At 24.9% G+C, this 127,916-nt stretch overlaps 3 protein-coding genes and 1 long non-coding RNA gene across 15 annotated transcripts; 3 read left to right on the forward strand and 1 right to left on the reverse strand.

Annotated features, from left to right (window-relative positions):
- Positions 1 to 600: 600 nt before the first annotated feature.
- LOC127285037 (chloride channel protein 2) lies at positions 601 to 77,374 on the forward strand. 10 transcript variants are annotated; one of them, XM_051310807.1, is made up of 13 exons: positions 601 to 871; positions 3,703 to 4,186; positions 57,796 to 58,081; positions 62,890 to 63,622; positions 65,895 to 66,129; positions 66,263 to 66,425; positions 68,571 to 68,801; positions 69,203 to 69,426; positions 69,548 to 69,739; positions 69,874 to 70,016; positions 70,112 to 70,283; positions 72,545 to 72,772; positions 75,408 to 77,374. In XM_051310807.1, exons 2-13 carry the CDS (start codon positions 4,130 to 4,132, stop codon positions 75,597 to 75,599), a joined length of 2,856 nt encoding a protein of 951 aa, XP_051166764.1. In that variant the 5' UTR covers positions 601 to 871; positions 3,703 to 4,129; the 3' UTR covers positions 75,600 to 77,374. The 10 variants fall into 10 exon arrangements, with proteins under 10 accessions (XP_051166764.1, XP_051166766.1, XP_051166765.1 ...); XM_051310809.1 differs by having other exon boundaries at positions 3,904 to 4,186; XM_051310808.1 differs by having other exon boundaries at positions 601 to 854.
- Positions 17,352 to 29,041, forward strand: LOC127285054 (uncharacterized oxidoreductase YjmC). The gene is made up of 3 exons (XM_051310852.1): positions 17,352 to 17,498; positions 23,359 to 23,761; positions 27,958 to 29,041. The coding sequence occupies exons 1-3, from the start codon at positions 17,467 to 17,469 to the stop codon at positions 28,813 to 28,815; spliced, it is 1,293 nt and encodes a 430-aa protein (XP_051166809.1). The 5' UTR covers positions 17,352 to 17,466; the 3' UTR covers positions 28,816 to 29,041.
- Positions 77,375 to 78,898: 1,524 nt separating the features above from the next.
- LOC127285047 (carotenoid isomerooxygenase) lies at positions 78,899 to 105,477 on the reverse strand. 3 transcript variants are annotated; one of them, XM_051310840.1, is made up of 10 exons: positions 105,352 to 105,477; positions 100,329 to 100,582; positions 100,052 to 100,198; positions 99,796 to 99,940; positions 99,324 to 99,474; positions 97,504 to 97,733; positions 97,222 to 97,404; positions 95,775 to 96,164; positions 85,195 to 85,293; positions 78,899 to 79,489 (listed from the first exon to the last, which is right to left on the reverse strand). In XM_051310840.1, the coding sequence occupies exons 1-10, from the start codon at positions 105,412 to 105,414 to the stop codon at positions 79,316 to 79,318; spliced, it is 1,836 nt and encodes a 611-aa protein (XP_051166797.1). In that variant the 5' UTR covers positions 105,415 to 105,477; the 3' UTR covers positions 78,899 to 79,315. The 3 variants fall into 3 exon arrangements, with proteins under 3 accessions (XP_051166797.1, XP_051166796.1, XP_051166798.1); XM_051310839.1 differs by lacking the exon at positions 105,352 to 105,477 and adding an exon at positions 103,073 to 103,588; XM_051310841.1 differs by lacking the exon at positions 105,352 to 105,477 and adding an exon at positions 101,583 to 101,621.
- An 8,849-nt stretch (positions 105,478 to 114,326) lies between these two features.
- On the forward strand, positions 114,327 to 114,780 carry LOC127285071 (uncharacterized). Its single transcript, XR_007843550.1, has 2 exons — positions 114,327 to 114,471; positions 114,660 to 114,780. It is a non-coding gene; the product is annotated as an uncharacterized LOC127285071 (long non-coding RNA).
- Positions 114,781 to 127,916: the final 13,136 nt, after the last annotated feature.

Raw genomic sequence — 127,916 nt, forward strand, 5'->3', positions numbered from 1 at the left:
ATTGAAATAATTAATTTAATTAGAATGTCAAAAGTCGTCATTAATTAAACAAAAAATTATTTTCTTCGATAAAATAATTCTAAATTAACTCCAGTTCCATTTGAAAAAAAATATAAAAATAAATTTTACAAATTTATGAATTAAATCGTTTTTTCTTTGGATTTTATTATGTCAATTGTGAATAATGAATCTCAATGATAAAAAATGTCATTCAATATTATTTAATATATAATTAATACTTTAATAAATACTTAATAGTAATAATAATAATAATAATAATAAATAATATTTTTTAAAATAAAAATTAACGATTAGTCCCAAAATTCGAGTAATGTAATTAAATTTTATAATTGCAAAAATCATCGTATAATTTTTTTGTGAAATTTAATTCTCAACGTCTTCAATTTCGTTCTTTGAAATTAACTCGGTATATTCTTCTATGCTTATTTTTTTTTGCATGTATTCTTTTTTTTTCTCAACTATAAAATTAAAAGCTATTGGATCCCTCTTGTCAAGGTTCTTTTACAAAATTTTGCAATACCAACTCCGTCAAGATTTTTGTATTTTCCTTGTGTAAACCACAGAAATCACGGAGCTTCATTGACTCTCAAACACCTATCAGTCGCTTTACAACCGTCCTACCGGACAGACGGTTGTAGACAAAGAGTCGCCTTCTCAATTCTCTTTGCCGGTAATTCCTTTATCGTCAAAAAAAAAAAGAAAAGAAAAAATATTCAAGAAAGTAGTCTTCCTTGAATGAAAAGTGGCATCCGATTATTAACCACGTGATATTCGATCTCTATAATATTAAGAAAAAAAAAAAAAAAAAAAAAAAAAATGATCCAACAAGCAAGGTTGTTCTATTTTCAAGGTTAAGATTGAGAGAGAAAACAAAAATTTCTTTTTTATTCAAATAATATCGATTTACTTATAAAATTAAAAAAATTAATTAGAATTAAATTTTTTTTATTTCAATCAAATATAAATTTTATTCTAATGAATAAATTTCTATTTCTAATTGACTCAAATTGATACATATTTTGTTTAATAAATATTTTTCTAATAGAAAAATTTTTATTTCATTCAAATAAATATTTAACTAATAGAAAAAAAAAATTATTTCATACAAATAACTATTTACTTGTGGCAAATTAATATTTATCTGATAAAAATAATTATTTGTTTGATACATAAATATTTATTTATAAATTTCAATAATTATTGATTTCACAGAAATAAATATCTATCTGATATAAAATCAATAAAATATTTATTTTATTGAAATAAATATTTATAATGTAAATAAACAATTATCGAGTATTAACTATTTTATAAAAATAATTAATTAATACAAATAAAAAATTTATTAAATAATCGTGATTATGAAATCTGAATTGAAATAAACTTTTCTTTTTTTTTTTTATACAAATTCTCTTTATATAAAAATATTCACGAGATAAAATTGGGAAGTAAAAAAAATTTCTTTCTAAACCTTTTTTCATTGATTGTTTTCCATTTTTTGGTGAAAAATTACATTGAGAGCTTTAACAAAATGTCAAATCATTTAAACCGGAAGTGATTGTTATCAGAATTTATCGAAGGTGTCATAAAACTTGTGTATACGTTTTATCAGTGATAAGAATTTGCGGAAATCAATATGTGTTGTGATACATTTTTCTTTCTCTATTATTGTAGTTGGTGATTTTTTGTTTTTTTGAAATTTCTTTCGTTTTTTTTTTCTATAATTCCACCATTTAACGATAACAGGAATTTCTATTTTTGTATTTTCATTATCATCGTCAATATATTGCATTGAAATTGTTTTTATTTTATTAAACTAATAATAAAAATTTTGTAAATTCCACTATATTATACAATAATATTTGTTTTTTATTATATTATTTAATATTATTTTATAAAGTGTAATAATAATAATAATAATAATAATAATAATATATAAAAAAAATATATAAAAATATAAAAAATATTTAAAAAACATAAAAATAAATATTTTAAAAAATATTTCAAATTTTTTATGGTGTTTCGACAGTGTTTTTTTTATTGCATTCTTCGGAAAAAAATAATATCTTTTTGCAAAAGTCTATTTAGAAAAAATTTTTAATTTACTGATTTTTTTTTACTTTTTTTTTTAATTATTATTTTTTCCGAGGTAAAGACTATTTTTTTTAATTAAAATTTTATTTTTTCGCTCTAATGTGGTTTTCTTTTATCTATATATAATTAAACGTTTTTCCGGATAAATTAATTTTTTTCAATCAATTTTTTTCTAACGCAAAAGAAATTATTTTCGAGATCAATGGACTAAAATGTTTCATTTAATTGATGCTTTTGCAAATAATTCATTATTATAATTTTGATTATATATAAAAAAATATTCAAAAAATTAACTATTATAATAATTAATTAATAATAATAAAATAATATTATAAAAATAATATAATAATAAAATAATAATATAATAATAATATAATATAAAAATAATAACAATGAGAAAAAAATAGTTATTACAAATATAGTTATTATAAATAATTATAATTTCTCAAACGAGTTTTTGATAATAAAATTTATAAGACAAATTATTGGTAACAAAAATAATCTTGAGAAATAATTTTTAATATTTCACAAAAATATTAAAAAAATTGTTTTTTCTTGAAATACTTTTTTTATTTATTAACTTTATTAACTGAAAGTTTATTAAAAAAAATATTATTATCGCATTATTAAAGAATAATTAATTTTTGTTTACATATAATGAGAAATTATTTTTAACAATTAGTCATGAATTTGTTTACGAAAATTTTTTTTCCCCCTTTAATATAGAATGTATATTTTTTAAAAATATTGTTTTTTGTAAAAAAAAAAAGTGTTTTCTTCAAATAATCACACAAATTCTCCAGCATAGCTGTAGACAATTTTTTTTTTTGCATCATTCATTTTTTTTTTTATTCATATTATACTGCTCACTATTAAATCACGTGATTATCAGCATTTATAAGAAATCGTAACCAATATATATATATGTATATGTAATATCATCACAATTTTAATAAACATATATTTCCTAAAAATCTATCCATTTTAAATATTCCTGTTAGTTATAGATAAAACGGCGAGCAAACAAAGTCTTTAAATTGAAATTGCTAAGCAGGTTTTTTTATTCTATAGAAATTCATGAGAGATCATTAATAAAATCAATTTAGTTTGATATATCAAATTCAATTAAATTTACTAAGAAAAAAAATTTTTTTTTTTAACTTTTTTTTTTATTTTTATCTACTTCAATAAATAAATTATTAAAATATTTTTGATTAATTTAACAAAATTTATTTGTTTTTTTTTTTAATTAACATTTTTTTACTTAAGTAAAAATATTAAATCTCAATAGATTTTTATAATTAAATCAAATTAACAAATTTCATTATTAAATTAAATAAATAATTAATTTTAAAAAATTATAAATTATATTTTCTAATTTTATTATTATCATCAATTGAATTGAAATAAAAAAATTTTAATTTTACTATCCAATTTTATTATCAAAATTAATTTTGAAATATATAAAAATTTGTCTTTGTAAATTTTTTTCATATTATTTACTTTCATATAATAATTATAATAAGAAAAAAAGTGTCGTTCAAGTGTATTAAAAAAAAAACGCTCTCTTTTTATTAATAATTCAAGAACGAAGATGGTTCTGTTATCTATTTGAAAAGACTGGGATGCAGATGAACTTGAGTTCCAACTGCTGATAAGAACAAAAATCTAAATAGTGAATTTAAAATCGGTTTTCTTTCATCAGTCGACAAAATTTCGTGCGTGAAACGTTAACATATATAATATATATATTTATTATATTTATTTCAAATGAATTCATCATATCAGTGAGCGAGTGGAAAAGAAAAAAAAATGGAAAAGCAAAAAAAAACTCGAGAAAAAAATGCAGGTGTTAAGGTGGTTTTTTTCAAAAATTACGTAAAAGTACAAATTTTTAAGTGAGAACGTATTTTTTTTGTCGCGAGACAGTATAAGCATAAAATTAACGAATATTAATATATAAAGTGGTTTTTTTTTTTTTTGTGAAACTGAATTTTGAGTAAAAGGCATAAAAATGCATTTATCCAACGAAGGAGACGAGAGTAATTCATGGGGTTACCAAAATACTTTGGTAAGTTAATTTTATTTAATCAATATATATATAATATACACGGTTATATAAAGTTCCAAAAACTTTTTTTTTTTAAATGGCAACAATATAATTTTAAAAAAATTTCTCAATTTAGAGATTACCATCAAACGGGTTAATTATATCAATAAAAATGCTATTTTTACTCAACACGTTATTAAAATTAAGAATTTAAAAAAAATAAATTTTTCCAGGAGTTATAGAAACTTAAAGTCGTTGGTATATTATCCCCTATGAAAGTTTGTTTATTTATAAAATATCCGAAAAAATTATTTTATTATTTATTTTATCTAGGGTCAGTCGGGGTAAATCCGAACGGGGGGTAAATCCGAACGCTAATTATTTCAGCTTAATTAAAATTTTTAAAAATAAGTTCGATATGAGAATTTTTACCTCAGATCCTCTTGAAGAGATTCTAAGTATTATCCCATTTTTTGTTTGTTAATTAGCAACAGCATAAACAAAGATAACAAGTATTGCAAAAAAGATTGAAAATCAAAGATGACACTCTTTCAGTATTTTGTCTCGTATTTGAAGAAAAAGAAGCTAAAAATTCATTTTATTATTTATAATTGTTTGTTATGAATACTAGAACAGAAACTATATTTGATTTTTGCCTTCTGTAAAATTTTATTAATAATATCAGACCGTTCGTATTTACCCAAGAAAATTGGAAAACTGGGGTAAATCCGAACGGTATTTTTAATAATTTTTTTTTACATCAAAGCCACACAAAATTGTTTTTATTTGATTACACTATTATTTTAACATTATAAAAGTACATAGAAAAAAGTTTTTCTTTCTATACGTATCCTCGTTAGTAATTAATAAGCAGAAACTTAATCTCTGTTCTCTCGAAGGAGTGTTTCAATTTTTTTGCCAAATGGTTTGTTGAAAAAAGTTTTTCAGGATCTTAATAAAATTTGGTATTCTACGGTTTTTGGGGTCGCTAATTACCAATTTGAAGTCAGTTTTTCAAAATTCAAAATGGCGGACGAGAATTAAAAAATTCATTGGATTCGCTCGAAAATTGTTACTCGGGGGGTTTCAGGGTTAGCAAATTTGATCATTTTTAAAAATAAGTTTTAGGAAAGTACGCCATTTTGAATTTAAAAAACTTAACTTTTATTTTTGTATTTACATTCAATCACTCCAAAATACTTTCTGTACCAAGTTTTGCAAAAATCCGTTATGATTTGATAAAGTTATTGAAGGTTTTAATTGTGTAATGCATTTTAATTTTTAACCTGTTTGATTTTTGTATTTATATATGATGCATTATTACATAATAGGTTTATTATCGTATTTTTTTTGAGTTTTTATATAAGTTTAACAATTGCAATACTTTAAATTTATTTTCCCTAAGATTTTTCTGAAATACAGTGGCGTTCGTATTTACCCCTATATTTTAGGAAAGTTGCAAAGTATCGAGGTAAATACGAACGCTAAGTTTCCTGCGATTGTAATTTATCAAAAATTTTTTCTACCCCATAAAATTGTTCTATGGAAGTAAAGTAACAACTTCATGCACCAGAATACCGGAAGTATTTTTTTTTTAAAGAAAAAACTTATGTTATTGTTGAAACTTACTAAAAGCGTTCGGATTTACCCCGGTTGACCCTATATAAAATCTTTTTTTAGAATGTAGCAAAAAAAATTTAATATTTTTATGCAAATTGTTCAACAAATTCTAAAACTAACATTGAATTTTGACTATAAAAAATCTATATATTTATTAAAAAAGGTAAATTTTTAAAAAATCGAAATTTTTAGGTTATGTAACGAAGCCGAAGTACGCAACGTTTAAGATAAAACGATTTTTAAAGAAATAATTTTTTAAAATTAAAAATTCTATAATTTTTTGCTTAAAAAATATTTCTTGTAGTTTTCAATAATCAAAAAAATTATTAAAAAAAATTTTTTTTTTGGACAAAAAATTATAGAATTTATTATTTTCAAAAATTATTTCTTTAAAAATCATTTATCATAAACGTTGCGTACTTCAGCTTCGTGGTTATGTAAACAATTTAATATATAATTTTTGGATAATAAGTTCTTTAAGTTATTTTAAGAGGAAATGTTGTAAAATTAACTTGAAAAATATATAAATATTAATGACAGTTATAATTTTGAGGTTATGTTGTAACGCTTATAATTTACTTATTTCTATTTTTTTGACACAAAAGTTTGTGAAAAATATGAAGAAAAGATGCACTATACACTTATTTACTTCCTGTAAATCAAATTTTCAAAAAATAATTAATTTTAAAAAAATTTTGATTTAAATTGCAAATTTTTGTATCTCACTTTACACGATTTAAGTAACTAATTTTTTTCTGCTTTATTCTGACAAAAAAATATTAAATAATTACATAAACAATATTTTTACACTAAGCGGTATTTTTAAATAATTAAAAATAAAAATTTTATTCATTAAAAACTGCCGATGGGTATAATAGCCCCTGGCCTTGTATATAATTACCCCGGTTGATGGTACATATAATTTTTTTTCGAAAAAACATAATTTAAAAAAAAAATTTGTAACTTTCAGATATTGCCCTGTATATTATATATATTTTTCTTTCTTTATCTTTTGCATGAAAGCATAACCTAAAAATAATAATAACTTGCGTTGTTATTATTATTAAATTAATTATTCTCGCAGTTTATGAATACTTTACAAATTTTTATAGTGCAAAATAATAATATTATAATTTAGTATTAATTATTTTAAAATAACAAAGAAAATTATTTTAAGACATTATTCCTATACATGGTCAAAAGGGAAAATTCTTTGATTATATAAAAAAATTATATTAAATTAAATTTTCTAAAAAAGTTTTATTTGAATTAAAAGACAAATGTTGGATAAAAAAAATTTCTTCAAATTAAATAAAAGTTTTCTTTGATATTTTTTTGAGTTAAAGAATAATTAATTTACTAATGTTCTGCTTATTAACTAATTTACTTTTTTTATTTTATACAATTATAAGTTTAACTAATTTTCTTAATTACTAATTAAGTAATATTTAGTAATTAATAATTGTTAATATTACTAATTACTAAATTTTACTTTATATTAGTAAAGAAAAATTTTTTTTTTTGCACTAATTACTAATAATTTATTCATTTATCATATTAATTAGAATTAATTAATAATTCTCGAATTATTTTCGACGTATAAATTTAAACCTATATACGATCAGGATTGGCGCAATGCAGAAATATTTATTTTTAACGATGGGTTTAATATTTAATTAGAACTCTTGGGATTTGAATTATTTCGGCATTATGTTATCTCTCTTGAGAGGCCAAGAACACGATTTTCATGCAATATATGCGTTAAGTCTATAGTGAACTGTATATATCCTATTTTCGTTATTATTTTTAGCCGGTAGGTGCTGGATTACAAATATAGAATTGTCATTGTGATTATTGCTTTGTTGAACACGTGCTTCATATCCTAACGCTGAACGTTTTTCACATATATAAGAAAACGATACATTTTTTGTCATTTTTTCCGTCAAAATTTAAAAAATACCTAAAGAATATTTTTTTAACGCCTCTTTAATATTTTCTAAATTTCCTTATCGCGAGGTCAAAGGGTAAATTTAAATGATATATGTATGTTTTGATGTTTACAAAAATTCTTTTAATTAAAATATATAAAAATGAAAGAAATTTTTTTGGCAGAAATCGTTAGAAATTATTGTGTTGAACTGGCGATAAAGTAAGGTTATGTTAGCCACTCACTCAAATGTCTCGATGTTGATTGAATAGCAATAATAAATATATACAGCAATACAATATGTGCAAATTATTTACATAATTCTGAAAGTATCAATATTATACTTTAAAACTCGATTTATAATTATACGAATGGATGAAAATACATTTATTACTTTGTGATTGAAAACAACATATTTGTTTTCTTTCAAGTCACGAAATATTTGTGAAATTTAATTAAAATTATAATTTAGTTACAATACTCATCCTATATACTTATATTTATAAAAATATATTTTTGCTTCCTTACAGAGAAGAAAACTTTTTTTTTTAATTAAAACGCGAAAAAGAATATAAAGCTAAAGCAGAATTGGGATCTGAAATACTGCGATACGCCATCTGGTGAGAGCCTTGTTGTGGTGGCCATATTTTCATTCCGTGTTTCTCTAACATATACAAAAGAAAGAGATAAAAAACCAAGATGGTTGTCACAAGAAGGCTCAGGGGTGGGTCAGTTTCGCGTGATTTCTGATCCCAATAGCTTCACGAAAGACGTTCGCGAACGTGAAACATGAGTTAGAAAAGGACAGAGATATATTCGTATCCTTTTCTATCTCATGCATCTCGTTCGCGAATCTATTGTGCGTTGGCTAATAGATTTGATTATAATCGGAATCGAAAATTTTTATCAATACAATAAGTCTGCTTCCACAATAGCTAAACCATATCGTCTCGAAAAAGATGCGCGCGCATCCATTGCCAACTGTTGACAAAAAACTTAAGTTAGTTCCACAATAGGCAAAAGGCCAACGCACAATAGATTTAGATTTAGATTTTTTTTTATTTAATATCTCTGTTCTTTTCTTACTCATGTTTCATATACAGGCCAGAGCAGAATAAAAACGTAACCGGAATCGTAATCGCAACCAGAAGAATGAGTAAAAGAAGGATAGACATATTGTTTAATCTTCTCTAACTCATTATTTCGGTTGCGTTTGCGGTTACGATTCTGGTTACGTTTCTATTCTGCTCAGGCCTTTGACGAACGTCTTTCGCGAAGCTATTCGGTTTAGGACTAAAATCATATCGTCTTGAAGACGATTTTGAAGATAAAAAAATTCGCGACAATAGAAAAGTATGCGCGCGCATCAATTGGTCTTGAAGACGATACGATTTTGTCTATTGGGAACCGCAGAGCTGCGACACGCCATCTGGTGTCGACCCACTTGCGGTAGCCATTTTTTCTTTGTCTCTGTCTAACACATGTATAAAGAAAGAGACAAAACAGCAAGATGGTTGCCGCAAGTGGGTTCAGGGTTGAGTAGTTACACAAGATTTCGGATCCCAATTGTGGAACTAATCGTATTTCACATGTGTACTAAAAATTAAAAAAAACATCTTACCTGGGAGGATATTAAATTATTTTCTTTTGGAATTGGCGGTCTATAGTGACTTTTACATACTTTATGTCAAACATTTTTGTTTTTATTTCTGTTTCCATCGTGTTAATTAAAGAATGATGAAAAAGGAAAATGGTTGTTAGAACTATAGTAAGTAAACACCATATGGCGTATTGCAGTTTAGCCAATTCCATTAACAAAACAAATTTTTGCTATAATTTTAATAATATTTACAAGCTGAATTTTTAGAAAATAGAGGAACACGTGAAATAATTTTTTTTGTCGACAGTTGACAATGGATGCGCGCGCATATTCTCCTCCTGAAAAATCGTTTTTAAGACCGTGCGATTTAGCTATATTGTAGAAGCAGCCTAAGGATGCGGTCACATGAAGCAGATTAATCGATTAGTGAATTAGACGAAGACCAATCAAAATGCACTCTCTTGCGGTAAATTAACATTTGCCACAAGAGACTTAATTTTGATTGGTTGAAGTGTTTCTGCTAATTCGCTAATAGGCCTAAGCAGAATGAAATCTCTAATCGTAAATCTTAAGCTTTTACATGAGAGAGAAAAGGACACAAGATATTTCTATTCTTTTCTTTTTCATGTAAAAGCTTAAGATTTACGATTAGAGATTTCATTCTGCTTAGGCCTATAATATGTCTCGTGTGTGTCAGTATCCTAAGAATACGATAATCTTCTATTATATTAAGTTAACAAATTTCCAAAAGCGACACCGTGACCTCGACACCGTCCTTGGAAAATCTATTTTCACTTATTTTCAAATAAATCAAAATACTTTGCCGCATGCTTTTAGAAAATCTTACATACTTTTTTTGTAACATGTTTTTTCAATTTTAACCCGAAAAAGGGTTATTTTGCATTTTCATCCCAAAAAAGGGTTATTTTGCAATTTTATGCAATTTTTTACGAATTTTTGGATATATACCTTTAAAATCTCTTTATAAAGGTTTACTCTGGATAATAAAAATAAAAACTGATATTTTAAAAGGTTTTTCGATTTATTATGAACATTTTTCTCAAAAATTTTCAAAATCTCCATATGTTTGTGGGGCAATTTACAGCAATATAATATAATATAAGATAAAAAAATATATTATAATATAATATAATTAATATTGTTGTTATAATTATAATATATTAAAACAATTAATATTTAACAATTGTCATTTCATCCTTCAATGATACTGATCAAAATTAAGATAAATTTTATATTTAATATTAATAATATATTAATTTAAAACATAAATTATATATATAATATACATAAATTACAATAAGTAAACATCAATAAGTACAATTATAACCGAACGAGCGTTAGCGAGCGAGGAATACATTGCTAGTACTATAATAATAATAAAATTAATTTTTTTAACTAACTAATTAATTAAAATTACATTTCCTGCACAAGAAATCACCGAATGATTTCTCAAAAAAAAAATTCTTAAAAATATTAAATACTGTATGAATTTTTAGATATGTAAACTTTAAGTTTTTTTTATCCTAAAATTGAATTTAACTAATAGCATTAATAGATAGTTATTTTTAATTATAAATAAATAAAATATAAAAATGAATAAATTACGGTATAGAGAGCTTGTAAAATTTGCGATTTATTATATATAACGCTATATATTATCATAACTGGGAAATACAGAAACAAAAGAAATTTTATGATGTCACACATTATGACGTGATCCACAAAATCTATACATTTGTAAAAAAATTCATTTTCATCATTTTAGATTTCTATTGACTTAATAATAATTTCAACAAAAGATTGTTATGAAATATTGTTCCAAAGTTTTATGTGTTTGTATTTCGAGGAGAAATGTTTGCAAATGACTAACTTGGAATATTGCCGTGTACGATATTTATATTTTCAAAAAAAAACATTTTCTTTCTGTACCAACATATATATATATATATACAGATAGCATATATATATATAAGACACGTGACCATTGTTAATTGTGTCCCATTTGTAATGCACCTTCAGATTTTATTACTTCTTTAAGTGTTACATGTATCAAGATATATACTGTCAACAGGTGTCATAATTCAAAAATGAAAAAAACAAATAATAATTTTTAAAGTTGCTTTCATTTTTACTATATTTTCAATTATATAGTAAAATTTTTTTAAAAATTGAATTTTAAAAATTATTAATTATACTAATATTAAATTTAATAAATTAAATTGAGAAAAAAATGTTTCTTTTTAACAAATTTTGATAAAAAAAAAATGAAATTTTGGTTTTTGAACGAGTTTTGAACTATAGTTTGTATAAACGAGTATTTTTGTTATCATGAGTATTGAACTCTGACCTTTATCGTCCCCAGACGTATATAATTTTATCGTGTCTTCAATGGGGAGATTTTTAATCAAAATAGAATTCACAATGACTATTAACTTTTGAAAAACATATAGTTTCTTCAAGTTCAAGAAAAATTTTATTATAAACAAATTTTTTTTTTCTTTCAATATTATGATAAAAAAATTTTTATATTATTACACTGAAAAAAAAAAATTATTTGATTCAAATATTCGATATACTTCCCACATATAGCACGACTTCTTGCTGCAAGGTTACTGTAAGGATATCTGTAGGGTTTGTAAGGTTACCGTGTAAGCCTACAGTAAACTTGAGGTCATCTTAAAACTTCCGCCATTACAGTAAGCTTACACAGTAAAGCTAATGGTAAGCTTACACAGTAAGGTCGTGGTAAGGTTACATGGTAAGGTTGTGATAAGCTTACACGGTAAGGTTGTTGTAAGCTTCCCGTAAGGTTGCTGTAAGGTTACTATAAACATAGAATGTTATTAATAAATAATTTTTAGTAATATTTATGCGCAGTAGTTTATTATGGCACATACGGCTGCGCAGTAAATTTTATTTAACAAACCCTGATGGGGTTCATGAAGTACTTTACCAAATATATAATTTAAAAAAAAATTTATAATATAATATATATTATAATATAATTATTTTTAATATATTTTCATATTACTCTATGTTTACAGTAACCTTACAGCAACCTTACAGTAAGCTTACGGGAAGCTTACAACAACCTTACTGTGTAAGCTTACCTTAGCTTTACTGTGTAAGCTTACTGTAATGGCGGAAGTTTTAAGATGACCTCAACTTTACTGTAGGCTTACACGGTAACCTTACAAACCCTACAGATATCCTAATAGTAACCTCACAGCAAGAAGTCGTACTATGTGGGTTGACTATTATCAAATAAATATTTATTTGTATCAAATAATTATTATTTGAGTCAATTATATGGTATTTTTGTTTCAAATACAGAAATTATTGGTTCAAATACAATTTATTTAATTCGAATAAAAATTATTTGGTTCAAGTAAATATTTATTTGACAATAGTCAAGTAATCGAGTGTATTTGAATCAAATATTTTTTTTCTAGTTGAACTATTTGAAATTTTTTTTGTAAAAAATGACATAAATATAATTTACTAGATTTTTTGCAATTTAAAGATTAAAAATTCGTTCTCAAAATTGTTTACATTCTTTGATGTTTTTTTTTTTAAATTTTCAAGGAAAAAAAAACGAAAATCATATAGTAAAAGTACCCACAAATTTGATTTTCATGATGAAAATTATATAAAAAAAAAATCCCAAAAATTCATGGTTTTTGCATTTCTGTTTAGTGTTTTTTACACTGATGAAATTCACAAAGTTAATTTGGAAAAAAAATTTTTTTTTTTAAAAACGGAGTTATTTTTTTAAAAAATTGAAAATTTTTTGTTTTTACAGCGGGACCAGGCTTAAAATTTTTTAAAAAAATTAAAGAATGCAAACACTTTTAAAAATAAAATTTTAATCTTTAAATTGCACAAAATCTGTACCTAAAAACATTGTATTAAAAAAAATAAATAAACATTAAATTGATGTATTTTTAAAAAAATTTATGAGCATTGAAAAAAAAATCTTTAAAAACCTGAAATTTTGAAAAATTCATATTTCGTAAAACGGCTATTCTAATAATTATATAGATGCAATTAAAATTGTATTGGAGAATATTTTTTGAAAAATCACCTCATTGTGTTTATAAACCGTAATTTTTGCATAAGAAGTATTTATCAATTTGGAACGCACCATTGAACTGTTTACAACATATTATATATATATATATATATATATACACAGGAACTCGTGATCGCATTTTTCTCATAAAAATTTTTCTGAGACAAATAATACTAACATTGCGAAAAGCATGTTAATTTTACATATATATATATCAACATATTATGTCATAATCTCAATATTATAGTTTAAAACATCTTATTTCAGAAAAATATTGTATTTCTAGAAATTTCAAACATGAAATTAAAAAAATGACTGAAGAATAAACAATAAAAAAATTAAAATAATTTTTTTAAATTATATACTATTATTATTATATAATATTATATTATTATTATTATTATTATTGCTTAAAAATATTTAAAAATTTTAACATATAATAAATTTTTCTAAAATTAAAAACTTTTTTTTACGTCATTTATATTTTTTTTTAAATTTTTGACACTTTCCGTCAAATTTAAATAATTAATTTATTAAGTATAAATAAATTTATAAAGCAATTGGTCTTCTTAACACTAGAACTACCGATGGTACATTTTGTCCCGCGGCGCACGGTTTTTCTTGTGTATCTTTCGTTAATGACTATAGCTAGAGGGCTAAAATTTTCTGACTTTTCTTTTTTGTTGAGTTTAATCAGTATACCAAATTTCAGATTTTTATGTTTATTAGAACCTGAGATCTAAACCGGCTAGAATTTTATGAGTAAGTTAATTTAAGGTGGTTTAAACAGAAATAATACATAGTCGCACATATTTTTTCAAAATAAAGTAATTTTGCCCTGCATTTTACCCATTTTTTTTATCTGTTTTTGTCTATTTTTTAAAAAAAGAGGTACAACTTTTTTTCTTTTGATCGCTATTAAAAAATGTCTAAATAAAAAAGTGTGTATTTTTACTCATGTTTTTCAAAAAAAAAAAAAAAATTGAAAAAAATTTTTTTTTGGAAAATAAAATTTTTTGGAAATTTGAAATTAAAAAAAATATTGTGTAACTTTGTTGTTTTCACTCCAATCAAAAAATGTTAAAAAGAAAAAGTGTTTCATTTTACTCACATTTTTCAAAAAAAAAAATTGAAAAAAATTTTTTTTTGAAAAATAAAATTTTTTGAAAATTAAAAGTTTGAATAATTTTGTTGTTTTTTGACGAAATTGTCTGTCCAATGAACTCAGGCGAAATTTTGGTGCACTTAAAGTGCAAATCAAATTTGAGGTCGATTACTTAAAATTTACTCAAGTTATCGTCGAGACAAATTTTTTGTCTACAGACATACAAACATAAATACAGACAAACATTTGTTTAAAACCTATTTTTTTTTTGGCATCAGGGAGTCTTGAAACATGGAGATTCACAAGAATTAGAGGTAAAAAACATAAATGAATAATGGGACAAAATGTACCAGTGGTAGTTCTATAGGTATGCAGGATCTTCGGTAGTTCTAGTGCTAAAGTATATTTATCATTATCGTAAATTGCTAGTAATAATGCAAAAAAAAAAATAATAAAAATATTGCAGAAAAAATGTAAATTGTTTTTTTCTAGTTTAAAATAATAATATTTAATATTTATTTAGTATTTTTATATTAATAATAATAATTATTATTATTATTAATATAAAAGTACTAAATAAATATTAAATATTATTATTTTAAACTAGAAAAAAACAATTTACATTTTTTCTACAATATTTTTATTATTTTTTATAATAATAATAATAATAATAATTATTATTATTATTATTATTATTATTATTATTATAAAAGTACCATAAATAATTATAAATAATTTATGAAAATATTAATAATAATAATAATAATAATAATAATATTGTAATCTTTTTTAGTTGAAGAAAAAGAAGAACTTGCGAATCTTTAGTGTTACTAATATTCCAATTAATTGGTGGTTTTTACCATTTTCAGCTATCAGTTTTCCCTAACATCGAATATCGATAATATAATATGCACTGTGGGTGTTTTTCAAGGTTTTTTTTGCCTCTATAACTTAAAGCGAATCACTGTTTGCTTCATTCAACTGTGAATCGTAGACTTTGACGTTTTTATTTTATCATATATTGTTCTTTTTTTTTTTTTTTTTTGATTTCAAATGCAGTCCTTTTTTTCAAAGAAAAACAATACACATGACAAATATATATACGTAATAACAAGTTATTATTTGAAAAGAAAAATATTGCATATTTTCAAAAAAAAAATTGAAATTTTTTTTTTTTTAATAATTAATAACCTTTTTTTATTAATTAATTATTTAACCAAGTTATATGCTAACAACAAATTTAGTATTTTTTTTTAAATATATAAATTCTTATCAGTTAATAATTAAAAAAAATTATATATTTGTCACGTGTAAAATAATTATAAATTTAAATTATCTAATAGGTTTTATTTTTTTTCGATAAAAAAATTTTATATAATATTCTTGAAAATTCGTATATAATTTCTATTTCTATTTATTTTATTTTCTCCAAAAGTTTCTTTTATGAATTTTCAATATTAGTCAATTATTATGTTTATTGTGTATATGCTCTTGTTTATATTACAAGAGAATAATTAAAATTTAATTTGAAAAATAAATATTAACTATAATAATTTCCGTATTCATTCATTCATTCCGTCTGTCCACACTTGAAGTTAGTCGTATTTTGTTCCTTTTGTTTTTCTAAAATTTTGACAATTCTTGATTTCGTAATATTTTATGGTTAACACGACGGATATTTTTATTTATCGCCATTAATTAAGTCATATACTAAGTGACAGTTTAAATTAAAAAAAAAATATTGTTCATTGTGTGCAGCACCAGTATATTTCCTACTTGGTATTTATAGAAAAAAAGTTTCAATTATAATATAATTTTTATTATTATTTATAAATTTATTATATTATATATACATTTTTTTAAATATAATGATTATTACAGATAATTAGAACATTTTAACTTATAATTATTATTTATCTTTCATTATTTTTTCATTATTCATTATTATTTATTATATATTATTATTCATAAATTTATTATTATTAATTATTAAATTGTTATATTTTTTTATCTATAAACAATATAAAAATAGTTTGCTTTTTTAAAAAATTTTCTATTTGATTTTAATTTTTAATTTAAGTTTAAAGTTTAAAACATTACAAATTTTTTTTAGGTTTTATTTTTTCAAAATTTTTAAATATTTTTTAATTGCTTAATACTTTTTAAAATATAATTAATAATTTTCAGTTAATTTAAACTTCTTTTTGATTACATAATTTTTTAATATTTATTAATTATCAGTTAATTAAATTTTTTGAAAAAAAACATAAATTTAAAATTTTCATTTGCAACGAAATATTTATAGAAAATACAAAAAAATATTTAGCATAATTAATTTTTTGTAATTTAAAAGATTATAAAAAATTCATCGAACATTGACTTTATCAAAAATATTTATTTCTAAAATTTTAATATTTATATTTTAAAATTTTTACTTAAATTTATTTATTTATATAACATCAAACTCATTTTTTTCTGTGTATAAATAAATGATAACGTGAAAATTAGAAATATACCTATTATTAATTTAATACTCCACTGATGCAGAATTATTATTATTATTATTAATATTATTATTTTAAAATAACCATTGCAATGAAAGTTGGACGCGCGCTTGCGCGCGTGTAATTTTGCTAGTGAAAATTTTTAATTTCAAAAATTTTAAATAATCGTTGAAAAAATTATACATAATTTCTTTTTTTTAGATTTTTGTAAAATTATTTATATTATTTATACAATTTTATTTTAAATATCGACATCGTTTTTGTATCTCAATTTTAAAGCAATTCAGACATAACTGTATGTATGAAGTATTATTATTATTATTATTATCATTGTTTACAATTACTTATATACGCGCCAGGAGAATATTATTTTGTTGAAAAATTCAGTTTTTTTCCTTTTTTTAAAGTAAAATTTTTAACTAATACTTATAAAATTAGAAAAAATTATATAAATGTTCATTTTTAATGCAGTAACAATATTTAGGTACGTATGAAAAATTCATGACTTTTGTCAATCTTGTAAATATATTGAAAATATTATTGACGTTTGAGAATTCTGTCATTTTTCAAAAGTAAGGTTATGTTTCCATATATGACCAAATTTTTAAATATTTTATAACTATTTATTTAAAAATTAAAATGTATTTTTAAAAATGACAAAAGAAAATATTTTATTATTTATTACATAATATTTTTTTCATCAAAGTGACGCGAAAATATGACAATTAAAAAAATATATATTCAGGTGCGTAAAAACAATAGAGATTGAAAATTAGGTCATTCGATGAATCGGAAAATATAATGTGTATTTAAATTTCATATTTGAAATCAAATTATTCTAATTTTGTATATTAATTGAATGGTGTGTGTGTGTGTAAATTAGATCAAGTGGAGATGATTGACAATAATAATCATTTTTAAAGACATTAAAATGGTTAAAATAATAAAAAAAATTTTAATAATAAGAATGAATTTATTAGAATATTTTTCTAAATTTTTATTTTTTGACAATATATTTTTTATAAATATTTTTCCAAATTTTTCCTTTTCTTTGAAATTCTAAATTTTTATTTTTTGAAAATATATTTTTGAAAAATATTTTTCTAAATTTTTTCTTTTTAAAAGTATTTATTACAAATAGGTTTTATAAATATTTTTTACAAATATCTTTTTAAATTTTTACGTTTTAAAAATATTTTTTTAAAAATATTTTTCTAGATTTTTATTTCTTGAAAATAGTTTTTATAAATATTTTTAAAAATTTTTATTTTTTGCAAATTATTTATTATAAAATATTTTTTTTAAAATTAATATAATATATTTAAATATCAATGAATATTTGTTTTAAAGAAAACTATCAAAATGTGTTAAAAATTATAAAAAAAAGTACAAAAAACAAAAAAAAAATTGTTAAAAATTAAAAAAAAATTTCAAGCTTAAAAATAATTTCTTTTCCTCATGGTAGATTTCATTATGCATTTCTAGGAGATCTAAGACAAATTCCATTGGTTAGTTATTTTTAATGCAAGGAAAAATCAGGTCACTATTCATATATATAAATTACCTCAAGTGCAACATTTTTAGTTCAATCTCTCAGAAAACATCGTTTTCATTTTCTATTATTCGAAAGTCAAGTAAAAATTTTTTTTCCACGTTATATTTAATTTTTAATTTAAAAAAGAAAAAACTAAAATTGTAATATTGTTAAATTGAAATTCCCGCTTAAAGTATCACCATCTCCTAGCGACGTCTGTTGGATATTTTCCATTTTATCGACAGCTAAATTTTTTTTGATAATAAAGGAGAAAACCTTTACCAAAGGTTATTTGAAAATTATGAATTTTTTCATTTTTATTGAAAAAATATTTGCAAAACATTTTTATTTTCAAAAAAAAAAAAATAAAATAAAACATAAATATACTAAATTTAAAAAAAAAAAAAAATAATTATTATAGAATATAATAATTTCTAATTACATATATTAATGAGGAAATAAAAAAAGCCTTATGTATAATTAAAAAGGGAAAAAAAATTTACTGTATAATTAATAAATAATAAAAACTATAAAATATAAAACTATAAAATTCGCATAAGTTATAACAAAATCAATAATGACCTTATAAATTAAAATTTTTAAAAATTATTTTCAAATTTAAAAGCTATTTTTACAGAAAAAAATATTTTTAAAATAAAAAACTATTTTAAAAAAACAAACTTTTTTTAAAATAAAAATCTGTTTTTCAATTTTAAAATCTGACCTTCTTATAAATAAATAAAAAAACAAGTAAAAATTATTCTTAAAAAATTTTTAATTTTAAACTCTGATATTTTGATTGAAATTAGTCATTCGAATTTTCCAAGACATGTCAAGTTTTATCTGTTGATGAAGTGGAAATACTTACAACATATATATATATATATATTGAAATTTATTATCTCTCTTTGAATTCAAATCAGTGCAACGATTAAATTTACTTGATTAATGAAATACATATCGTACAATGTGTGTTTGTGTGACGTGCTAACTATTAATGTGGATTAATTAGCAACTTTTCTGAATAATACAAGGTCAAAACGATTTACGACTGAGAGTTGCATTTTTATTGACACCTGAAGATGCATTGACCTTAAGTTTTCATTTTCACTTTACAATCACATGTGAGTTATGCAATTACATAAAGTCTAGTTGATATATATATATATAATATCAGTGATAACGTGAAAAGTGTGTAGTTAAAAAAGTTTTTTGGATTTTTTTTTAAAAAGTTTTTCAAAATATTTCACAAGATTTTTTTTATCAATATTTCATTGGTTATTATTTTTATTTTTTTTTCGGTTTTTTGTTTGTTTTACTTTTTATTTACAAATAATTTATTTGATAATTTTTTTTTTTTAAAGTTGTTTAATAATTTTTTTTTCATGTTACACACAGAGAAATATTTTATTTGAATCAAATATAATATATTTGAGTTAAATAAACGTATAATTGTCTCAGAGCCTATACTAGCCAATTTATTTTGTGTAAATACATTTTTTTATTTTAAATCAAATAAAAATTTATTTGAATCAACTAAATATTTCTTTAAATCAACTAAATATTTATTTAAATTAAATAAATATTTATTTGAATCAAATAAATAAATTATTTGGCTCTGAGACAAATATATTATTTCTCTTGGTGTACATTTTCATGTTTTCATTTTATAATTAATAAAAAATTTTCCCGTTATTTCTTAAGGAAAAATCAAATAAATAATGTAAAAAAAAATAGTCCAAATTTCGTATTTTTAAAATTTGTTTAACGACTTTAAAATAAAAGAAATTAATAAAAAATAAATAAATATTATGTTCATTGTATTTAAAATAATTTATAAAAATATAATATTTAATAATTAATATATTTAATTAATAAAATCAATGTTTCAATATAATACATAAAGGTCATTTTAAGTGAAATTTTCATTAAAAAAAAACAAAAATTATTTTAATGCAAAACAATTTTTTTTAAATCTTTATGACAAATAAAAAAATACGCATTTTTAAATTTTTTATTTAATAAAAATTGGAATTAAAACAAAATTTTTGAACTCGATTTGAGAGAAGTCACTTTTTAGACTTAATTTTAATTTTTCAGATGCTTCCGTTTAGGTTGTGTTATATATTTTTTAATAAATATTTAATATTTTTAAAAATAATCGAACAAACATATATATATTTTTCATCTGAAACTCGTGTTTTTTCTGACCACGTTAAATTAAAAAAAAATCGTAACTTAATATCATAATTTTTATCAGATAAAAAAATATGAATTTTCTTGTTTTTCATTAAGATTTCGAAAAAAATGTTTCAGTCAAAAAAAATTTTTTTAATAATAATCTCACGTGGAATTGTTTATAAAACTTAATCGGGTTAGAATTTCTCAAACGGATCAGCTGAAATTAAAAAATTATATTTTCAATATCAAATCTCTTTTTACTCCTACTATGATAAAAATAAGTTTTTGATAATATTAGACAAAAAAAAATTTATTTTTAAAGTTGTAAATAATTAAAAAAATTTTTTTAAATCATTTTTATAAAGTTTGTACTTTTGGATTTTTTTTTCTTTAATGTTGCACTTTCAGTACAAAAAATAATATGAAAATCTCTTTTTTTGGTTTTCGAGATATAAATTAATTAATTAACAAAAGTAAATAAAAAATAAAATATTTTACAACAAAATAAAGTTAGCATAATTCTTTTCTTATAAATGGAAATCTTTTGAAATTCCACATCCAAAAAGACCAAATTAAGTGTATTTTGGATTTTTAATAAAAAAAAAATTGCAATAACAATAAATTGTTTACTAAAAATCCAAATAGGGGAGACCGGGGCTGAAAGTGCCGATTTTGAGAAAACTAAAGAAAATACTAGTAAAATGACAACTTTTTATTTTACTTCATAGTCTATCTTTTGTGAAATTTAGTGTAGTTTTTGAATCCAGTATTATTTTTTGATAATATTGAATAGTTTTTTTGTAAAAATTGATTTTCTGCAGCGAGGCGAAGCGACACATCGAGCTACGCCCTGGGGAGAGTTGTGCCGACGCCTGGGTCGGTTGTGCCGCTCAGATTTTGTAGTTGCTTAACTTGAAGCAAATGATTTTACGTGTAAGAAATAAAATAATTATTTCCAATATATGATTTAATATTATTTATTAATATATTTTTATAAACATTTAAAGGTTTTTGTGAACAATCTTAGGATTTCTAGATTTTAGTACCACTTTTAGTAGGTAAAAATAAACAATTTCTGACTTATATTCTATAATTACATAGTTAGTCAGTCACTTAAAATATAGTTTTCGTAATAAGTATTTTTATTATAAACATTCAAAAGATTTTTCCAACAATCGTAACACTTATAGATTTTTATAAATAAATAAACATTTCTGACTTAAATTTTACAATTACATAATTAATCAGTCTTTTAAAATATTTTTTCAAATAATTATTTGTATCGTTAATTAAGTGTAAAAACTCTACTTTCTGATTAATAAATAGTTTTTGAGACGTAAATACTTATTCCGAATGCGATTTATTGAAATTACAATTGACACACATATAACTGACCCTTTTTTTTACACTTCACACATTTTCAATGTGCCCAGTTTTTGCAAACTATGCATTGAATCAACTTTTCTCTTGATTTCGGGTTGGAATAACTATTCGAACAAACGAGGCAATAGTATAGACTATGGTTATGTAGCGATTGACAGCGGCACAACCAGCCCCAAGCGAAAGGCACAATTAACCTCGTTGCGTCAACGCTCACTTTTTATCATATATTAAAAAAGTAGATAAATAAAATGTTAAGATCAATACACCATTGAATCCCTCGATAAATTTGGATCATTTTAAAAAAAAATACGTATCGATATCTTTAAAAATGCAAAAAATAGACCAAAAAGTGTAAACATGAAAACTTGTACGTAAGTGACGCCAAAGCACCAAATTACTAACAGCTAATTATTCCATAAAGCAAACAAAATCAAAATAGTTGCCAAAGATGCGCATAAGTAAAACAATACTTCTCTCACTTCCACTTTTCAAAAAAAAAATTTTCTTTTTGAGATATTCCTATCGGCACAACTTACCCCCGGCACTTTCAGCCCCGGTCTCCCCTAATACATTCAATTTGACCTTGTTGGATGTGGGAATTGAGAATTTTTTTTCAGTTTGATTGTTTCAGTAATTTTCCTCATTTTCCTCAAGAATTTCATCAGTTTTCAAGAAATAATGGGAGAAATAATTTTTCAATTTTTTATATTTTTTACATTCAGTAATTTTTTGTTTTAATTATTATTATTATAGTTATTTAATTAATTTTTATTCAAAATAAAAAATCTAAAAACCAAAAATATTCCAAAAACAAAAAATTATAGGTATTTATTATTTTTATTAAAAATTTGTTACAGAATAATTTTTCCTGATATTCAAAAAATAAAAGTGTACACCTGAAATTTTAATTGTGTCACTCTTATCAAAACAGACAAATATATACTATATACGTGTGCGTGAGTGTGTACCGTATATTATCATTTATTAATCAATGAAAAGTGGTCATGTATTCAAAATTAGAATGTTCCATTTGATGACGTAGCACAACATTCATTAAGACTTATAATATACTTGTGTGCTCAGTTATTACATTCTATTGGGAGTGTCAAGTTGTCTAAAAGATTATAACATACAAAGTCAAGTATACAGTGTATTGCCTATTATCATTATATAGGCTTTTTATATATACATCCCTCTTTATTTATGTTTCGTTTATAAAAATTGATTAACCCATTGATAAACTTAGATTGGCTATATCAGTTTTCATCATGGCACTCAGACACTTTTTGCGGAATGTACATAGCGTTTGTCCAGTTGCAAATAGCACACTGGAGAAGTCATCAATATTCTTGTGTAGAAAATTAAAAAATCAAGAAATTACATTTTGTCAAATGTCATCATCATCATCATCAAATAAAATAATGGATATGGTTGTGCCAAAAGAGGAAGTTCAACGTTTTGTCAGTGAATGTATGAAAAAAGCTGGTACAACATCCGAAGACGCTGATACAGTTGCTCATCATTTGATGATTGCTGATTATCGTGGACACTTTAGTCATGGATTAAATAGAATGACAATGTATGTTCATGAAATTAATGAGAGAATTACTGATCCTACAGCAAAACCGGAAGTTGTCAATGATTTTCAGGTTAGATATTATGCACTTTTTTTTCATTTTTCAATATTGATGAGAGAAAACATTATTTAGTTTGTTGATTAATATATATAGTGATTTTAAAATTTTACCAGATAGTTGTATTAACTTTTATAATAGAATTTTTCACCGTTAGTAGAGAGATGTGTTTGGAAAGTAGAATTGAAAATAGAAATTTTCCCAACACTGTGAGACAAACTAATTTGAATTAAAAAATTGTGGACAGAAATAGAAAGTAATGCATCTAATGTAGTATAACAGAAGAAATAGTTTTTTAAGTTCTAATAGAGAGTTTATTTATATTTAATTTAAGATTTGATAAATAAATTTATCATTATGTTGAAAAAAATAAATATTTTATTGTATTGTCATGAAGGTCCATGTAAAAAAAACATTTTTGTCCTTCTGTTTTTACAAAAAGACTTTTCTTGTTATTTTCAAACATATATGGGCGATTTTCCAAAAAGAGGTCATTTTGTGTTATATTATCTATAAACATTCTTTTCATTGAATTATTTGCTTTAGACAAATATTTCATTTAAAAATCCCTTAAATATGATACTTTATAAAAAACCAAAATTTTTTTTACATAAATTTAGTAAAAAAATAACATTTAATAGCTGAAAATTGTATTTCGGTATGTACTAATCTCTGAGTACCAAACTTTCAAGTATTATAATAACAGAAATATTTTTAATTAATCAAATAATATTCTTCTAGTTTAGCGATTACGCCATCATATAAACTGTTATTAAAAAACTATAAAATGCGTGCACTTTATTAAATCGGATGCTGTAGCACGTGATAATTTTAATATGTATTTCAATAGAAGCAACAGTCAAAAACCAATAAAAACTTAAAGACAAATTAAACTTACTGACAAATAATTTTTTAATTCCTTTTGTTTAAATTATGTAGGAATTTTTTTTTTTTAATTTTAGACTGATTCCTGATTAGTCCGAAAATTATAAGAAAATAATCCCAAAATTATCCGTATTAGTCCGAACGGAAAGACAAATCCAAAATCAGTCCAAAATAGTCCGCAATTGACATGAAATCAAAATCCGCAATTAATCTGGAGCAATCTGAATTTAGTTAGATCAAAAAACTTAATCAGAAATAAGTCCGAAATAATCTGAAATTTTTATGTAAAAAATCCGGTATTAGTCCGCGCATTAATCCGGATTTAATCCTCGAAGCACATACAAGGCTTGTGTGACATTGCTCACAAGTTTAATCTTGAATAACTTTTACAAATTTTGAAAACTTGAACCCCAAATAATAGTTTTAGGTTCTAATAATACGTTAAAAATTTTCCCATTTATAAAAATTCAATTTCTTGTCAACTAGATATCGTCAAAAATGATAACCTACTCCGGTCAATTTAGTCAGGTCAAAAATCTTAGTTTAAAATCTGTATATGTACAAATTTCAATACAATACAATCTGTATTAGTCCGCAAGAATGATGATTTTGTGCATATGAATTCAGCATTTTTCTGAACTAATTTCGAATTTGGATGTTAGACCATATGGTCTAACTAGATTAATACCGGATTATTGCTGACTAATACGTGATTTTTCAATTAAAAAATTCCGGATTATTCTGGGCTCATTTCAGATTAAGTTTCTTGATCGAACTAAAATCAGATTATAGCGGAACTGATTTTACATAAGTTTGGGACTACTTCGGACTTATCTCACATTTGTCTTTTTGTTCGTCCTAATTTCGAATTATTTTATATCATTGACCTTCTTCTTCTCCACTTTGGTTAAAATTTCGGAATTTGGAATTAATTTGAAACAGTCCGGTCTATAGTCAGGTTTCTGTCATCTGGAATTTGTCCAGTTAAGTCCAAAATTAGTATTATTTCTATTACTACACGGAGAGAACTCTCTTACGAATATTGCACGACGGGCTGTTACTATTTTTCCAACAGAATATGTTTTGGAAATATCGCTTGAGACTGGAGTTATTTTTTCACGAATTTATGAGTTTATAGCAAAACGGTGCTGTGTGAAATATTAGTATAAGTCCACATACTAATTCTACAACAAGTGTATGCAAGAAACGCTCCAGAAACATGACGAAAATGCACAACGCCTTTCTTTGCTGCATTTGTTCGAAATCCATGAAAAATCAGCATGGATTTCTTGCAAATCGAGCTGAAACGTAACGCGCAGGCGTCGTGAATTTCGTCAATGAAAGAAATCGAAACGTATAGGAATAGAAATTCGTCGCGCACGCGCGTTACGTTTTTCCTCGATTTGCAAGAAATCCATGCTGATTTTTCATGGATTTCGAGCAAATGCAGCACACAGAGGTGTGGAACGTTTGTAGCAACAGTTGAGTGGAGAATTTGTACGTGACTTTTACTATTCGCGCACTGAAACTAGTATTGCACTTAACCCATGAATCTGACCTAAATTAGCAAGGCGCTTCTGTTACGAAAAGCGAATGGCACCAACTTGTGCGTTATTAGTAACAGAGTTCTCTCCGTGTAGTAAATTCGGAAATAATCTGATTTGACTTGATATCAATCTGATCATAGACGACTAATGATTACGAAATTACTCCTGTTGAATCCAAAATTAATCCGGCTTGTTTAAATAGTGAATCTGGAATCTGCATTCAGTTACGTTTGATCAGGGGGTCAATTACGTAACTTTTTCCAGATCCCACATCCCGTATTCCACTTTTCAAATTCCATATTCTGGATTGCACTTTACACATACCAGATTCCACTTCCAAAATTCCGGATTCCACATCCCACATTCTGAAAGTGAAATCCGGAATATGGAAAGTGGAATACGGAATGTTGAATATAGGATACGGAATTTTGAATGTTGAATCCGGAATGCGGAATACGGAATGTGAGAAGTGGAATCCGGAAAAAGTTACGTAATTGACCCCCAGACTGACATCGGATTAATTCCGAATTCACTAGTTACACAAAACGAGTAAATTTTGGACATAATCGCACTAATTCCGGAAGACAAAAACCTGATTGTTTCAGACTAATTACGAATTAGTTCGTAACCAGTCTGGAATTTTAACCAGGACCTTAATGTTACCAGCCTGGATCACTAATTAAATTAGTTTCCCGTTTTATTTTAAAAGCTAAAGAACTAAAAGTACTTTATCAGTAAAAGTCTTCTGCCTTTAAAATAAAGTGATCACTTAACTATATTTTATGCAAATAAATAGAAATTGATAAAAGAAATCGAATTTCCAGTTACTTAAAAAAAATGTATCCCTTCGAAAATGACCAGTTTCTGGAGAATCGCACATATATGGCACAACTTTTGATATACTACCTAGTAAAGATTTTTGTTAGTTTAGAATTAATAGAATATAGAATTTAGAAATTATAAAAGATAATTAATTTAAATTTAGAAATTAGAAATTTAGTAATTAACCAATTTCTAGATGATGGTTTTACTGTATAATGAATTTTATGACAAATTTTAAAAGAATAGAAAGAAAAAAAGTTATTGTGGTTAAATTAGCTGGTTAATTAAGCTAATTAAAATGAGTTTTTAAGTATTCCTAAAATATTTTTACGGCCTAAAAACACAAATTTTTAATAAGAATTAATAACAGGGGTTTGAGACAAAAGTTCTGAACGTTCAAATGAACGAATTTTTTTTTGCAACTTCTTTAATATGAATTTTATTACAAAATATTGTTTTAAATATATAAAAAAAAGTTATTAATTTAATAATTGTTTAATTTACTGTTTTATTTTACATTGCCATCATAATTTTTAATAATTTATACATTGAAAAAAATATTTCGTTCATTTGAACGTTTAGAACTTTTGGCTCATACAGTGGTATCAATTCAAAGCAGATTTCAGACTTAAAAATCGATACCTAAGATTAGTACTGTGCTATTTTTTGCTAGTTAGAACAGTGCTATCTTGAAGTGAAAGATAGCACTATTATATAACTATTATCAGAAGATTCTCATGTGGGTCTTTTACCCAAAATTAGCTCTGAATTGATATCCCTCATGACAATAATTAGACCTTCATTTAGATAGCAAAAATTGTCTAACTATAAATGTTGGGGTCATTGTAAATGACATTTTCACCAAACAATTTGAAACCTGTATCAAATTTTCTTCAAAAATAATAATCTGTTATTTTGTTGTACATAAGAAAAATTTTCAATATTCTTTTTTTATAGGCCACAGCTCTTGTTTGTGGACACAATGCATTGGGTCAGGTGGTCGGTAAATATTGTATGGAATTGGCAATCAATAAAGCAGAGAAATTTGGAATAGGATTAGTAACAGCCAATGGTTCCAATCACTATGGCATTTGTGGTTACTATACTAAAATGGCCATGAAGAGGAATATGATTGGTTTCACGTGTACCAACACTAGTCCCTTAATGGCACCAACACGAAGTGCTCGCGCTGGTTTGGGTACAAATCCCCTATCATTAGGAATGGCAGGTTCAAATAATGAAGAATTTGTCCTTGACATGGCAACAACTGCAGTAGCATTGGGAAAAATTGAATTGGCAATGAGAAAAGGTGATAAGATTCCCGATGGTTGGGCATTGGGCGCTGATGGTAAACCTACAACTGATCCACATGTTGCTTTTGATAATGCACTTCTTATGCCATTGGGAGGAACGGAGGAACACTCGGGATATAAGGGTTATGGTCTTGCAACAATGGTGGAAATTTTATGTGGCATTTTAAGTGGAAGTCAATTTGGACCGAATATTAGAGCGTGGAGAAAGAGTGAAAGAGCTGCCGATTTGGGACATTGTTTTATTGTCATTAATCCAGAAGTATTTTGCCCTGGCTCTAAGGATCGTTTGACACAACTTGTTGAACAATTGCGTCATCTTCCACAAGCTGGCGAGAAAGGGATAATGGTTGCTGGTGATCCGGAGAGAAATTCAATGGCAAAAGTCGATGCAAACGGTGGCATTATGTATCATGAAAATCAAATTAAGCATGCTGAGGAATTTGCTAAGGAAATTGGAGTTAAACCAATGAAACTGATTTCAAAAATGGGTACAAAGTGTTGATATTTTTAGATACTGTGTACAAGTAAAAGTCTATACAAAAAATTAAAGAGATCTATTTTTATTATATCTGACATAAATTATTATTTTTAATAAAATTTTTAATGATCTTTGTTATTTCGTGTATTTTAATGTTCTCGTAACTTGTTAAAATGAATTTTATTGAAGATGTATATTTATTAATTGTATATGTGTATTAAAATTTTATAGAATATATATTTTTCAGCGATTTGGGTGTTTATTATTTCACGTCTTCTTTCTTAAATCTTTATTGTTGTAACTCTCCTTTCTTTTCTAATCCTTTTTCTTGAATCTGCCGAACTTTTGGGGATTTTCATGCGTCTTGTAAAGCAGACGCAGTAAAATTTCTGCTGAACAGAAGTATTAGGTACCAGATTTTCTATTAGATACAACTTTGATTGGATAGAATTTTCATCCAACAGAAATACAATTCAACACAAATCTTACCTGGCAGAATTTTCCTTTGACAGATTATGAGTATAGCAGAACTTTCATTGGACAGAACCAAGAAATTGTTAAGTTTCTAATTTGCTTTTTAACAAAATGATTTTGTTCTGTTCAATGAAAGTTTTGCTACACTCATAATTTTGTTAAATTCAGATTCATATGTCAGGTGAGAATTCTGTTAAGAAGCATTTTTGTTGGATGAAAATTCTGTCCAATCAAAGTTCCGACAAACAGAAAATCTGTTACCTAATTCTGTTTAACGGAAATTCTGTCAAATGACATTTCTATTACCTCAATTTCTATCGAATGAAACTGTCAGGGTAACTTTTGGAGATTTTACTGCGTGTCATTAAAAGCATAAATAAATGTTAAATGATTGATATCCAATTTTAGGAAGAGATATGGTTTAGCAGAGGAAATTTTTTCATTTAGAATGTAATACTGTATTTTTTTTTATCGATTTTAAACAAATTTCAAACGAGGTAATCCAGCTTTGTTAGACACTTGAAAGACGAGAAGAAGAGACGCGAATATACAATGGATGACGTTACTTGGCAATATATTTACAATCAATGATTGAATTCAAAAGTAATCTAATATATAATTTGTCATCGACATAAACGAGGAGGCCTCACGTACGAGATTGCGTCTCTCTGTGATGTAACAACGAAATCTACTATTCGATCGTTATATATTAGTGAAGATGATGACCTTGGTTTTGCGCACGACAAATCTCGATTACGTTATATTGCCTCTCTGCTCTGGGCAATGGTATTCCCTACGTGCCGCGACTGCCACTTAGACGGAAGTGTAACGTCAAAGTTCACACTTTCATTTGTATATATATATATATATTGAATATACGGAATAAAACGTTTTGACAACTTGCAAATTAATTTCCATTACAACATCTATAATTACGGTTTAATTTTTTTTACGACTTAATTTGTTTTTGTTTTGTTTTTGCTAAAAAAAAATTATAAAATCAATTTTAAACGGTGGTAGAAATTACTATTTTATAATTATAATAATAATTAATTATGCTTTTAATTATTAATTATTAATGAAGAATGATTTTTTTTTGGTTTTATTTTCTAAATAAAATGATATTGGGTTACTGACCTGTATTTCTCTTTATATGAATTTTATGTAATATAACTGCAAATGAAGAATTATTGCAATTGTCATTGAAATTGACTCATTCTTTTCTTTCTCATTCAAAATGCAAAAATGTGGAAATTACTATAGACTTGACGTCAATTATTAATTACCTGGCAAGTATTATTACTATGAAAATGAGTGTTTTGTTTTCATTCTTTATAGTACTATTTAATATCTAAAATCACTCGAATTGAAAATATAGCGTTATGTCATTTGATTTTTCATTGAACGATTTTAATTTCATTAATAATAAATCAATTTTTTTTCGTTATTAATAATAAATAATTTATTAAGTGGGGAATAAATTATTAATAAATAAACAATTGCTATATTAATTAAGATATTTATGTGGTAATAATTATTTATAAATATAGTAACGATAAAAATCACCCTACATGTAATAATAATATAGTAATTTAGAATGTAATTAAACAAATTATGAAAAAAATAGATATTCTAGGAATATTTCCATTACTATATAAATATTATCGTAAAGAGATTTAAAAAAAAAATTAAATTCCCAATTTTTTAATATCTACTGTAAATGTTTAAACCTTCTGTTTAACGTTTACTGATTATTTTGTGATACTTTGCATTTAGTGCTGCCATATAACGACAAGGTTAAACACACTTTGTGTTCTACTTTATGTAAATTTCTTAGTTTTAAATTGGAACACATAAATTTATATACATTTGAGAATATCGAACTCAGTAAAATAAAATAAGAAATTAAAAATTCTTTATAGTTTACTTTTTCTTTATAATACATTTTTTCAAAACAATTTGAAAATTTCTTGCTTCTTTTTCAACGATTTACGAAAACATTTTTTTTTTCTAAAAATTATTAATTTTTTATCTCAATGATATCATTTGCAATATGTTTATTAATTTAAAAAATTGTATAAAATAAATAAAAAATAAATATATTTGTTTGTATCTTTGAAGTAAAATAATATGTAAATCGCGAATATAATTTTACATTTTATTGTAAAAGTTCAAAAAGTTATCGCTGTTTATAGACTGTTCGTCTCGTTAATATTGACCATCTGGTCAGAACTCTATTATATGTTTTATAATTTTTTGATGAAAATAATTTTATTCTTATTTTAAATAAGCAATTTAATAATAATAATAACAATAATTTATAATTAATTAATAATTTATAATTACTATTATATTATATTATCACAAACAGAAAGTAGTTTTAATATTCAAGAAGAAGTGTTAGGAAAAAAATCTGTAAGTCAAAGTAGCTGTGTGGTCTGCGTATACGACTCGCGTTCCAAGGGTCCTGGGTTCGATCCCCCATGCGTTATAAATTTTTCAAAATTATTCTTAAGTGTTTTATATTAAACGATGCATTGTTGACCACTCTCCCCCCTTTAAATATGTAATTTAAATAAATAAGAAATACTAAAATAAAATGAAATAGAAAAATTATATAGCACAGGAAACATGAGATAGAAAGGTGTGATTATGAAATAAAAAAAAAGAGAACAATAAACATTTGTGAGGAGTGTGAATAATATGATTAGTGAATCTAGAGAGGAAGAAAGCTTAATTGAACAAACGATCTGTCCAAAATGCAATCACTCTCCTTATATATATATGCATTAGAGGCAGTGTGTAATGCATCGTTATACATTAACTAATTTACTAAAGCTGATTCCACGTGGGGTCATGGAACCCATGGGGACGTCTGTGAATCTACTTCTGAGATTCTCCCAATGAAATTCATCAATATGTATAATGTCAACTTGGATTTTACTTTAATAATTTTGTTTTTTAATTAGAAATTTATAAAAATTAAATTAAAAAAAATTTTTATACGAAAAACATTTTTTTTTTTTAATTTACATAAACCAAATTTGCCTTTTCCTTAAAAATCACGTCGATGAAGTTTACAACGTTTATGATCAACGATTTAGTAGAAAAAATATTTTTCTATTCAAATTATTCTTGAATTTTGTATTTGAAAAATTAGAAAAAATATTTTTTTGTAAGATAATAGAAGAAATAAAAAAAAAATTATTGGTTTTCAATTTATAATTTCTAGAAATATTTTAGAATAGTTTTATTCTCTAGTTAAGTATTTCCAGGAATTAAATTTAAGTACCTATATTACAATATTAATTATTATTTACAAAAATATAAAAATTTCTTTCTTGTAAACAAATTTTTAATTTTTTTGAAATTTTATTTTAATTATTATAGTAGGTATATACCTACGGCAGTATATATAAACTTTCGTTTAAATTATTAAAAAAAATAAATAAATATCAAAGTTTTTCCTCAAAACTATTTTTTAAAATTTATATTTAATTGATTAATAATAAGTCGCCAATCACGAGATTTGTTTGAGGAAATTTTTTAACGTTTATAATTATAATTATATAGATGGTTTTTTTACTTCATTTTATCGAAGTTCTAAATTTCTCTATTTTTTTCATAAACTATTAGAGAATAAGGAAAAATTTGTTTTTTCCTTCTGCTTTCAAAATAAGTTGTATAATAAATTTTCTACATATTAATAAATAAATTATAATTTTAATTATAATAATTATATATAATTAATTAATTAATAATAATAATAATAATAATAATAATAATAATAATAATAATAATAATAATAATAATAATAATAATAATAATAATAATAATAATAATAATAATAATAATAATAATAATAATAATAATAATAATAATAATAATAATAATAATAATAATAATAATAATAATAATAATAATAATAATAATAATAATAATAATAATAATAATAATAATAATAATAATAATAATAATAATAATAATAATAATAATAATAATAATAATAATAATAATAATAATAATAATAATAATAATAATAATAATAATAATAATAATAATAATAATAATAATAATAATAATAATAATAATAATAATAATAATAATAATAATAATAATAATAATAATAATAATAATAATAATAATAATAATAATAATAATAATAATAATAATAATAATAATAATAATAATAATAATAATAATAATAATAATAATAATAATAATAATAATAATAATAATAATAATAATAATAATAATAATAATAATAATAATAATAATAATAATAATAATAATAATAATAATAATAATAATAATAATAATAATAATAATAATAATAATAATAATAATAATAATAATAATAATAATAATAATAATAATAATAATAATAATAATAATAATAATAATAATAATAATAATAATAATAATAATAATAATAATAATAATAATAATAATAATAATAATAATAATAATAATAATAATAATAATAATAATAATAATAATAATAATAATAATAATAATAATAATAATAATAATAATAATAATAATAATAATAATAATAATAATAATAATAATAATAATAATAATAATAATAATAATAATAATAATAATAATAATAATAATAATAATAATAATAATAATAATAATAATAATAATAATAATACTAATAATAATAATAATATAATAATAATAATAATAATATAATAATAATAATATAATAATATAATAATAATATATAATTAATTATATATAATTAATTATATAATATAGTATAATATAATACATAATTATATGCCTCCTTAAAGGAAGAATTATAAAATGAATTGAAAAAAATTTGTTTAATACATTGAAGAACAAAATTTATTTATTTAAAATAATTTTTTAATAGATTTTATATTATCAATTAATTATTTATAATCAAGTTATTATTAATAGTTAATTAATTGCACTTACACATTCACTTTCATTTTTATTTACACAAAAATTATTTTTTTTCAACTTTTACTCTCACTCACATTTTACAATTACAAAATTTTTTTTTGTATATTTTTATGCTTTATTTTAATTACACTGAAATTTACTTTTATGAATCTCACTTTTATTCACTTTTAATTATACTTAAATTAATTTTTTTTTAACTATGAAAAACGTTTTTTTAATTTACTTTTTTTTTATAAACAATAAATAGTGAGGGTGAGAATAGCAGTTTATGAAAATGAATTTTAGTGTAAGTGAAAGTGTAAAAAAATGATTTAATAAAATTGAAATAAAATGAAATAAAATGAAATAAAATTGAAATATTATTCTAGTCAAAGTAAAAGTATAAGTTTAATTACAGGAACACTGTTTTCAAGAGGTGGAAAAGTGATCAGTTTCGACCCTTGATGAAAAATGAAACATTTGAAGAGATTTTTTTTTTTAAATTAATGCAGTTGCTTTAGCAAACAAAGTTTTTGCGTCATATTCTTTTGTAAATTTGTGCAGCGGTATACCCTTTTCGTCTTATCTTGCATAGAATTTTCATTCACAAAATGTTTAATCTGACAACATATTTGACAAAAAAGTAAACCACAATATTTATTGCTGTATGAAGTATTTTTTTTTTTTAACAGTCTACTAACAAAATATTTTTAGTCTCTTAGAAACATTCACGAGAAGAGTTTTAATTATTCAACTCTAGTTACAGTATACAATTGTTTCCAAAACAGTATGTATTTTTATTTTAAAAAAATAATTTCATTAATTCAATTTAAAAAAAATTTATATTTTCTTGTTCGATCAACAATTTTTCTCTCGAATAAAATATTTATTTAATAATATATAAAACTCTATTTATTTCATCAATTAAAAATTTTCTACTGTGCGAATATATTTATAATTTTATTATATATTTATTTTCAAAGTTTATTGTACATTATTGTTTGTAATTAAAAGAATTTCTTTTAAATTTTCGTAAGTTATTTTTAATTAAAATTTTTCAAAAACAAATTTTTTATTCTTCTGTTGTATTTTAAATTTTCGAAGGAAAAAATAAAATATTTTTTTTTTTGTACACGTTTACTCTTGTTTCCTGTGACTGTATAACGTTTATTGAGAGGAAAAAAGTGGATTGAGTTTACCAATGATTTTTCTTACGTGACAATAAAAGAAATATTCGATATCACGTGAAATATTTGAAGTTGGTCTAACGGGTCTCGGTAAGACGAGTTCAATTACGTGGTAATTTTGGTCAATGATAACTCGTGACTTTGAAGTTAGCTTCCTACGAGCCCTCATCGAGGGAAGTCGCCTATTACTGAACGCCATTGTACAGTCGTCGCAACAAATCTCTCCAAAAAGATTTTAATAACAATGTATATGTACATAATATACACATAACTTATTGTCATGTTTCACGCGCGATTTCAAATCGAAATATAACGATTAAATTTGAATAAAGCTGAAGTACGCAACGTTTATGATAAACGATTTTTAAAGAAATAATTTTTTAAAATGAAAAATTCTGTATTGCCTAAAAAATATTTTTTTTATAATTTGTTGATTAATAAAAACTACAAGAAATATTTTTTAGGCAAAAAATAATAGAATTTTTCATTTTAAAAAATTATTTCTTTAAAAATCGTTTATCATAAACGTTGCGTACTTCAGCTTCGTAAATTTGAAACATTATTATTATTATGATTAATAATAATAATATCAATATTTTCATTTAATTCGCACGTTTTTTTTCAGGATTAGAAAAAATTAGGAAAAAGTTTCACATGAGAAAAAATGACAAAAATTAAATTTAGAAATAAATTACTTACCTAATATCAGAGGAAAATTGAATTTTTGTAGCCAGCATTACTTTAAAAATTTAATAATTAATGACAGCCAATGAAATAGCCAGGAGCTCCGTGTGGGCGTCTGTATTCCTGCGCCAAGGTTGTTGCGCAAAGGCGTATATATATATTGAACTTAAACTTCCAATTATCTTTCTAAAAACAAAGACATTTTTATAAATTTTTTTTCATACTTCATAATGGCCTAAAAAATTTTGTTGGTTTTATTTATATAAAATTTTTTCAATCTAAAATGTAGTAAAAAAAAGGATTTTTTTAATTAAAATTAAAAATTAACATATTGAATACTAAAATTGAAACTAAAATGAATATTCATTAAAAAAATAATTTTTCTTTAAATTAACATTTTTAGGTTAGGTGAATAATTCAATATAGTTTCTAATAAGCTTTTTAAGTTATTTTAAGAGAAAAAGTTATATTTTTGAGGTTATGTTACACCACTTGTAAAGTTTATAATTTACTTAGAGAGCGTTCAAAAATTACGTAACATTTTTTGGGGGAGGGGGGGGGGTCAAGCACTTTGTTACGGACAGCAGAAAAAATGTCGCTAATGTATGCAATAACGTGTTACATGGGGAGGGGGAGGGTCAAAATTAAAAAAAAAAAAATGTTTACGTAATTTGTGAACGCTCCCTTATTTCTAGTTTTTTTTACCCAAAAGAATGTGAAAAATACATTGAAAAGATGCACTAATATACACTTATTTACTTATTGAAAAACAATTTATCGAAAAATAATTAATTTTAAAAAATATGGCTATAGTTACTCTGAAAATACGTTGGTGAAGTTTGCAACGTTTATGATCAACGATTGAAAAAAAAATAATATTTTTCACTCAAAAAATAATAACTAATTTTTTGCCTACAATTTTTTTTTTTCAAAAAATTATTGATCAAGAAACGTTGCAAAAAAAAATTTTTGGATAAATAAATAAATAATTTGCATAGAAAAATATTATTTTTTCTTCTCAATCGTTGATCATAAACGTTGTGAACTTCACCGACGTCTGATTATCCGAGTTTTTTAGTTTTTCACATTTTTCTCTTACAAAAATTTTTTACATAAAAAAAAGAAAAAAAAAATTAATTTTTGATAAAATTGAAATATATTAATTGCACGTGTTACAAAATTACCACAAAATTAATTAATTCCCTTTAACGATACATAACCACAAACATCCTTGAAGACATTATTAAATATCTTATATTGAAATAATATAATACGATTAAACTGAAAAATAAAATTAATGTAAAAACTATACCTAGCATAATAATAATAATAATAATAATAATAATAATAATAATAATAATAATAATAATAATAATAATGAAAAAAATAATAATGTTATCTCAAATCTAAATAATTATTTACTTTCTTCAAAATAGATTTTATTTGATTCAAATTTTTATCTGGTTCAAATAAAAATGTTATTTGAGATAAAATACATTTTTTTTTTTAATAAATAGTTTGAAGTCAAAATATACTTTTATTTAATTCAAATGAATTAAATTTAATTGAAATAAAAAATTTATGAATGCAATAATTCATTATTTACATTGTTGATAATAATATGTTAAAACAAATGTTCACGGAAAAAATTCTGTCGTTAAAATTGAAAATTCTTATTAAAAAAAAAAGTTAATTTCATAAGGAAGAAATGATTAACTTATATTAAAAACGATTGAATCGAGCCATTTCCGGTTTGTGAAAGAAACAAACTCTCGGCAGCTTCATTTAAAAGTCATCATTATAAATTTATTCATAGCATATTAAGATATCCGGTTAACGTAATTAATTAAATTTTGGCAAAGTTAGTTCTATCAAATTAATCAAGAAATTAATATGGAACACTGTGAAAACAATATTTTTAGTTTTAAACCCTATAGCGTATGTTTAATTCAAATATATGTACTTATCTTTGCTATACAGTCAAACATATTTAAGTTTAATTTAATAATATATTTTTCTTGATAAAAAACTTACATTTCATTTAAACATAAATTTAGAAAATAATACTTTGGACCTTTAGGCATTCGAACTTCTGTTTTGAAACTTTTGTACTCCAATCTTTTGTTAAATTCAAAATTAGTATATTCTTGATATGCAATTAAACATATTAAGATTAAATGAAAAATAATTCTTTAGTTTATCTAGTACATTAATTTATTTGTATTATATTGCGCACTTTGGATAAAAATATAATAAAATTTAATACAGAATAAACTTTAATTTAAAATCATCTTCAAACGATACACGAAAAACAATTTTTTAGGTTAAGATGGTTAAGATTTATGTCAAAATCTTACTGACAATAAATATAAAATAATCAGTGGAATATCTGAATTGTGACACTTTGCAGGGAATGGTAGCTTTTTACGATGCATGGCGGGGAACTAGAATAGAGAAAAAGCAGGGTGAAGCAGATGTCAAAAATATAAATATGTGGCATATTTAGAACGTTCTACTTAAATTTCAGTTGAAATTAACGTGGACCCATTGTAAAGTAACCCGTATTACAATTTTCATTCAAACAAATAATATTTTTAAACATTATAATTAAGTAAATTTAGTATTAAGAGGGGCGCTCTACTTTAAGGCTGCGTCTACAATAGATTAAAAAATTTGTAACGATCGTGTAGTGTAAAGTCGTGACCTAGAATATTGCAAATTAACTGCTGTTAATAAACAAAAACATAACCTCAAATTCAGATTTTTAATATTAATTTAATTATTAATTTTAATTTTCAATATTAAAAATCTGAATTTGAAGTTATGTTTTTGTTTATTAACAGCAGTTAATTTGCAATATTCTAAGTCACGACTTTACACTACACTACACTACACGATCGTTACACATTTTTTAATCTATTGTAGACGCAGCCTGTAGACGCAGCCTATAGAAAGTCAAAAAATGTGTAAATTTCAGGAATTTTTTTTCTCAAACGCATTGAAATAAATTGATACAAGTTTTTGTGAATGTTTTCTTATATATTTAAACCTTCGAAATATAATTGATAAAATATTGGTAAAAAAAAAGTTCATAAGTTTAAAAAATTTGTATCAAACTAAGGGTTCAAGTAAAAAAACATCATAATGCAATTTATATTTATAAATATTTATTTGGTGGTTGGTGGTGGTAATTAAAAAATGGTAATTTAAAAATCTTGTTTATTTAAAATACAATTGAGTAAATATATTATTAACAATTATAATATTGAATATAAAAAATATAATAAAATAAAATGCACAGGATATCGTGCGTCCAGTCCATTCGGTTTCCTGTGCCTCGTTAAAAACATGCGTCGATAAAAAAATAAATGTATCTGGAAAATAAAGAAAAATTATTGTTACATGCACAATTATATACATATAAAAAAAAATTAATTATAATTATAAAAGTGTTTTACTTACTTAAAAATTATTTAAAAATAAAATCCATCACGACTTCTTTTTTGTAAAATTAAAACCCTCCAGTTTAATATGTCTCTTGATTTGTTTAATTTTTTTCCAACTCTTCGGCTTTAAAATATTTTTTTTTACCCGCCTCACCTCCAACTCTCCAAGGTATCATATATCACTTTTAATCTTTTGATTGGCGGACCCATTTTCGCTACTTCTTCTTCGCAACATTTGTGGAGGGCCGCCAACCCGGTAGGTCCGGAGAGTTCACTATTTTTCCTTTTAAAAGGGTTTCTTCGTTTAAAGTCCCCTGTGGAAGGCACAGCATGCATTGTGACTTTCTCGGGGGGCTTGGAGTGAACCTCCTCTTGAGGCGGTTATGAGTATTCTAAAATGATGTCGACGTCATAAAACTTATTCTTCATCAATTCGTCGACATCCTTTAAAATTGCTAAAAAATAAAGAATAATTTTTGTTGAATTTAAAAAAAAATGAGATTAGGTTAGTCGACGTTGCGTTACAGACGCAGGTGACGGTAAAACTACGAAAGAGTTTTACTACCCCTTATGAAAATTCCTTTTGATAAAATAATGTTAAAGCTGAAATGTTTTCAGTATAATGTTTTTTGTATAATATTTTCGCGATTATAGATAATTTTTTATAAGAAATTCATTATCAAATTCTTTTTCTCAAATAATTATAAAAATATAATTATTAGTGACTCTGTAATGAAATCATTACAATTTTATAATTATGAAAATGTAATTATAGAAAATAAAATATTATAATATTTTAATTTTTGCACGTGAAAATTATATAAATAAAAACATGAGGGCAAAACCTCATATAATAAATTTGTTGATTTAAAAATGCATTTACTTTAAAGTTCTTTTTTTTAATGTTTTTAAATTTTCAATTAATTTTTTCTTTTACTCAATTGAAATTAGTTCGAAGCGGAATATCTTATTTTAGTAAATAATTTGGTTTGTCGATTTTCGTTAATTACAAAGACCTGGCCAATCCACGGCGCAAAATTAAAGAACTAAATTTGAACAGCTGCAGTGCCGACATTCTCCTTTTTTTTGCTCGATAAAAAATTTATTCTAATACCTTTAAAACTTACCTATTTGTATAATTTCATTTAACGCATTTTAATAAAGACTATGCGAGTTGTTTCTAATAAATTTTTCGAAACAAGTCAATTATATGAAGCTTCCCTTTTAAAATAACTACTTTTGTACATATTTTAACTCTGTGTGTAATTAATTTTACTCTTTTTAATAAAATTAATAAAAATAATTTCTTTCTTCTTGACATTTTACTTCAAAATTAATTAAATCAACTACAAAGTCTGAAACAACTACAAAATCTCATTCTACCAAATGGATTCTTGGGTCATTCAACTACTTTTCTTGCGTTTTGTTTTCTAAAATACTTGATAAAAAAATTAAATATATTGTACCCTTTTTAATTTAATTGAAAATTTCTTCAAAGTGAACATTCTTACTTTAAGAGAATAATATTAGAAGCAATCGGAGAAAAAAATGTATCTCTTTCTTTCAGAATCAGAGTAAAATCTACATCAAAAGGGGAATACTTTTATTTTAAGCGGATAATGTTAGAAGCAATCAAAAGATAAATTTTCCACTCAATATGAGATTTTTTTTTCTAGGTATAAAATTCTGATTTTCAATGAATTACAAAGTAGCGGTTATGGTAAATTTTACTCAATTGAATGAAAAATGTCTTTTTCTCAGGTGTATATATCTATTTTTTGACGTCCTTCCATTTTCAAACAATTGAAATCGCGATTTGGGGTGTTCGCTGATACTCGACCTGACAATTTAATTTAAGTCTCGTATAAGAGAAAATTACTATGTACTGTCTATTGTAATAGTGAGGCTAATGAGTTTATAAATTGACCCACAGGCTTCACTCACTGTGTTCTGCTAGTGTCTATTCAGTTTGTGACTCAGTGCCTCCAGTGACAATGGCGTGCGGTTAATTTTAATTTTTTTTTTTTTTGCCACAAATGTTACTTATATATTATTATAAAATTTTTGCAAATTTCACCTAACTCAATGAATTTTTGAAAAAAATTTTTTTTTTTTGTGAAACTATATTAAAATTTAACCATACTGTCTCATAAAAAACCAATTTTCTTTTTTTGAGAAAAATTCTAAAATATGTATTCTTATTACAAGAGGATCAAATTTGTCGACGTATAATATACACGTGCGTCTCTTTTAAGATGTTGGACCGTAAGCTTTCAAGTAGGAAATACCAGTCCAAATTCTTCAATTCTCTCTCTCTCTCTTCTTTGCTGTGTTCGAGAGTTGAGTTTTATGTAGTTTTCTGAGAAAATCGATTGACTTTAAAAAATTTATTTTGTGCTTTTTTAGTGCTTTCATCAGTGATATTGCATTATGATATAAAGGCAACAAAAAAAAAAAAAAAAAATGAAACAAAAGTTTTAATAAATTCTCAACGCAAATAGTTACAAGTCCTTCAGATAAATTTTTTATCTATTACGATTTTTTGGAAATTGAAATTTTCGAAAGAAAAAACAAGAAAATTTGATAATATTGAAGTTTTGAAATTTTGAAAATTGAATTTTGTAAAAAATTTCTTGTACTGTACAAAAAGAAACGAAAATGTCGAATCAAACATCGAAAAAAGAAAATCGTGAAGAGAGTCTTCTTCATCTTCATCCAGAAGGGACTGAGGAAGAAGTTGATAAAGAATGGGAAGAATTCTCGCGACTTTTGACCAAATTTAAAGAAAGAAGAAGCCAACCCAGGTAATTTTCAATTTCAATCAAGATATTTTTAACGAAAAGATGCAAATTTTTCTTTCCTTTTTTTTAAAATCATTTATAGAATCTAAACGAAAATACTTATTGTCCAAATAAATGATACTACATATAGAACAAATGCTGTAGTTTTATTAAATTAATTATTATAGTTATAAAAATTTAAATAAAACTTTTAAATAAATAAAAATAAATAAACATATTATAAAAATAGAATAATGTACTAAAAAATTTTTTTTTTAAATATTTAATTAGAAATTAAATATACTTTGTTGAATTATTTTTTATAATTCTCTGAATAAAGGGGTCTAAGAAGCAAATGAATTATATAGATTTTGTATGAGCCAAACGTTTTGAACGTTCAAATGAACGAAATTTTTTTTACAACTTCTTTAAGTACAAATTTTATTATATAAAATATTGTTTTAAATATCTAAAAAGAAGTTATTAATTTAATAATTAATTAATTTGACGTTTTATTTTACATAGCCATCATAATTTTTAATAATTTATAGATTGAAAAAAATATTTCGTTCATTTGAACGTTCAGAACTTTGGCTCATGATTTTGTTTTATTTACTATTTCACTGAAAAAAAATTTGAATACCTGGATCAAATAAGTCGACCGACGCTCGGACGAACGCTCTATTACCAGTCAAGTAGCAGTGACAGCCTGTGGGCGGCTCACTGCTACCCGACTACCATTAGAGCGTGCGTCCGAGCGTCGGTCGAGTTATTTGATCCGGGTATTCATTTATTTGATTCAAATAATCGGTTACTTGACTATTTATCGAATAAATATCTATATACTTGAATTAAATAATTTTTATTCTAATCAATTAAATAGTATTTTGATTCAAATGCAGAAATTATTGGTTCGAATACAGTTTGTTTAATTCAAATAAAAATTATTTGGTTCAAGTAATTATTTATTTGATATTATAGTCAAGTAACGAATATTTAAAACAAATAAATTTTTTTTCAGTGTATTTATGTTTTAGTTTTACCTTTATTAAAAGTTACTTTTTATTTATGGAAAATTAAAGTCAGAGTAATAAATGTAAATATATTAGTAATAATAATAATAATAATATATTTTCTTTATTTTTCCAGCATTTATATCAAAAAAGAAAATTCGGGTGCTTGATGATAAGTTGCTCAAAATTTTAGAAGTTCATTTTCATTCTTGAATTTTTTTTATTATAATTATAATTATAATTATAATTATAATTATAATTATAATTATATAATTATAATTATAATAATAATTATTATTATTGTTATTATTATTATTATTTGAAGTATTTTAATCAGTTGTTATGCCTGCGTGCGACGTTCCTTATTTTCCAGTCAGTGATACCAATATAATCCTGAAAAGTGAGGTTATATTTACCGTCTTTAGTTTACGCATTATGTTGGTATCCTTGATTGGAAAATAAGAAACATCGCGCGCAGCCATAACAGCTGATTAAAATAAATCAAAAAATAAAATACAATTTTCTAAAATTTTGAGCGTTAACATCAAGCACTCGCGAATTTTCTTTTTGGATATGAAAGCTTAAAAAATAAGAAAAATTTTCAACTTTAAGTCATTTTATTTCGTTTAATCATTCTAATAGTCAATTTTTTTAATGTTTATTATTGTATCTTTCAAATAAACAATTATTTTTATAACGAAGAAAGTTATTGCTTTAATATTTTCTATAGTTAAGGAAAGTTTAATAGCTCTAGCCAATTGTCCCTTATTATCAATATATGTATACCTGTTTAGAAAAAAATAACAATTTTTCATAAACAAATTAAATTTTTTTAAATTTAGACTCGATGTTTTTTTTTAATTTTTTTTATTTTTACATACATGAAAATAATAAGAAAATTTTGTAATAAGTTTTGGAAAAATTTTTTTTTTAAATTGCGTATAAATTTAAAAAAATTTAATTTGTTTATAAAAAATCGTTATTTTTCTTAAACAAATTCAAAAAAATTTTTTTCGTTAACATATTTTGAAAGTCGATGAAAAACTGAAACTTTTTTGTATCTTGATCATAATTCCTAAATTCAATATTTTTAGACTTAGATGACATTTGAAATTAATTGTATTTTTAAAAAACTCGAAAAAAATCAGATTTTTAAAAATACATAACTCGAAAATTTGAGTAGTTATAAAAAAAAAATACGTAAATCTTTTTTTCTTTAAAGATCGAAAAAAATATATTTACCGAATTTAAAATTTCATAGATAAATATTTCAAGTGCAATCGCCCATATTGTATATATAAAATTTTAGACCAAAAAATCAGTTTTTATGAAATATTTTGAAATGATGATTTACATCAATAGTTGGTATTGAAAGTTATGTTCATTCTCTTTGTGTGTATTTTCACTTCAACTTTTCAAAATATAACCTTTAATTTTTTGCTTCTTAGTTCCCTTTCTTCAGGGCGCATAACATATATGAGGCATTTTACGTGTAATATTTTACGTCAAAAAATTTTTTGACTTTTTTGAAATTTTTGGGGAGATAGAGGGGGGTCAATTTTATCAGTTTTCCCTGACACCGCCTACTATTTTAAATTTTTATGTCTATTAATGCAATAAAAAAAAAATTGGCAGGTATGTTTTTTTAAGGTTTTTTCATGCTCTTTCCAATGGTGAATTTCGTTTTTTAAAATTTTTGAAGTTTGACCTTGATTTTCTATAATTAAACATAAATTTGCTATTTTCACTAAAATCGGTACTTTTTTTAAAAATAAATAATTGCAAACGAAAGCTAAGGTTTTTCCCGATCTATATATATAAATTTTCAGAATGCCGATTTTTTTTGGTTTCGCCGACATAAAATCTTTGACATTTAATATCTCGAAAACAAAAAAAATCGGCACTCTGAAAATTTATATACAGAGCGTAAAAAACCTCAGCTTTCGTTTGCAATTATTTATTTAAAAAAAAACGCACCGATTTTAGTGAAAATAGCAAATTTATGTTTATTTTAATTATAGAAAATCAAGGTCAAACTTCAAAAATTTTAAAAAACGAAAAAACCTTCAAAAATTTTACTACTACTTACTATCAGGTAGGACAACAATTTCCCCAAGTTTCACTTTTTTTTGAGAAATCAATTTTTTAACTCAGGACATTACACGTAAAATGCCTTATATACAAATGTAATTGTTAATTTTGACTAATATCTATTGTTATATTATTTGCAAGACCTCAAGCGTTCTACCCTTGTCCTCCATCAAATCTCGACGATGATCAACAATATTTCGATCCTTTCGACTACTTTAACACTGTTGTAAGAATATAATATTATTTCACATCTTTAAATAGGTAATGCTTTTCATTTCGTGATTTTGATAACTTCAAAATCATTCCTGCCAAGTATTATAATTTTTAAAAATAATTTAGATAAAAACTAATATTATATAATTTAATTGGAATGAAAATAATAAATATTATTTAATATCCCTAAATTTGCTAGTGCACGATTTGCATACAATTTTCAGTCATCTAAACACTTGTCTAACATATGTTTTCAATGAGACACTTTATAAACTATAATTTTAAAGTATAGCTCAGATTATAATGTTGAGAGATTTAAATAAACTCTTGATAATTTTATAGTATGTATTTTTTAACTAATAAAATTAGTCATTTTGTTTTTTACTAATTATTAGTTATTTTAACTAATTCAAATTTAGAGAAATAAGAATATAAAATACATGGATAATATTCAAGAACTGAAGATGACATTTTTAAATTTAGAATATATCTTTTTTTTTAATTGCGTGTAGAGTTCACTGCCTCGAAATTCGTTCACGTGACATTTATACAGAGACTTACAATTAAATAGGCATTTAAAGTTCCTGAATCTTTGCCAAAAATCGAGTGTTGAATATCTGAATAAATTCTCATCTCACATCTTTCTATATACTCGACATTTTGTCCAATATTTAGCTTATAAAAAAAATTTTGAAAAAAACCATAAGAAAAAATTTTAATTCAAATGTATATTACAGAATATTTTTAAATTAAAATTTTTTTTCAAATTTAATCGAATGTTAACGTGTTTTATATAGATAACGAATTTAAATATGGTGCTCATAGTAGTGAAATAGAAAAATTGATAAGTTTACAATTCGATATCGTATATACATTTCCGAAAATTATTTACAAAATACAAAATCCGGTTTATTCTCGAATTATACGAGAATATACCGGATTCGAAGAAATAACCTCTCGTGACAAATATATTGAAAGCCACTTTTTAGAAATCTGATCACGCATCTTCATTAAATTTACATGTTCTCAAAATTTAATATAGCATATAATTTTTTAACTCTAATTTAGATTTTGCTAATTTTATACACAAAAATGCAAACGTAATGAAAATTTTTGTTTAAAAATAAAAATAAATTTTAAAGGGAGAAATAAATTAATTGAATATAATAATAAATTTCTTTTTTAAAAGAAAAAATATTAGTAATATTCATAATAGAAGGATATTAAAAATTTTTACAAAATCGAAGTAAAAAAAAACAAATTGTAAATTCAGATGTTCATTATACATGAACATTTTGCTTCCTCTTTACGATTAGCAAAAAAATTTGCTTCCTCGTGGAGAAAGCATTAACATTGAAATAAACATACAAAAGTAATATAATAATATAAACATTAGAGTACCTATACATTTGAGTAAAATTTAAAGAATTAATGGAAGTTAAAAAATTCATATTTTAACCGAAATTTCTGAATATTAATGAAAAATAATTTATAATTATTTACAATTATATCGATTCGTTTTAATGCAAGGAACACAATTATTTTATATTTAAACTTGAATTTAAATAAATATAAAATTTTTCAGCTAAAATGTGCGTATTTTCTATTTTTTAACTTTCATTAATTTATTAAATTTACCTCAAATGTAAATTTTATATATACCAATTGATTCGTTTTCATGTAAGGAATACAATTATTTCATCTATAAACTTAAATTTAAATAATCACAAAATTTTATAGCCAAAATGTGAATTTTTGATTTTTTAACTTTTATTAATTCTTTAAATTTAAATTAAAACTATACTTTATATATACTGATCGATTTGTCTTGACGTAAGGAATACGATTTTATTATATATAATCTTAAATTTTTCTATTTAAAAATTTTTTCGATTAAAAAAAAAATTTTTTGAAAAAAGACGATAACATTTTTTTTTTTGGTTATTTTTTAAAATCCTTTGGTCTGATTTGAGATATTAATATGATAAATGAGCCTACCAAATTTTATCTTGACTTTGACTTTGAAAACCATATTTATTTATCATTGAGAGTTGTACATTAAAGTTATACAAAAATTTCTTAATTCTAAGATATATGTATATTCAGCGTCTGTTATTTTAAGTAACTTATCTGAATGTTTCTTTATTTTATTAAAGTTTATATATTTAATAATATTTATATTTTCTTTGTTTGGGTAAAAACCAAATTTTATATAAATCCATTTAAACCTGTTAAAGTTATCTTCTAAACAAAAAAGGGATCCACACACACATACATCAGGACAATTGATCAGGATCTCATATAACATGTTTCTATATAGAGAAAAATTTGTTTTCGACACTTCGAAAATTTTTACAAACGACAGGACTACAAAGCTTCCTCCACGAGGAAGCAAAATTGTGGAAAATTTTTCGCAGAATTGACCCGACAGTCTCAAATTAAAACCTCAATGGAAAAAAATTATATCGATTTTATTTTTTATATATTTTTTATGTATGAGGTTTAATGAATAAATATTTATAAAAAAAATTTGTCAAATTTTTTGGTAAAAAAGTAAATTAAAAAAAAATAAATAAACTATACTGTAAAAGTTGATGTTGAAAAAAATAATTGGCATCATTTCTTTAAAAAAAAAAAAAAAATCACCGATTTGATGAAAAGACAATTATAAGAAAGTTGGATAGTAAATTTCACGTGTTTATTTAAATTAGCCTTGAATCGGAGAGCGTGAGTCGACCTCGTCGAATATTAAATACGCATAGAGACAGGTGGCATCCAGTCATATGACTGTTTCGAAAGGAATTGATTTGCAGTTAAACACCTCGTGATCGACTTTGGTCAATAAACAAACACCATTTTTTTTATTTTTTTTTAGAAAAACGATCATTTTCACGTGCAAATTCCGAATATATATTACACATTACATTACATGTGACTTGATTATTATACATATTAATTATTAACAAATTGTAAATTATACACGTTTTATAGAAATTCAAGAAATCGTTAATGTTTAAAAAAATATATTGGTCATTATTTCGATAAAAAATAATTAACACCTCTAAATGATGTAATTTTTATAATTGATTGAAATTTCACTAATGATATTCTTTAAAAATTTAACTTTTATTATTTTTCACTAAAAAAAAATGTTATTTAAAAAAATTATAATTTTTTAAAATTATTTTTAACAATGAATTGTACGGATTTTTTTAAAAATTTCCCACTAAGAAAACGCAATATTTTCATTTTAACCATATTATGTTTAATTCAAACTTATATCTTTGCTATACAGTCAAACATATTTAAGTTTAATTCAATAATACATTTTTTTGTTGATAAAATATATTATATTAAAACATAATAAATTTTGTTTAATTCAAAGTTAGTATGCAATTAAACATATTAAGATTAAATGAAAAATAATTCTTTGGTTGATCTAGTACATTATTTTATTTGTATTATATTGCGAACTTTGAATAAAAATACAGTAAATTTAATACACACAGAATAAACTTTAACGTAAAATAATCCCCGAACGACGATATACAAAAAACGAAAAAACAATTTTTTAGGTTAAAAATCCTGTCAAAATCTTATTTTCTAATAAGTTTTTCATTAACATTTTTACTTAAATAAATATTATTTTAACTAACGATCATAACCGATCTAAATCAAAAATAAAAATAAGAAATCAGAGATTTTTATTTACTGGGGTTAAAGTTCCTAAGAGAACTGCGTACCCGAAACGATAGTTTATATATTTTATAATGTTTCTTTTGTAAACTTAACTGTGTATTTTATGAACAATAAATATATTTTTCAAAGTCAAAAAAGTCAAAACCTTATTGACAAAGGGTGTTTTCGGAAGCTGCTGTGAGTATACTGTCAGTATACTGTCAGCAACTCCCGAAAACACACATAAAATATAAAATAATTAGAGGAACATCTAAATTGTGAAAGTTTAAAGGGAATGGTAGCTTTTTTTGATACATGGCGGGTAACTAAGGCCTGAGCAGAATAGAAACGTAACCGGAATCGTAATTGCAAACGCAAGCGGAAGAAGTTAAAGAAGGATAGACATATTGTTTGTCCTTCTCTAACTCATTATTCCAGTTGCGTTTGCGGTTACGATTCTGGTTACGTTTCTATTCTACGTTGGCCTGAACAGAGAAAAGCAAGGTGAGGCAGGTGTCAAAAATATTAAGATATGACATATTTCGGACGTTCTAGTGGAATTCCAGTCGAAATTTAAGGCCAAAGCAGAATAGATTCTTGAACGGAAACGCAATTGTGAACAGAAACGTAAGATAATGAGTGAGAAAAGAATAAAGATATTTGCTATCCTTCTCTTACTCATTCTTACGTTTTCGTTTACGATTGCTTTCCCGTTCAAGAATCTATTCTTGCTTAGCCCTTTAAATGAACCCATTCTAAACTAACCTTTAAATTTTAATCATTTTCATTAAAACAAACAATATATGTTTGAAAAAAATTTCTAATTTTTATTTAAAAAAAAAAATAACAATTTTTTATAAAGAAATTAATATTTTTTCTTTCAGGTAGTTTAAAAAAAATTTTTTTTCTTTAAATACAATATCTGGGAATACTGAGATTTTGCAAAAAGTTTTGAAGTTGACCTGTTAAAATTTTGTATTTAAATAATTTGTTTAAAAAAAATAACCGTATTCCTAAGATATTATTGCAAATATAAGTTTGTGAATCTTTTGTTACAAATTAGCTTAACTTTGTTGTTATTGTGTTAATAAATCACCATAATATAATGACGCTGAAGAGCACTTTGTAATAATTAAATTCGACCTTGATAAGTCGCTAATAATTGTTCAGTGATCTTACATGAGTCCATTGCCAACTATTTAGCGCCAATTGTCATTTAAAAATTTATTCTTATACAGGGTTAAAAAACTTTTGTCTTACTTTGCAATTTGTTTCTTATTTAATTTTAATTTTTTTTATTAATTAGTTCAAAATTTTTTTAATATTAAATAATTATTACTATTATTTTTTTTAATAATTATTAATAATTACTTGAAAATTTAATAAATATAATTGGAATTTAATTTTGAAAAAATTTAAAAAATTACATTTTTTTTAATTATACGTAATAATTTACTTTAAATATGGGAGAAAAACAAGGAAGTCATTTAGCTGACATTGCAGAAGTTTATCTTCAATTTACGATTATTGTTATTCCGTAAATGTAACGATAATTACTTTTTTTTTTGTTTAACACAAAAAGAGAAAAAAGCTGGAAAAATTTAAGTTTCACGCTTACTGCTCTCAGAGAAAAATTTTGTTTGAACCAAATATATACAATCAGGTATTTTATATTAACACATCCAGAAAACAAGATTTCTTTGATTTAAAGAAACTAATTTCTTTGCTTGTTTTTTTTTCTTTCAAAATAACATTTTCTTTGAAACAAAAAAGCTTCTTCGTTTCAAAAAAATTTCTTTGAATGAAAGAAATGTGTATTAAATAAAAAATTTCTAACATAGATATAGGGTCATAGAAACATTTATTTGAATTAAATAAAAAATTTCTTTGAAACGAAGATAATTTTTTTTTAATCAAAGATAATTTGTTAGAAACAAATAAATTTTCTTCTTTGTATTAAAAAAAAAAAAAAAAAAATTTCAAAGAAATTGATTTATTTGAATCAAAGAAATATTTTTTCTAGGTGCACAATTTTTCGGTTATTTCAAATAAAATTTGTTTGATTTTAATAAATATTTTTTGAACTAAATAAACGTTTGGTTTATTTTAATAAATTTTTTGATCGAAGAAAGAATTTGAATTAATCATATAAACTTTTGATTGTATCAACCAAATGTATGGTTTTTAAACAAATTTGTTTCTGAGTGTGAATTAAATTAAAAAAAAAATTTTTAATACAGAAAAGCAAATAGGTAATTTTATTTTGACTTCCATTTTAAATTTGATTTTCACTTTTACCTTCACTTTGATTTTCCTTTTTCTATCACTTTCATTTTGACTTCGAATTTGACTTTGACATTTACTTTGATTTTCACTTTCATTTTCATTTTGATTGGAATTCTCCACTGAAAATTTAAAAGTGAAAATGAAAGTGAAAATGAAAATAAATATCAAAGTGGAAGTCAAAATAAAATTAAACAATTGGACACTAGCATTAAACAGACGACAATCTGTCCTAATTAATTGTTTTCTTAAATGGAAACAATTTTTTTATTTTAAATATCATAAACAATGGAATCTTATTTGAAAAAATTTTTATACACATAAATAGGTGCGCACTTTAATTACATATTTAAAATAGAATGTCTCGCATTTATCGTTACAATTATTGCAAAACTGTTGTTAGAAACATTTTAATAGGACGTCGAGCAACTGTTTATTCAAAGATTCATTGAGCTTTTATGAGGCGCGCGTGACTAAAAACAAAAACACTTAAATTTTCAAGTTCAAATGCATTTTGAAAAATTTTACTTTACATTTTAAATAATTAAAAAAAAATTTTTTTTTAAATATACATTTTTTCATTAAATGCTGTGGATTTAAAAAAAGTCCTTCATTTTCGATCCACCATTTTGAATTTTAGAAATTTTATCTAACGAAAACTATCGTTCTTTTATTATTGAAAATTTTTTATCCAACAGAAGTAATTATGTAAAAGAAAAAAAAATATTTTTGAATAAAAATTGTTCTAAATCTCGTTATGTATATTTAAATATAGATCACTTGAAAAGTGCATAATAGTATATAGACAATATTATAGACAATATGTTTTCCGGGTTGCGGATCATTGGCACTCTTTGTCACTTTTGTAAACGTAAGTCTGCGACGATGTGTGGCAATGTATCGAATGAAGTTTATCATTTAAACAATAGGATACAAGTTTTGTCGACTGTCAGTTAAAAATAGGAAATTTTGTCTCTTGCCAAAATTTCGACAAATTCAATTTAAATCAACGAGGATAAGAGATGTCGCAGTTTAGTTTCTCGATATTTCGTGTTCGGATGGAAATTACAATAACGCGTGTCCTTTAAAATATTATATTTCGTTACAACGAAGGACAATGATAACAAATATATTTTACAAATGGACGGAAAATAAAGTGCCACAACAAATGTTTAATTTGCCAACAATTGAAATGACATCAGTTTGGTTTTTTTTTTAATTTTTGGAAAAAAGAATTTTTGCTAATAATCATAATTTTTGTCTAATCGATTAATTAATTACTTATTAAATTAAATTATTATTTTTATGATTTATAATTAAAATAAACATAATTTTAATTAAATCGTGAATTTTGAAAAGGGCTCAACTCAAAAATATAAGTGTCATTTTCGCATAACATGTGATAGGGAAAATGACTCTTAAAGTTTTTAGAGTTGAGCCCTATTCGAAATTTACGATTCAATTGTATTAAATTTTTTGTGAATTAATATTATAAAAAATTAAATAAATATTTGTGAAAATTATCTGTTTTGTTAAATTTCAAAGGAAAGTGAAATTATTTTTCTTAACAATGATCACTGGTGAAAAGGGATTTTTATTTTGGAAGTTAACCTGCACTTGATTGATGATTATAAGAACATATGCCGGCCTGCGTTTTAAACAGGGCCTACTTTGTCTGCAATGATGACTACGTTGTAAGTGTAAGGATCTTTATTTTTCACAATCTAGGCCTGCTCGGTGGCCCTGATTTGCGCTTGGGTCACATTTAGAACCAATTAGAGCAATTTTGAAAAAAAAAATTAAAAGTAAGGGCGCACTCACACCTTCTGGCTGCCTGCCTGCCTGCAGGAGTTGTCATGACAACGTGCAGGAGTAAGAGAGAGAGAAAATTCAAATTTGAATTTATTATCTCTGTTACTCCTACACGTTGTCATGACAACTCCTGCAGGCAGGCAGGCAGCCGAGAGGTGAGAGTGCGGCCTAACCTGTTCTACTTTTGAAAACCCGGCTGAAAAAACTTGTACAAGAAAATGTACAAGTTCTTGTACATTTTCTTGTATAAATTTTTCAGCCGGGAAGACAATTCCTTGCTTATGAATAATAATCACAGTCAAACAAAATAAAAATTGTCTGAATTAGAAAAAAAAGTTTCATGCGAAACCAATTAATTTTTAAAAAATCTTCCACAATTTTGTATTTTGAAAAACTAATATCATATTCGTAATTAGCGACCCCAATAACTTCCGAGTAACGACTAACGAGTTAGAAGCAAATTTGATATTCGATAAATATTTTAATATATGGAAAATATTTACACTTTCATTTAAAAATATTATTTCTTTAAATGAAAATAATGATTAGGCCTACGCAGAATGAAATCTCTAATCGTACATCTTAAACTTTCACATGAGAGAGAAAAGGATAGTAATATCTTTTGTCCTTTTCTCTCTCATGTAAAAGCTTAAGATTTACGATTAGAGATTTCCTTCTGCGATGGCCTTTTGATTTAAATTTAAGGTTTAGTTTACAATGAGTCCATGTAAATTTCGACTGGAATTCAAGTAGAACGTCCGAAATATGCCACATATTTATATTTTTGACCCCTTCTTCACCCTGCTTTTCTCTATTTCTAGTTCCCCGCCATGTATCGAAAAAAGCTACCATTCCCTTCAAAGTGTCACAATTTAGATATTCCACTGAATTTTTTTATACACTAAAAAAAATTTCTTTTAAAGCAGTGATTTTACTTAATTAAATGTGGCAAATTGACTAGGTTATGTTCGTATTTTTACAAAAAACTGTAAAATTACAAATACGGTAGTAATTATGTCACATTGAAAGTAGGTAATATTTGGTACTACTCTGAAAGTAGTAAATTTACAGAAAATTACGAATGGGCTATTTTAAAAGTATTAAGTTTAAATCAGTTATTGTATATTTACTGCTTTGAAATAAGTTCAGTTACAGATTTTGGTAAAATTACAAGTTCAATCCGTAAAATAAGACAAAATTTTTTTTTACAGTGTATTTATTATTGTCATTAAGATTTTGACAGGATTCTTAACCTAAAAAATTGTTTTTTTTGTATAATCGTCGTTTGAGGATTATTTTATACGTTAAAGTTTATTCTGTGTGTATTAAATTTACTGTATTTCTATCCAAAGTTCGCAATATAATGAAAATAAAATAATGTACTAGATCAACCAAAGAATTATTTTTCATTAAAATTTAAAATATTTAACTGCATATCAGGAATATTTTGTATAAATGTGGAGTAATTTCTGCACGGGAAGTATTGTGATAATTTTTTTTTATAATTATTTCTGATTCATACAACTTTTTTTTAGTGGCTGCTTTATTTTTTGTAGAATTGTTAAATCGAATATTTGACTAGAAAGAAAGATAATTATGGGCTTAAAGAAAAAAAAATTTATTATTAAAAAAACAAAAATTTCGACTCGGGTACTAATAAAAATTAATAAAATGAAAAAACGAAAAATAATTACACATACAATGGAATTCAAGTTTTGCGTCAATCCTGATATTTGTTATAAATGAATAATAGGAATGAAAAAAAATTGACGAGATGAAGAAATATAAATAACTAGTATGTATACAGCTTAATATCATTACATTCTTAAATATCATAACACAAAATGGATAGTGAAAACTCATAATGATGGAAATCTAGAAATGAAATATTTCTATTGTTACAATAGAAAAAAATTTAAAAAAAAAATGTTTTTCTGTAAATTTCTAAACTGTGCTATAAAAAGTTTATCGTCATTCTGGGATTTCCTTCTTCCAAAATGCTTCTCACATTATTCTTTTAGATTGCACACGCTTTCAAATTAACAATTTTTTTTTCAATATGAATAATTATGAGGCGCTTAAATAAGCTCTAAAATTAATTTCTTAGAATTTCCAATTGACAGAATTTCATTATCTAGATTTTACTTTTAGAGCGACTCCACGTCAAGTGATCGCACCGATTTAGGCTAATTTGATAAATTTTTATAATATTGATAATTTGGGTTCCTTAAGGGTCAAAAAATGAAATCCTAAATGAGGCAAAAGTTTTGAACGTTGAAATGAACGAAATATTTTTTTCAATCTATAAATGATTAAAATTATGATTTCAATGTAAATTAAAACAATAAATTAAACAACTATTAAATTAAATAACTTCTTTTTAAATTTTTAAAACAATATTTTGTAATAAAATTTGTACTTAAAGAATTTGCAAAAAAAAATTTTGTTCATTTGAACGTTCAAAACTTTTGGCTCATAATCCTAAGTATTTTTAAAAAATTCCAAATATTTTTCAAAATATTGCACATTTAAATTTTTTGTAATTTTTTTTTTAATTGATTTATTATAACTTCCGTAATTTTTAACCAATCGGGATGAATTTTTTTTTAAATACTCGTATTTAGATGCTCTTTCATAAAAAAAAAAATTTGAAAAAAAAAATTCAAAAATTTTAATTTTTATTAAGAAAACAATTTTAATTGTTTAAATAATTCGAAAAGTACATCTTCGATTTTTTTTTTCAAAAAATTCATGAACATTCTCTACAATGTCCTGAAAAATTTAAGACCTTGAAAAAGATGGTATGTCTTATAGTTTCCGAGAAAAAAATTATTTAGTTTTTGTAGCGCATGAAGTCATTGTAAACTATATGAGGCATTTCATATGAGAATACGCGGGGTCATGTCTAGGATTTTTCTCAAAATTCGATAAATTGTAGTTATAGTTGTGTTGAATAAGTGTACAAATTTTGAATTTGAAATTTTTAATATTTTTCGAGATATTTACAATAACAAATTTGAGCAATATTTTTTTTGCTTTACTTATAACTTTTTCCCTACTAAAAATAAAGAGAAATGTTGAGAATGTTTTTTACGCAAAAGACCTTAAACTTTTAGAAAAAAATTATTTTTAAAAAAAAATATATTAATTTTTAAACAATTTGTTTAAAAAATAAAATTTGTTTATAACTTTTAAATATGTTCTCCCTTATTTAGAAGCGCGAAAAAAATCATAAATATTGTTTAAGTTATAATAAATCGATGGTTAAATTTTTGAAATGGCATTATTTTTTGTTTTTCAGATATTAATTAATTAACTAACAAAAGTTAGTAAAAAATGAAATATTTTACGAACAAATAAAATTAGAGTAATTTTAAAAACACCATTAGAATGCTTATTAAAATCCGCATCCAACGAGCCATATATATAAACTATTTCTGATAAACGGGTGTGAAATTAATAAATAATAATAAAAATTATTTAAATAATTAATAACATTTGAAGAAATAAAGATAAATCGTCAATTTTTATTTTTTTTTTTCTATCGAATTTGAATTTGATAGAATAATTATTTCCTTGAATTTTTATTAGACAGAATAGTCATTAGAAAAAAAATTTATTTTATTTATTTATTTAATAAATTTTACAGAAAATATAATATTTTATAAATAAAAAAATTTATAATATTATAAATAAAAAAATATAATATTAGAAAAAATTATTTTCCAGCAGAATTTTTATTTATTTGAATTTACATTTTAGAGAATTTTTTAAAACGCCGAATTTTTTTTTTATATAACTTTTATTTTGTCCGAATAAATATTTGGCATAAAAATTTTTGAGTAAATTTGAAAATTGACCAGTCAGAAATTATCAACGGTTAATTTTAAATTTTGAGTTCAATTTTTTCTATATCAGATATTTATTCGGATAAATAAAAGTTCGGTTAAATAAAAATTCTGTCGAATGTAAAAATTCAAACAAGTGTAAATTCGATCAAAAAAGAATTCTTTCTAATATTTTTTCTGTAAAATAAAAATTCTTTAAAATAACTTCTGTCGAATGAAAATTTCAAAAAATATAAATACTGTCAAATTCAAAGAAATAAAAATTCTGTTAAATAAAAATTCGACTAAATGGAATTTTTGTTAAATTATTATTCGAAGAAATAAAAATTCCGCTAAAAGTAAATTCCACGTCATTGAAATTCCGTTTAAATTAAACTAAGAAATTAATTTTAAAACTCATAATAATGTGTCTCATAATTATTATAAAATTGAAAAAATGCTTCTTACGTTAAGAAAATATTTTTTTTTTTTTGCTTTTATTATTGTTGAATCGAACGATAAAATAAAAAAAAAAGTTTTTTTTTTTCAAATATATTTTGATTTTTTACGATGATATGTTTATTGGCTTCGTAATGTAGATGTATGGCCGCTATACGAAGGACCTCGGTGAATATGCAAAAGAAGAGGCACGAAGGCTCAAGTCACATAAAAAGTCGAGAAGAAAATTGGACAAGGCGAGGGCCGAGGACCTTAGAAAATCAACAAGAGGTCCTTTATGCAGAAAATTGGTGTCACTGTTGGCCTTCGCCTGGAAACACACTGGAGCAAGGCTCGGCGAAGATTGGGTCTTCCTGGCATTGCTTGGAGTTATAATGGCACTTATTAGCTATGTGATGGATCGAGGCATTTCCATGTGTAATAACGGTCAGTCATTTTTCATTATATTTTAACAGGCCTCGAATTATACGACTTTTTCGACTATTTCCGACTTTTTTTCAAAAATACGACTTTTTTCGACTTATTTTAATAAAATGCAACTTTTTCGACTTTTTTTTAACATTTAAAAATTTTTTTTTGAATAAATTACAATTTTTTTAGTATAAAAAAATTATTTCAATTATTTAACAAATTTTTAACTAAAACTCTTCACTAAATTAATTATTTTTAATAATTTTAATGGAATTTATCACAAATTCAATTATTTTAAACTATTTTTCAATTAAAATTTTTATGAAATTTAATCATTGTATATAATTTAAAAAAAATTAGCAAAATAAAATTACCAGAAAATTCTAATAAATTCTTCATCAACAGAAATTATTAGAAATTTCTCTTATTATAATAATTATTGTCTGAAAATTAACACAATCTTTTGAAATTAAATTATTTTCCAAAATTTCAATTGAAATTCAATTATTTACAAAATTTTCAATTAAAAATCTTTTAAAATTCAAAAAATTTTCCATAATTTCCATTCAAAATCAAATAAAATTCAATTATATTCAAAAATTCCAATCCAAAATCAACTAAAATTCAATTATTCTCAAAAATTTCAATTCAAAATTATTTATTATCAATATTTTCAATCTAAAATCAACTAAAATTAAATTATTATCCAAATTTTCAATTGAAATTCAATTATTTTCAAAAATTTCAATTTAAAAGCTTTTAAAATTTACCATCTAAAATTGTTTGAAATTTAATAATTTCAATTATAACTCTCTCATGAAATTCAATTATCTTTAACTATTTTCATAATATTATTCGAAAATTCAATTATCTGAAACCATTTTTCAATTAAAAATCACTTGAAGTTCAATTAATTTCAAAAATCTCAATTATAAATCATTGAAAATTCAATTACTTTTAAAAAATGTTATCTGAAATTATTTAATAAATTATTTTTAATTCTGTAAAATTTAATTATTGTCTGAAAATTAACAAAATCTTTTGAAATTCAATTATTTCTAAAAATTTCAACTTTATAACTCTTCTAAAATTATTATTATTTAAAAAAAAAAATTTTATTTGAAAATCTGTAAAACTTTTTTTGTTAAAATAAAAAAAATCGACTTTTTTGACTTTTTTTGGAACATAAATCGACTAAAACGACTTTTTTTGTCCCTTTAAGTCGATCCGAGGCCTGTATTTAAATATATTTATTTTTAAATCGTGCATTTTTCCATTTTATTATTATTTTGCACAATTTTCATAATTCGAAAATTTCTCTAAATTTGAATTAGTAAAAATTCAGCCACTAAAATTCAAATTATTCGAAATTTTTGCTAATTTTTAATCATTTTTCACTAAAATAATAATTTAAAAAGAAATTAAAAGAACTAAATCAATTAGAAATAATTTATTAAAAATTAGTGAAAAATGAACTAAAAGTTTTGAACTTTCTGAAATATTTTTTTCAATATATAAATTATTAAAAATTATAATGATAATTATCGTCAACCGGAACTATTATATTATTTTCATACCGTGGTACGAAAATCGAAATTATTTTTTTTTCTATAACTAAAATTCTAAAATTTATATAGAAAAATATTTTAAACTATTTGGTTGTGTTGTAGAAAATCTTCTAAAAAATTTTCTCTAAGTTATTATGATACAAATTTTGTTTTTGTTCATAAAATAAATTAAAAATTTGTTTTTTCAAATTATTTTATTAGTGAAAAATAATTTATTATAGAAACTTCATTACAATTACTGATTTCTTTTAGGTTTTAGAATTGATATTTTAAAAAAAAATTTATTTTTTTCAAATAATTTTTTTTCAGATTTTATTTTATTTTTTTAAATTTGCTAAAATAATTGATTTTAAGAAGTTTGAAAATTATCATCAAAATATAAAGTCTCATCGTCATGTGCCAGAGTATATTAATATTTTGTGGAAAGATTATTCATAAAAATTTTTATATTTCAGGAAATGACTAATAAAATCGCATTACCGTCATATTAAATTTTCTTCAGATATGCAATTTTTCAAAAATAAATTTTTAGAAAATAATAATTTACACTGGCACATAACAACGATTATTCTTATTATACTATTTTTGAGTTCTCCTCAAAATTTTAGCTCAGTCAAGAAAAGTATTTTGCAAAAAAAACCTGCGAAGAATATTTACATTGTAGAATCACAACAATCACACGACCTTAATTAGTATATATATATAATTAACAGATAATTTATAATAAATTAATAAAACAAAAGGTAACACAAAATTATAATTCAGATTAAGTGAAAATTAAACTGCAATATAAAATCATTAAAAAGATAAAAATACATCATAAGGAAAGTAAATTTTTTTTTTTAATAAACAATATAAATTTATAATCTATTTCGGTTTGACTTTCGAGGTCATAATTTTTAAATTTCAAACTTATAAATGTTTCGAAAAAAGTAATGTTTTGAAATGAAAATTTTTTGTTTGTTTATAAATAAATAAATAAATATTCCCAAATAGGATATTTGAGATACAAAGGTGCAAAACTTAAGCGTTAAATACATATTTTAGTCTTAAATTTTTGGCAAAGAATTAACATTGACACGTGTGTCTATAATAATTTTAGGATGTCTAGCCAGAGTGAAGTAGAGAATAAAATTGTTTATGTATACACACGCACAATTCTTAATTCTATTTTATGCAATTTCAACCAATTTCCCCTCAAGCATAATATTACGAGTGGGAAATTTTGGAATTGATTTACGAGTTACATAAACAGAAGAGTTTTGTTTTCCAAAACATAAGAAATCTAAAGTGCGGGCTAATTAAAATTTTGCTTTCTTATATTTTAATTTAATTTTATATTTTATTAAAGAATCTTTTTATTTAAATGCATGCAGATTATATTTTAGGTAAGAAATTAAAGGTTTTTTTTTATTAGAATTGTTTTCTGTTACGTGATTTTCGGAGTCGCTGAATCGAAATTTGAGGCCAGATTTAAAAAAATTCAAAATGGCGGTCCAAATATGGCGGAAAATTTTAAACTTGATTAGATTCGTTCAAATTTCGGTACTCGGAGGTTTTTGGGATCGCTGAATATAAATTTTATGTTGTTTTTGAAAAATTCATTAGGTCTGATCCAGCATGCCGACAAAAAATTGGGACGCATGATTATGTTCTAAAAAATCATTAGTTAGAATTTTCATTTGTCATAATTATTTTTGAGCCGAATTTTTATTTGTTCGAATTAGTATTTTGCAGAATTTTCATCAAAACGATTTTCTATAATTACAGAATTTTTATATAACCGAAAATTCATTTCACATAATTTTTATTTGTTCGATTTTCTATTTGTCAGAATTTTTATTTTCTCGAATTTTTATTTGTCAGAATTTTTTTTTCCTCGAATTTTCATTCAACATAATAGGCATTTTAAAGAATTTTTATTGGGTAGAATTTCGTTGCATACAATTTTCTTTCAGATGAATTTTCATTTGTTCGAATAATTATTTGATATAATTTCCATATAATCGATTTTTATGGTTGGTTCCACAATAGGCAAAATCGTATCGTTTTAAAGACGATTTTCAAGACTAAACGATTCGCAACAATAGAAAAAGTATACGCGCGCATCATTTCGTCCTGAAAATCGTCTTGAAATATCTGATTGTGGAGGCAAACTCATACTACAGAATTTTTACTTAACCCAAAAAATCATTTAACAGAATTTCAAATTGATAGAATTTTCATTTGTCTGAAATTGCAAATGGCCGAACAAACAATCGATAGAAAGATTTCGGCGCGATTTTTAAAATCAACCAATCAAAAATTATAAATAAAATTGTGATTGGTTGATTTTAAAAATCGCGCCGAAATCTTTCTATCGATTGTTTGTTCGGCCATTTGCAATTTCAGAAAAAATGAAAATTCTATCAATTAGAAATTCTGTTAAATTAATTTTCGGTTAAGTAAAAATTCTGTAGTATGAAAAATCGATTATATGGAAATTATATCAAATAATTATTCGAACAAATGAAAATTCATCTGAAAGAAAATTGTATGCAACGAAATTCTACCGAATAAAAATTGTTTAAAATGCATACTATGTTAAATGAAAATTCGAGCAAATAAAAATTCTGACAAATAAAAATTCGAACAAATAAAAATTCTGTGAAATGAATTTTTGGTTTTATAAAAATTCTGTAATATAGAAAATCGTTTTTGATGAAAATTCTGCAAAATACTAATTCGAACAAATAAAAATTTGGCTCAAAAATAATTATAACAAATAAAATTCTTTAAAATAAAAATTCTAACTAATGATTTTTAGAACATAATCATGCGTCCCAAAAATTTTTTAAAAATGTACCAAATTCGCCTGAAACTTGATATTTTAAATTTATTCAAAAGTAAAACTTTTTAATTCCGCTCTTTATCGAACCCGATGTCACAAACGAGGACAATTTTTAAATTTTCCTCCATATTGGTTCGCCATTTTGAATTTTTTAAATTTGACCTCAAATTTAAATCCAGCGACCTCAAAAACCCCCGAGTACCAAAATTAGAACGAATCAAATCAATTTAAAAATTTTCTTCCATATTAGGTCATAAACACAACACATTATACTCAAAATATACAAATAGATTTTATATTTAAAATTTAGTATAGCTTATACAAGAAGCAGTGTATTGAAAAAAATTAATCTATACGCGTAAGAAAAAAAATTAACGGAATCTATATGTAATCATTAATAAAAAAAAATAATTTTTCTTCGCCAGCTAGGATATGGCTCTTTGGAGAACTCACAACTCATCCTGCTCTACAATACATTGCCTGGGTTTCACTTCCAATGTGTTTAACTTTATTCAGCGCAGGATTTGTTCACATTGTTGCACCTCAAAGTATAGGATCAGGAATACCAGAAATGAAGACAATTTTACGTGGTGTTGCCTTAAAGGAATATCTAACATTTCGCACTCTTGTTGCCAAAGTTATTGGACTCACTGCCACATTGGGATCTGGATTACCACTTGGCAAGGAAGGTCCATTTGTTCATATTGCCAGTATAGTGGCAACTCTTCTTTCAAAATTGGTAACCAGCTTTCAGGGAATTTATGAAAATGAAAGTAGAAATTGTGAAATGTTAGCGGCGGCCTGTGCAGTTGGTGTGGCTTCATGTTTTGCTGCTCCAATTGGTGGTGTTTTATTCAGTATTGAAGTAACAACTGTTTATTTTGCTGTTAGAAATTATTGGCGTGGATTTTTCACTGCTGTATGCGGTGCAACAATGTTTCGTCTTTTAGCAATTTGGTTTCAACGAGAGGAAACAATAACGGCCATGTTCCTCACTAATTTCACCAATGACTTTCCATTTGATCCTCAGGAGCTATTTGTATTTGCTCTCATTGGAGTTGGGAGTGGACTTGGTGGAGCGTTTTATGTTTGGCTACATAGACAATACGTTATTTTTATGAGGAAGAACAAGAGCATGAACAGCTTTTTACAAAAGAAGTAAGTTTTTAGAAAATTAACTATTAGATAAAATAATAAAATTGCAGGAAAAAAAGAGCTTTATTTGTAACAACGATAGGTACTAGAAAAAAATTTTATTGAAAGAATTAAAATTTTTTTGCTATTCTAGTGAAATCTTTTGTTGTTCCAGGTGAAATTTTCTTTTTTATATTTATTTTTAAAAATTAATAGAGAATTAGTTAATGTTTTAGAAATATCTAAATGGTTCCTTAAAAATGAAAAGGAACCAATAGGTTAAGAACAGTTTTGCAATTGTCCCCAGTTTTGTTTCTATCTAAAGAATCAACCTATTTACAAATATGTCCTTTATAGGTCTCGGATTATACGACTATTTCGATTTTTTCCGATTTTTTTTTTTCGAAAATACGACTTTTATCGAATAATTTTAATAAGATGCGACTTTTTCGACTTTTTTTACATTTTTTTTTTTACAAAATATTTAATAATTTACGTCTTTTTTTTTAATATACAATGCAGATCTTTATTTCAATTATTTAATAAATTTTTAACTCAAATTCATCTCTAAAATAATTATTTTTAATAATTTTAATGAAATTCTTCACAAATTCAATTATTTTAAACTATTTGTCGAATTAAAGAATTTATGAAATTCAATAATTGTTTATTTAAAAAAAAAATCAATAACGGAAATTATCAAAACTATCAATTCAAAATCACTTGGAATTCAATTATTTTCAAATATTTCAATTTAAAAACTTCTAAAATTTAATTATTTCTAAAATTTTCCATCTAAAACTTTCGAAAATTTAATAATTTCAATTATAACTCTTCCGAAATATAATTATTTTTTTTGAACAATTTTTATAATAATTTTCCGAAATTCAATTATTTCTAAAATTTTCAATTGTAACTTTTTCAAAATACAATTATTTTCAATAATTTTAATGAAATTCTTCACAAATTCAATTATCGTAAACTATTTGTCGAATTAAAGAATGTATTAAATTCAATAATTGTTTAAAATTTTAAAAAGTTCATTAAATAAAATTACGAAAAATTTTCAATTTAAAATCACTTCTAAAATTTAATAATTTCAACTATAACTCTCTTTGAAATTCAAATTATTTTTAATTATTTTTATAATATTCTTCTAAAATTCAATTATCTGAAATAATTTTTCACTTGGAAAATTTTAAAATTCTATTTTTGTCTGCAATGTCTAATAAATTTTTCAGTAACAGAAATCATCAAAAAAATTTAATTAAAAATCGCTTGAAGTTCAATTTTTTTCAAAAATCTGAATTGTAAATCTTTGAATATTCAATTACTTTTAAAAAATGTTATCTAAAATTATTTGATAAATTATTTTTAGTTCTATAAAATTTCATTATTGTCTAAAATTTAACAAAATAATTTTAAATTTAATTATTTCTAAAAATTTCAACTTTAACTCTTTCAAAATTCAATTATTTTTAATAATTTTAATATTTATTTAAAAAGTTTCAAATAAAAATTCAAATATTGAATTGTTGAGAAAAATTAAAAAAAAAATACAGATGTTGAAATTTGCAGAAAATTTATTTCAAATTATTATTATTATTATTATTATTATTATTATTATTATTATTATTATTATTATTATTATTATTATTATTATTAAACATTAATTATTGCCTGAAAATTTTTTTGACCATCAAAACTAAAAACTATAACAAAATTTTTAATTCGAATAAATTGCTTAAATCAAACTTCAAAAAATTATAAAAATGGAACTTTAAGAATTTTTTTAAGAAAACGGTCCTAATTAAATAAAATTTTAAAAAAATTTGTCTCACAATTTGTTCGATTCTGAAATATTCGAAATAAATTTTCTTGATAATATTCTTGTAGAATTATTCTCATTACAGAATTAATAAAATTAATTTAATATAATAACATTAGTTATTTAAAGTAAAATAATTATTAACTAATTAAATTTTATTAAAATAAAAAATTGACTTTTTTTGTGCCTTAAATTCGATCGGAGGCCAGCCATTTTTTAAAATTAACAATCTCCTCCATATCAAGTAGATTTAATAAAATCTGTGATCAGCTTATACTCACCTATAGGGGAATTCCTTAAATTTTTTGGCACAAAACTGATCGCGTGATTCCCACTTTGTTGGCAATGTAACAGATTTTAAGAATTAATCAACTATTTCTAATTTTCCTCCTCGTTAAATAAAAAGAAACACGCTGTTTTATTGCTTCCAAAAGAAATAATAATAAAAGGAACATAATTATATTTCAGTCGATTTTTATATCCTGGAATTGTTTCTTTAATGGTATCATCAGCGTCATTTCCCTTGGGACTTGGTCAATTTATGGCTGGTGATTTAAATACTCACGATCAAGTTCATGGACTCTTTACTAATTTCACGTGGACAAAAGAAAATCTCAATGTCGAGGAAGTGAATATTGTTAAACATTGGGTTACACAACATTCTGATGTATTTATTGGACTATTAAGTTTCACATTATTTACGGTAAGAGATGTTTTTTTTTTTTTTTTTTTGAAAAATTAAAATCAATGATAATTACAAACATGTATAGTTTGTAATATAATGAAAATTACAAATGTAAAAATTAATGAGAATATAAATCGAATTATGTTTTCAGTTCGTTTTTTCAATTATAAGTTCTACTGTACCTGTTCCATCTGGAATCTTCATTCCCGTTTTTAAAATAGGAGCAGCTCTTGGTAGATGTGTAGGGGAAGGAATGGCTTTATGGTTTCCAACGGGAGTTCGATATGGAGGAATTATAACTCCAATAATTCCAGGTAAGATTGATCCTCTTTTTCAATTTTTAAATCACTATTTTTTAATATTTTTCACGAATTAAAAATTTTTTCGTTACAATAACAAAATAAGAAATATTAATTAATAAATAGTGCTACTTTTGAGAGTAACTTTAATTTTCCATTTGCATTTTTCAAAGACAATTTCATTTGTTTCCTGGAAATCCTGGAAAAGTCAGGGAATTTTAAATAAATTTGGAAAAATCCTGCAAAAGTCATGGAACTTTTTTCCTTCAAATCTTGGAAAACAATAAATTTTAAATATATTGTTCCATAATTAAGGTTTCTTAGCCAATTAACATAACCCCAAACTAAAAAGTTGTTTTTAACAACAAATAAAATGAAAATTATATTTCACTATGAAAAATAAAAAAATGTAATTTTTATAACAATTTTACAATTATTTTCTTTTATTTTTCAGAAATTTTATTTTTTGAAAAAACTGAATTTTTTTAAAATCCATACGATTGAAAATATAAAAATTGCGACAGAAATTTAAATTTTTAGTTTTTGAAAATTTCGAGTTTTATTTAAAAAATTATCAATAATGAATTCAGGGTGTCTAGCTACCTAGAATTCCTTGAAAACCTGGAAAAGTCCTTGATTTTTTTTTTTTTTACCTGAAAAACCTGGAAAAGTTCTTGAATTTTTCATCTTTTCCATGTATGAGACTATTTTTAACTTAATTTAATAAAATGTGACTTTTCCGACATTTTCTAAAACATTTTTTTAAAGAAAATACGACTTTATTAGAATAAAATTCACATTTTCCAAAATTGAATTATTTAAAAGAATATTAACTAGAATTCTTCGCAAAATTAATTATATTTAATAATTTTAATCAAATTATTTAAAATATTTTCTATAAACTTCTGAATTCGAACACTTTGCTAAAATCAAATTTCGAACAGTTTTTATTTTTTAAATTATTTTAAATTATTTTTTCAATTTTTCCTATTCTGAATTGAATTTTTGAAAATTTATTTAATTATGAAATATTGTAAATAAAATTTCTTGAAAATATTCCTATGAAACATTATTAATAATTTATTTAATTTCTAATTACAATTGTTTGATAATAAAATATTTACTAATTATATTTATTTAAAAATAAAAGAAGCGACTTTTTTTTAGTTTTCTTGTAATGTAAATCCACATTTTTTCTTCCTCTAAATTTGATCGTAAGCAAGAAAATGCCAAAAATTAAATTTATTCATTACTAGTTTACTATAAAAAGACACTTAAATTAATTTAATCTTGTACATTTAATGTATTTTTGTCATTGTTTGTTAAAATAGTACATACCTGGAAAAAAAATTTTTTTAACCTGGAAAAATCATGGAATTTTATTTGTCAAAAACCCTAGACACCCTGTGAATACACAATTTAATAAATTTTAATTTTGAAACAATGGTTTTTGAATGATTTTCCCTGTACTTTTCAATACCCAAAAAAAAGTTCAAACCTCCTCTTTATAGTGAAAATAAGATAAAATGTCTAAATTAGTCAAACTGAAAAATCAGAATTAATTTTGATGAAAAGGATTGAAATTTATTATAATATTGTAGTAACTACAATTTTTTTTAAATGTGTTAATATTTTACTATTAATTATAAAAATTTTATAACTACTTTTAAATAGTGATAAACTTTTTGAACTAATTAAATTTTACCAATAAATTAGTGAAAATAATTGATTTACTACTTATTTAGTAAAATTTAACTAATTCTTAATAAAGAGTAGAGCAATTTTAATTTTAAAAATTATTTTTTCAAATTCTTATTCCTAAAAGATACAGTATGATAAACAAATTATTTTTTCTTTCTTTTTTCTAAATTAAAATTTTTGAAAATTCATATGTAACATTGTAAAAAAAGTATTTAAAAACATGTAAAAAAAAATTACGGATGAAAAATATTCAAAATTGGGAAAGTAATTCAATTTTGCGAAAAATTTTAATTTTTTACAGACTATGTAAAAAATAGAAATAATAAATAATAATACTACCTTTTACTACCTATACTCTAAATTTGTCAAAATTTATTTTTATATAATTATTATAATGAGTAGAGAATTTTTTTTTTTATAGAAAAATTTGAAAATTTGAATTGAAAAATAATTTTTCAGGTGGATATGCAACTGTTGGTGCAGCTGCATTTTCAGGAGCTGTGACGCACACAATTTCAGTGAGCGTTATCATCTTTGAAATGACTGGTCAAATCACTCATATAGTTCCTGTTATGATAGCTGTTTTAATTAGTAATGCAATTGCCGCTCTATTACAGCCCAGCATATATGACAGTATCATTTTAATTAAAAAGTTACCGTATCTTCCTGATCTTTTGCCATCAAGTTCCGGTGGGTTTTTTTTTTTTTTATTATTAAATATTATAATCTATAAATTTCCCATCGAATAAATATTTACTTGAATAATTTTTATAATTTAAATATAAAATCTTGAAAATTTATATTTTACATACAAATTAACAAATAAATAAGAAATAAAGATTTTGCAAATTGTACAATAAAATTCCTCTTCTTTTAAATTATTGATAATGTTGAGAAATTATTTTCTTTTGTAAAAGCTATCTATATGGAATTTTTGGTAAGAAAAATATTTGTAGCCTATTGAATTATAATTTTCTATCTGGTAATAATAATTATTAATTATTTATTAATTAATTAGTTTTAATGATTAGTTAATTATTATTAATTAAAGTGTTTGAGATAAATATAAAATGACGCATTTTTTTTTTTAGGAATGTATAATGTTTACGTTGAAGATTTTATGGTAAGGGATGCAAAATATATTTGGCATGGAATAACATATCAGAGATTAAAAGAAATTTTAAAAGAAAATAGAAAACTTCGTGGCTTTCCATTAGTGGATAATCCTGATTCAATGATTCTTCTTGGATCAATTCAAAGACTTGAACTTATTAAATTAATAGAAAAACACATTGGCAGAGAAAGACGATTACAGGTTAGTGATATTAATCTAATACTAGAATAAAAAAATTAATTGAATTATTCAATTAATTATTAATTAATTAATAATAAATTGAAAACTTCAGTTATTTTATTATATTGATGAAATTTTTTAGGTCGCTCAAAAAATGCAAAAAGAAGCTGAAGAAAGAGTGAGAGAAGAAATGGAGAGACAACTGAAAGAACAAGAAAGATCAAGAAGACCCTCTAGATTTGAGGTGATACCAGCTCCCGATATTCTTAAAATGCAAAGGCAAAGTGCTACCGATTTATCAATGTCAGGAAATAACGGAAGTGCCTCTGATAATGTAAGTACAAAAAAAATCACCATTCTTAGCAATATTTGTCGAAATTTTTATTAGTCTATAAAAATATTTGTCATAAAAATTAATTTTTGTTTTAACAGTAAATTTATAGATAATTTTTTTTTTTTCAAATTTAGCATATTTTTCACGCTCCTGTTTTTGGAACTCAACCGAAAAAGTCAATATTAAAGAAGACAAATTCCTTTACTCTCAAAGGTTTTAGTCCTTTGGCCAGTCCGGCTGTTACTCCGTATACAACAGTTACGGGAGCTGAGAGCAGGTTCGTTGTTTTCTTTTTTTTTTTTTTAAATTTCTTATTGACCTTTTTTTCGAAGAAGATGAAATTAAAATAAAAAAATAATTTTCCTTTTACAGAATAAGGCTGGCCTTTGAAGCAATTTTTAGAAAATCTGCCACATTGCAGGATGTTGATCCAGATCCAGAATTAGGATCGCGAGGAAGACGTGACAGCGAAGATGGAATAAATGCTCAACCACATCATCCAATGCTTGCCCCGAGTCCTGCTACTTTAAAGAAAGTTCAACTCGTAAGAAAATAATAAATATTATTTCCATAATTTATTTTAAGGCCAGGTCCAAGTGAGGCAGCGCCATCTACATTGAAACTAAAATTTTGGAAAATTTTCAACAGCCTTTTCTTGAAAACAAGAAGGTAAAATGCTTTTTCCTTTATGGATAATTGATTATTGGCAAGATATACACCAGCTAAAACTTTTTTTGAGTTAAAATAATAAAAAAAATTTCATGTCAATAAATTAAATATGAGCACTTTTTTCACAAAAACTGTAACAGTACTTTCTCAGAAATTACAATCAAAAATGCAATTTCCATTTGAAAAATTAATAAACGCTAAAAAATACACGACCTAAGATTTACCAATCACGAAAATAACAAAAAAAAAGTATTTTAACATAACATATTTTACTCATTATGACAGCCGTTTGGCAGGTTATATATGTCAACAGACGTTTCGTAGTTTTGCCGAAAGGAGGAGATTGGCGCTGTTGCTAACCACCTGAAATACATAATCTACCAAAGGGCTGTCACAATCAGTAAAGCAGTATCAATATGTTAAATATTTAATAAAATTTTTTTTTGTTATTTTCGTGATTGGTAAATCTTAGGTCGTGTATTTTTTAGCGTTTATTAATTTTCCAAATGGAAATTGCATTTTTGATTGTAATTTCTGAGAAAGTACTGTTACAGTTTTTGTGAAAAAAGTGCTCATATTTAATTTATTGACATGAAATTTTTATTATTATTTTAACTCAAAAAAAGTTTTAGCTGGTGTATATCTTGCCAATAATCAATTATCTATAAAGGAAAAAGCATTTTACCATCTTGTTTTCAAGAAAAGGTTGTTGAAAATTTTCCAAAATTTTAGTATCAATGTAGATGGCGCTGCTTCACTTGGACCTGGCCTTAATACTATTTTACTAATTATTATTTAAAATTTATTTTCTTCATTTGCAAAATTTTAAGATGCATGAATAATGCCTAAAATTCATTTGTAAAAATTTTTATTTCATAGAATTTTATTTCAGATAGAATTTTCTTTTTGTCGATTTTTATTTTTCCGAATTTCCAATAAACGTCTGTTTTCTGCGTTAAAAGTGCTTGATTGATTGATTCTTTGCAAAGGGAAGACCTTTAATTATAGCCTCTATAAAAACGGCACTGAACGTGAAAATAATAAACATTGGTTTTAAAATCCTTTTTCTCGAAACACGGACACTTTTTACAAAATCGGCCAAAATACCAAGGATTCTTATACTATGAATTTTCCAAATGCGAAAGATTTTGCGAATCCATATAAAAACGAGACTGCAAAATGAAAAGTAATATAATAACAGTTGTGACTTTGTGCTCCCTGCATGCTTCTGCCATCTGACGGCGGCAGGACGTAATAAACCTGTCATTATATTACTTTCCTATTTTTCGTTTTGCAATCTCGTTTTTGTATGGATTCACAAAATATTTCTTATTTAGAAAATTTGTAAGATATGTAAGAATCCTTGGTATTTTGGCCGATTTTGTAAAAAATGCCCGTGTTTAGAGAAAACAGAATTAAAAATCAATGTTTATCATTTACCTCCATGAAGTTAGCGTCGACGCTCAGCGCCAAAAATTGTTTTTCACAGGACCAAAAATGTCAAATTATTTTTTTTTAGGATTTCTGGTCCAAATGAGAAATACTTTTTAAGGTATTATGTGGACCCAAAACCTTTTTAAAAATGATTTGATATTTTTGGTCTCGTGAAAAATAATTTTCGACGCCAACTTCATGGAGGTTATCATTTACACATTCAGTGTCGGTTTTTATAGGGCGATGATTAAAGGTCTCTCAGTGCGCGTAACGACTTTAAGTGAAATATCTGATGCTCCGCGAGGAAAGGTACCTTACACCAAAAAATTTTAGGTTATGTTTAGTGATAGTATTTAATTATAGGCAAATTCAAAAATAGATTTTATTGAATTTTTTAAAAAACTAATTTTATTATTTTTAATTTTTAAATAAATATTACAGCACAAAAGAGAAACTTTGATGAAACTTTTTTTTTTTGTACAGTAAACTTAAAATAAAAATTCTATTTTTAATTATATTTTCTTCGAGAGTGTTTTTTTCCGCCCCGAATCTCGATTCGAATACTCGTCGATGTATTTTCAGTTAAAAATTAAAAAACAAAACCTAAAGTTTTTTGGATCTCAGATAGCTTTTGTCGCGTATAGCGTTACATATAAACGTGTGTAATGGTCAGACCCTTATTTAAAAAATTTTTTTTTCTAGCCTCGAGAAAGAGTGATTGATATGTCAGCAGAAGACCAGAAAATATGGGAGGAAAGTGAAATGGCTCTTGAAGTTGATTTTTCAGTTTGTCATATTGATCCTGCTCCATTTCAGCTTGTTGAAAGGACATCTTTACTCAAAGTTCACAGTCTTTTTAGCATGGTTGGAGTTAATCATGCATATGTGACTGTAATCGGTAGGCTAGTGGGTGTAGTGGCTCTCAAAGAAGTAAGTTTCCATTTATATAAATATACACTGAAAAATAATTCCTCGTTTTTTTAAAAAAGTTTTGTAAAAAAAAATATCAATGGCATTTACTGCAATTTAATAGAGCAGAAAATATCCGAGTTATTGCAATTGTTTATAACTAAAAAAACGTACCCTTTTTTCTAAATCTATTATTATGCAATTATGTATAATAATATTCGTTTAATTTATTTAATGTATATGATAGTATCACTCTTTAAGAGTAAAATGAAAGAAAAATAAAATTAAAATCGCTTGGTAAACAAGTGGGGAAATTAGATTTAAAAAAACAACATGTTTTTTTGTTAACAACTGGAATAATTTATAAATTATTCATCCGATCGGGTATTGAAGTTTTTCCGATTTATTCTGTATCGCAAGGGGCACATTTTCATGAAGTTTCAAATTATTATCAATAAACTTATTAAATAATTAAAAAAAGTGCCATTTTTAATCGTTTATAACAATTAAATAATCCAATTTTAACCTGCGACCTACCATTTTGTGGGTATTTTTTATACCTTTCTTTTTTAAGAGCATTGAACGGTCTCTGTAATTCATTATCAAAAAGAGATCTTTAATTATCACCCTATAAAACGGCACTGAATGTGAAAAAAATAATAAACATTGGTTTTAAAATATTTTTTTTTGAAACACAGACACTTTTTAGAAAATCGGACAAAATACCAAGGATCCTTATTTTATAAATTTCTTAAATCCGACAGATTGTGCGAATCCATGCAAAAACGAGATCGCTAAACGAAAAATAGGAAAGTAATATAATGACAGGTTCATTACGTTCTGCCGCCGTCAGATGGCAGAAGCATGCAGGGAGCACAAAGTCGCAGCTGTTATTATATTACTTTTCATTTTGCAGTCTCGTTTTTGTATGGATTCGCAAAATCTTTCGGATTTAGTAGGGTGTCTATTAGTCCTGGAAGTCCTTGAAAGTCCTGGAATTTTAATTTTTATCCTTGAATTTTTTATATTTTGCTTTTAAATTTTCAAAAATTTCTAATTTTGTCAATCGAGTTAAAAAAAATTCATTGAATAAGTAAAATGAAAATTTACTTAATTAATTAATTTTTTAATAATTTCTGAAAACAATAGTTAAACTAAAAAATTTTTTATTCCTTAAAGTCATCCAATTTAATGTCCTGGAAAAATAAGAAATTTGTCCTGAAAAGTCCTGGATTTTAATTCAGATTTTTAGTAAACACCCTGTTTAGGAAATTTATAAAAATTAGTAAAACATTTTAACTAATTTGAATTAGTAACTCACTTTTGCTTTTGAATTAGTTAAATTTTACTAATTCGATAGTAAAATTTGTTTTACTATTAATTTTAGTTAAATTTTACTAATTCGATAGTAAAATTTGTTTTACTATTAATTTTAGTTAAATTTTACTAATTTGATAGTAAAAATTTTTTTACTGTTGATTATTTAAATTTTACTAATTCGATAGTAAACAAATTTTTTTTTTGGCTATCAATTTGTTAAATACTAATTTAAAACCAAAAAGTGAGTCACCCAGAAAAAAAAGAATTGGGAGTAAGCGATAAGAATTGGTGGTAACTTAAGCTGAATTCGGTTTGGCGAAAAAACCGAATTGGAACGTTACGGTGAATTTTTTTTTTCTTACCGTGAATTCTTTTTTCTTAAACATTTGAATTGACGTTTGTTTATTCGAGTTTGCATTATAAATGAATAAAATAAATACTTCGAAGTCTAAAAAAGCCGATGTGGAATAAGAAATATATAATTTAAAAAAAATAAATGAAAGCGAAGTGTGACAGATTCACCGACGATTTTATCAAGTGAGTAGTGTTCATATGATAAATTTACCATATGAGTAGTACTCACTTGATAAAATCGTCGGTGAATCTGTCACACTTCGCTTTCATTTATTTTTTTAAAATTATATATTTCTTATTCCAAATCGGCTTTTTTAGATTTCGAAACATTTATTCTTATTCAGTTATAATGCAAACTCGAATAAACAAACGTCAATTCAAATGTTTAAGAGAAAAGAATTCACGGTAAGAAAAAAATAATTCACCGTAACGTTCCAATTCGGTTTTTTCACCAAACCGCATTCAGCTTAAGTTACCACCAATTCTTTTCGCTTACTCCTAATTCTTTTTTTTTACTGGGCACTAATTCAACTTTGTGCTTCTTGCATGCTTCTGCCATCTGACGGCGATAAGACGTAATAAACCTGTCATTATATTACTTTCCTACTTGTTATTTATTTGCAATCGTGTTTTTGCTTGGATTCGCATAATCTTTTGGATTTAGAAAATTTATAAGATAAGGATACTTAGTATTTTGACCGATTTTGTAAAAAGTGTCCGCGTTTTGAGAAAAAAATATTTTAAAATCAATGTTTATCATTTTCACGTTCAGTGCCATTTTTATAGTGCGAAGACTTCAGGTTAAAATTGGCTAACATAACCTCAAAATTAGATCAATTTCTAGGTCAAAAGGCCGCTGGGTTTGAGAATATAATCAGAACCAAAATACTAAAAAAAAAGTCTAATAACATAGATAGAATAGTAATATAATAGTAAAATAGAAAGATATATTGAAATTTTCAATTTGTGTTTTCTGTTTCAGTTAAGAAAAGCAATTGAAGACGCTAACTCAGGAATTCTCCCAGTCCACAATGAGTCTAATCTTTCAGTTTCAAATTCGAGTCTCTTTAAAATTGATCCCAATATTAATCGAAATAATAGTAACAATCACACTAATTCGGTAGCTTTAAATCCAATAGGATTTGAAAATATTAATAAAATCGATAAGGTCTAGAAAAAAAAAAGTTGTAAATCGACCACATATATTTTCAATTGTGATAGTTGCGTTACAATTGTGTAACGCAGCCTTTATAAAAAAAGAGTGTTTCACTTCTTCATAATATTTCTTATATATTGTGCACAAGAATAATTGTCCAATATTGTGTATACGAATGCAAAGCATAATATTATTTTAAATTCTGAGATTTTAGGGAAAGAATATTTGATTTTAAAAATTCCAAAAAAAAAAAACAAAAAAAAAAAGAATCAGATTTTAATTTTTAAAAATGTACTTGTGATGTACTTAAATCATTAACAAACAGAATGATATACAACTACCAGAGAAAGAAATTTTTTTTTTTTTGAAATATTTGTTATATTACTGTCTTTATATTTGTCGACAACATTAAGAATTGGTGATTATTTTAATGTTTTCTTTAAAAAAAATTTTAACAAAGTTACATTATTTATTTTTTAATTATCACAATTTTATAATTTTTTAAAATAATAATAATAATAATAATAATAATAATATAAAATACCACTTAAAAAATAGTCGATTTCACACGACTACACATTTATGGTAGTTTATATAATTCGTAAAGTGACTTGACAAATCAATTTTATCCCTAAATCTCATATCAAAAATTTTCTATAAAAATTTTATGATTTTAAATATTTACGATGATTGAGTTCGTTTTGTATCAAAAAACAATTTTTAATACTTTTTTTTAAAACAAATCAACTGTATCGTAATTTTTATAAAAAATTTTGATTTATTACATTTTCAATTGAATGCAAAAGAATTTTGTTAATAAAAGAGTGTAGTTTCTTGTCATGTTAACTTATATTGCAATATGTATGTATATGTTTATTATTATTTTACTCTCAGAATGATTTATATTTAAATATTTTAAGAGATCATGTCCAGTAATATAGACCAAATTATTTTGTCTCGTACGATAATCGTGATACCAGTTTTCAAAATTGTACATTAATCAACATTATAATTTTTTTTAAGATTCATTGAAAATGAGCGAAAAAATTTTTTTTTTAATTATCATTACACTCATACCTTTCGGCAGTGACGAATTTTTTCGAGTAATAATTGTCGGAGGGAATTTTTGTCGTTTCAAATCGAATTGAAAATTATCGAATTTCTAGTTAGCAGCATATTTTATAAAATGGATTTTATAATGTTTCAAATATCATAACGAAGAATTTCTATTTAACAAAATTTTTATGAAAGAAAATTTCTATTCGAACTAATTTTTTTTTTAACAAAATTATCAATTAACAGAAATTCTATTTTGCTGAATGTTTAAGTGAAAGAATTTCTAGTTCACCAAAAATCCATTTGACCGAACTTTCCGAATTGTCATTTGGTAGAACTGTTAAAACGTCGAATTTGCATTTTATAGAATTTTTACATTTCCGATCATACACCTGGACAAAATATTTCAACGGGAGTTTTAAAGTCAACCAATTACAATTTTTTTCATAATTTTTGATTGGTCAATTTTAAAACTCCCGCTAAAAATGTTTCGGACGGGTGCATGATCGAAAATGTAAAAATTCTATCAAATGAAAATTTGCCGTTTTAATAGTTCTACCAAATGACAATTTGTAACAAATGAAAATTCGGTCAAATGAAGTTTCGATGAAATAAAAATTCTCTTACTTAAAGAAGATGGAGGCCTTAACATAACCTAAAAACTGAAAAATGGTTTTTAACGCAAACAAAACTAATAAAAAATTAATTTCTAAAAATTTTAGAAGATTTGGTTATGGTGAAAATTATGTTGAGTTAAAATCTTTTGTTAAAAAATTATTTTTTAAACATTTTTATTTTTTTCTTTCAGCTTAGAGAAAAATTGTAATTTTTTATCCACTTTTTATAAACAGTAGTTTATTTTATTCAGTGAAATATTCTCTAGAATTAGAAAATTTTTAAAATTGTTAAAATATTATAAACAATATAAATCTTATTTATTAAATAATTATAAATGTAGGTAAATAAATAAATTTTCTAACTGAAAAAATTTAACGATTGTAGAGAATATTTCATTGAGAAAATAAGCTATAGTTAATAAAAATTCCGATTTTTATCTGTTTCGGAAAAAGAAGTTAAAATATTAAAAAAATAATTATTTAACAAAATATTTTAACACAATATACCTAATTTTTTCCGAAAAGTATACAACTAAATCGTTGAAAATTGTTTGAAATTAATTTTCATTACAATTTTGTTTGCGTTAAAAACTATTTTTCAGTGTAAGTAAAATTTTATTCTAAATGACAATTTCGTTAAATAAAAATTAAGTCGATTAGAAATTTTGTTAATAAAAGTTTTGTAAAAAATATTTTTTTTTCTTAAATTATTAATAATTGAAATTTTTTTAGCAAATCGATAAAAAAAATAATTTTGATGAATAAAAATTAATTTTTTATGAAAATTTTGCTAGACATAAATTTTTTTAAATGGAAATTGTATTATTTGAAAGTTCGATGTATCGAATAAATCGACTTTATAAAAGTTCAGTTAAATAATAATTCTATTAAATTAGAATTTAGTTAAATAAAAATTCTATTAAATCAGAATTTAGTTATATAAAAATTCTACGATTTGAAAATTAGGCTAATTGTAAAATTCACTTTATAAAATTCTGCTAAATAAAAATTCGATAATTTTTAATTCAACACGAAAAAAATTTCCTCGGGTCTAATGTAGGGAATATTCATGCGTCCCTAGTTTACCGCAGCGATGAGAAAATTCGGCGCGCGCATGCAATTGAGAGGTGGGAGTTTAAGATCGACGCTAAGAAAAATTTAAAGAGGGGGAAAACTTTGATAATTCGTCACTAGCAGAGGGATGGCTTATAAAATAAATGAAAAAGCTTTAGATTTTAATTATTAGAGACTTGTGTGTAAAATTTACCAAAATATTTCATTCCTACCGATATATATGTATACGAATTTTCCAATTAACACACACACATTCATGGAGTTAGTTTCTTATGTACCACAATATTAGAATAATTTTAATTTTGTAAAATCTTTCTCCTATAGTTTCGTTTGTTTTTTCCCCCAAAAATATATGCTAATAATTGTATGTGTGAAATGTTACAAGTATGTTTGTATCTTACATTCCATTCGAAATTGTGCGATGAAGTTTCTGATTAATTCATTTTACTTATTGTAAATATCACTTAGAATGAGTGATTCTTATGTAAAATTGTTACAATTATTGATATATTTAATAAAAATCCGTTATATTTCTCGCGTCATATGTAAATAATTTATAACATAAAAAAAGACAGTATATATATAATTTATTGTATGTAGATATATATATATGTTTTATTTTATTAAAATAATTCCAATTTAGAGAATTATTTATATTAAATATATTATTACACAAAAATAATTACAAATCACTGTAATAACTACATATAGCGAACAACTATATTATATATTAAAAAGAAAAAAAAATGTTATTGACTATATTATAATCACAATAAGATTCTTGATGAACGTGAATCAAAAGTAGAAAATTATTTTTAAAAAATATTTTATAATGAGGTAACATTTTTTGGTAATTTTGAAATTTTCTCCAAATTGAAAATAAATTATTGAAAAAAATTTTTATAAAATTGAATTTACACGAATATAAAAATACAAATTTTGAGATATATAATGATAAATTTTAAGCATTAATTTTATTGGGAAATTTCATATATTAGAACTAAACCAGCCATGCAGACATTTTGGCACTGGACCAGAAGTAACAAACGTCGCACGTCCAATTTCCTCGAAAGTAGTGGCATTTAAAATTAATAGGCCAACTTCTGTTTCGCGATCCTGTCCCCATATCAGGACACTTAAAACAATACCATCGTCTTCGTTCTAAAAAAAAAGAATATGTAATTTCTAATTTTTATGAAAATTTGAACTTTTTATTTGAAATATTCATATATAATATGTAAAAAGTTTAAAAAATAAAAATAAATTTTTTTTTTATATGAAAATGCAACAAATTTTTGTTGTAGTCATTAAATGAAACACTCAGGATCTTCATTAAGATGATTAATTTATTTAAAAAAAAGTTTAATATTTAAAATTACAAATAAGAATCACCAAAGGCACCAACGCAGCTAGCTGCCATCTTTTTTTTTCCTCCTCTCTCTACTTCTCTCCCCACTCCTCACATCCAACTTCAGCTCCCTCTATTCTTATCTATATAAATTAATACTTTGCCCGCCTTTATTTTAAATGATAACATTCGGCCATCCTTAATTTGTTTGGACCCTCAAACAATAATCAGTAATTAACTTTTTCAGTGAGCAACATAATCACCATATCGTTGTGGTTTTACACTTTGCCTTTTTCGCCTTAAATTGACAGATTCGTTTACATTTTTCGTTTTTACAGTTCGACGTTTTACATTCTCGCATTTTTCGATATCATTCATATTTACATTTCTCTTTTCAATCATATTATCATCACTTTCAATCTCATCATGAATTTCCTGATCACTTTCTAAATCTGAATTCAACTCAAAGTCATCGAATTTTTGATATCCCGTCCATAATTTTAGTTGACTCACGTGCGCGGTAGTTTCGTACCCTCTATCTCCGGTTTTATTTAATTTCTTTACTCGATAAACATCACTCGGTAAAATCTCGAATATTACTAACGGACCAGTATATCTAGGTTGCAACTTTGTTGATTGACCGGTTGAAATCGGATTTCGTTTCATGTAAACTATATTTCCAATATCATACTTTACATTCGCGTTTTTGTTTTCATCGTATTTTAACTTATATTTCTTTTGTTCATTAGCCAAATGTTCTCTAACTTCAGATTGAACAATTTCGGGTAATTGATAATCAAAATTTTTATCAGCTATTTCGCGCAATCCATCAATTTCGTGTCGCGGTTTAAACCCATATAAAGTTTCAAAAGGACTTTTTCCGGTCGATCGACTTACACTTGAATTCAAATCATTTTGAATCTTACTTAATTTACGATCCCAATTATTTTGTTTATTATCATCTAACGCTATTTGCATAATCGGTAAAACGGTTTGATTCAATCGCTCAATTAAGCCATTTGCTTTCGGGTGACGACTCGAATTTAGTGTATGTTTAATTTGATAATCATCACATAATTTTTGGAAATTTTGACTCGTAAAACACGTTCCTCGATCTGTGATAAATCTTTTCGGAGCTGTAAATTGCAAAATATATTTTTCACACGATTTTACAGTTTCTGTGGCGCTTACATTTTTAACCGGTATTAACACAGCGTATTTTGTCAAATTATCAATCAAACCAAGTACATATTGATTTTTCAAACCAGTCATGGGGAATGGTCCCAAATGATCAATATGAACTACATCAAACGGTTGTCGACCTATCGGGATCGGATGTAATTCTCCCTCCACTTTCCCTGCTTTTCGCTTTGCCAAAATACAAGGCAAACAACTTCTAATGTGGAATTTTACATAAGCTTTCAATTTCGGAAAATAATAACTCTCAAGGATACTCTTACAAGTTTTATCAACGCCAAAGTGGCTTTTCAAATCGTGAAACCTGATAACAATCGATTTTCTCATTGACGGCGGAACAACAAACAATTTTCGATTTTTTTTGTCAACCATTACTGATTTAAATAACAAACCGTCTTCAAGACAATAATCTTTTACTTTTTCTTTTTCGTCTTTAGATCGTTCGATTTCTTTCCTTAATAATATTTCGATTATAAGCTTACTTTTCGGATCAGATCGTTGAAACATTAACAATTCGTTATCGCGTCTGTTTACAAACATAATTTCGGCATTTTGACAATGGTCAGGTGAATTTTCAGAATTTTCGACAGGTGCTCTTGATAAGGCATCTACATGCAACATTTTACTACCACTTCTGTGTTTAATCTCAAAATCGTATTCTGAAATTTCACTTACCCATCGGGCAATTTGAGTATTTTGAGTCTTCCATATATTTAAATAAACAAGACATTGGCAATCTGTGATAATTGTAAAATGAATTCCAATTAAAAAAGGTCGCAATCTTTCGAGAGCCCACTTAATCGCCAACAATTCCAACTTACTGGAATGGTATTTCGATTCTGACTCGGTTGTTTTCTTACTAATTGCGTACACTAATTGCAATTTTTCGTTTTCAGTGTCAGATTGAAAAATCATAGCACCAAGACCCACAGATGACGCATCAGTGTGTAATTCAGTTACTTCCGCGAGTGAATTATACATTTTTAAAACCGGTTTCGACGTTAATTTTTCTTTAATGTCTTTAAATGATTTTTCTTGCTCGGATTTCCATTCAAAAGGACGATCGTTTTTCAACAAATCCGTGATTGGTGCGATAATCTTTGCAAAATCGGGAATAAATCTACGAAAGAAACTTGACAAACCCACAAATCTTCGAACTTCGTGAACAGTCATTGGTCTCGGAAACTGTTCAATCGCAAGAATCTTTCTTTCGCCTGGTTTAATTTGACCTTCGCCAATTACAAAGCCCAAGTACTCCACTTTTCTCATTCCAAATTGACACTTCTTCAAATTTAATGTTAAATTTGCATCCCTCAATAAACCCAAAACAATCTTTAAATTACTCATTAATTTTTCCCAAGTTTTAGCATAAACACACGTGTCATCAAAGAAAGTAAAAGCAATTTTATTTCGTCTTGCCTCTCCCAAAACTTTTTCCATTAATTTAGCAAAATATCGTGGAGCATTTGCAAGACCGAACATTGCCCTCTCAAAGTGTCCCGTTTGTGATTCAGTTATAAAAGCTGTTTTTATTTTTGCATTTTCTGTCAGTGGCATTTGCAAATAGCCACTCAATAAATCTAAAAGTATAAAAAATTCGACTTCACCCAGCTCTTCTAAGAGCTCATCAAATTTTGGAATGGGAAAATTAACCAGCTTTGTAATTTTATTTAGTCGTCTATAATCTATTACCATTCTTAGATCCCCGTTTTTTTTTTTGATTAAAAATGCCGGACTTGCGAAATCAGAATTTGTTTCCGAAACCAAACCTGCTTTCTTATATTCCCTGACAATTTTATCTAGCGCTTCACGATCGTGTCTATTCATTTTATACGGTTTCGACTGAACTGGTACCGCATTTTCTTTTAATTCAATGTCCATTTCAATTTTATTTGTACAACCAAGTTCACTTTCATTCAAAGCTATACAATCTCTAAAATCATTCAAAATTGTTACAACTTCTTCTTTTTGTTTATTCGTTAAAGATTCATCGAGGTTTACATTATCGCGAGTAATTTTACTTTTCGGTTTTGCCGTCGGAATTTCGTCGTCCTCATATACCACCATAATATCATTAAAAATATCCCCTTTATTAATCATTTGCGGTTTATTTCCCATGTTAATTACAGGCCATTCTAATTTAGTCTCATTAATCACGACATTGATAAAATTTACCGTTCCGGGTTGTACTTCACAATTTTCTAACGACTCGATTTTAGCATTGCTTTTTTTCTCGTGATTAAAAATTTCTAACTCGACATTTTCGAATTTCAACTCTGAACCAATTCGCGTGTAACTTATATTTTCATTTTCAGTAAAGCTACGTCCCAAAATAATGTCATATTTCTGCGAAAAATCAGGAACAACTTTTAAATTTAATTTTAACGGCTTCAAATTTTCGAATTTTATGACAGCGTCAATTTTTCCGGGTGACTCGATTATACTTTCCCCAAATCCACTTAATTTCATTTTAACTGGATGCATTTCAAAACCCTCAATTAAAACTGTCGTCGATTTTATTGTTGAAACCGACGCTCCCATGTCAATTAATGCTTTTAATTTCTTTTCATTAACTTTAACCTCTCGAATAAATTTATCGCCCGAATTATTTTTATTCACTTGACTCGTATTTTTAACTAAATTTACCTCTTCAATTTTAGGACTTTTATTTTCACTTTTATTCGATTTTTGATTGCAACGATTTGCGATATGTCCGGGACGTTTACAAATATAACATATAATTTCTCGTTTTTCGTTTGTACAATTTCGCGCTAAATGACCAAATTGATTACATTTAAAACACTTACGTTCGTCCTGCGAAGTTGTTGAATTGCTTTGATTAATCGATCTCTTACCATCTGTCGATGAATTGTTATCATCTCTGCTTGAAGTTGACTGTTGTCTCCATCTGCTACTACCTGATTGAGAATTTTGTCGTTTAGATTCAGCAATCCTTTCTCGTCTCGCATTATCCATCCTCTTGACCATCACCAAATCTTGCAGCATTGCATCAGTTGACTGATAATCACGTGCCATCACGTAATTCGCCATGTCCTTACTCCACAAGCCTCTAGCAACTTCATTTCGAATTTCAATTACGGTTAGACGAAGTACCTCACACAAATAAACCTTTTCCAAAAAATAATCCAGAATTGATTCTTTTGGTCCTTGAACTCGTCGTTCCATTTCTTTTAACTTTTCACTCACTGTCAATGTAAAGGTGAACGTTGCCTTGAAAGCTCTCACAAATGTTTCAAAATTAGTTATTACAGTTCCTTTTGTCAATAACCACTTAAAAGCACCTTTCTTGAGTCTCGATTTCGCAATGCTATACGCCATTGCATCTGTCCAATTGTTAATAATTTTCATATTTTCAATTTCTCGAATCCAAGCCCTGGCAGCTTCCGGTCCCTCATTTCCCTGAAATTCATGAATTGCTTCAGGAATTGGAGGAAAATATGGCATCAAAGTATCTTGTCGTGCTGCTAAGTTTTCGGATAGCGTCGACAAAACTCGAGTTAATTCGTTGCTTTCTCGTGACGAACTCGCAGTAGCTTGATTCCCACGCGCCTGCGCTTCTGTACTAAGATGTTCCATGGCTGCATTCATGTCCGCTTCTTTTCGTTTCAAAATTTGATCACGATCCCGAATTTCTTGTTCATAAAACTCCCTCTCTTGCTCTATATCCTCTTTCTGTTTCTGGATCAACTCCAGAGCTCTGGCCAGCCTCTCCTCGGCTGAATCTCCTGGACCATTCGACATGCTTCCAGCTAAAGATAACTGATCAGAATAATTGTCTCGATAAAACGTTTCAAATGATTTCTCTCGCAGATTATCACCATCCATTAATCCAACTGATTAACAACTTTAATTAAAACGATCCTCACTATAATCAATCTCACGATCTCTTTTTACTAATCCACAAAACATGTGAAAACCACACCAACAATGAACAAGCTCTGACGCTTCACACTTTCACGTTTCCCATCCAAGAATATCTCGTGCATCCAAACTTATTTTGTAATCCTCGTAATCCCACTTCTGATTTGTTGTAGTCATTAAATGAAACACTCAGGATCTTCATTAAGATGATTAATTTATTTAAAAAAAAGTTTAATATTTAAAATTACAAATAAGAATCACCAAAGGCACCAACGCAGCTAGCTGCCATCTTTTTTTTTCCTCCTCTCTCTACTTCTCTCCCCACTCCTCACATCCAACTTCAGCTCCCTCTATTCTTATCTATATAAATTAATACTTTGCCCGCCTTTATTTTAAATGATAACATTTTGAATATAATTAAAATTTCTTTTTTCTTTACCTTTCCATCTGGAGAGGGAACAAAAATTGGTTCACTTGGATAGACATTTTTTTCACACCATGTTTTTCGAGTTTTATTGAAAATATCGACTTTGATGATCTATTTAAAAAAAAAGAAAACTAAATAAATATGGATTAAAATTTCTCAAACGGATCACCTGAAATTTTCAAAAAACACAATTTATTTACAACGTAAATTTTATTTCTACCTGTTGTTAAAATTATTAAGAAATGGTGCGATTCCAGGTGAGATTTTGATTTTTTCGGAGTAGGTTAACCGATTGCAATGAAACTTTGGAATTTTGTTATATATAGAAAGACTAATCTTTAACGTAAATTGCAGCTTAAAATATTTCTTAGTTTACGAGATTTACAATAAGAACAAAAAAATTTAAACTGCTATATCTACCGTTCTAATAATCGGATTGAGGTCTACTTTTTTAAAAAATGTCAAGGAAAATGAGAGGAATAAATCTCTTTCAGAACAATTTTTTATAATTTTACAACTAAAAAAATTATTAAATAATAATTGAATAAATTTCACGCGACAATCTAAAAATCAATCACTTAAACGCTAAAATGATCTTACATGTGTTTTCTTTAATGTTCCGAAGAAATCCAATTGTAAATGCAAGTTTAACTTATTTAATTTTAATAATTTACGAGTATAAACAATTGCGATTTCTGCTAGTTGACGTGCAGACGACATTGCGCACGCAGCATTCTCACGTAGCCAATTTAGTCCACAAATCACGTCAGCTGGTTACAGGAGAATGCTGCGTGCGCAATGTCGTCTGCACGTCAACTAGCAGAAATCGCAATTGTTTATACTCGTAAATTATTAAAATTAAATAAGTTAAACTTGCATTTACAATCGGATTCCTTTGGAACATTAAAGAAAACACTGGTAAGATCATTTTAGCGTTTAAGACCAGGTCCAAGTGAGGCAGCGCCATCTACATTGAAACTAAAATTTTGGAAAATTTTCAACAGCCTTTTCTTGAAAACAAGAAGGTAAAATGCTTTTTCCTTTATGGATAATTGATTATTGGCAAGACATACACCAGCTAAAACTTTTTTTGAGTTAAAATAATAAAAAAAATATCATGTCAATAAATTAAATATGAGCACTTTTTTCACAAGAACTGTAACAGTACTTTCTCAGAAATTACAATCAAAAATGCAATTTCCATTTGGAAAATTAATAAACGCTAAAAAATACACGACCTAAGATTTACCAATCACGAAAATAACAAAAAAAAATTTTATTAAATATTTAACATATTGATACTGCTTTACTGATTGTGACAGCCCTTTGGTAGATTATGTATTTCAGGTGGTTAGCAACAGCGCCAATCTCCTCCTTTCGGCAAAACTGCGAAACGTCTGTTGACATATATAACCTGCCAAACGGCTGTCACAATGAGTAAAATATGTTATGTTAAAATACTTTTTTTTTGTTATTTTCGTGATTGGTAAATCTCAGGTCGTGTATTTTTTAGTGTTTATTAATTTTCCAAATGGAAATTGCATTTTTGATTGTAATTTCTGAGAAAGTACTGTTACAGTTCTTGTGAAAAAAGTGCTCATATTTAATTTATTGACATGAAATTTTTTTTATTATTTTAACTCAAAAAAAGTTTTAGCTGGTGTATATCTTACCAATAATCAATTATCCATAAAGGAAAAAGCATTTTACCTTCTTGTTTTCAAGAAAAGGCTGTTGAAAATTTTCCAAAATGTTAGTTTCAATGTAGATGGCGCTGTCTCACTTGGACCTGGCCTTAAGTGATTAAATTTTAGATTGTCGCGTGAAATTTATTTAATTATTATTTAATAATTTTTTTAGTTGTAAATTTATAAAAAATTGTTCTATAAGAGATTTATTCCTTTCATTTTCCTTGACATTTTAAAAAAAGTAGACCTCAATCCGATTATTAGAACGGAAGATATAGCAGTTTAAATTTTTTTGTTCTTATTGCAAATCTCGTAAACTAACAAATATTTTAAGCTGAAATTTACGTTAAAGATTAGTCTTACTATAATATATAACAAAATTCCAAAGTTTCATTGCAATCATTTAACCTACTCCGAAAAAGTCAAAATCTCACCTGGAATCGCACAATGACGACCTCCATGAAGTTGGCGTCGACGCTCAGCGTCGAAATTTATTTTTTTACGGGACCAAAAATATCAAATGATTTTTAAAAAGATTTTGGGACCACATAAAATCTTGAAAAGTATTTCTCAAGGCTTATGTTATTAAGATATTACAAAAAAATTTAAACTTTATAAAAATCGATTATTTAAACAAATATGAGAAATTAAAACTAATACCGTAATTTTCTATTGCGGCACGTTTGTATCAGTTTCGGTGTATCAATTTCGGTGACCAAAATTACGTGTATTTTGAAGATATTTTGCCCGCCGAAATTGGAGCCAATAGAAATCTTAAAAATGTTTCAATTACGGCAAGGGAAAAAATTTGATCTCAAATAATTAAATTAATAATTGTTTAAATGTGCATCTTTGTAAGTAATTGTATCAAAAAAAGAGTGAAATAATTTTTTTTAATCATTTGGCAACAGTTATATTAAATATAATAGTAATAAATAGTTATTTTTTATGAACGCGCCGTAATTGATGCACTCGCCGTAATTGGTACACTTACCCTATGAAATATTAAAGTTAAATATTAATCGACAATTTAACAAAAATTAATTTCAATTATGTTTCACAAAAGTTGATGATACATTATTACCTAATCATCAATTTTGCTCTGCATGTAACTTTGCTTGTGTGCGCGCGCAACAATTTTCAGTTGTCTAAAATTAAATTATAATTAATGAATTAATAATTAATTTAATTTACCTATTTTGTAATCAATTAATCTAATATATAATATATTAGTACTAATTAATTAAATTGAATTAATTATAGCAGTAATTAATTTAATTTTCGACAACTGAAAATGTGTTGCGCGCGCACACAAGCTTGGACCGTGCAATTGGTTATTCTTCTCCTGTGAATTATCATCATAAAGTTCATAAAGTTGATAATGTGACTGTGCTATTGTACCTGTTTTGTTTGATCTCATTTTATAATACTTAAGTATAAATAAATCAAATTTAAAATTGTTGTGAGAAAAATACTGAAAAAAACTATGAAACATGTCAGAAAATGGAAATATAGTAAGTACCCTGTGAAAATTTATGTATTTATATATTTGAAAGAAAAAATAACCTCAAAATAAAAATATTTGTAATCTGAAGAAAGGTCTGTGTTGAAGAAATTTATAACATCTCATGATTTTTTTTTTTTTAGAAAAAACCAAGTAAGAAAATAAGCTCGAATTAATAATATTATAAAAAATTCTTCTTTTGAGGTTATATTTCTTTGTCAATAATAATATTCGATTTGTTAATAACCGTTTTAAAAGAGTATATATTTAGCGTTAAATTTTGTACAGGTATATTAAGTTGGCGCAACCACATTATCGAAATTACTTTTTACCTATGCCATAATTAAGTGCTCATTTAGTGCTAATTTAATGCCAAAAGCACAAATTTAATGCTGTACATTTTTAAAAAAAAAACCGTGGTGGCGCCAGCTTAACGTTAAGGTAGCGCCACCACATAAAACAAAGCTGCAAAAAATTTTCTTATTGATACCATAATTTAGTGCTCATTTAGTGCTCTCCAAATATTTTGCTCTTAATTAAAAATATGAGATTTTAAATGTTAGATTTGTCCAAAATCAAGTTTCAGACAAAAACAAGTTTAACCACTTACATTTTTTTAATTTAAAAATTTAAAAATTAATCGATTGACTTGATACCAGTTACACGGGGGTTTTCGGGGTCGCTGATTAGGAATACGGTATCATTTTTTCAAAATTTAAAATGGCGGAACCAATATGGCGGATGACAAAATTAAAAATTGACCGAATATGTTTGAAACTCGTTACTTGGAGGTTTTCTGGGTCGCTCATTACGAATCCGATGTTAAATTTTTTACGAATAAAAATTTTGAAATTAAAAAAAGATATAACCTCATCCTCTTTGCACAAAGAAAGATTTCTACTTGTGGAGCAAAAAATTTAAAATGGAGAAAAATTTATTGGCAAAAAATCTCCATTCTCTCTTTAGGGGAAGGGAGTAATCATTGTTAAATTAAAAAATTTGATTTTCTTTTCATTTTGAATTCTTTAGGACACAAGTAGCAACCTTTTCATTTGTAGAGAGGAGAAGTTTAAATCTTAATTTTTATTGTCAAAAAAAATTATTAGTAATACTAATTACTTTTTACCTATACCATAATTAAGTGCTCATTTACTGAATTTTAATGCGAATAGCACAAATTTAATGCTGTACATTTTAAAAAAAAATCATGGTGGCGCCAGCTTAACGTTAAGGTAGCGCCAACACATAGAAAAAATCTCTAAAAAATTTTCTTATTTATGCCATAATTTAGTGCTCATTGAGTGCTAATTTAATGCCAAAAGCACAAATTTAATGCTGCACCCAGAGAATAGATTACTTTGATTTAAAGAAATCAGTTTCTTTGACTTGTTTTATTTCATTTAAAATAAAATTTTCTTTGAAACAAAAAAAGCTTATTAGTTTCAGAGAAAATTGTTCTTTAAATCAAAGAAATTCTAACATTGAGTCATGGAAACATTTATTTGAAATAAATAAAAAATTTCTTTTAACGAAGATAAATTTTTTTAATCACAGAAAATTTGTTTGAAACAAATAAATTTTCTTTGAAGCAAAGAAATATTTCTCAAAGGAATTAATTTCTTTAATTCAAAGATATCCTTTTTCTAGGTCCGTTAACCTGGCTTGTCCACATTGTCCGATCTGGATAAAACCTATTTGAAAATTAAGGGCTAATTTAAGGCTAATTTAATGCCCTAATGACGAATTTAATGCTCGGCATTTTCTTTAAAAAACTTGTGGACAAGCTAGCTTAACATTAAGGTGGCTTTTCCACACAATGAAGGAGCACTCGTAGGAAAGTCTACTATAGGTCAAAATTTAGGGTTTTTTAAGGCTCTTCAATGCTTTATTGACGAATTTAATGCCAGCATCATTTCGCGAAATAATTAAAAAATTTAATTCTTACTTGATAAGCTTGCCCATTTCTGCTGCTACTCAGCCACTAGTCAGACCCTAAATAGCGTCGCTCGTCTGAAAAGTCTAGCCAAAAAGTCGTTAATCCTAGAGGTACCACTTCCAGGAAAAAATTTTTTATATATGCTAACATTTAGGGCTCAATTAGGGCTAATTTAGTACCACATGCAAAAATTTAGGGCCCTTTACCTATTTAAAGTAACCCTTCGTACTGCTAGCTTGACGTCAAGCTGGATCTGAATTAGTAGTTTTCTACTAATGAAAGAGTGCGCATTCGTTTACTAATTGAATTAGTAACAGTTATGACTAATTTGTAGTAAAAAAAACTACTAATTGCTAGTAGAAAACTACTAATTTATGGAGTAAGTCGTATTTTTTACTATTTCAAATTAGTAAGCCGATTTACGCTATGAATTAGTAGTTTTTTTACTAAAAATTAGTAAAAACTGTTACTAATTCAATTGGTAAACGAATACGCACTCTTTCATTAGTAGAAAACTACTAAGTCAGATTTAGAGAGTAGGGTTCTCAACTAAGACTATTTAAATTTTTCAAAAACCACCCCTAAGTTCAAAAAAACATCCCCAATTATTAAAACTTGATTTAACCAAACAATAATCATATAGGACTTAGGAGCTAAATTAGTGTTCTTCAATAGCACTAAATTGACTTTTTAAAAATGCACTCCCAAGCACCCCAACCATGTAACTGATAGAAAACCAAACACAAAACCTACCCTCAAATAATTCAACTTAATATTTTCAAAAAACAAAAACATACACATTTAGAGTTCTTAAAAAGCACTTAATTAGATGTTCAAAAATGATCCACCAATTTCAAAAACTACCCCTGAGTAGTTCTAACTCAATTTTCTCAAAAAAAAGTACTAAAGAATTTGGGGCTCATAAATAGCACTAAATTGGATGTTCAAAATTGATCCACCAATTTTAAAAACTACACATAATTAGTTCAAACACAATGTTTTCCAAAAACAAGTACTTATAAATTTAGGGCTAATTTAAGGCTCTTAAATAGAACTAAATTAAATGTTCGAAAATGATCTACTAACTTCTAAAACTACCCCTGGGTAGTTCTAACTCAATTTTTTCAAAAAACAAGTACTTAGAAATTAAGGTTAATATAAGGCTCTTAAATAGAACTAAATAAATGTTCAAAAGTGATCCACTAATTTTAAAAACTATACATGAGTATTTCAAACTCAATTTTTTCATGAAAAAGTACTTAGGAATTTAGGGATAATTTATGGCTCTTTACGAGCACCGAATTGGATATTCAAAAATGATCCACCAACTTCAAAAACCACCCCTGAGAAAATCAAAATCAATTTTTTCAAAATCAAGTAATTAGAAATTTAGGGCTAATTTAGGGTTCTTAACCCCTTCGCAGTGTAGCAAAAATAAAGCTTCAGTGCCCCGTATGTGGGAAAAAAAATTTTTTTTTTAAATTGATATTAAAAAAAACCCGAAAATCTAAGAATACCCATTGACAAGTTTATTGTATTGTTAAAATAATGAAGTAAACGATTATTAAAATAATGAAGTAAACTATCGCCAATTTATCATATTTTGTGTCTACTTATTTTTTTTGAGATGCCTCTATAGCGGTCATGCACACTGGTGGCACGACATTTTTTTGCCTCTATAGAGGTCAATAACAGTGAAGGGGTTAAATAGCACTAAATTAGATGTTCAAAAATGATCCACCAATTTCAAAAACTACCCCTGAGTACTTCAAACTCAGTTTTTACAAAAAACAAGTACTTTGGAATATAGGGCTAATTTAAGGCTCATTATTATAGCACTAAATTGCATTTTCAAAAACGATCCACCAACTTCAAAAACTTCGCCTCAGTAGTTCAAAAATTTCTTTTACATTTTTTTATCGAAAATAACGATTTTTAATAAACAAATTAATTTTTTTAAACTGTGAAAGCTATTATTTTTACTTTTTTTTATTTTTACATACCTGAAAATAGTAAGAAGATTTTGCAAAAAAAAATTTCGAGTAGTCATCCAAAAAGGGTAATCAGGTTATCAGTAAAACATTTTGCAAAGTATTTTAGTAGTATTTCCATGTATGTAAATATAAAAAAAGTAAAACAACGGGTCTAAAGTTAAAAAAAATAATTTGTTTATAAAAAAATCGTTATTTTCTATAAAAAAATTCAAAAATAAATTTTTGAACTAGTCGGGGGTAGTTTTTAGGATTGGTAGATAATTTTTAAACAGCCAATACAGTGCTATTTACGAGAAATAAATAAGCAAGTAATTCTTAAGTGCTTATTTTTAAATAAAATCGTTTAGACTTGCTAAGGTAGTGTTAAATTTGGCATTAAAGCATTTAAGAGTTTTAAATAAGCCCTAAATTTTGACACCTTGAAGACCTTCCTAAGAGTATTCCTTCGATATGTGGACAAACTAATATAGCGTTAAATTTAAATTTTTGCAATTAGTTCGCGAAATTATGCCGGCACTAAATTTGTCAATAGAGCATTGCGGAGCCTTAAAAAAGCCCTAAATTTTGACCTATAGTAGACCTTCCTACGAGTGTTCCTTCATTGTGTGGACAAACTGATATCAAGTAAGAATTAAATTTTTGCAAATATTTCGCGAAATGATGCTGGCATTAAATTCGTCAATAAAGCATTGAAAAGCCTTAAAAAACCCTAAATTTTGACCTATAGTAGACTTTCCTACGAGTGCTCCTTCATTGTGTGGAAAAGCCACCTTAATGTTAAGCTAGCTTGTCCACAAGTTTTTTAAAGAAAATGCCGAGCATTAAATTCGTCATTAGGGCATTAAATTAGCCTTAAATTAGCCCTTAATTTTCAAATAGGTTTTATCCAGATCGGACAATGTGGACAAGCCAGGTTAACGGACCTAGAAAAACGATATCTTTGAATTAAAGAAATTAATTCCTTTGAGAAATATTTCTTTGCTTCAAAGAAAATTTATTTGTTTCAAACAAATTTTCTGTGATTAAAAAAATTTATCTTCGTTAAAAGAAATTTTTTATTTATTTCAAATAAATGTTTCCATGACTCAATGTTAGAATTTCTTTGATTTAAAGAACAATTTTCTCTGAAACTAATAAGCTTTTTTTGTTTCAAAGAAAATTTTATTTTAAATGAAATAAAACAAGTCAAAGAAACTGATTTCTTTAAATCAAAGTAATCTATTCTCTGGGTGCAGCATTAAATTTGTGCTTTTGGCATTAAATTAGCACTCAATGAGCACTAAATTATGGCATAAATAAGAAAATTTTTTAGAGATTTTTTCTATGTGTTGGCGCTACCTTAACGTTAAGCTGGCGCCACCATGATTTTTTTTTAAAATGTACAGCATTAAATTTGTGCTATTCGCATTAAAATTCAGTAAATGAGCACTTAATTATGGTATAGGTAAAAAGTAATTAGTATTACTAATAATTTTTTTTGACAATAAAAATTAAGATTTAAACTTCTCCTCTCTACAAATGAAAAGGTTGCTACTTGTGTCCTAAAAAATTCAAAATGAAAAGAAAATCAAATTTTTTAATTTAACAATGATTACTCCCTTCCCCTAAAGAGAGAATGGAGATTTTTTGCCAATAAATTTTTCTCCATTTTAAATTTTTTGCTCCACAAGTAGAAATCTTTCTTTGTGCAAAGAGGATGAGGTTATATCTTTTTTTAATTTCAAAATTTTTATTCGTAAAAAATTTAACATCGGATTCGTAATGAGCGACCCAGAAAACCTCCAAGTAACGAGTTTCAAACATATTCGGTCAATTTTTAATTTTGTCATCCGCCATATTGGTTCCGCCATTTTAAATTTTGAAAAAATGATACCGGATTCCTAATCAGCGACCCCGAAAACCCCCGTGTAACTGGTATCAAGTCAATCGATTAATTTTTAAATTTTTAAATTAAAAAAATGTAAGTGGTTAAACTTGTTTTTGTCTGAAACTTGATTTTGGACAAATCTAACATTTAAAATCTCATATTTTTAATTAAGAGCAAAATATTTGGAGAGCACTAAATGAGCACTAAATTATGGTATCAATAAGAAAATTTTTTGCAGCTTTTTTTTATGTGGTGGCGCTACCTTAACGTTAAGCTGGCGCCACCACGGTTTTTTTTTAAAAAATGTACAGCATTAAATTTGTGCTTTTGGCATTAAATTAGCACTAAATGAGCACTTAATTATGGCATAGGTAAAAAGTAATTTCGATAATGTGGTTGCGCCAACTTAATATACCTATTTTGTACCTCTCTTTACACATATTTTATTATTTATAAAAAAATAGTAATTATTCTAATTATTTAATGGGCCAAATTCAACAGCCAATGCAGAATGAAACCTCTAATCGTAAATCTTAAGCTTTTATACATGAGAGAGAAAAGGACAAAAGCTATTTCTATCCTTTTCTCTTTCTTAAGATTTACGATTAGAGATTTCATTCTGCTTAGGCCTAATATAGTTATTTTTAATAACAAATAAAATGGTACCTATATATAATTAAAATTTATTTCATCAAAATTCGTAAAATTCACTTGTACAATTTTCAAAAGAAATTATGTTGTTAAACAATTATTTAATAAAAACAATTTTATTTGTTTAGAATGTTTGAAGAATTCTCTTTGAGTTCAACATATTTATGTTTGAAAATTTTATAAATTTTAGTTTAAGGTTATATCAAGGGCAAGTTATTTAAAACTGCTAAAAATTTCAATTGATAATAATTTTTTTAAACAAAAAATTTTATTTTCTTCTATTAAGTTTTTTTAAATTAATAGTATATTATGTGGCAAGCACGTAAAGTAGTACTTTTTGGTGAGGATGTAATTTTCAGTACGAGCTGTCGTTAGTGCGACGTAGGTGAGACGAAGACGAGCCAAGTCGAACCGAAGTCGGACTAACGACAGCGAGTATTGAAATCATCCGAACTTAAAAATTACTACGTGCGTGCCACATACGCTATTTTTTCGTCATTGTTATGAAAAAGTGAAACAATTTTAAAGAAAAAAAATTTATTTTTTAAAAGAATTTATATATATTTATATATATTTATATATTATTCCGGTATTGCAAAAATTATGCAAAAATTAACAACTGTCTAAAAAAGTCTTTTTTAGGCAGTTGGCCCAAACTGCCTTAAAAAGTGCTACTTTATCTGCCCAAAACAGGCACAAAAAGACACTTTTCATGTCAATGGCGAAAAAAAATTTTTTTTTCCAATAATTTTAAAAATTTATTTTAATCACATTAGGAGTAAAAAGAAAATGATTTAACATTGAATATTAAATATTTTATAGGTTTTGAAAAATTTATCACTTGGTGGTATTAAATATAATTAAATTTTTTAATTTTAGTTGATCCGTTTGAAAAATTCTCACTCTCTAATAATATAATAGTAAATAAAATATTTTTCTTTTTTTTTCTTACCGTTCCTGGATTATCCAGATCGACATCACTCGATATACCATAAAAATAACGATACTCTTTACCAAGAAAATAATCATAATTTATGCGTGGCGTTTCTAATCCAAGATCACATAAAAGTTCTGGGTTTACAAAAATTTTTCCATTAATCAATTTATGGGCACTTGCTTTTCCATTGAGAAGACTTTTTTTTCTATTTTTTCCTTTTTTCTTCTTATTCTTCAAAGAAATTTTATTATCTGACAAATTTTTCACAAAACTTTGATTAACTGTCTCTGTTTTTATTAAATTTTCCTCTGATGATGTATTATCGGATATATTTTTCATTGGCAATATAAATCGTAATGGTCTTCCTCGAAATAAATTTGCATAATCGGGATTTGTTTGCATACTCTAGAAATGAAAAATTATTATTATTATTATTTTTTATAATTATGATTATAACATAATATTAATTATTATTAATAATTAGCAGTACTTATAGTACTTATTAATAATTAGCAATGATTTTATATATTTTAAATTATTCAAATTTTAAAAATATCAAAAAAAGATTTCAAAATACTTAATTCAATTTAAAAATGATTTTTTAAACTAGAAACATTCAAAAATTATTATTTTTCAAAAACAAATTTTGTATTGAATTGTGCTCACTCAGCACAAAAAGATTAACTGTATAATATTTTTGAAAACTTAACAATTTTTGATAGTAATTGAAGTTTAAAATCAAAAAATAAATTAATATGTATGTTTCGAAAATTTTTTGAAAATGTTATAATTAATTCTTTTTTTTTGGTAAGCAAGCACAATTCCGCACAAAATTAATTTAAAAAAAAAATAATAATTTTTGAATTGAATTATTTTCAAAAATTTAGAAGTTTTCGAAAATGTTACAATAGATTCATTTGGTACTAAACTAGCAGAATTCATTAAAACATTGATTTTTGACAATTTTTTTAAAAAAATATTTCTGGATTAAAAATCTTATTTTTGGATTTTAAAATTGAATTATTTTGAAAAATTATTAAATTTTTGTTAATGTTATATTTGCTTCTTTTGGTTCTCGGCGAGCTCAAAAAAATTTTTTTTTGAAAATACAATTTTTGAATATTCTTGTATTTAAAATCGTTTTTTTAGTACAAAGATTAAATTATTTTTAATAATTAATTTATTATCACAAAATCAATTAATTTATTATTAAAATTTATTATCAAATATTTTAAAAAATCTTATAAAAGTTTCTTTTTGTTCCGGTCTTGCATAATTTTTAGTTTTTAAATTTTTAAAAATTTTCAATTTTACATATAATTTTTTGAGCTTTAAAAGTTTTTATTTTTAAAAATTAGAGTTTTCAAAAACTTGCAATAATTGCATTCAGAGCATTAATTATTTTAAATATTTAAATAAAATAAAAATAAAAAAAAAAATTATTTTTTTTATATTTACATACATTTATAGCATTTATATACATGCAATCGAGCATCGATGCATCTCGATATGCACAAATATCTAAAACAACATAATCATTATCCAATGTTTCAAATTGATTGATAATGTGCAAATAGAAAAAAGCTTCTGTTAAAAATGTTTTCACAATTTTTCCACTTTTTCTCGAGATGACGTGAATTTGTGTCTGTAAATTGAAAAAAAAATTGCATTATTAAAATTTCATTTTCATTTACCTATTTTTATTATTATTATATTTTATTTTTTAATAAATAATTTTACTAACAGTTTCGTCATTGTGCCATTTTAATGAACTGCGCATTGGTTCATTTTTTAGACGATTTTTTATTGTTGACACTAATGCCACGGACAATGGTTGTTCAACAATAATAAAATAATTGTCCGTAATTCCAAAAGTATGCATATAAGCGGGATTTAAAAGCCATCTTGATGCTACAGTTGCTTCAATTTTTGCCTCATCGAACATTGAAGTTTTTTTTTCATTTCCAAATTCATCTAAAAAAGAAAAGAAATTATTAATTACAAAATATATTTACATTTTATTTATAATTACAATTTTTTGGGACGCATAACGCTACTTTTAAGCTGAGTTTTTATTTGTTCCAATTAGTATTTTGGAGAATTTTCATCAAACAGATTTTCTATATTACAAAATATTTATCGAAATCTTTCTATCGATTGTTTGTTCGGCCATTTTCAATTTCGGACGAATGAAAATTCTATTAAGGCCAGGTCCAAGTGAGGCAGTGCCATCTACATTGAAACTAAAATTAAGGAAAATTTTCAACAGTCTTTTCATGAAAACAAGAGGGTAAAATGCTTTTTCCTTTATGGATAATTGATTATTGGCAAGATATACACCAGCTAAAACTTTTTTTGAGTTAAAATAATAAAAAAAATTTCATGTCAATAAATTAAATATGAGCACTTTTTTCACAAAAACTGTAACAGTACTTTCTCAGAAATTACAATCAAAAATGCAATTTCCATTTGGAAAATTAATAAACTCTAAAAAATACACGACCTAAGATTTACCAATCACGAAAATAACAAAAAAAAAGTATTTTAACATAACATATTTTACTCATTATGACAGCCGTTTGGCAGGTTATATGTGTCACCAGACGTTTCGCAGTTTTGCCGAAAGGAGGAGATTGGCGCTGTTGCTAACCACCGGAAATACATAATCTACCAAAGGGCTGTCACAATCAGTAAAACAGTGTCCATATGTTAAATATTTAATAAAAATTTTTTTTTGTTATTTTCGTGATTGGTAAATCTTAGGTCGTGTATTTTTTAGAGTTTATTAATTTTCCAAATGGAAATTGCATTTTTGATTGTAATTTCTGAGAAAGTACTGTTACAGTTTTTGTGAAAAAAGTGCTCATATTTAATTTATTGACATGAAATTTTTTTTATTATTTTAACTCAAAAAAAGTTTTAGCTGGTGTATATCTTGCCAATAATCAATTATCCATAAAGGAAAAAGCATTTTGCCTTCTTGTTTTCAAGAAAAGGCTGTTGAAAATTTTCCAAAATTTTAGTATCAATGTAGTTGGCGCTGCCTCACTTGGACCTGGCCTTAATTAGAAATTCTGTTAAATTAATTTTCGGTTAAGTAAAAATTCTGTAGTATGAAAAATCGATTATATGGAAATTATATGAAATAATAATTCGAACAAATGAAAATTCATCTGAAAGAATAAAATAAAAATTCTATGCAATGAAATTTTACCCAATAAAAATTCTTTAAAATACCTATTATGTTAAATAAAAATTCAAGCATATAAAAATTCTGTTAAATAAAAAGTCGAACAAATAAAAATTCTGTGAAGTGAATTTTCATAAAAAAATTCTGTAATATAGAAAATCGGTTTGATGAAAATTCTGCAAAATACTAATTCGAGGAAATAAAAATTTGGCTCAAAAATAATTTTGAAAAATGAAATTCTATAAAATGAAAATTCTAACTAATGATTTTTAGAACATATTCATGCGTCCCAATTTTTTTTATATTTTGTCAGATAATTGAATAATTATTAAATATTTTAATTTTATTAATAAAAATTTAAAAAAAAATTTTACCTTTGATAGTTTTACTGGGTGAAAATGAAACAACAGTATAAACTGGACCACGTGAGGTAATATTTATTCCAACATTGTAAACTGTTCCATCTTTCATTATATGAGGGTGAGATGTGTGATTAACTATCGATACATATTTCGATACATCTACCTTTTTTTTTGTTTTTGAAAAAAGTAAATAATATTATTTTAATTTTTAAATATATTCTAATATTTTAAGTTATATAATCAAAATTAGATTCATTGAAATTTTTTTCCAAAATATTTATTTTGGCAACGTTTTGATGGTATTAATTTAAAAAAAAATTTAATTTTTTTACAATAATTAATTGATAATAATGATAATTTAATAATAATAGTAATAATAATAATCATAATAATAACAATAATAGTAAAGTAAATTAATAATTTTATATAATATTCTAGAATATTGTAAATTTAAAATTTTTCAAAAGATAAAAAAAAATAATACCCTTCCTAAGGTCTCAAGGGTTTTTGGATCTATTCTATGCATAATTGGACTTTCTGTAAATGTATAAAATTCATCACAAAATGGATAAACCGATATCATAGAATTGTCCGAAGTACTATTTTCAGGTTGAAATGCTGCTGAAATTCTGCAAAATATATAATTTTTTATTTCTTAAAGAACAAATTTTATTTATACACACTTTGATGATTTTTCTTTAATATTTGAAAAAAAATTATTTTTTTTAAATTTTACTAACCTTTGAAAAATACTTTTACAAGGATCTGGCACTGATTTTGTACCAAAAGCTGTTACAACAATTCTTTTGGCGCTTTGATTTTTTTTAAACACTTCCGTTTGTACGAATCTGCTTTGATATGTTACTTTTCCATCGGAAATTGCAAAACTAATTTTCAGTAACATATTTAAAAAAAAAAAAAGTAAAAATAACTACTTTACTGTTTCTCTTTGAATGAAAAAAGAAATAAATTTTTTTTTTAATTATAGAAAATAAATTATAAAAAAATAATAATTACCGATGTAGAAGAGCTGAACTATCAAAGAGATGATTAAATGTGTATTCACCAACTTTCAATGATCCAGGTCCATTTCTTAATAAGGATCCCTTTAACCATTTTGGAATATTTCCAGTAATTTTTCCCGAAATTGGTTTAATGATTTCGTGTTCACACGATCTTGTCCAAATAGAGCCATCACAATTCGGATAGAGATTTATTGATTCCTCAGATTCTTCAGTTTTTAATTTTTTTCTACTTTTGGTAGCATGATCCTTATAATAGAAAATTTCAATATTTATAATAATTATATTTATTTTAGTTAATTAATTAATTTAACTAATCGGGTTACTCTATATTTTTGAATTTTGTTGAAAATAATTTTTACTAATTAGAAAAAATATTAGTATACATATTTAGTAAAAAAAAAATTACAAAATCACTTGAAACTCGTTAATTGGGAATTTTTTGTGTGATGCAAATTATGAGTTTAATATTAACTTCGTAATTGGTAACTCCAAAAACCCATGACTAACAAGATTTAAATCAAATCCGTTCAATTGAAAAAAATTGACGTATCAGATCTGACATTTTTAATTTTAAAAATCTGACCTCAAATTCATAATCGGCGACCCCGAAAACCCCCGAGTAATAAGTTTCAAGCGAGGGGCTGTTCACTCTCGAATACCCGATTTGTAATGTAGAGAATATACTAGGTATCTTCCGAATATTCATCAATTAACATAAGAAAATGTAAATTTCTTGATTCTGAATATATTGTATTTTAATTGGAGATTACCGACGATTATTGAAAAGGACGTTCGAATTTGTCGAATACTATGCGAATCCAAACGAATCTCGTCGATTCCAGTAAAATTCTAAATCATGCAGTAAGAATTGTTGCGAGTCACGAATGGTTACGGAGACATACGAGCGAATTCGGCGGCGAATTATACAATTAATCTATTTTTCTTGCAATCTTACTCTTGCAAGTAATTACTTCAAATAAAATGAAAGCACTATTTCCCTTAATTTCAAAATAGGAATTACAAAAATGACTAGCAATCCTTAAAAATCTTTAATGAATTCTCAAATATTGTTCAATTGGATTTTCAGTGAACAGCCCCTCGGTTTCAAGCGATTTTGTTCATTTTTTAAAAAATTCTTTCACCATATTGCATCCACCATTTTGAATTTTGAAAATATAACCTCAGTTTCATAATCAGCGACCCCAAAAACCCCCAAGTAACGAGTTTCAAACGTTTTTTAACAAACCATCTGCCATATTGGGTCGGCCATTTTGAATTTTAAAAATCGGACCTTAGATTCATAATCAGCAACCCCGAAAACCCCCGAGTAACAAGTTTCAAGCGAATTCGATCATTTTTTCAAAAATTCTTTCACCATATTGGATCCGCCATTTGGAATTTTGAAAATCTGACCTGAGATTCATAATCAGCAACCTCGAAAACTTCCGAGTAACAAGTTCCAAGCGATTTTGTAACAATTTAAAAATATTTTTAGGACTATTTTTTCTTCATTAAAAAAAAAAATTGTTCACTTTAAATTATTAAAAATTTACTTTTTATTTTTAGGAAATAAATTTTCATGGTTTAAATTTAAATTCTAAGGAGGCTAAATATAAGCCTTAGGCCCCCCCTCACCCCTATTTTTCTCTAAATAGTTATATTTCAAAAACATTTTGAATTTAGCGCTCATATCAATAATTTTGTGTTACATGGTTGGCACTTGCACTGTTATATATCAATTTACAAGACTCCCAACCTAAAAATTCTGTTGTTTTGCGTGAATTGTCGTAAATAAGTTTCGAGAGGCTTTTTTTAAAAGTAAAAGTAAGTACTTCTCTATATAATTCATACTATTTAAGAGGAGAGACAAGTGAAATTTCAGCCTATCGAAATTAATGTCGTTAATGGGAGTAAATTTTTTTTTCTGCCATTTAGGATCTAAAATTATCTATTATTAAAATTAAAATAAAAATTATTTTTGTCAATTTTGAAAATTTTATTTTTTTTGCAAAATTAAAAATTTTTTAAAATCCATACGATAGGTTGTTTAAAATCATGAAGAAAACGTAAAAAAAAAAAAATTAGGTGATGAGAAAAATAAATAAAATTATGGAAGAAGTTGAATTTTTAAAGAATCACCAGTAAAATTTAAACCAATCAAATAATTAACCTTGTTTAGAGGAAAACAATTTTTTTTGGCATTTTTTCAGAACCTGAAATCACATTTCACTATTAAAAAGAAAAAAAAAAGTTTTAATTATTTTATAAATTTTTTTTATTTTTCAAAATTTGCATTTTTTGAAAAAATTTAAATTTCCCAAAATCCATACGCTTGATTGTTAAAATCATTAAAAAAAAGTCGATGAAAAACAAAAGAAATTGTAAAAGAAGGTCAGTTTTTTAATTTTATTTGAAAAAATATTAACAAATTAATTGTTTTTTTTTAATTTTTCATATTGGAAATTTTAAATACTCAATATTGTCAAAAAAAATATTGACAACCCTAAACATTAATTTCGATGGTTTAAAATTTTACCGGTCCCTCTCATTAAAATTTTGATTTTATTTGGTTCAAATAAATAAATCTTTAGCTCTGTGAAAAATATATATAAATTTTTTATTTAATTCAAAAATAAAATATATTTTTGGTTTAAATATAACTTTCTCCGGGTTTATTCGCAAAATTTAACAAAACTGAAAATATAAAATTTTTATTAAAATTTTAATTCAACTCACTTCAAAATCTTGACTTTTAGATGTATTCAGATTTAATCCATTTTTACTCAGTAAATTACGGATAACATTCCATTTTGAAGGTTGTAAGTCATCTTCTGATTTGGCTCGTTTCATTATTGAATTTCAAAATTTTTTTGCGTTTCAATAAAGATTTTATAAATCGAGTTTCTTTTTTTTAAATTTATGTTCGTTTTCTATGAATTTTATTTGGATTTTCAAAATTTTATTTTGACTTTGAAACTTTTTTTTATAATTTTGTTTTATAAAATTAGAAAATCCATTAAAATTTTATATTTTAAAATAATATTCACTCATTTTTTTTTTTTTATAGTTTTAAAGAAAATTAATCTTATACACGAGAGATTACTGAAGAACGTATATAACTTTCATTGTAAAATATATAAGTCAAGTAAAGATGACAATATTTCGTGGATATACTTTTTTTTTGTATATAAAATCCATTATTTGTCGCGTCTACCTTCAGTAACTGAATGACGGTCGCACGAAGGCCTTTTGACCTTAAAAGGTATTGGTTTATAATCACTTTAGCAGAAAGTGCAAGTGACTGAAACCTTATTGGCAAGCAATTCGAATTATTTAGGTTTCAAACCACGTGCTTCCGAGGCACGTGGAATTGATGTTTTAACAAGTTTCGATTTTTAGAATGATGAAATACGAACCTTTTATTTCCATATCAATTTTGACCCACTTAAATTAAAATTATTAAAACGAGGTTATATTTTATTTCTTGCATCATTTGGGTCCTATAAAAATTTTGGGATTGTCAAAAAAATAAAAAATTTTGACCATTTTAGAAATTAAAGTCTTAAAAAATTAACCCCTTGGGTGTCGATGACGTGTATACACGTCATGGAATAGGTGGGCTCCAAAATGTCGATGACGTGTATACACGCACATAAATTTTGAGCCCAATAATAAGACGGAATTGGCCTAAAATTTGTTAGTCTGGGATTTTTTGGGTCACTGCTTCCGAATTTGATGTCAGATTTACAAAATTCAAAATGGCGGATCCAATATGGCGACCAAAAATTTTGAAAATTGACCATATTCGCTTGAAACTCGTTACTCGGGGGTTTTTGGGGTCGCTGATTCCGAATTTGATGTCAGAAATTCAAAAATTCAAAATGGATACAATAATAATCACATCCATACTATGCTATTTTGAATTTTCAAAATCTGACTTGAATATCATAATCAGCGACGTTCAAAACCCCCAAGTAACAATTTTTAAGTATTTTTAAATCATTTTTGCCATTTTTAAAAAAAATTGTCCTCCATATTGGCTCCGACATTTTGAATTTTTGAAATCTGACTTTAGATTCGTAATCAGCGACCCCAAAAACCCCCGAGTAACAATTTTTAAGTATTTTAAAATCATTTTTGCCATTTTTTGAAAAATCGTCCGCCGTATTGGCTCGGCCATTTTGAATTTTTGAAATCTGACTTTAGATTCGTAATCAGCGACCCCAAAAACCCCCAAGTAACAATTTTTAAGTATTTTTAAATCATTTTTGCCATTTTTTAAAATAATTGTCCGCATTATTGGCTCCGCCATTTTGAATTTTGACTATTTTTCATCGCTAATTTTTTTCCACGCTTTTTTAATAATTATTAACAATCTCTCGCATCCATTTTCAAAAATATTAATTTTTTCAAAAAATAAAAATTCTAAAATGGTCAAAAATTAAAATTTTCTTTTTTTGACCACATTATATTATGTATTTTTAGGACCCAAATGATGCAAGAAAAAAATACAATCTTCTTTAATAATTTAAATTTAAGTGGATCAAAATTGGGGGTGCTGCCTCCCTTTGAATTGCAAAAAATATAGTAAATTATTTTTCGAACCAAATTTTCGAAAACTTTATGTAAAAACACAAAACTAAAAAAAAAATTTAATCTGACACATTTTAAAGAAAATTATAAATAAGCATTTAAAAATAAAAAAAAAATCATTAAAATTCTGAAATTTTGAAAAATTCATATGTTATAAATGGCTTGCAAAATAAAATTGAAAAATTAGTACTAAAAGAAAAAAAAGTTTCAAAAAAATCAGTGATGTAAATGCAAAATAATGTCTGATTTGGTATGGAATACCAAAAAAAAAAAAAATAGTAACAAATTTTTACTAATAAATTTTTTTTGTACATATAAAATTTTATAAAATTTTCTTTTCAATTAATATTTATTTTGCCTCTGAGACAAAAAAAAATATATATATTTTTTTTCTAAAAAGTTAATATTACATTGACACTAACTTTAATTGATGTCGAATATTTCCAAATTGATTTTGAAAAAGTGAAAAAATTCCCACATGACATCGTTAAAAACACACACTTTAGTATATTAAAAATATTTTATCCTTCGATACGTGTCCCATCAGGACAATAATTTAACTAAAAGATTTATTTTTAAAAAAGTATATATAATTCCATGTACAGTCATTATAAATTATAGAGGTATATAGAGGTTTGGGGAGATTTATATATTTAAATTGACATTGCCCTAGTTTAAAAGTGTCAATTTAATAAGATTCTGCAATTTTTCAATTTCTTTCAGTATTTATTTTTTTCCCTTTTTTTTATAATATCAGAAAATCTAATTTATATTCTTCTGCTTCTATTACTATATATAATTTATTTTCTACCTTCTTTTTGTTTTTATATTATTTTTTTCTACTATTAAAATAATTATCCGTTTTCTTATTTTTTTCGCCTTTTTTATTTAAAATTTTTTTTTATTGACAATAACAAAGTCAAAAAAAATTTTTTTTTAAATAACTATCATTGAAAAAATATTTTTTATTATTTTTCCAAGAAAAAGAAAGAAATCCAACTTACCGATGAACAATTCAATATTCATTTAATATACTATAAATTCGAATAGAATGCGCCACATGATAGCGAATTTTTCAAAATTATTTATCGACTGAATTTTATTTTAAATAAAAAAAATTTAGATTTTTATAAAATTCTTAAAATTATAAATATATTTTTAATTTGTAGTTTTAATATCTGTATATACCTATAATAATTTGTTTCCTTATATTTGAATTTTTAAATTTTTGACTGATTTCTTTATTAAATTTTAAACAAAAAGTAAAATAAGAAAAAAATTAAAGAAGTTTATAAAGAAATCTAAAAACTTACTTTTATATTTTTACTGAATTTTTTTATTTCATTAATATAATTAAATTATATTAATTACATAAAGAGAATTTAAAAAAGAAATTTATTTGTATAAAATAAAAAAAATTTTACACGTTTTTTTATCATAAATTTTATATATTTATTTGTATAAAATTACCTACTTTAAAAATTGATTGTTTTTGGAATAATAAAGATTTTGATATAAAATAAAAATGTGAATATAAATAAATTATAAAATAAATTATTTTTCGAGAAAATGTTTTGATACCCAAATTACATGTGACAGAATAAAAATGAAAAAAAAGACCTTACAATAATAATGCGTAACGTGTGGGCCTTCCTAAGATTACGGATTAAATTCGCCGAGTATTGGAAAAAAAAAGTTCAGAAAGTTCTAAATCAATTAAAGTCGATATGTTGAGCTATCAGATTTATATATGTGCTAAGTCCGATATCCAATAAGATAAACTAGTTTGTTTATAGCTTAGAATCTAAAATGGAAAATTTTTATTAAAGTATTTTTATAGTCGCATATATATATATATATATAATATTATAAAGAAGCAAATAATTTCTGTTTCATATTTAGCATTACATATTTTTTAAATCACAAAACTTTATATATTGGAAGATATTAAATTGCATACTGACTGATATTAGAAATCATGAAATATTAAAAAAAAATAAATTAAATATTACATATTGTTGAAAATAATTTAAATGTAAATATTTTTCTTCTAAAATCACATAAAATTTAAAGACAATGAAGATGAAATCATATTTATTATTTTGCTACAAATTTGTCTTTCTTACATCATCGCGCATTAACGAACCATGAATAATTTTTCTAATAGTTTACACCGATTTTCTTTATTTGCTTTGAAACTATTTTCTCAGTTTAAAAATAATTTAATAATGGCGTGAAAAAGTGAAAAAGAAGAATGTTACAAAATACAATAAGCACTGTGATTTATTACTTTCTGTAGAACATAATTAGAATCTATAATAAAAATAAAAAAAAATCGGACAAGTACGAGTTACACTCGCATTAAAATCGAGGGTTCCGTACCCCTAATCCTAAAATTTGAGGGGTTTAAAGTGTGAAGGCCGATGGAAAAATTCCAATTTTGCTTAATTTTTCCTGTAATGTGAGCATGGAATAATACTTTAATGATATTTTTATCATAAGTTTTTAAAAATTTTTTAATTTTTTTATCATTTAACATTTTCAATTTTATGATTTTTTTAATAGATTTCACCAAATAATAAAAATATCAGCAAATAAAAAATGTCAAAAGATAAAAAAAATAGCAAATAGTAAAAAAAAGAAAATGGCAAAAATGGCAAATTATAAAGAATGGCAAAACACTACAAAAAAATATAGCAAGCACAATTGGAGTTCTCGCTATATTTTTTTTGTAATCTATACGCAAAAATACGTAAAAGTGTATAAATTTGAAACTCTTTAGATAAAATATTCTTCGTTTTTTGGGGAAAAATCATGATTTTTATCGAAAATTATCAGTTTTTCCTTGAAAACACTATGATAATTAACTCCAATTGTTCTCGCTATATTTTTTTTGTAATCTACACGTAAAAATACGTAAAAAAGTATAAATTTGGCTCCCTTAGGATAAAATTTTCTTCTTTTTTTATTCGAAAAATCCATGATTTTTTCTAAAAATATGAGTTTTCCTTAAAAACAATATGAACATCAACTCCAATTATGCTCGCTATATTTTTCCTGTAATTTACACGCAAAAATACGTAGGGAAAAGCGGGACAAAGCCGCTATGCGGGGCAAAGGCGTTTTTCGAAATATCTTCTTTCTCTTACCATTTTCGTTAACAGTTTATTATTAATACGATTAAAGCAATAGATTGGAAAAGAAACAGCTAAAAAATATTAAATATATTAGGAAATATAACATAAAAATAGTTTTTGCAAGGAAGAGATGAAAATTTCGTTGATCGAAGATTCAAATTTAAAAAATTGTTTTAAGCACTTAGATCTTAAAAACTTTTTGCTTAAATAAATGAAACATTTATCTACACGATCTGCATGAAATTTAGGTTTTATTTTTTATTTAAATAAATTAAATTTTAAAAATAAAAAATGTATGTCATTGGGGGCAAAGCCGTTTAAAAACTGTTTCGTAAAAACAGTTGAAAATGAAAATCTGCATTACCTTCATATTTAAAGTTTTTCTAACTTCACATGAATCAAGTGTCAACAAATATTAACCTGATTTTTTAACCAAAACATAAATTAAAATTAATAAATTAATATTAAATAAAATAATATTAAATAATTGTTTTTATTTATTTTCAAAAAATACATATTTCAATTTAATTATTTTTTATTATTATTGTTATTATCTTACATTACCTATATTATTATGTTACATTATTTCACAAAATTAAATAAAATAAAGGAAATTAGTTATTTTTATGTAAAAAATCTGTGTTTATTATATAATATATTAAAATAGTATAATTTGAAAATAATATTTCATTTAGAACATAAATTAATTTATTAGTATTCAAATTTATTATTAACATTAAAAAAATGATAAGTTTTACATAAATATAATATTAATATTTCATAATATTTTCGCGCCGTTATTTAAATTATTTTTGAATTTGAACAGTCGGTAAAGTAGACTTTTTAACGAAAAAGTGAAGAGTTGAATTCAAAATGTGAGGTTAAAAATACAAGTATTGATATTTTTTATAAAATAACTTAAAACTCTTTAAAAAATGTATAAAATACTTATGTTTCAAAGATATTAGGTCATTTACTGCAACTTCGTACAGTTTTAACGGCTATAATTTTCTACCTTTAAAAAATATAAGCAAAAACGTCGCTGCCCCGCCATACGGGGCAAAGCCGTTTTTTTGCATCTCTTTGAAAATAATTAAATTAATTAATCAAGCTTATAATAAATTAAATAAGTACTATTGAAATTTGTTATTAATTAGTTTTAGATGAAATAGAAAAAAAATCACGTCAATTGAAGGTGTAATAACAAAAATATTTATAAATAAATGTTACATCAGCGGCTTTGTCCCGCTCTCCCCTAAGTATACCAAATATGAACTGCCTTCGTCAAATATTGTGTGCGCTAGGAGGATTAATCGCTTTTTTTCAAAATTTTTGATTTTTCCTTGACAACGCTATGTAAATTGATCCGAATCATGTTCGCTATATTTTTCCTGTAATTTTCACGTAAAAATACATAAGTGTACCAAATTTGAGCTTTCTATGTAAAAAGATGTGGCCACCAGGGGGGTACATAGTAATTTTTATACATTTTTCGTAAAAATTCATGGTTTTTCCTTGACAACGCTATGATAATTAATTGCTATGAGATTCGCTATATTTTTCCTGCAATCTACACGCCAAAATACATATGTATACCAAATTTCAGCCCTCTAGATAAATTCGTGTGGCCACTAGGGGGGGGGGGGGTACATGCCTTGCTTCACTAGTCTCATTAATAGGGTTTCCCCTTCGGGTACGTAACCCTAAAAAATATAATTTAGGATATAATTTTGACTTTTTGTATTTTTATTATTTAATAATAATAATTTAAATAATTAATTAAAAATAATTTGTTTAATGGATTTTTTTAACAAAATATATTTTTCAATTTTATATTCCATAAGAGAGAACAACCATTTTTTTGTCTTTATATTGATTAATAGGATTTCGAAAAAAAAATTGTATTCTCACCCAAATAATAATAATAATATATATATTTTTTAAATAATCAAAATTCAATCATTATATCAATTATCTTATCGTAAAGAAATCATATATTAAAGATAGGATGTAAGTTTTTAACACTTTGTTTCATAAACAACTGAATTATATTCGCAGGGTCATGGCAAAGCACCTTGACATTGAATATGAAATAATGAAATGTGCAGAACTTCGCAAAAAAAAAAGAAAAAAAAAATCTAAACAAACTTCCAGCAAGCTATTGCCGTCAAAAGAAAAACAAGAATAAAAAAAAGTCTCACTGTTCACTAGATTAGAACGTGTTAACTAATTTGTATATAGTTATATGGAACATTTAAAGAATCAATTTGCTAGAATTTCGAATAAAAACAATTTGTGGGAAATATAAATATATATAAATTATCATTTCTTGGAACGCGCGGGACTAACGAAGATGTTTTGTTTGGACCCATATTATAAATTATTAATAGATCACAACTTCTTTAGTCAGTCGATTAGCATATACTTTAATAATGTTGTTAAATAGAGGAAATATTATTATAGGAGTTATTTTTCTCATTTATTTATATCTTTCATGACTCTTGAAAAATTTCAATCGCGTTACTAAATTTAGAGTAAATAAAAATATACCTCATATAAATAATTAATTACCTATATTGTATTTATTTCAAGATTATTATTATTATTTTTTTTTTAACCAACTTTCATTCAACTTTTTGGAAAAAAAATCTTAGCTTTCAAATGAAAATAAAAAAAAAAAAAAAACGAAAAAATTCCCGAGATAGGATGAAAAGTAAAAAATAAAACTTAATATTGAAAAAAGAAAAGTTAAAAAAAAATTTCAGATTAAAAAGTACTGAGAAAACGATATTTTTAGTTCACGGAAAAAAATAGTTCGTGAAACCTTCGTAAACTAGTTGTTCACTTTTGGACTGTCCCAAAGTTTGGAAATATTTCATTAACTTTTTCCAAGATTTCACATAGGTTCATCACTCTCTTCATGACAATAAGGTTATTCAAGTTGGGTGGGGGAAAGCCAAGATGGTTGCTTGCTGGTGCACCTATCAGCCTATCAGCATTCATTCCCACGAGAAATTTCTCTTGGGAATGAATGCTGATAGGCTGATAGGTGCACCAGCAAGCAACCATCTTGGCTTTCCCCCACCCAACTTGAATAACCTTATCAATGCCTGCGCACGCGCACAAAAAAAAGTTTGTGGAATCTTGAAAAAAGTTAATGAAAGATTTCCAAACTTTGGGCCCATCCAAAAGTGAACAACTACATAGTTTACGAAGGTTTCACGAACTATTTTTTTCCGTGTTGAATCATAATATGTTTAATTAAACTTACAATTAATAATTAATACTATATAATATAAAAATAATATATAATTCTTTGGTTGATCTATAGTACATTTTTTTTTTGCACTTTGGATAAAAATACAGTAAATTTAATACACACAGAATAAACTTTAACTTAAAATCATCTCCGAACAATACACAGGAAAAATAATTTTTTAGGTTAAGAATCATGCCAAAATTTTATTGACAATAAATATAAAATAATCAGTGGAACATTTGAATTGTGACACTTTGCAGGGAATGGTAGCTTTTTTCGACACATGACGCGGAACTAGAATTGAGGAAAGCAGGGTGAAGCAGGTGTCAAAAATATAAAGATATGGCATATTTCGGACGTTCTACTGGAATTCCTGTGGAAATTTAAAGCACCGTTCCATGACAGCGTAAAACGCCGGCGTAAAAGCGGAAAGCATGAGAACGAAGAAGATAAACATATCTGACTATCTCTTTCATTCTCATGCTTTCTGCTTTTACGCCGGCGTTTTACGCAGTCATGATGCTGATTCTACACTCACCTAAAACTGCGCGAGCGGTCCGCATTTGCGTTACGTTTTTTATATATATAGATATAGTTGAATATGGTAAGCGTGACGGAAAAGCGGACCGCTCGCTCAGTTTTCGGTGAGACGGCACCTTTACATGCTCACATTCTAAACTATAAGGGTACGGTCACACTATCTCATGCATGCACTGTGCATGCATGCAGAAACATTTGGCCGGTCACACTTCAACAAAATCTAGTAAATGTTTAGTAACTTTCTAGTTACAACCGAAATTTTTGGAAAATTACTAGAAAGTTACTAAACATTCACTAGATTTCGTTGAAGTGTGATGAGCCAAAAGTTCTGAACGTTCAAATGAACAAAATATTTTTTTTTAATCTACATTATTAAAAATTATAATGTCAATGTAAAATAAAACAGTAAATTAAACAAATATTAAATTAATAACTTCTTTCTAGATATTTAAAACAATATTTTGTAATAAAATTCGTACTTAAAGAAGTTTCAAAAAAAAATTTGTTCATTTGAACGTTCAAAATTTTTGGTTCATGAAGTGTGACCGGCCAAATGTTTCTGCATGCATGCACAGCGCATGCATGAGATAGTGTGACCGTACCCTAACCCTGAGAGGCCGTCCATAAACTACGTTACCTATTTTAGGGGGGGAGGGGGTCAAAAATTCTATGAAACTGCATTTAACGCAACATCGGTGAAGTTCACAACGTTTATGATCAACGATTAAAAAAAATATATTTTTCACTTAAAAAATAACTAATTTTTTGTTTATAAATTTTTTTTCAAAAAATTATTGATCAAGAAATGTTGCAAAAACATTTTTAGATAAAAAATAATAATAATTTGTATAGAATTTTTTTTTCTCAATTATTGATCATAAACGTTGTAAACTTCACCGACATTTTAACGCAATGGTAACAAGGGAGGGAGTCTAAAAAAATGAAAAATTGGTAACGTAGTTTATGGATGGCTCCTTAACGGCATGTGGGAGAAACCCACGTGACCTAATATGGGGAAATGTGTTTTGCAATATTCCAACTTTCTCTAAAATGAAAAAAGATTTTAGGCTAAAATTTTGAGGGTTGATATGATTTGGGTACAATGTACCGCGCTGTTCTCCTGAAAAAAATTAATTTTGCGTTAAATTATTTAAAAATTGTCAAATTTTTGGTGGTGTGAAATTTTTTTTAAAAATCGATGGATTTATATGAAACATGATAACTATGAGTTTTTGAGGTCGCTGATTATGAATCTGAAGTCAGATTTTTAAAATTCAAAATGTCGGATCCAATATTTTAAAAAAATCCCTAATTTTATAAAAATTCGACCGCCATATTGGATCCGACATTTTGAATTTTTAAAATCTGACTGAAGGCCATCCGGGAAAAATCCCTAACCTAAAAGTGTTTTCCCGCGCGAGATATTACTCGTAAATAACTTGAAATATCTTGTTCGGATTTGTCGGATTAATTAGATGAGGGCGAGCTGATTAAGAATCATCTTCATTTTTACAAGTAACTTTGTTGAAAAGTATTGAAAATCGTGATTATAAAAGTTGGATTTTTGACAGAAGTGGGGACAGTAGGGGAGGCAAGCACACAGACATTGAATCTATGTGTCAGTGGCCCAGAAGGTGGCGCCAATTCTAGCTAGTGGCCGCTGCTGAACTAACTTACCACAAATTACTCCACTTTAAATCTTTAATAAAATAATTTCCTCACAATATTATTCCAAAAATGGAGAAGAGCCCCACTCAGTGACCCTTCCTCTATTATTCCTCCAAATGCCAACTCGAAATACTTTATCCTTTAAAGATGAGAAGTAATTAACGAAACCCCTTTTTGCCAATGTTTAAACATTTTTTTCAATAATTATTTATCAAGATTATGCAAAATTCCGAGAAGAGCCCCTGGCAGGGTACCTTCCTCTATTATTTCCAAAAAATTACAACCTAAAATATTCTATTTTTTTCAAATGAGAAGAAATCTACAAAACCATTATTTTCTCCCGGATGCCCTGAATGAACTACAACCCAGTAAAAAAAAATAATTGAGAGTAAGGAAAAATAATTGGGAGTTAGCTTACTTTGTATTCGGTTTGGCGTCTAAACCGTGTAGGGACGTTACGGCCAATTATTTTTTCTTACCCTGAATTCTTTTCACCTGGATTGTTTGAATTGATGTTTGTTGATCAACGTTTGCATTACAAATGAATAGAATGCATGTTCCGAAGTATCAAAATGCCGATTTGGAATAAGAAATGTAAAATTTTATGAAAAAGACAAAATGTGAAATATGACTGATTTATCGACAATTTTATCATGTGAGTAGTGCTCGTATGGTAAATTTATCATATGAACACTACTCACATGGTAAAATTGTCGATAAATCTGGCATATTTCACATTTTGTCGTTTTCATAAAATTTCACATTTCTTATTCCAAATCGGCATTTTGACACTTTGGAACATGCATTCTATTCATTTGTATTGCAAACGTTGATCAACAAACATCAATTCAAACAATCCAGGTGAAAAGAATTCAGGGTAAGAAAAAATAATTGGCCGTAACGTCCCTACACGGTTTAGACGCCAAACCGAATACAAAGTAAGCTAACTCCCAATTATTTTTCCTTACTCTCAATTATTTTTTTTTTACTGGGAACTAAATACATTATTTTACTATTTATTGCTTTATTTTTATTATTTTTATGTTAAGTGAAGAACAGTCCTATGCTTTGCACCCTCCTTTATCAAGTCTTGAATATTTTAACTCGAAATCATTATTTATTTCAGAGAAAGTTGGAAACCACAAAAAAAACGTCCTTTGTCCACATGGCCTTAACGTAATATTTTGACTCAACATTATTTTTTCTAATTCAATAAATGTAATCAGTAATAAATAATCAAAATATAATTTTTGTTTGCTCTCTGTGACACAGTTAAAGAAAGAGGGTTACAATAATCGACATGTTGGACGTGTACGACTTTTTATAATTAACATATATATATATATATAAGTTGTGAACAAAAACGTTGGCAGTTTATCAAGGACTTTATGTGCAATAACCACAGACGAAAAATTAATGTTTCTTGGCACTTTAATCTATAACCTTCTGTAATTTATTATAATGTTTCTAAAAACAAATCAACCAACCAATTTTTTCTTTTTTTTTTTTTAATTTGACATTTCGGTAGACAATTTTTCTGTATTTTTATTAACCGAAATGGTATTCATTGTTATATAATTTTATTTTCGTTTGCTTTTATAAGTTTATGTTGGATTTTCAAAATTTTTTCTTTGTTCGAAAAAAATGTTTTTGTTTGTAAAAAATTTTATCAAAAGATCTCGAAATTAATTTTCCAAAATTGCAAGAAATTCTGAATATTTTAACAACGTACACAATTATTCCTCCTAAAAATTATTATTTTCTTTTTTATTTATTCTAAATAAATCAGAAAAATCAATTTACTCTGTACACAAAATATTAGAAGAAATGATATAAATAAAAATTTCTAAAAAAAAATTCAAAAGCGATAACACATAACATATTACATAGTTACAAGTGTCCGTGAACTTTATTAATATGTGGGTAATTCATAAAAAGAAATTGATTAAGTCGTTTAAGTTGTTTAAGAGAAATTCTATATAGTGCGTGTATATTATAAACTCGTATTACACATGTGTTTGGCAGATATAATATACGAAGCACGTGGTCGTTATATTGTTTGTACATATATTTCAATAAATTGAAAAAATAAACATAACTAATAAATATTACACTCTAAATGTGAATTAGTAAAATTTTTAACTAATTTAAATAACTGACTCACGTTTTGGTTTTGAATTAGTAAAATTTAATTAATTAATAGTAAAAAAAATTGTTACCATCGAATTAGTAAAATTTAACTAATTCAAATGCAAAAAGTGAGTTACTAATTCAAAATTCAAATCCATACAGAAACTCGATTAAGAAAACGAAAAGTAGGAAAGTAATATAAGCTGCGATTTTGTGCTCTTTTCATGATTTTGCCATCTGACGGCGACAAGACGAAATGAACCTGTCATTATACTATTTTCCTATTTTTCATTTTGCAATTTTTGAAATTTTAAAGCATCTATAAATCTTGTAAACAGATCAAAAAATTTAAATAAAAATAATGGGACTCTTTTTAGTAGCGTACTAAAAGATACAAAAACCAGTCTAATTAATTTTTAACTAATTTTTTTTATATATTTTTTTTTATAATAAAAACTAATTTATATATAGTCAATTTTAAAGTTATGTATTCACTAATTTAAAATGAAAGCAAAATAATCTAACTATTTTACATGAGTCATTGATTTGCTTCCAGCTTCCGTCCGACTATAATCGTCTATATCTACTGAAAGACGCAACATTAATTAATGACAATGACATTTCTGAAATAAATTAATTTACACAGACATAAAAAAAGAACATTTAATAAACAAATTACTTTTTTTTGTTCCTTTTTTGACATAAATTTTTGTTTGATTAAAAGAAACTTTTCATTATAAGAAATATTATTTTTTAAAAAATATTTTTCTTTCATTTTAAAAGAGTTTTTTTTGTGTTTTTATAAATTTTTGCAAAATTAAAAGAATTGATTTACATACCTACAATAATAATAATAATTATTATTATTAATATTATTGTTATTATTATTACAATTTTGAAAAAAACAAAATTACCTATTTTTCCATTATTTAAAAGTTAATAAATAAAATAATATATTTTTCAAACAATATTATTTTTAGAAAATTTTGTTTTCATCCTATACGAATTTATATTTCTCACTTGTGGAGGATTTTTTTTTATTTTATCATGCCAATTGCCACAATTTGACCCCCTTCTATGAATGGATTATTATTTGTCTTTGAATTCAATTGTTACCGAACATAATTTACGTTTACCAAGACATTGAATCTCATTAAGAACCCGTACAGGGATAGTCTTACAAATATAAATACAGTCACACAAACGTTTAATGTGCAGATCGAAAGCATGTTCTGAGCACGTTTATGTCACGTGCTAAAAAATGACAGGCTTGTCACATGGAGCGTCATTCGCATATGTATATATAAAATATATACAAGAAACAAAGACAATTTTTCAATGTTTTAGATGACCGATACGCAAATTTTAAGAATCACAATCATATTTAATTGGAAAATAATAAAATTTATAATTGAAATTTTTTTTCACGTTTAATTAAATGGATTATGAAATTCTTTATATAAACACTCAATGAAAAAAAATTATTAATTAGAATTTTAATTTTTAAGAATTCTATTTTGATATAATTTGTTGTTTAGACGAATTTTTATTTTTCTAATTAACATATTTAACAGAATTTTTGTAAAACAAATTTTAACTTTACAGAATTTTTACGTACCGAATTTTCATTTGAAAGAAAATCTTATTTTACAGAATTTTTCTCTTCACAACGTTTTATTTAAAAGAATTCTAATTCAACTGAATTTTAATTCAAAAATAATTCTCATTCAACGGAATTTTAAATGATTCGAATTTGAATTTTTATTTGACCGATATTGCAAATGGCCGAACAAATATCCAACAAGTTTTGTCGGGAAGTTTTAAAATAATCCCAATTTTATTGATAATTTCTGATTAGTCAAATTTTGAAAATCCCGCCAAAATCTTTTTGTCGATTCGGTCATTTGCAATTCATTTGTGCTAAATAATTTTTCTTTTTATTTAAAGAAAATAAAATGTTATTACACTCTGAGGTAAATATATTTTTAGTTGATTGAAAAAAAACGCGATTGCAAAAGTGAAAAGTGGGAATGTAATATAGTGACTGGTTCATTTCGTTCTGTCGCCGTCAGATGGCAGAAACATGAAGGGAGCACAATTATAAGAATTAATAAAAAGTTTTAACTTGTTTAAATTAGTTGCTTGCTTTTTGCTTTAGGATTAGTTAGATTTTACAAATTCGATAGTAATTAATTCTTTTAAAATATTTTTAATTGATTAGAATAAATTATCTTTGTCTTAAATAAGAACAATGTGAAAAAGATTTCTCTGGGTGTACGTAAATAAATAATTATTTTTATAATTAAATAAATGAAAAATAAATAATTTTTAAAAATTTACAAAATAATGTTAAATGTAATTCTAGTTTTAATTGAAGAAAACATTTCTTTTTTTTTATCGCAGATAAAAAAGTATTTTCAATTTTGCTTTATCTCAAAACATATTTCTTTGGTACAAAGACCTGATGTCATCGCCATATAGTCACATAGTATAGCTCTTCTAATCTGTTTACATGTTCCATGACTAATTAATAATAAATAATCACACTGTTAATAATTTAAATAAACATATAACTGTTTAAATAACTATTACTGAAAATTATAGATTAATAATTTATATAGGAATTTAATTAAAAAATTAATTAATATTTTATATTATTTTTATTTATATATATGTTTTTTTTCCTTTATTTGATTTTTTATGTCTAATAAATTCAAATACTTTTTAAACGTAAAATTTTTTATTTAATATTTTGATTTTATAAAAAGATTATTAAAGATCAGTAAAAGAAAAAGTATAAATTTTCTTTTTTTAAAAAAAACTATTTTATCATTAATATAACTTGATGATTTTTTTCCAATTTCTATGGCCAATTAATTTAAATTAAATTAATTTTTTATTATCAATTTATTTTTATAGAAAATTTCTCAATAAAATCTTAACCTCATTTTTGCGCACCTGGTATTCTATATATATAATCAGCTGACAAACAGCAGATAAGAACTGCAATTTCTAAAACTTGCATAACATGCGGTTCATTTTATTGAAAATATATCTATTTTTACAAAAGAAAATTTTGTTTAATTTTTTAATTATTATAATTTATTTAAACTAAATCTCAATTTTCTGTTATAAATTTATTTTTACTAATATAAGTATATAAAGTAAAAGAAATAATTTTTTAAAGTTGAAAATATATTGACAAATTTTTAAATGTAAATTTTATTTGTTTCACATTATTTTTTTCAAATGTACTATATACATAATATACATAAACCATTTTATCTTGTCAACAAAAATGATTTACAAAAAGCCAACTAATTATCGATTTTTAACGCAAAAATTTAAAAAAAATTAGAAAAACAATTCTCAAGATTATGTAATTATATCGTAATTACTTATAATTTAAATATGTATGTAATTGCAAAATTAAGTAAATTTATTATATTAAGTGTTTAATTAATATAAAAATATAATAATAAAATAAATAATTAATAAATAATAAAAATAAAATTTTGTATTAATAGATTTTAAATTTAGATGATTCTTAATTTACAACAGAAATTTGAAAATATTTTCAAAAATTATTTGATAATAATCATCATGGATGTTGTTTGAAAAAAATGAAAAACTGATATTGACCGTAACATAACCTCAAACCAAAAAAACTGGTTATTTAATTCAAATAAAAGTATTAGAAAATTTAACTTTAATCAATTTTGGATGATTTAGTTATTACACTTATGTATAAGAAAAAATTATGTGTATAGTCAAAATATTTCTTCAAATAACTTGACTCGATATTAGTTTTTCTGAAATGTATGTTTTGGGAACGGAGCCACCCCACCTCTCTATTTTTGGTTTCATCAAAAAAGCATTTAATATACCTAGATCAAATTAAAGCTACGAAAGTCATCTTTTAAATGCCGCGCGGGATTTTTTGAATTTTTAAATGGCGGAGACAATACGGTGGACTAAATGAAAAAAAGTAGAATTTGACATTGTATTTCTTGTTAAAAAAAACAAGATAAACTCAAATAAAAAACTATTCTAAAACCTTAAACATTGTTTCGGGTGAGTACTTTCGAAATTGAAGGTATTTTTTAAAAATAAAGATGGCGTATCCAAAATGGCGGACTGAAAATTGTAAAATTATTTAGATTCGCTTCAAACTTGTTACTCGGGGGGTTTTCGGGGTCACTGATTAATAATCTGATGGTAATTTTTCAAAATTCAAAATGTGGATCCAATATGGCGGACGAAAATTTAAAAAATTGTTTAGATTCGCTTCAAACTTCATACTCGTGGGTTTTTGGGGTCACTGATTACAAATCTGATGGTAATTTTTCAAAATTCAAAATGGCGGATCCAATATGGCGGATCATCAGATTCGTAATCAGTGACCCCAAAAACCCACGAGTAACAAGTTTGAAGCGAAGCTAAACAATTGTTTAAATTTTCGTCCGCCATATTGGATCCGCCATTTTGAATTTTGAAAAATTACCATCAGATTCATAATCAGTGACCCCAAAAACCCCCGAGTAACAAGTTTCAAGCGAATCTAAATAATTTTATAATTTTCAGTCCGCCATTTTGAATACGCCATCTTTATTTTTAAAAAATACCTTCAATTTCGAAAGTACTCACCCAAAACAATGTTTAAGGCTTTAGAATAGTTTTTTATTTGAGTTTATCTTGTTTTTTTTAACAAGAAATACAATGTCAAATTCTACTTTTTTCCATTTAGTCCACCATATTGTCTCCGCCATTTAAAAATTCAAAAAATCACGCGCGGCATTTAAAAGATGACTTTCGTAGCTTTAATTTGACCTGTATTAAATGCTTTTTTGATGAAACCAAAAATATAGAGGTGGGGTGGCTCTGTTCCCAAAGAATGTCCCATAAATAAATTTTTCAAAATTGATTGAAATTAATTTTTCTAATATGTTTGTTTGCGTTTAAATCATTTTTTAGTTTTAGGTTATGTTACGGTCATCATCAGCCTTAACCAAGACCTAGGCTAATTTTGTTTTGTTTATGCGATAAGCATTAAATACGTGTTAGGAAAAAACGCTGATATAATAATATCGATATACATATAGCGTTAATTTCTGCGACATTTAAATTGCAATAATTACATTGGAAAAAAACATTTTTTTTTTTTCAAATATTCCGTTACTTGACTATTATCAAATAAATATTTATTTAAACAAAATAAATATTTATTTGAACCAAATAATTTTTATTCGAATTAAATAAATTGTATTTGAATCAATAATTTCTTGTGATTGAAACAAATGCCATATTTAATTGAAATAATTATCATTTTATTAAATAATAATTATTTTATACAAATAAATATTTGTTTGAATCATTTTATTTGAATCAAATAAAATTTTTTTTATAGAAATTATCTATATTGTTTGTTATTGAAAATTAAAAATTAGTTTTCCATAAAATTCAGGGTATAACGGAGAAATTGAAAATTAAAAAAAAAACTTTTTTTACCATTGTTATAATATACGTGACATTAAGCACAAACACCAAACGCAGTTCTGACTCATATAGTTGTCAAAACATTACAACTCATCTCATCACACTAATATATCAGGTCGTTACTATATACATATGTTCATATATAAGTATATATACTGTAAATACATATTTTATCCATTTTGTTATACTTTTTTTTCTCTCTATCCATTCGCTAAATTTCCATTTTAATGAAAGTGTTTACTCATTCGTTCTTCGTTGATGTTCGTATACGTAAAATGACGTAATGGAACTATTAATTGTTCACATTTAATTTTCACGAATTTATAAATACATATTATCAAACAATCACATAATATAGGGGTTGAAAAAGGTAATTAGAATAAAAAAACTACATGTGCGACTCAAAAAAAAATTTTTTTTTTTCAATCTAGTTAAAAGGTTTGATTATAATTATTACTCTTGTTTGTGATGGACACGCGTTTTTATGAGAAAATAAACCAAAAAATGTAAAAAAAAATTTTGTAATATTTTACAATTTTAGTGTATGTGATCTGAGATAAAGTTTTGAAAATAAATACAAAAAGCTAAACTAAAAAAAATAATTGAATATGTGACGCGATTTGAAGGGAGCGCAGAAGCAAAAGATTATATGTTATTATAATAGTTTTCATTTTCGAAGATAATTTTATGAATTTGTTTCAATTATTAAACTAATTTTGCTCGAAGAATTTTTTTTTGAAGTAAATTTTTTTAACACTCTTCAAGACCGCTTTTTGTTCTCCCGAATTATTTTTTTCAAACGATCTGACACCGTTTCATTTTTGGCCAATTAAAGTTCTTAAAATGTGAGTTAACAATTGAATCGCTGGAAACAATAAGGGGACGTACACTCGGCTGAACTCTGTAAAGCCAGTTAAGTTTTAAAAATAAAATAAAATAAATAAACATATTTCAATAAATAATTGAGGAATCGTTATGAAAATTTACAGAAAACTTCCTCAAATAGTAATGAACAAATGTCTCACTGGAAGTTTGTTCAACTAGAAACTTCCCCACAGACTTTTTGACGGCAAAGATACGGGACGGTGATTATCCACGGATCTCTATTAACAATTAAAAATTATTAAACATTTCACTTTTTTTTTAATTTTTCGTTATGTTGTTGCCTTTTATGGACCGAAAGGCGTTTAAATATTAAATTCCAAGTAAATTCATTAATATTTATCGAAGATACAACGGTTTATGTTTAAAAATTGAATGAATTTTGAGAATTTAAATTTTGCTGTTTTTTGTTATTATTTTTTAAACTATTCGTTTTACGAAAAAATCTCAATGGAAAAAAAGATGCGTCTCTTCATTTCCTATGAGGTAGTAGCTTTCAAAAATTAAAATTTCGATTTTCAATTTTTTTCATAATTTTGACCGTTTGACTGGCTTTACAGAGTTCAGCCGAGCGTACGTCCCCTTATTCTTTCCAGCTTCCATCTTTGTTTTCATTTTCGTTTAAAAATGCCAATTTTTAATCTTCATTTTTTAATAATTTAACGCAAAATTATGTATTTTTCGGAGAACAGCGAGATTTCTTGTACCCAAATCTATCATCTCTCAAAATTTTAGACAAAAATCTTTTCTCATTTTAAAGTAAGATGTATACTACCAAAACACATTTTTCCATACTAGGTCACGTGGGAGGTTACCACATACCCTTAAAGCGTCGGGTTTTAAAGTATAGAGTCGCGAGTTCGAATACTACCAGGTGTGAATATTTTAATTTATAAATTGAGCGTTATTCTTAAGCAATTTGAAAAAGTGTATGTAATTTCGAATCTCTCGAAAATAAAATAATTTAACGAGTACTTAGCCCCTTAACATAACCTCAAACTAAAATATGATTTTTTAGAGAACTATAAAAATATACATATTTCAAATTTATTACACCAAATTTCGAAATATTTAGTTGTACAATTGAAAAAAAAATCTATTTTGAGTCAATATTTATTGCTAAATAATAATTATTTAACATTTTTTGTTTTTTTTTTTAAAGTTACATGTAACAATCATAATTTTTATTCAATTGCTTCCTCATGGAGGAAGTATTGTTTTCGCGAAATTTTTCGAACTCATTTTTTTGACATATCTTTATGTTTTTTGACCTCAGGAATCCAAAAATGACATTTTTAGAAAATGTCATTCCGTATGTGTGTGTGTGTGTGTGTGTGTATACATTACATTTTCATAAATATCTCAAATTCTATAAGAGCTTTAGGGCTGAATTTTTTTTTAAATTGTTGATCTCACTTGGGGACATAAAATGAGAAAACTTTGGGACAAATTAATACATATTAACTATATTTTTTTTTACTTTTAAAATTTTTGAAAAATCGTTTTTTGCCCATAACTTGAAACACATGTTTTGAAAGTTGGGATGTTTTTACTTAATTTTGTAGAGTTTTTTAAGACGCATTTTTTGAGCTATTGACGAACAATCTGCTATCATTTTATCCAAAGTTATTGACATTTTAAAAATCATAAAAAATCGTTTTTTGCTCATAACTTTAAAAAAATGTTATGACACCTACAGTTTTTTTAGTTTCATTTTGTAGAGATTTTCAAGACGCATCTTTTGACCTATTAACGAACATTTTACGATTACTTTATCCAAAGTTATTGACATTTTAAAAATAAATAATATTGATAAAAACCTGTTTGCATTTTTTGTTCAAAAATCTTTATGTATCTGTAAAATCATTATAATTAGATTAGAAAGCTTTTTCTTGGTGATAAACTTTTTTTAATTTTTATGCAAAACATACCCAAAACTTTTATAAATAAATAAATATAAATAAAAAATCGTAAACTGATCGCAAAATATCTCCATGAGGAAGCAAAGTGTTCATGGAATGAACACAAAAATACATACTTCAACTTGGCAGCGGTTTTTATTTTCTTTTTCTCTTTGAAAGATTCTCTACAATTATGATTTTGTCTTTTTGTTAAATAATGGTTTGTTTAAAATAAAAAATAAAAATTTAATTTGTTTATTAACTTTTGAATAAAATATTGTTAATCAAATTCAAAGAAACAAAATTATAGAAAATCTTTCTAAAGAGCAAAATGAGCTATTGTTTGTAAAAATTGGATAAAAATTACAATTGTTAACACAAAAAATATAAAAAGTGAAATAATTATTAAAACAAAAAATTTTTGGGCAAAATAATCTATTTTGAAAATTGTACAACTAAATCTTTCAAAATTTGATAAAATTAATTTTATTTATAGTTTTTATTTGTTGTTAAAAACAACTTTTTAGTTTGAGGTTATGTTAATGGGCTAAAAGAACCCTTAAAATAACTGTAACAGACATGAAAATTCGATTCAAGGAAGAAAATATCAATAGTGATATAATCTATAACCATATATGTAAGATCAAACATCACAATACTAAATTATTTCTTTTATGTAAATGCATTTACATAAAAGAAATAAAAATGTGAATTATAATTAGAAAATAATATTTAACGATTTTCTTGAATTTTTAATTAGAGAGAATACTATAAAAGGTTATAATGCCTGAAGAATATAAAAAATATATATGTACATTAGTTACAGGTTTTCATTTATAATATTATGAATTTAATTGAATGACTTTTACGAGAGAAGTTGTATTAACGTCATAGGTTGCGTGTCATGTACTCACTCTAAAAACGTTTTATAGACAATTATTCAGTTAAGCTTCAAAAAGATTATAAAATTATATACTTGTCTTTAGTAAATTATTCGACAAGAGAAGTTGTCTACAAAGACGACTATATAAAATAATTCCAAATTCTTCTAAGACATTTCTTCCAATTATCCGATAGATGAAATGATAATAGAATTATACAGTGGGTTTGTCATCTTACAAATAAAGAAAAAAAACAAAATCCTTGTAGTAGGAAATGAATGTACAAAATAGAAAATTACAGTAGCACTTAATTCGAGACGATTACACTGTAAAGATTCTCAAAAGCACTTCGAGACAATTAATTATATAGAAAATTCCAAAAGAGCTTAAAAGAATTTTTTATGAGATGTGGAAAAATTTCATAACTAAACTTTTTGAAAGGATGTTCTCCACTGTTATGCTATACTTGAAAAAATTGAAATTTTTTTTTTACTTGAAAAATTCCTTTCAGAGACCTTAAGAAAATGTATGAGAACATTATAATATACGAACATAGAAAATATAATTTTCACAATTCACTTTTTCTGTGTCTAATTTTTTCGTACAACATCCCGGTAAGAAGTGAGAAATAGAGAAAGATTGAAATTCTTCATATATTAAGCATAAGTTGATCATTTTCAATTATTCTGAATAGGCGAATTTACGTTTTTACCCAATTCCCCAGTGAACATCTAAATATCAAAAAAATAAATTCTTTTCTATTCCCAGTACAGATAAGTCAATAGAAAAGAATTTAAACTTCCTATTTTTCTTAATGAGCAAAGTTTTTTATTTTCAAACTTTTTGGAAGCGAATAGAAAAAAATTAAATGTTTGGAAAGTAAATTCTAAATGTCTCATTCCTTTCAATCGCCAACTTCAAAATTTCCAAAGCGTATTAAAAGGAATAAGAAATTTGAAAAGTGATGTACATGTGGTTATTTTAATAAATTGACTATAGCTCAGGCCATTTGGAGCGCATTTAGAGGAATAGAAAATGTGGAGAATAAATTAGGCATTTCTATGTTTTACAATTGACTGCGTCAGGTTATATGTATAATTTAGAGTATAAATTATGACCAAGTCAATTAAGAAGAATAGATTTTTCTACTTTTTTTTGCTTCATCGAGGAATTGAATAAAAACGTAAATTCACCCATTCAAAAGTATTGAAACTCTGAATTCTTTTCAATTATTTGCTTCTTACCGGGATGAACGATAAATTAATTTTGATTAAAATAAAAAAATTGTTGAATAAATTTTTATTAAAAGAAATATTTTGAATTTATAGTGAAATACTTTTTGCCCAATACGATAATTAGTTTCTCAAATAAACCTGTAAATCTATCACACATCAGCTGTGATTACACTTAATGGCCATTTTCTAATTTGTCCAGGGTTGTGAAACTCAAAAATAGTACACAGGGATGAGATGCCAAATTAAATAATAATATATAACGTCCTAAATGTTGCATATGTGAAATGTAACATTTGGGGCGTTTCACTTTACTGTTTAATGTAGTAACTCATCCCTGTGTACCATTTTTGAGTTTCACAACCCTGGACAAATTAGAAAATGGCCATTAAGTGTAATCACAGAGATCACAAGATGTGTGATATAGAAATCTTATTTTTTATTACAGAAAAAGAAAAGAAATCTTTCAGAATGGAAATAAAACGACAAAAAAAAACGAAAAGATTCAGGAATGGTGTATGAAACTAGAAAAGGAAAGCCAATAAAGAAGATAATCAAGTTCTAACTGTGTAAGTATATTTTGGTATTTTTTTGTAAAAATTGTACTTTTTGTATTCATAAGAATAATATTTTCTTTGTTTCATGTTTACAATTATAATTACAACCGATATATTAAACAAATAATTATCATTTTTTTTTCCTGTTGTCGCGAAAAAATGACATGAAAATTATGACACAAAATATGACAACAGTGTCATTTTTTTATCACATATGTTTTCATATAAGAACTAAAAATTTATTTATTAAGGTTGAAATTTTTATCTTTTTATTTTACAACAAAAAATTCAAAATTTCAATCTAAATTATCTTGTTTTCAAAAACAATCGCAAAGCTTTCATTTGCAATTATTTATTTTGAAAAAAAGTATCGATTTTGATGAAAATAGCAAGTTAAATAAATGATGTTGATAAATAATATCCCTTTTTTATTCTTTTTCAAATTATAGAAAATCTTGGTCAAAATTCAAAAATTTTAAAAAACAAAATTCACCATTGCATAGAGCATCAAAAAAATCTTCAAAAAACATATACCTGACAAAATTTTTTTTATTGCCTGTACAGACGGCAAAAATTTAAATAATAGACGGTGTCAAGGAAAACTGATAAAATTTTTAACTTTATAAAAATCGATTATTTAAACAAATATAAGAAATTAAAACTAATACCGTAATTATTTCTATTACGGCGCGTTTGTATCAGTTTCGGTGTATCAATTACGGTGACCAAAATTACGTGTATTTTGAAGATACTTTGCCCACCGTAATTGGAGCAAATGGAAATCTTAAAAATGTTTCAATTACGGCACGGAAAAAAATTTGATCTCAAATAATTAAATTAATAATTCGACGCCTCCCGTTGATAAGATGCCCGTTCATTTGTCAGAATAATAAAATGCCAACTCGAGCTCAGTTCAATATGAAGCTAGTTCAATTGTCAAAATAATAAAAGGCTATCTCAGTTTCAGAATAATATAATCCTATCTCGCATTAAATTCGAATTCAAGTTTTCGTAAATTAAAAAAGAAGTTCAAGTCGATCAGAATATTAATTCATACTTTTTAATGATTAATTAGTGATTAATAATTATTAATAAAATAAGAAATAGAATAAAAAACAAATAATAAAATAAATGAAAATAAAAAATATTATTAAAAAAGAAAAAAATTAATTTAGCCTTGAATTATTTATTACTAATATTATTTTTTTTATTATAATTTTTTTATTAATTTTTTTATTTTGTTAATCATTAATTAATCATTACAAACTATTAAATAATATTCCGATCGAGTTAAAAATATTCAA

The sequence above is a fragment of the Leptopilina boulardi genome, unplaced genomic scaffold (genome assembly GCF_019393585.1).
Source record: "Leptopilina boulardi isolate dan_hultmark-lab unplaced genomic scaffold, ZJU_Lbou_2.1 LbouV2_328, whole genome shotgun sequence".
Classification (NCBI taxonomy): Eukaryota; Metazoa; Arthropoda; class Insecta; order Hymenoptera; family Figitidae; genus Leptopilina; species Leptopilina boulardi.

What these genes read in the sequence shown, in the direction of transcription:
- LOC127285054 (XM_051310852.1), top strand. Translation starts at nt 17,467, where the DNA reads ATGTTCATTTTTAATGCAGTAACAATATTTAG. An exon ending in AATGCAGTAACAATATTTAG is followed by an intron (nt 17,499 to 23,358) that starts GTACGTATGAAA and finishes TGATAAACTTAG; the next exon opens with ATTGGCTATATCAGTTTTCA. An exon ending in AAGTTGTCAATGATTTTCAG is followed by an intron (nt 23,762 to 27,957) that starts GTTAGATATTAT and finishes CTTTTTTTATAG; the next exon opens with GCCACAGCTCTTGTTTGTGG.
- LOC127285037 (XM_051310805.1), top strand. Translation starts at nt 42,158, where the DNA reads ATGTCGAATCAAACATCGAAAAAAGAAAATCGTGAAGAGAGTCTTCTT. An exon ending in GAAAGAAGAAGCCAACCCAG is followed by an intron (nt 42,304 to 45,524) that starts GTAATTTTCAAT and finishes ATTATTTGCAAG; the next exon opens with ACCTCAAGCGTTCTACCCTT. An exon ending in TAAGTTTCACATTATTTACG is followed by an intron (nt 66,130 to 66,262) that starts GTAAGAGATGTT and finishes TTATGTTTTCAG; the next exon opens with TTCGTTTTTTCAATTATAAG.
- LOC127285047 (XM_051310839.1), bottom strand. Translation starts at nt 103,186, where the DNA reads ATGAAACGAGCCAAATCAGAAGATGACTTACAACCTTCAAAATGGAAT. An exon ending in AGTTCAGCTCTTCTACATCG is followed by an intron (nt 100,199 to 100,328) that starts GTAATTATTATT and finishes ACTGAAAATTAG; the next exon opens with TTTTGCAATTTCCGATGGAA. An exon ending in TGTAAAAGTATTTTTCAAAG is followed by an intron (nt 99,941 to 100,051) that starts GTTAGTAAAATT and finishes TATATTTTGCAG; the next exon opens with AATTTCAGCAGCATTTCAAC.